Here is a 144179-nt window from a genome sequence, read left to right on the forward strand (position 1 = left end):
CAGGTACTTGCCATAAAACTCCAAAAGCTAATTTTAAATATTTGGAAAAATTACAAAGTCAGATTCATGAAACTTGGCAGTTGTGTGTCCAGTTATAGGTCAGACATATCCGTGAAGTTTATATAAAATGGTTTCACAGGCTCGAGTAATTGCTACACAATAACGAAAGGTGCAGGGTATAATTCAATCGGTTTATACCGACTGAAACGTTTTTACTTGTTTTTAATTCAAAAACGAACAACTTTGATTCTAAAATGCTAAATTTTCATTGAAAAACTACTTTGAATCAAAAAAGTTTCATATAGATTCAAAGATGGTACATTAATATTTTGAAAGCGTTTTAACATTGTTTCTAAAATGCTCATTTTTAATTCAAAAATTAATTGATATAGTTTTAAAAATGTTCGTATTTAATTTAAAAATGTTCGTATTTGATTTAAAAAACTTCATATTCGATTCAAAAATTTCCGTATTTGATTTTAAAATGTATGTATTTGATTTAAGAACGTTCGTATTTGATTTAAAAATGCTTAATAAATTTGTAATAATGCTGTAAAACAAAATCAATTCTGTAAATAAAGTCCCGCTTTTTTTAAAATTTTCCCATATCGAAGTATTAAAATACAAACTATTATTATATACTTAATTATATTTCTTATATTTTTTTAAAGCTTTAACCTAGGCTTAAGCATCTCCAATTAAACTAGTCGTGTGTGCTTGCATTGCAAGCCTTGCAAGTATTATGCCTGTAGTTTTGAAATTGTGTTCCATTTTGTGGCTGAGATGTTTTAAGTTTACTTTATTTCTTCAAAAACACACCCGTAATATACATATAGATATGTTTTTTCCTGATAAATAATAAGATAAAACTTGAAACTTAAAATAAAAAAGTTCTGAAAAATAATTACCCAAAAATACATAATTAAACAAATAATTAGTTCCTTTGAAATCTAATACCTTTTGAGTTATGTCGCATAAAATCGTAAAATACCTTTTCCAATAAACACTTTAAGCCATAAATTATTGTTTACGCATGAATTAACTTGCTACTACAATTCATGCACGTACATATGTATTTTTAGTTTATAATACATGCGAATAAAACGCGTGACTATAGAATGAGTTAACACCAAAACTAACGTATATAGGGTAATACGTATTGCATACGATTTCTATGCGAAAAGTCTCAGGTTCGAACCCTGAAAAATGCGATTTGCCAGATGAACTTTTTTTATTGATAATTTTATCTTTTTTAAAATGAAATTAAAAAACCTTCACCCTTACCAAATCAATATCAGCGAGTTTTCGTTCTAAATATTTTTTTTGAAAATACCCTACTTGTAAAAAGTTTAATGCAATAGAATAACATTTTCTTATAAAATTTTACCCTAAAAATATATTGTCAAGGAGTTTAATGTAAACTTATGTTTTGCTTTCTAATACATATTGCAACAGATCGCGAAAAGAATGCATAACTAAATGCATATGTACTTACTTATTATAAAACAATGTAGATTTTATTAAAACATTACAATTTTCTAAGAAAGTTTTCACCTTTTGTTATAACTCACACTTCCAAAAATGAATTTATATACAATATTAATACTTCCAAAAGTAAGTAAAAAATTACCCCTACAGGATGTAGTACCATTTTGTAAAAAAACGGTTACAAAACATCTTGGGAGGGGGTGAAGGGGGAGGGCGGGTAGAATTCTTGCTTTTTCTGGGACCCTGGAGGCAAAACTCTATCTAATGCCTTTTGTCCCATGACTCTAGCCATTCTAGAAGTACCCGTACTTTTTACCACCTGAGAAGTAGCTATATATGTACATATATATAATGTAAAATATGATGGCTTTGTTGAGTTATACGAAATATAAATAAAATATAGAATTATTAAGGGAAATTTAAGGTGCTGCGTAGCCTAGTGGGTAGCGTGGTAGTCTGATAGCGGGGAGGTTATTGGATCAATGCTTGCCTGGATGTTGTCGCGTTTTTATTTTTTTGGATTATTTTAAAAATTTCTTTTTTATTTTGTTTAAATTTTGTGTTTTATTTTTTTTAATATATTGCATATAAATGTTATTATAAAAGTTTAAAGAAAATTTCCAAAAAAATCTTCTTATAATAGTTTGGAAAAATTTGCAAAAATTTTAAGTACATAAATATGTATATATGTATATTTTTTTTAAAGCTTCCTGAGTAATTTTTTTAAGCTTTCTATATGAATTTAATAATATTCAAAACTGTAGAATATATAGAAATAAATTTTAAACGCATAATTATTATATCATGGGGGTAAACATACAAAAATTAATTTCTCAAATAAAGAAAAGGTTTAGTCAAAAACAAAATAATAATTTTATTCAAATATGTATGTATGTATATATGAATGTTTTAGAATTGAAGATTTTAATATTTTTCATTCCAACATATGAACGTATGTACATATGAATGTATTAGAATGGAAAATTTTGAAATTTTGCTGTTGGGACAATTAGAAATAAAATTATTAATACAAACATACATAATTATGAATGGGTACCTGTTTTTTTAAAACTGAGTGAACATATATGATTGAATTTTCCAAATAAAGAAAAGGTTTATTCAAAAACAAAATAATAATTTTATTCAAATATATGTATGAATGTATATATGAATATGTATGCATAATTAGAAATAAAATTATTAATACAAACATACGTAATTATGAATGTATACCTATTTTTTTTAAACTGCGGGTGAACATATAGAAATAAATTTCTCAAATAAAGAAAAGGTTTAGGTTAAAATAAAATAATAATTGTATTCAAATATATATATGTACATATGAATGTAATTTTTCAAATAAAGAAAAGGTTTAGGCAAAAACAAAATAATAATTTTATTCAAATATATGTATGTACATATGAATGTATTAAAATTTAGCATTTTACAGTTTTTCGTTTGGAACAATAAAAATAAAATTCTAACTACATACGTATATACGTATTCTGTATGTATATTTTTTTAAAGCTTGCTGACGAAACGTAGTGTTCAAAACAATAACAAATGAAATATTAATATTCAGATGTCACAAAACATCTGATGTCTGATAAAAGCTTTAAGATTAATTCGATTATCCGAACCAAAAATATGTGAGATCATTATATTTTCAAATATTATTTATTTCTCGGTTTGTGTTTCTAATAATAAAAATAACGTAAAACGTATCATTTATTTCTTGGTTTGTGTTTCTAATTATAAAAAGTATAAAGGAAAAACGTGCTTTTGTTATACAAAAATTTTTTCAGAAAATCTTAAAATAGAGCTATTCCGGGGCTAAAAAGTTCCAATATCAGATTTTTCTGGGACCCTAGAGGCAAAACTCTATCTAGAGGCCTTTTGTCCCATGTCTCTAGCCCTTCTAGAAGTACCCGTACTTTTTACCACCTGAGAAGTAGCTATATACATATATATATATAATATATCTATATACTTATTATTTACATTATATGTTCTTATTTCGAACATTATCTACTTGATAGAAATGTAAAGGTGGACTATAGTAAAATATGATATATTTTTGATAAACATATTACCAGAATAAACATATAAATACATATTACCAATACGACATATTACCAATATATTACCAATATGTCGTATATGATAAACATATTACCAATACGACTGAAAATGTTTATCAAAATGTTTATGTTGAAGTGTAATTGTATAATATTTATTTATCAGCTTGCTGACTTTTCTTTCGTAATCATTGAATAACTTTTTTTATATTTATTTTTATTAAAATTATTGTTAATGAACGGTAAAGTATTTATTGATTTTCTATTTTGTTTACGAGTGTTTGGATTTCAGTTAAATTAATAATGTGTATTATTTTGTTATAGCTTTCGATTACATCAACGTTTCCGTGCTGTGTTATGTTGAATCCAGCTTCGGTCTTAAATTTATTAAAGTTTACAATTTTTGCTTGGCTCGGGTTTATTATTATCATTAGTGTTATTATTATTTGTATTATTATTAATATCTGTAAATTTAACGTATTTTCTTTTTATTCGAACTGGATGAATATTATGGTTTTTATTGTCAATCATTTTATTATTATTTATTTTAATTTTTACTTTTTTATATTTCGGTAATTCTATAGGAAGGAAATTCAATTACCAAATACTGACGAAATAAGGATTTCGTCAGTATTTGGTAATTGAAATTCCTTCCTATTTTTGTTTAAGTTGCTTATAGTTTTTTCTTTCTTTTGCTGGATTAGAGTTTTTATGTTTTCGAAATTGGATATTGATAAAATCTATAGGTCTTACTTTAGTTGTCGAGTGGATGGTTCCATTGTAAAGTTCTACTGCTTTTAGGACCTTACTCTCGGTGTCTAAGCCAGGTTCGGTTATGTTCAAGATTCGTATGTGTTCTATTACGGTACCATGGGCTCTTTCAATACCCAAGTTGCCGGTATGGCTTCTTGGCGAAGTGAAGTGAACTTCAATACCTTCATAGTTCTACAAAAGTCCCTCAGATCAAAGTGTTGAATTCATTACCAAATACAAATTTATTTGGTTTTCTAAATAAAGAATTTCGCAGCTTTAAAGCTTGAACGATTGTTAAGGTCACAATTGTTGATATTAAACAAATGTCGCAATTGTTAATATATTTATATATGAAGTCTTTTAATTTTGAAATGTAATACTTGTCTTTTATTTTATTGAAGTTTTCTAAAATGCCGCGATGGTTGCTACGATGTATCTTTTTTATTTTATCGATCATTTCTTCTTCATTATTTATTTCCTTAGCAAATCTGGTGCATTTAACGTTTTCCTACAGCTGAACAGTTATTAATTTTTTCTGTAATATGGAATATTTACTACCTTCAAACTGTAGTGCCAGCCGTAATAAATCTTCTTTTTCCAAATTTCTTTAATAACCTTGTCTAATAACGTTCTTTAATAACGGAGTCAAATGCGAGTGAAATTTATAATCGGCTCGTGCGTTTCTATTTTTCTTATTAACTCTTACAACTTTCTAAATAATTTTCGCATTGCGGTTAAATTCCGTTGGAACATTTGTAAGCTTTTCATACAAAATATTACTATTCCAAATACGGTGTTCATTTTTATGGGTTTTTTCAATTTATTAGGTTTTATAAAAGGTTTATTAGGTTTTTTTACATTTTGATTTATTATAGAAGTAATAGATCCCGTATCAATTATTAATTGTTTAATAAACATAGTGTTATCGATAATAAATTGTACTATTTGTAAATTATTTGTTTGCGAGATCCTAACTGAAAATTTTCTTGGTTATCCTGGCTATGGTTTATGTCAACTTCCATTGACTCGGATGGACGATTATCGTTATTATTATAATTTCGACTTCTGGCACTGTATTAATTATCATTGTTTCTAAAGTTTCCACTATTTCTATTAAAACGTGAAAAGTTTCTATTTAAATTACAATTTAGTGAAAAGTTTCTATTATCATTATTATTATTATTATTATTATTATTATTAGGATTTCGCGGATTATCAAAATTATTAAAATTTCGCGAATTATTAAAATTACGTGAATTAAAGTTATTATTGTTAAAATTATGAGATCTGCTTTAACAACGGTTATTTTGTCTTTTTAAGTTATTATTGTTGTTATTCTTTTGGTTATAGAAACCAGCAGGACTAGGACCTAATGTTTGTTGGAGTTCGTGAAAAGCGTCGTCCAGAGTGGTGACATTTTTCGCCCGTAAAAACATGCTATCAGAATGTGGTATTTTGCTGTAAAATTTTTCCAGAATACTAGCCTCGTTGTTACGCGGGCTAAATTCTAACTGTCACTCTTTTGAAATTGTTTTAGAGTTTTTCACTAATTAGAGTTACTAAGATTTCTTTATAACTGTAGCAGTCTCGGAAATAATTTTTCTTTTTTTACTTAGTATTTATTATTAATTTACACTAGTTAGGCAATCCTACGGACTGCGTGACTTTTGTACTTGATATTTTTAAGAATAAAAAAAGTAGAAAGTTATGTAAAAAAATTTGAACCACAACACATTAGGTTCTCTCCTTTTATTATAAATTTTATATTAAATTTTTTTATTTAAGTTTTAATCATCAAAATTTTATTTATAATTTAATTTTACACAACAATTTTATTTAATTTAATTTTACAGCAATTTTATTTAAATTTTATTTTATTACCAAACATTTGTTTTCCCTTTGAAAGTTAATGACTGATTGAATTCTAAGTATAATAAAGAAACATCGCATTGAATAAACAAGTTCTTAAATTTGTCACGGGAAAAATTATAAAATGTAAAAATGCTGATATGAATATTTGATTTAATATTTTGAAAAAATTTAGAGATAAAACATTGTTTTCATGAAATAAGAAATAATTTATTAAAAGTCTCAGTGGCAGTGGCGGGTAGAAATACAACTTTATTTGGTTATATAACCGAATATTCTTGCATAATTCAAATGTATTCTACTTTGCATTAGTATGTATTAATTTTTTTTTTAAAAAGAATTTTGAAAATTCAATTAAAAATGATTACACATTAACATAAAATGTACCAAAAATTTTTTAACATTTTGTTAGATAAAAATTTAATATTAAGGTAAATCAAATGTAAATAAGTAAGTTTAAAAAAGGAAAATATCATATTTGATATTCAATTTATTAGTTTAATTATTGGCATAAAAGTATAGAAAAATAATCATAAAGAAAAAACAAAATAGAGAAATTATCAAAAATATAATCATAAAAAAAAAATATGATCTTATAGGTTTATAGGGTTGGAAGAAGTTACCTTTTGCCTTTAACTGTTTAGTTTTCATTTTTCTTTCAAGAATGTTATGACAATTTTTTTTCGTTGGATATGCGTAGGTATATAAATGACGTAACTATACATGAACATATGTATATATTTTTTTCTACTCTTCTATAAAAGAATATTGTTAAAAATTACGATTTTTGATGAATATGTTCACGCAATTTTGTTTTCAATTGCGTACAATTCAAGGTTCTAGTAACTAAGGCACCAAATTCAATTTATTTATATATTTTTAATTAACAAAAAACGTTATTTCCCAATTATATGTATTTCATAATTTCGTTATAAATACATATTTCACAACAAAAAAGAAACTTTGTAATATGTAGGTTTAGAATTTTTACCAAATTTTCTAATTTTTTAATTTTTAGAAAGAATAATATTGTGTTTTTCTAAATTAATCTTTCGTTTAAATATCAAAGCTTAAAATTCTTTAAAAAAGTTTTTTTAAGATTTTTCAAAAACCTTACACAGAGAAATTGCAATATTTTCCTTTGAAAAAACTAAAATGATATTATAAACCGAGCGTTTGAAAAATTAACATAATTTTTTTTCATTTTCTTAAAATAGTAAATGTTTCAGCAAAGGTGAAATCAGAATACTGAAGATTAAGGAATAATATCAATACTTTTTCAAATTTTACAAACACATTGTTGATTATTTCTATGTATGAATTTCTAAATTTTAAATTTAAATTTAGTAAATTTTATTCTAATATGTTATATTTAAAATAAAATACGTCACATATAAACCAACTTCTTTGAAAGAAAAAAAATTGTTTTGATAATTACATTATTTTTTTATTTCTTTTATGTATATTTTTTTCCCAGTCGGGTGGGGCTGCGAAATACCCGCAGTAGGAATATGCACTAAAATCCAGTACAAATCCAGAAGCATCTGATCCAGAATGGACGGCTATCTGGTTTGTGACTAACAGACCAATATACAAACAAGAACAGCAAAATGCCTTGCAAACATAAAAATATTGGTTTATTTCATTAACCAATATGGGTAATAAAATAAAAGATCGCAAAACAGATAACTACCACTTAAATATAATAATAAGTGAGTTAGAAGCGCTTTGTAAAGAATTAAAAAAAAAACTGATATGGTTAGCACATAACCGACCGCATTGTGTATTGTCTAGTTTAGTGAAAGTGTTACAGAATATTAAAAAAATGTCTGTTAAGTACTTCTTTCGAATTTTAAGGACATTTGTAAGCTTATAGTTAACATATCTAGAAAAATGTAAATTTGGCTCTTCGTACAGTTTCGTTTTGTGCTATCCGAATTCCCTGAAATGTCCACCAGTTAGTTTTGGTAATGCCCAGAACTCAAATATCAAATTTCATGAAATCCCATCAATTCATTCCGTAGATATGGTGAAAAATGTTAAATCAGCCCGCAAATCAGTTTTCGAGCCCTGATGTTTCCAAAAAATTTATATGTTCATTGTTTTAATACGAAGAATTCATATATTAAATTTGAATGAAATCGGTTGATTATTTCTCTTTATATTCACAAAAATGTATATTTGGCCCGTAGTAAACGTCCAGTTGCTGATGCCTGATTTCTTCCAAAAATTAGGAATTTTCGCGGACGATCGAGCAAAGCTCATATATGAAATTTCATGTAAATCGGTGAAATATTTTTTTCAAAATGGTGAAAAATATGAAATCGGCCCGCAAATCAGTTTTCGAGCCCTGATCTTTCCAAAAAATTTATATGTTCATTGTTTTGATACGAGGAATTCATATATTAAATTTCAATGAAATCGGTTGATTATTTCTCTTTTTATACACAAAAATGAATATTTGGTCCGTAGTAAACGCATAGTTGCCGATGCCTGATTTCTTCCAAAATATAGGAATTTTCGCGGAAGATCGAGCAAGGCTTATATATAAAATTTCAAGTAAATCGGTTGAATACTTTCTTCAAAATGTTCAAAAATGTAAAACAGGCCCGCTAAAAAGTGCAGTTCCCGAGGCCTGATATATCCCAAAAGTTGATCAATCCGTGCCATGGTGGAAATAAACTTACATATAAAATTTCATCAAAATCGATTCAGCAGAACTTGAGATACCCGCGTGCACACACAGACCGACACACCGACAGACCGACAGACCGACAGACCGACAGACCGACAGACCGACAGATCGACAGACCGACGGACCGACAGGTTGCTAAAAATAGTTTACTTACACTTCCTTACTATGGAGAAGTGCATTACCACCGAAAACTCGATATGCCAAATTTGTTGCCATCACATAACCTACCTATTGTTTACACAATACGGTCGGTAATAAAATCCAGTATTTCAGAGAGGAAAATAATAAGTTAAAATTGGAATCAAGCAATGTAAATACAATAAATGAAATAAATACGGATAAAGTTATTGCAAACAAAGTGGAATACTGCACAGATGAGGAGGATCTGGCTCGGGAAACCGATTGGATTTCCAAAAGAAAAAGCGAAGATAAGATATGTCACCTGTAATAAGTCCTGAGGACAGGGTGAGCAAAATTGAAAAATCTGTGCAGATAAATGCACTACAAGAAAGGTCAAACACTACAAGAAAGATCAAACACCCTCCTATTATATTAAGCAATGTGGAGGAATATCCAAAAAAAGAAGATGCTCCAAGAAGCCAAAATATACTTCAGGTTCAACATGATGCATAATAATCAATTTAAAATTTATGTTGACCAAGAACAATATTACATAGAATTAACAAAAAAAATAAATGAATTAAAACACTCCTTAAGTCTTCTAAACAAAAATAAATCTAAGCAGTCTTCTAAACAAAATTTCGATGTTCGTTTAAAGATCTCCAGAATCTAATTAAAGAAAGGCTTCTTCTGGGAGGTGACTATAATGCCAGACATATTGATTGAGGTTCCAGATTGACCTCAGCAAGAGGAAGAGAGCTAAGAAAAGCTATTAAAGAGATTGGTTGCCAGTACCAATCCACTTGTAGACCAACATATGGGCCAACTGAAAGAAATAAAACACCAGATCTGCTAGGGTTCTTTATTGTCAAGAAAATTTCGCAAAATTTCATTAGTTTACAAGACGACTATGATTTAGATTTGGATCATACTGCAGTTATATTAAATTTAACTGTCTCAGTTACCGAGAAACAAAATAAGCCCATTTTGATTAATAAATCCACTGACTGGAGTAGTTTTAAAGAAGAGATAAAGAATAAAATAAAATTAAGAATTATATTACGAACCCAAGATGATTTAGATTCTTAGCTAGGGAATTTTAATAAAATCATACAAAGCGCTGTATGGAATAATGCAAAACAATATGAACATAAATTCTTGCGTATGACTTACCCGAGAGAAATATTAAATATGATAAGATAGACGCAGATGGGAAAACTCACGAAATCTGGCAGTGAAAACTGCACTCAATCGAGTCACTCAGAATCTAAAAAGAAAAATAAGAAAAATTAAAAAAGATTCATTTGGTAATTATATTAAAAATTTGTCAGCCAAAGAAGAAAGTAATTATTATTCGTTATGGAGGCTGCAAAAAATATTAAAAAGCCAATCTTACATATCTTCCCTATCAAGGGAACAGGTGGCAAATGGGCCATAGCAAATAAAGATAAGGCTGAAATATTTGCAGATCATCTTGAACAAATTTTTGGGCCAAATGATATACACTCAGCCCAGGATTTATCATACATGCAAAGTATGCATTTGCAATGGGCGATAAAAAATAGGGGCGCCATTGAAAACTTAAAAAACCCCTAAATTTAAAAAAAAAAATTTTCACCCAAAAAAAGGATTTCAAGTTTTTTTTTATACATCAATTTATAGCGAAATTAACTTAATAAAATCTACCTACATGCAAACATAATATTTTGTTCCTACACATATTTTCTATTTGCACCATATAACAAAAAATGTTCATAGAATTAAAATTACTCATACATTTCTTTACTCTACACTACTCTTTGATTCTTATTTTTTATACGAATGCAGAACATATTTTTTTGAATGATATGAATCATCAGATTACAATTATTAATATTATTACTTTTATATACATTATAGAATGAATTTGTATATGCCTATAAACACAGAATATTATTCCACACAGTTGTATACATTCAATCGTTCATATATATAAGTGAAATCGTCTCATATAATATACATACATATATAGAAGCAATGTACGCAAAAAATAAAAATATTCAAAAATACACATGTACACATAATTTATATTGTCTAATAGGAATAAGATCAACACTCATGCGTACACATATAATTATCTCATAAAGCAAAATTTTTATTTTGCTGAGATTGCTCCCTATCAACACTCGCTCGTACACATATAATTATATCACAAAGCAAGGTTTTTATTATGCTCAGTGATCTCCCTGGCTACACTCGTTCGTACACATTATATTTAAATTGTTTCATACATGCAAAATTTTATTTTTGCTTAGTTGTCGCCCACTCATCAAACAAACAAACACATTATTATAATGTATTACTTTTCTGTATACTATTGCATTAGTAAACAACAACAACAAAACAAAAAAACACAAATTAAGAATGAGAATAGAAAGAAATTAGAAAAAGAGAATGAGAGCAATATTCTTAAATGATGGAAAGCATAGCTTGATATTGAGATTGTGTATACCAATATTTTATTTTTGTTTAACAACAAAAAATTTTGAATGAATTTCAAAATTACATGATCGTTATGAATTTCTACTACTATGTTCTGCTTTCGTTTTTGAAAAAACTGTTATCAATCACAGAATTAAATTTTAATTGATAAAATCTACTACTTATATTGAATTGAAAAAATGTTGTTTAATAATCAAGCGAATGTTAAGAATTTTTATGCTGAATTGATGTAGTGTAAGTTATCCAAAAAGTAAGAGTAAAATGAAATGGCGCATAATTTGCTTCACACATTTATCTCCAAAATTAAAACAGTTAAGCAAAACGACATTCTGAAATTTCAAAAAAACAAGCCTATAAATACCAGTAAATGCGTTTATTTTAATAAAGTCTAAAAAATTTAATGAACGGTATAAAAGCTTGTACCAATGTACATGAAAAGCTTAGTTTTCAAGTCATAAATTTTAGAACGAAACTTTGATTTTCCTTAAATTTTTGAATGCAAGTCGAAACTTTTTTTATACGCTGCTTCATTTCTCAGGCGATTTGTGAAATAAAAAGGTAAATTTTATTCGTAAATTTAAAATTACGAATAAAAATAAAAATAAATTTTTACTTTTTTTCATATTCAAATAAGCTTTGAAAAAGTTCATTTGATATAATTTTCATAGAACCTTTTACAATAAGTTTCACTTGTACGTCAAAAAGTAAATTTTTTGGTTGTTAAAATCAAAAAATCAAGTTTAAATGATTGATATAAATCTGATCATAACTTCATAAAAAAACGTACAGTTAAATAAATTACCTTGTTTTTGAATTTATAAAACAAAGAATTGAAAGTTTAGTTCCAGACTTTAATTCTTTAATTCAGCATAATAAGGTTACAAGAAAGTGCTTTATGACGCACAATGTGCAATGACCATTAAATTTTGTTCACAGTAATAAAATAGGTGAAACGGTTGAAGGGGGGGGGGACGCACTTTTTAGGAACAGCTTAGGGCGACGAATACATCAGGACCGCGCCTGTATACACTCAAACATAAATATTGCAATGGAAAATGTGAGAGCAGAAAACGTTATCGCTCCATTTGCACAAAGAGAAATAGTGGAAGTAATAAAAAGTTTAAAGTCAAAGAAAGCGCCGGGTTATCATTTAATTACCTCTGAGATACTGAAGCAATTACCAAAAAAGTGTATAACAATGTTGACTTTTTTAATGAATTCTGTATTATTAAAATTTTAAGTGAGACCAAGTCTTATAGACCGATTTCTCTGTTACAAATTATTTGCCCAAAAATTATTATATATTGCTTCATACTACAAATACCACACAAATTTTAATTTTCACAAAAAAATTACTTGTTTCTATGTATCTATAAATATTACTGTTACAAAATACAATTAAATTCAAAAAAATTAAAAAAAATTTTTAAAATACATTCATACCATTTAGATTTATTTATACATACTTAAATTTATAATTTACAAAACATAATTTCTACAAGGGCGGATTGGGTGGACTTGGCTCATCCACCTGGTTCTTGTATGGTGATGTTTTATTTTTCATTAGACTTCCATCATAGACTTTATAGAAGCCGAATTCAATGATAGTTCGTTATCCATAACTACATATTCGAGTTCACCATAATAAAATAGAATGTGCCTTAAAGCCAGCCTGATATCGACTAATTTCGACTGAGTCGAGAAAATATCAATATGCAAAGTGTGTCTGTTAAAGGAAGCAATAGGGGTTTCTTTAAACTTAGGATTATTTGAGTGTCAGTTGTATTTATTCTCCTTAGATATTATACAATTCCTAAAGAAATCTGCTATTCCTCGGTCCATGCCAGGAAAATGGTATTTTTCTTCTCGGTTTCTTCTTTGTAGTTTTCAAGAAAGATGGAATAAATTATTTGAATTATCCCCATAACAGCTTCTATACACAATTTTATGGCGTTCATGGAGCTTGGGTTTAGGTAATTTTTAAGAATTTAGTTTATAACTTTGGTGATTTGGAAAAGGATTTAAGTTTTCATATTTTTCGGCTTCGTCTCCTTTTAGGAAAAGTTGGTTCCTAAAAGCTAGGAATATATAATATTTGCCTGCGTTTCTGGAATTAATCGAAACAGAGTATCGGCGATAACATTCAGCCGGGACTTATACCTCAGTTCATAGTTAACATATATTCCTCTAGTATCGATTTCCATCGCTTTAATTTACTATTAGAATTTTTTATGCTTAGTGCATAAGTGAGAGTTTGGTGATCTATATAAATAATTACTTTTTGGTTTCGTAACGGAAATTTCTTCATGAAGTTAATGTTTGGGCATTTCCTTTCCGTTTCTTCATGATGGTCAGCATTTCCTTTCCGTTTGTGGCATAGGACTCCTCCGTTTTGTTCAGAGTCCTTGAAACAAATGTAACTGTTCTTTTCAGTTGAACTATATCAACTCAAAATCTCTTCCAAAATTTGGATACACTAAGACAACTTTTTCGGAGGTAAGAGGCACAGAGAATTTTTCAATGAAAACAAAAATTTTTGTGCCTCTTTATCCAGAATTATAATGATGTTTTTTGATTGGGACTTTTACACCAGTTCCCCTTCCCCACTTAAAAAGGGATGTCAGGGGTTTGGCTACTTTAGCGTAATTGTGCATAAACCGCCTATAATACTCTGATATTCCCAAGAACGATCTCAAATCCTTTAGAGTCCTGTTTACTGTAATGTCGCATATAACTTTGACTTTTTTTGGATTTGTTTTTATTTCCTCTGAGGATAATTTGACCCTCATGTTAGCGGATTCCAAAGTTCTGAAGAGGTTCTCTAAATTTTTAAAATGTTCTTTTTCGTGCGCCCCGAAGATGATAATATCATTAATATAAACATAGCCACATTCGTATTTTCCGTTCTTCACGGAGACCATGTCTTCTTCATATTTGGTGGAATCTACTCTTAAGATCTATAACGGAGAAGAATTTGTTTCTACCCAGATTCGTAAGGACCTTATTTATCTCTGGTATAGGATATGTGTATTATTATTTTGTAATCGATATTTCTTTTCCTTATAAGCGTTATATTTCTTTCAATGACAAATCGATACTTCTTTTCCTTAGAAGCGTCTTTTTTGGTAAAATCCACACCAGCGAGTTATGCGATGATCTAAAGAGTCTTATTACACCGTTTTGCAGAAGTTGTAGTATTTGTTTGTCAACCTCTCTCAATACCATAGGGTAAGAATAGCTTTTACAGAAGATTGGTTCTTCTGATGGTTTAGTCCTACTTTGTGCTCTAATTATGGTTTTAAGTTAATTTTTCGTTTAATTCGGCAAATAAATTTGGATAGTTTTTACAAGTTTTTCAAGTTTTTGTAGTTGGCTGAGATGTGCTATTATAAGTGCTAAATTATTAATTGATTGTGAAAGTTGTTGTTTTGGAGGGGTTTTCATTGGTATGTATTACATTATTACAACATCTAATTCCTTTAACGTATCGTGACCGCTGATACCGTGGAATGAAGAGAGAGTAGGTATAAGGTAAAACTTGATTTTTGGGATATTTTGTGAAAAGATACTTATCTCTGTGTGGTGGGTAGTCGTAATGTTTTCTCCCACGCAATTTGCCTGTAATATTGTTTTATTTGGTATCGAATTTTTAATTAATTTAAATTGGATATAATTTTTGTTAGGCCCGAAAATTGTTTGTTCTGGTCTGTCGAGCATTGTTATTAGATCTAAGTTCTATTTCATTTTGCTGGTACGATTCTGTGCGAGGTGGGTTGTTTATCGGTAATGGCTGTCGGTATTGGAAGTTTGGGGAAGAGTTTTTGTATGAATTAAATTGACTTTGTTAGTTGACATTCCTATCGTTATTCGGCCTTGAAAATGCTCGATGTTGACTAGACGAACTTCGCCTATCTGGGTAACTCGTATTAAACGTGCGGAGGAATGTCGAAAGATTTGGTTGCGATAGTCTGGTTCCTGCGCCTTGACTTATGTTACCAAGTCGCACACACAACTGGAGGGCCTAAGGTAGGTCTCTGAGCTCTCTGGTTGCTAGTAGCTTCGGTAAATTTCCCTTGAGACCACGAATGAATGTGTCTTAAACCTAATTTCTATAAAATTTTGCAATTGTTGCACGGAAGTCGTGCGTCAAGTCCATAGAACTCAATTTTTCTATTAGTTTCGAAAGGTGTTGATAAATTCGTTTATACAAATCCTGAACTGTTTCGTTTCTTAGGTTAAGCCTGGTCATCTGATTCTCAAGGGACTGATGTCCTTTTTGTCACCATAATGGTAAATTTAAACTTTTGAGGATCTTCTCCCAATTCAGCGGTGTATTGTAGGACTCTAAGGCTATGTCAGCTTTGCCGATGATCTTGTTGCGTATGGCATTTAATATGTGAACCTTTCATATAATGATAAATGCTCAAAACTCGCTCGACGCTTTTCTTCCACGAGCTGTGTGCAGGTCTGTAACGATATCTGGTATTCTGTCCATAGCTGAAAGATTTATGTCTTGGCTTAAGTCGGCTTCTTCATCCCGGTTTTCTTCACCAAGTTTCATAAACAGTTAGTGAGGTTCCTAAGAACCCTCTGCGCTTCGTATTGCACTATTTTTCTGATTGTTTCCTTGAGCTCTACATCTTCGTTCGCATTTGGGAGTTCTCCATTATGGGACTCGATTCCCCTTCTTCGTCTTAAAGAGTGGTCGTTTCTCATGATAGGTCAATCAATGTCATACGCGTGTTTGGCATTATGACGAATAATTATTGATATTATATTGTGAATTATAACACTATTTGGAAGATAATGGGTATAAGTTTTTGGGATGTCTTAATTAACACTCAAGTATAGGGGTACGAGCGATGCAAAAGACAGGGATGCTTTAATAATATTTTCAACCAATAAACAATTTTACCTTTTAGAATTGTTTTAGATTTTGCGTAAAATACAAGCTTAATTGGAATTTAAAAAATATTTATGTAATTTTATTGTATTATATTTTAATTTGTCAAATATTCACAAAGAAATTTTATAAAATCCCTGTAAAAGATGGTAGGTCGTGTATGGTAAATCAATTGAACACAACAAAACAGTTTCCGAAGTTTTAGTAGTTGTAAATTTAGGTACTTGCTTTTTAATTATTTACCTTGTAGTCACCAAAATCCAATAATATTAAATTTAACCTTAGTAACATTCAAAATTGGCAAAAGCAGATTAAGATTGTAACTAATCAATTGTAACCTTTGTTTGTTCTATCTTATACATACTATTTTTTTGTTTTAAAGGAAAATATTTTTTTTGATTTTAGTTAACTCTTATATTGTATAGATTGGACGTACGGACCAGCATTGAGTTTTTTTGACAAACGCTATTGAAAATTTGTAAACATAAAGATTTCTTAACGGAAGCACCTTAGAATTTACAAAATTTGGCCAACGATGGGACTTCCTATCCCTTCCATAAATAATCAATAAAATAGGTATTTTTATGTTTTAAAGGAAAATATTTTTTTCTGATTTATCAAATTTAATGATTTCGAGATGCGTTTAATACAAAACTTTTTGTAATTACTTAAATCAATGGTAATTTTAATAATTTTCGATAGTATTTTCAATATAATTTTAGAATTTCTTATATTTAGTAAAGATATAAGAATTTTATTCGGATCAACAAAATTTTCTATTAAAAAATTGTTTTTCAAAAATTATTAAAATTGTTTAAAATTTTTTTTATTATTAAGATAAAACTCCTATTGTTTATATTTCCTACCAAAATTATTAATCAATAAATTTTCTATTCTAAAGTCTTTTTAAAAATCATTAATACATATTTAGAAATTTTTAAACATATTTTTACCAAGAATCAATCATTAAATTCTTAAAAAAAAATTTAAACGATCACCATAAAAAATTTTATTAAAATTATACTAAAATTATTATAGAGCGATAGAGTAGCAATTGATTTATTGATTTAACTATTCTAGTTATTAGTTTTAAAATTCCTATAGAATAATGAAAGTAATTAAGTTGTTTAAATAACACCTTTTTCAAAATTCACTTTTTCACTTCTTTCAAAATTCATAACAAATTTAGCTACTTTTAGCTATATATAGTTTTTACTACGTGTCTACGTTTTTTCTTAAGAAGAAATTTAATGTTAAGTTTATATTATATTGCCACTTTACACGAATTTTATTATTATTTTTTTCAAAACAAATGACTTTTTTTTGCCAGTTTTTAATTACTTTTGTCTTAACTTCAATAGTTTTCACGAGAATTTTTTCCATGACAGAATTTGTGTTCACTTCGGTCAGCAGATAAGGCGGCTGCTCACACAACTTTTGAATTGTGGAGCTCCTTTTTACTACAGCTACTAAGGTACCTCGTTCCTGGTCCTTGTTAACTTGCTGAGTTCAATCTCCACACGTGGTACAAATTGAATTTTTTTCTGACTAGTTGTTTATTTATTGTGAATTTATTTTACTTTCGATTTTTTTTTGTTAATTCTTTCTTAGTTACAATTTTTTTTTTATTATTTTTATTTTGGTTTTTTATTACTATTTTCATTATTTTGTAAGCGCTTTAAGTATTTAATTACTTTAATAATTTTCAATTTATTAAGTAATAATTTATCAATTTTTAAAGTAGTTCAATAATTTCTTTAAATTTTAAAATATAATTTTTTTTTCACAAATTTTATTTAGGATGCAGGTAGCACTTTTTTTTCAATCTTAAATTACCAGTAAACTGTACTGTCCTTGCTCGGGCGTCAATTAATTTTATATCAAACAAAAGTCCAGTAATTTAAATTTACTTCAAAAATAAACCAATTTTATTATATTTTCTTATTGCGAATACAATAATAAAATAAATACAATTAATTGGTGAATTTACTTTTTCTGAATCTAATCCGTTTGATAGCTAACTTAAAAGTGAAATTATAATTTTACATTATTTTTCATAAAAAGTTGTGCTCGTACTTGCATAAACGCAATGTGACCACCGATCATGAGAAACTATGTTGAAATAATTTCTTATAATAATTAGCTGATGCGCTTTGCATTTTATTAATATTGCGTGTGTTAAGAAATGGATCCAATTTCGTTAAGTTTTATTTCGTAACTTAACTTATTATATATATATAGCTACTTCTCAGGTGGTAAAAAGTACGGGTACTTCTAGAAGGGCTAGAGACATGGGACAAAAGGCATTAGGTAGAATTTTGCCTCTAGGGTCCCAGAAAAATCTGACATTGGAACTTTTTAGCCCCGAAATAGCTCTATTTTAAGATTTTCTGAAAAAATTTTTGTATAACAAAAGCACGTTTTTCTTTTATACTTTTTATAATTAGAAACACAAACCAAGAAATAAATGATACGTTTTACGTTATTTTTATTATTAGAAACACAAACCGAGAAATAAATAATATTTGAAAATGCAATGATCTCACATATATTTTAATTTCGAAAAATCGAAATAAACTTAAATAAATGTCAGATTTTATAAAAGACATCAGATGTTTTGTGGCAACTGAATATTAATGCTTCATTTGTTATTGTTTTGAATATTATGTTTCGTCAGCAAGCTTTAAAAAAATATACATACACAATTTATGTACGTATGTATCTACCTAAAATTTTATTTTTATTGTTCGAGCGAAAACCTGTAAAAAATGCTAAATTCCAATACATTCATATATACATACATACACACATATATTCATATAAACATTCATACACATATTTTTACATACATAAATTATTATTTTGTTTTTGACTAAACCTTTTCTTTATGTTTAAAATTCAATCCTATATGTTTACCCACAGTTTAAAAAAAACAGGTATCCATTCATAATTACGTATATTTGCATTTATAATTTTATTTATAATTTTTCCAACAGCAAAATTTCAAAATTTTCGATTCTAATACATTCATATGTACATACGTTCATATGTTGGAACGAAAAATTTTAAAATCTTCAATTCTAATCCATTCATATATACATACAACCACACATATATTCATATATACATTCATACACATATTTTTACATACATAAATTATTATTTTGTTTTTGACTAAACCTTTTCTTTATTTGAGAAATTAATTTTTGTAAGTTTACCCCCATGATATAATAATTATGCGTTTAAAATTTATTTCTATTTATTCTACAGTTTTGAATATTATTAAATTCATATAGAAAGCTTAAAAAAATTACTCAGTAAGCTTTAAAAAAAATATACATACTACATACATATTTATGTACTTAAAATTTTTGCGAATTTTTCCAAACTATTATAAGAATATTTTTTTGGAAATTTTCTTAAAACTTTTATATAACATTTATCAGTTATATATTAAAAAAAAATAAAACACAAAATTTAAACAAAATAAAAAAAAAAATTTTTAAAATAATCCAAAAAAAGAAAAATACAACATCCAGGCAAGCATTGATCCAATAACCTTCTGGCTATGAGACTACCACGCTAACCACTAGGCTACGCAGTACCTTGAATTTCCCTTAATAATTCTATATTTTATTCATATATCGTATAACTCATCAAAAACCATCATATTTTACATTATATATATATAGCTACTTCTCAGGTGGTAAAAAGTACGGGTACTTCTAGAAGGGCTAGAGACATGGGACAAAAGGCATTAGGTAGAATTTTGCCTCTAGGGTCCCAGAAAAAGCAAGGATTCCACCCGCCCTCCCCCTTCACCCCCTCCCAAGATGTTTTGTAACCGTTTTTTACAAAATGGTTTTACATCCTGTAGGGGTAATTTTTTACTTACTTTTGGAAGTATTAATATTGTATATAAATTCATTTTTGGAAGTGTGAGTTATAACAAAAAATGAAAACTTTCTTAAGAAAATTGTTTTAATAAAATCTACATTGTTTTATAATAAGTGTGTACATATGAATTTAGTTGTGCATTCTTTTCGGGATCTGTTGCAACATGTATTAGAAAGCAAAACATAAGTTTACATTAAACTCCTTGACAATATATTTTTAGGGTAAAATTTTATAAGAAAATGTTATTCTATTGCATTAAACTTTTTACAAGTAAGGTAAAATTTTTAGAACGGAAACTCGCTGATATTGATTTGGTAAGGGTGAAGGTTTTTTAATTTTATTTTAAAAAAAATAAAATTATGAATAAAAAAAGTTGATCTGGCAAATCGCATTTTGCAGGGTTCGAACCTGAGACTTTTCGCATAGAAATCGTAAGCAATACGTATTACCCTATATACGTTAGTATTGGTGTTACCTCATTCTACAGTCACGCGTTTTATTCGCATGTATACCAAATACATACGTGCATGAATTGTAGTTTATAATTAACAATAATTTATGGCTAAAAGTGTTTATTGTAGAAGGTATTTTACGATTTTATGCGACATAACTCAAAGTGAAGTTTTAAAATAAATTTAGAAGTTTTAAAATAAAAAAGGTATTAGATTTCAAAGGAACTAATTATTTGTTTAATTATGTATTTTTAGGTAATTATTTCTCAGAACTTTTTTATTTTAAGTTTTAAGTTTTATGTTATTATTTATCAGGAAAAAACATATCTATATGTATATTATGGGTGTGTTTTTGAAGAAATAAAGTAAACTTAAAATATCTCAGCCACAGAATGGAACACAATTTCAAAACTACAGGCATCATACTTGCAAGGCTTGCAATGCAAGCACACACGACTAGTATATTATATAAAAGGAAGAAATAAAAAAGTAGTGTCTCATCAAAATCGTTATAACTATTACAACGATAGAGAGAAAAAATAAGAGAAAAAGAAGAATGTAGACTATTGAGTTAAAATTGCAAAAAGTCACTGTTTAATTATTTATTCTTAAACCATTCTCTTTCAAAAGAGAGAATTCTAGTTAAAATTGAAACGACTGAAATTACTTTTTCGCACTTTTCCAAAAAAATTTTGAAAAAAAGTGCTTATTAGTTTCACTCTGTCCGTCCGTCCGTCCGTCCGTCCGTCCGTCCGTCCGTCCGTCCGTCCGTCCGTCCGTCCGTCTGTCCGTGTGTCTGTTTACAAAACTTCTAGAAAGCTGAAATTTTTTACGTATATAGATCTTTACTAGAAACTTATTTCCGTAGAACAAAATTTTTACCTATCTCCCCCCCTCTAGAAGTTATACCCCCCCAAAACCCTAAAAAATGGCCTTTTTTAACTATTTGTTGCAATGAAACCATAAGCATTTTTGAAATTTTGCAAACGCAGAAAGGCAGCAGCTTGCTTCCCCTAGTGCGGTGTACTACAGATAAACTTGAGAAAAACAAAATGGCCGTTCAAATTTACCGTTATCTAAAGTCTTTTTTTTCCAAATTATTGATTTCGTTTTTCTTCTAGACCCCAGCTTGTAGAAGCTTAAAATTTTAGGGGCTTATAGACATTAACAAATAGTTCATTTCGTTAGAAGAAAATTTTTTTCCATCTCCACCCCCTCTCAAGTTATTGCCTCTTGAAATTTGTAAAATTTGAATTTTTGGTGCCTTATATTTCCGAAACCGCAAACGTTTTCAAATTTCTATAAACATAAAAAGCTAGCAGTAAATTCCATGACATTAAAAAATATAATTATTTTTCTTAACTCACACAATTAACCCTTAAAATCGAGCATTATGTTAACCCCTCTTTATATTAATTTTTGCTTTATTTCAAAGACTGCATGAATGCATCATCCTAAATATATGCAATCCTAGAAATAGTTAAATATGAATGAAAATAATTTTAATAGAGTAATAGGTATACGTAGACTGTATTTAAAAGCAGAAGTTTCACTTTGTTGAAGGGAAAAGTGCTACAATACAAACCATTGGTTTGACCCAACTTTATTAATATTTTCAAATTCAAAATATTTAATGGTTAATAACCAACATTTTACCTTTCTTGAGAACTTTGAATATCATGAATTATTTTAATATTAGAAAGGAGCCTATTAAAATAGACCGGAGCTAATGTATCAAAACATTTTTTATAGTGGGTTTTACGACTTAAAGGAATATTTACCAAATTTAAATTGTTAACTCTTACATTGTATAGATTGAACATACGAACCAGCATTGAAGTTTTTTGACAAACGCTATTAAAAATTTATAGGCATGAAGATTTCTTTACTTAAGGAAGCAACTTAGATCCTACAAAATTTGGCCAACGATGGGACCTCCTATTCCATTCATAAATAATTCTATTAAAATATTGAATTTTAATCGCATAGTGAATTTTTAAAAGTAAGCCCCTACTATATGATATTGAATTTTAGAGTGCACTATCCCATAGTAAATTTTTAAAAGTATGCCCCTCGAGTAAAAATTTCTTAGAAAATAAAAATTTCCTAAACAAAATAGTAAATATTTCTGAAGATGGTACATGGAGTTTCCAATTTAAATTACCGTCAATGGTTACTCCTAAGTCTTTGAAAATTTCTACAGACTCGATTTTAAAACAATTTGAAGAGCAGGTAAAATTTTAAATTATCGATGTATTACTAATACAGCATCCACTTGTACAGGTTATTTTTTCGCAGTCAGCTGAATAAAAAATTAAATCCAAAACGGAAATACTTACCTTTTTTAAGTTAAAAATTTTTATGAACCAAGATCTAATCAATTCCATATCCGATTCCAAGCTAACTTTCAGACAGATTAAACTTTTTTCTATATGCAAATGCAAAGAAATCATCAGCAAAGCCTGTGACGACACCTTTAAAAGATTTATTGAAAAGTAATTTATATAGATTAAAGATATAGATAACGAATAAAATCCAACATAAAAATTCTGAAGCCAGCTCTTTCTAATTTTGAAATCAAAATTTTATGATCGATGGTGTCGAATACCTTAGTAATATCTATGCAGCCATGTGGTCACTAAAGTTTAAACTTGAATATAATTTTGGGAAAATCCAAATTGCTTATTGCTAAAAAAATTAATTTTATTCAAATAATGAACCACCCTTTTTACCGACCGTATTGTGTAAACAATAGGTAGGTCATGTGATGGCAACAAATTTTGCATGTCGAGTTTTCGGTGGGAATGCACTTCTCAATAGTAGGGAAGTGTAAGTAAACTATTTTTAGCAACCTGTCGGTCCGTCGGTCTGTCGGTCTGTCGGTCTGTCGGTCTGTCGGTGTGTCGGTCTGTGTGTGCACGCGTGTATCTCAAGTTCTGCTGAATCGATTTTGATGAAATTTTATATGTAAGTTTATTTCCACCATGGCACGGATTGATCAACTTTTGGGATATATCAGGTCTCGGGAACTGCACTTTTTAGCGGGCCTATTTTACATTTTTGAACATTTTGAAGAAATTATTCAACCGATTTACTTGAAATTTCATATATAAGCTTTGCTCGATCGTCCGCGAAAATTCCTATGCTTTGGAAGAAATCAGGCATCGGCAACTAGGCGGATACTACGGGCCAAATATTCATTTTTGTGTATAAAAAGAGAAATAACCAACCAATTTCATTGAAATTTAATATAAGAATTCCTCGTATCAAAACAATGAATATGTAAATTTTTTGGAAAGATCAGGCATCGGCAACTAGACGAGATCAGATCGGAGACTAGACTACGGGCCAAATATACATTTTTGTGTATATAAAGAGAAATAATCAAATGATTTCATTGAAATTTAATATTGGAATTCCTCGTATTAAAATAATGAACATATAAATATTCTGATCTTTCATCAGGGCTCGAAAGCTGATTTGCGGGCCGATTTTACATTTTTCACCATATCTACGGAACGAATTGATGGAATTTCTTGAAATTTCATATTTGAGTTCTGGTTATTACCAAAACTAACTGGTGGGCATATCAGGGAATTCGGGTAGCACAAAACGAAACTGTACTAAGAGCCAAATTTACATTTTTCTATGTATGTTAACTATAAGCTTACCAATGTCCTAAAAATTTTAAACAAGTATTTAACAGACATTTTTTTAATATTCTGTAACTCAACTAGACAATACATAATGCGGTCGGTTATGTGCTGACCACATCAGATTTTTTTTGATTAATTTTTCGAATAAAATGTTAGGAACTTGCTTATTTAAAATGTCATTGACCACCTTCCATTCCATTTTAGAGTTACTAGAACGAATATGTATTACGCAAAATTTATATCTTTGCAGAATACTTTGAGCTCCGTTTTTAAAGTTTCATTACCAGGATAACTTCGGCATTTTAAGCCAAATTCATTTTTAATTTTAATTTAATTTAAAAGATACCTGTCATCAAAGGTTTTAGTTTTCGTTTATTTACTTTAACTTCGTTTGTTTCAGTGGAACTTTCAGAAGTATGAAAATTTAGTAGCTCGATGAATTTATCATAAGCAAGACTGAAGTTTGCTTCCGGTATAACTGTATATTTATATATACAGTTATATTTTCTGAATTAGAAATATATTCTGAATCAGAAATGCACGGAGACGGATTATAAGGATTTAAAATTAAAGAAATAGTATTATTATCCGTAATACCTAAATTAAGATTTAATCTGCTTTTAAGATTTCAAAGCCCCCAATACGATTTTGTTGCCTTAAAAAAATATGGTCAATGCATGTAATAAAAATGACAAGCCGTGCATTGATAATACTCGCATATACATTTCTTTGAAACGTGATTCTTTCAAAATATCAAAGTTTAAGTCTCCAATTACTACCACATTTTTTGATTTTTCCTTTAATAAAATATCATCAAGTTAATTAGGAAACAAACAATAATCAAAATTTGTCTCATTCAACCCTATCTATGTAAAAAATGATAAAATTAACATTTTCAAAAGTACATTTAATTTTGAGAACATCAGCAGTATTTAATGAGATTGAAGTACATAAGTTTGGGAAATCACTTATAAAAACTTCAATACCACCTAAATCATAATTATCGATACAATTACAATATAAAAAATACCCAGTAATATTAGAATTTTATTATTCTGCATTATAAATCTATATCTCACTTAAAACTGTTATTAAAGGCTTACTATTAAAATATTCTAAATGAACTAAAAACGTACCAAAATTCATTCTTGACCTGCATATATATTTTGGTATAATATAAAATGTTTGGATAAGAAATTGAAAGTAATTGTAGAATTACTAGAAGGAGTTGGTTGCATTTGAAAAACTTAAAAATTAATAATATTGAATTAAATATTGTCTGAATCTCTAATATTTTTTGTTACAAAGTGATTAGCTCCTTCCTCTTTTCTAACAAAAATTCTCCCACCTCTTATGCAAACAAACCTTATATTTTTTTTTGCAGTTCTTTCGCTTTTTTAAATATAAATTTATTTTTCGATGTTAGACTTTGATTAATATAAATAATAGTGTTTTCATTTTTAAGCTTATTTTTTACAGATTTAGTTTTAGATAATATTTTTTTGTTAAATTCACTACACTTAAAAATACTTCTTACTATATTCAACGTTCCAGATATTCCCTGCAATATTACTGTTTATTTTGATCACTTGATGGGTGTTGATATCCTCCGGTTCTACGGCAAAAGTTCTGCACTTGTAGTTCTAAGTGTAACACTTTGTAATCAAGCCAGTTTACAATATGGCTATTAATTTCAATGATTTTTCTATTAATTAATTTTGGTTTTATTTTATTCGTTAAAATTGATTACTTTTATCATACTTACCACTAACGGTATAAAATTTTCTATTAAATCTACAAAATTATAATGTTCTTCTGTCTTACCATCTAACTCTGGAAATCAGTTACACATTTCATAGGGTCCAAAGTTAGGTGTAATTCTTCCGCAACTTTTTTAGCCGTTCTAATTTTGATGGTGTCAATATACTGGTATCTGCTTTGTTGCTATTTGTTTCTATATTATTTTTCTGTTTCTAATTACACTTTTTTATAATTAAATTTATTTATAATATTTACTAATTATGAATTATTTGACAAATTATCTGTGAAAAGTATTTTATTATTTTTAAAGGTTATTATTATTATTAGGTTATTTTATTATTGAAGTTATTTTTCTTTACACTTCACTTTTAACATGTGATTCAATAACATTAGTAAATAATACGTTTTTTTTAGCATTTTTCCAAAAAAATTTTGAAAAAAAGTGCTTATTAGTTTCACTCTGTCCGTCCGTCCGTTCGTCTGTCCGTGTATCTGTTTATAAAACTTCTACACCCTTAAAGATAGAAAGCTGAAATTTTATATGCACATAGATCTTTACTAGAAACTTATTTCCGTAGAACAAAATTTTTACCTATCTCCCCCCTTCTAGAAGTTATACCCCCCCCCCCCCAAAAACCCTAAAAATGGCCTTTTTTAACTATTTGTTGCAATGAAACCATAAGTATTTTAGAAATTTTGCAAACGCATAAGAGCAGCGGCTTGCTTCGCCTAGCGCGATATACTATAGTTAAACTTTAGAAAAACAAAATGGCCGTTCAATATTACCGTTATCTAAAGTCTTTTTTTTCCAAATTTTTTATTTCGTTTTTCTTTTAGACCCCAGCCTGTAGAAGCTATTTTAGGGGCTTTTAGACATAAACAAATAGTTCATTTCGTTAGAAGAAATTTTTTTTCCATCTCCACCCCCTCTCAACTTATCGCCTCTTGAAATTTGTCAAATTTGAATTTTTGACATCTTATATTTCCAAAACCGCAAGTTTTTCCAAATTTCTATAAACGCAAAAAGTTAACGGTAAATTCCATGACATTAAAAAATATAATTATTTTTCTTAACTCACACAATTAACCCTTAAAATCGAGCATTATGTTAACCCCTCTTTATATTAATTTTTGCTTTATTTCAAAGACTGCATGTATGCATCATCCTAAATATATGCAATCATAGAAATAGCTTTATATAAACTGTATTCAAAACCAGAATTTTCACTATTTGAAGGGAAAAGTGCTACAATACAAACCATTGACCCAACTTTATTTTGTTCAAATATTCGTTACTTTTCGTTACTTAGTAATGTCGACAAAAATGTTAATGAAAAATATAACGCGGTAGATTTCAACAATTTGAGTTATTATCTCATTTCAGTTATTTAAAAAATAATTATTTTAAAACTAGTTCAAACAAGTTATACCTAGTGTTTGCAAAATTTATTTGTGCTCTTCTTTCATATTTTATTACGAGATGAAAGAATAATCTATTTATAAAATGGTCTTACTTGTATCGCCTATCTTGATACTAAACGCAAACGGACTAAAATTCAAATAAGTACCTGCCATTATACAATCAGAATTTTTGAGTCATTTGCTAACCCAGCATTTACACATACAAGTTACTTGCATGCAAGTTTGTATAATATTAATTGTCAATTACTTTTTCGAAATGTCAAATTACTTGCTATTATGACGTAGGCGTTTAGCAAGTTAATTTTTGAAAATGTCTTTGAGAAGAAAACAACTAGCAAGAGCTTCGGTAGTTATTTTAAGCGAATTAAAACAGTTATTAAATGAAAATGAAAAAAATAAAAAAAAGGTAAAAAGGACGATTTGGGTAAAACCACTACTACTTAATCGAATGGAATATGATCTGGAATCCCATTTATTAAAAGATTTGCTATGGGCAGAAGACAAAGATTTCCGTAATTTCACTCGGTTAAACATTCACGAGTTTGAAGAAATTTTAGGATTGGTAAGTAGACTGATTTTCTGATTGATATATGTACGTTCAAAAATAATACTATTTCAGGTATATGCACGTTTAAAAAAAAAAGATTTAAAAGCACGCGAATCAATTACACCAAGGGTTAAATTAGCTATCGTCCTGAGATATATTGCAACGGGTGATTCATACAAATCAATGGAGTTCTTAAGCAGAGTCTCTGCTAGCACAATATCGGTGTTTATTCCTCAAGTATTAAGAGCAATTTACAAAGCTCTTCAACCCACCTATTTAAAAGTAAGTTTAAAAAGTAATAAACATTTTACAAAAACAAATTAACATTTATTTGAGTGTCTAGCTTTTATTATAATTATATAGTAAGTTATTAAAAATTATCCAACCACTCCTCAGTCTCTTCAGGAAAAATATCTGCATCTGACATTGCGGCGTTTAATAAGTCTTTACATTTAGGTTTACTGGAATGTCTATCACTCATTAAAGGTACACTTATTCGTGGAAGTTCTTTATTGGAATGGATGATAATTTTTGGTTGACGAGTTGTGAAATATGATTCAGATGAAGATGCTGAATTTTCATCCGAACTAGAAGCGTGACATTCTTTTTTTGACAAAGCTTGTAACGATAATTGTGACAAATATTTTTGGATTTCACCCATTCCTTCATAGGCGTATTCGATGGGTAATGCCTTTAATTGCACAGCAACAGTTTTTCCAAAACTGTCGAAGACATCATCTTCTTTATTAAGACTTAAAATTTTATTGATTGCATGATCAATTTTGTCAGTGCTAATTTTATCAGTGCAATCGTTCCTTTTTTTTTTTTTGAAGGTTGAAAGTACGATGCTGAAAAATCAGTGTGATTTACTTCATCTGTTTCCTCTATTTCTTCTGTTTCCTCTCTTTCGAATGATTCATTGTCCTGAAAAGCAAAACTTTATTATTAATACAAATTAAAAGTATAAAAATCTAATATGAATATTTTTTAAGGTTCCGTCAAAAGAACAAGAATGGATGGAAATTTCACACCACTTCCATCAAATATGGAATTTTCCTCATACTCTTGGTGCATTAGATGGCAAACATGTAAAGATTAAAGCGCCAGCAAACTCAGGGTCACAATTCTATAACTTCAAAGGATTTTATAGTATTGTGTTATTTGCACTTGTTGATGCACATTGCAGATTTATATATGTTGATGTTGGAGCTAATGGAAAATCATCAGACAGCACAATATATAGCGATGGATATCTATATCGTGCTTTGAAAAATCAGACATTAAATATTCCACCTGAATCTGAACTAGTTACATCTAAAACCACCAAATTGCCTTATTTTTTTGTAGGCGATGATGCGTTTCCTTTGGATAAAAATCTAATGAAGCCATTTAACAGAAATTCAAAATTAAGTACAGCAGAAGAGATTTTTAATTATCGCTTATGTCGTGCAAGAATGTCTGCAGAGTGTGCTTTTGGTAAACTTACGAACCGATTCAGGATTTTCCATCGCCCTATCGAAGTACTGCCAAACACAGTGGATCAAATTGTTCTCTGTTGCTGTGCTTTGCACAATTTTTTATCCAAAGTGCTAACTACACAACCGACTATTAATGACCAAAATTTGGATCCCTTACCAAACACTTTTTCTTCGCTAGGCCCACAACAATGTGCTACGTACAAGTATGCTTGTAGAGTACGCAACGAATTAAAAAACTTTTTAATTACTGATGGAAATGTTGATTTTCAATGGGGTAAATTAAACCACCGTAGTGATATAAGTAATAATAAGTAGTTTTTATATTATGTATTTACTATTAAATATTTGCAATTATGAATATTAGAATACCGTAATATTATGTATTTTATCAATATTCCAATATATTGATAAAATACATAATATTACGGTAATAAAAATCATATATTTCATGAAAAAATAAATTCAATTAATAACAACCTGATTGGAATTGTTTTCAGTTTTTCTTAAAATAATTGTGCAATCCAGGAAACACATTTCTTCGTACCAGAACAAGGTTGGAATATAAACAGCATCTGCACCCGAGCCAGACTTCTTACTAGTTTCAATTTTTTTTTTTTCACTAACATACGTAGTTCTCAACCCTCTTATTTTTTTTTTTAGCACTTCTACTGATAGCTCCATTTGCAGAGCAATTTCTTCTAATGCCCTTTTTTTTAGGTCGAGCCTTCTATAAATTTTGGAACAGCTATTCCACAGAACCTCATGTTCCCTATATAAATTTATTAATTTTAAAATTTGTTCTCTTGATAATTTTTTTTCCATTTTAATTAATATTAAAATTTATATTATTTAAAAACGTTTATTATTTATTTAAATTTATATTATTTATAAAAATTTTAATATTATTAAAATTTTTATAATTTGTTTATAAATTTAAGAAACTATAAGTTTGCTAAGTTTAATTTTTTCAAAACAAAATTCAAAAATTTTAAATTAAAAAAAAAAACAAAATCAAAATAACAAATTTTTTTTTGTGAATTTCTCAATATGTCAAATTACTTGCTCAAATTACTGGCAGCAAAATTTTCTTGCAAGTTGAACTGCAAGTAAACAAGCAAGTAGAAATATTTCAATGTGTTAGTAAAATTTTTGTATGTATTGCAACTTTCTTGCAAGTAACTTGTACGTGTAAATGCTGGGTAAGATACAATTTATTTCTAAAATAAAAAAAAAAATTCAAATCCGGTCATAAAAATATATTATTGTCTTTTCCAAATCATTTAAAAATTTTTTTTTATTTAGGTAATTGACATATTAAATTTTTTAAATTTTTCTCAAATAAAAATAAAGGTAAAATTTTGAGGTTCTAATTAAATCGTCAAACGTAAAGGCTGGAACTTTAATTAAGTTAAAATTAAAAATAATATTTAAATTAAATTAAAATTGCGTATAAGATCGTGTAAAAAATATAAGATGTCTAACTGTGAAACGTGTAAAAGCAAAATTAACAATGAAGGTATTCGGTTCGCCGGCGTGTGTAATAAAATATATCACGTTTCAGTTAAATGTTCTAGTATACATAAATACCAAAACAGTATTTTGGAAGCAAACAAGAGGCTAAAATTTCTGTTTACGATTGTGTTTTATACATACACATTGAAGATTCGGTTCTTCAAAAAATGGACTGCACGGTACGTAGAATTACGGAACACTTTAAAGAATATAAGAGCGATTTCAAGAACGCTCTGCAACGGAACGAAAATTAAATAATGAGACTGCTAACAATTATTGAACAAAAATTAAGAATTATTTATGGAGTCATCAAACAACCTACAGAATGAACAGAAAAAAAGATACAAAAAATGGCTATAATCGTCAAAGTTTTTAGAAAGGAAAGAAAAAAACTGAACGTAGTGCTTAACAAATACAGAAAAATAAATGATTCAATAGTGAATTCAATGAACAAAATTGATGAAGTGTTATTCGCCGATGTTTTAAAAACAAATAAATAAAAAAATCCAACCAATCATGAAAAAAAAACTTACCAATAATAGTGAAACCTAAACAAAAACAAAAGAGTGACAAAAAAAAAGACTAAAATGCAAAGGTTGATCCAAAAAATTCTAAAATTAATAATGTGGAAACTAGATTTTTCAATTAATTCACCTTTCTAAAACTAGAAAGGTGAATTAATTGAAAAATTAAAAAAACAAAATGAAATGCTGGAAAAGACTGAAATGAAAATAATTAATTTGCGTACGGTCAATAAATTTAATAAAGAAATGCAAAATACAACTATAGAGGTCGATAAGGAATCTTTTCCTAAAATATTGCGCATGGAAAAATTATGCATTGGTTGGAAAGATTTAGAGTCTTTGATACAATTAAAGTGCTGATGCAAGTTTTTGATACAATTAAAGTGCAAGATGTTTTAAATGTAATGGTTTGAACCACAAGTCTAATGAGTGCAAAAATGAAGAGTGTGTTTAAAATTTACGAAAAATCATAAGAAAAATGAGTGTAAAGAACAGGAAATTAAATTATGTGTTTTTGTTATTGTTGCAGTTAAATGAAAGGTTCAAATTTGATTTAAATATAAACCACAATTAGAATGCGAAGTATACGAGAAAAACTGAATGAGTTAAAGAAAAAAATTAGGTATCAGCAATTACAGATAATTGAAGGATATGCTTACTAATCGACTGATAAAAAAATTTAAAGTGCTAATATGAAGTTTAATTTTAGTGATAGTAAAGCAAATAATTCAGAAATGATTCATAATAATATTTACAATAATAAAAGTGACAATAATTTGATTATGAACAATTCTAATAAAGAAAACAATTATGCAGAAATTATTAGCAATAACAATAAAAGCAGTATCAATATGGATAGAAAAGTAATAAAAAACCGATTAACAATAATAATTATAAAAATTTAAACAAGAACTTTTGGGCAGACTGTTAAAAACAATAATGTAAATGAATATCGAAGAAAAAATACAAACTTACTAAAATTTATTCCGAAGTTCTGGACAAAAAAATTCAAAAATTAAACTTGATATTAATAGTAAAGATCATAGTAATTACAACAATAATAATAACAGTTATAATAGTGGTAATCAAAACAATATTGAAAATAATAATAACAATAATAACAATAATAGATAAAGATAATGTAAGTAACAAAGACATAGGTAATATTAATAAAAATGCACATATTAACTTCGCAAATAAATGTGCGAACTGGATTAAAGGTGCCCAAACATTAAACCCCACAACAGAGCCTAAAGATAAAAAGTCCTCAGAGAACGAACATCATTCTGCAGGTGAAACAACAGTTTTATTAACCCATCGAGTCCGCCGATTGTCAAACTAACTAAAAATTCATATGTGCTTTCTAGATTACAAGATCATAGAATATGTGGTAAAGTAAGGTTGTATTTTCTACTTTTATGACCAAAATGACATTTGCCACGATGGAATAACAAAAACAAGTCTGAAAGTGTTAATTGATCAAGAGGGTCTTCCAACGCAACATCATGAATTGCAAGGAATACATTATACATACCATCCCATTATTGGAATTTCTAGTGAAGATGTTGCAAATACAGGTACAAGTCAACTTAATTTTTGGGACCCAAAATTTCCTACGTTAACTGAAATTACATTAAGCTAGACTATGACAAAAAAAATTTATATGTACATCACAAACAAATTTTTTAAACAAAAACATGAACTTTTATTTCATGAAACGTTTTCGTTAATAAAACAATATAAGATTTCAATACATACTTAAAACTAAAAACTAAAACAGGAGTGGATTTAGTACTAGTGGTACCACTGCCTAAATTTTATTAATTGAGAGCTTTAGAATTGACAAAATGTTTTTTTTATTACAGGTACCACTTGTAAACTCTTGCCGAGGGTGTTTTTTCTTTATAAAAAAGTTAAAAAAAAATTACAATAAGCGAGGGGGAAAAATTTACGATAACTGAAATAATGTGACAAAAAAAATCTATACATTACAAGAAATTACATTAAGCGAGGGAAACCTGTATATTGAACACAATTGATAATAAATGTAGGGCACACGCAATGCTCAACTGAAAAAATATAATTGAAATTTGTAACCTAAATATTTTCTATCTGAATATGTGTAGCATAAGGAAGAAAATTTTTGAACTGCAAGCGTCGATTAATGCAGGGTTTTCACTCAAAAATCCTGCAGGTAGAAATCTACAGCTGTCAACTTTCAAAAATCAGAAATTGACAGTTTCGTGTTTTTATTCGAAAAATAGAGTCAGTGCGTATTTTTTTATTTTCCTCTGCAGCGTTTATTGAAAAAACAAAAGTAAAAATGGATTCCAAAACCTTTGGTAATAATTTTATTTTATAGCGTAAAATAAGTATCAGTTTGCACATAATATTTTAAAAACTATATGAATGCATAATGTACATATGAATGCTTTTAACAAGTACGTTAATCAAACTATTCTTCTGCGGATATGCTGCTACGAATGGTTATATCCGAATGTAGTGTTATCATAGACTCCTATAATGTACAAGACATGTTAATATTTTTGCATATGTGTGTATACAAAGTTTTTTGCTCAGGAAAAAGACTATTCATTTCTCTAGTCCATATATAAATTTCGTACGGGAAGGCTGTGCCGCTAAGCGGTAAAATAATTTATTCGCTGTTTAAAATTTAATTTAAATTTATTGAAAAATTATACTTATTATTTGTGTTTTTAAATAAAATAAAGATTTATAAGTTATATTAATTAAATTTTATAATTTGTTTGTAATATTTAGTAAAAAAGAAGGTGGATTTTGAAAAAATTGTACTAGTTTATTTACAAAGAAAAAATGACTTGATAAATTAGTAAGATTCGGTGTAATCATATTTAAATAAAATATAATAGTATATTTGATTACGTTCATATAAATAGAAATGCCTCGAAAGTGTTGCGTCGGAGGATGCAGAAGCAATAGTCTACGAGAAAAGGAGAACGTAAATGCTATACCTACATTTACTTTGCCAGAGAACGAAGTCATCAAAGACAAATAGATACAAGCATTAGGAAAAAGGAGTTCTACTCCACCGAAGTGTTTTTAATTTGTAAGAACTTTAAATTTTATTTCGTTGCCTGTGGCAAATATAATTTAATCAAGTACCAACTAATGGTAAAATTTTAACAATTTAAATAAGTACGTAATTTAATCTCTTATAAAAGAAAATTAAAAAATTTTGTGAATTTAGTTGGATAAGTAGGTACATTTATGTCATAAAATGAATTGTTTTTCTAGTCAAATATTACTAGTTTTAACAAATATTGATGAGTTTTAACAAATATTGATGAAAAATTTTAGTTTTTTATGTAAATATGTCATGTAGTTTTTTCAAAAACAATTTTGTTATGTTGTTATTATTTTGGTTTTAACTGAAAAATATTTTATTACCTGTAATTTATTATAATGTAATTTGTTGCCTGGAATAAGTAACTAGTTTGTAAGAAGAAAAAATTAAATTTTTTTAATATTTAAACGAAATAAAGTAATTTCTGCTTATTTTTTGTATTTAATCGTTTTTTTTTTTTTAAACTTCCAAAATCACCATGAACATTTCCAATTTATTCGAATATATCTAATATAAGAATATATGTATCTCTTAACAAAAAGTATGATGAGCAACTTTGAATGCACCGTATGTATGTATTAGTAAATTGTGAATTACGGAGGCTTGAGAATAAAGATGTCTGTGAGTTCACAGACATCTTTACAATCAAAATGTTGTGCCATCATTCTGAAATAATTAAATTGGATTAAATTGAAGTGAGCTCCTTTAGAACTTCTGTTTTTATATATATTTCTTTTATAAAACTTCTTTTTTCAATTTTTCTTTTTTGGAAATTTCCTTAATAACTCTGTCACCTCGTACAAGTCCAATGATTTTTTAAGTTTTAAAATTTGTATAATATTTGACATTTTTAACTAACGATTTGTTTAACGAGTGAAAACTGATTGATTTAATTCTTCAGAATTTTTCTACAGTTGTCAATTTTCGAATGACATTTATACTTTTATAAGCAGGCTCTTTGAGTCAAAACATAGCCATCTTTATATAACACTTGAGAATACACAATTTACTAATCCATTCATATAATGTATTGAAAATTGATCATCCTACTTTTTGTTAACAAATACATTTTACATTAGGTATTTTCGAAAAAAATAAAAATGTTTATAGTGATTTGAGATATTTGAAAAATAAAAAACGATTAAATTATTTTACTTGGTTTTATTAACAAAATTAAATTTTTCTTCTTACAAACTAACATAGTTACTAATTACAGGTACCGAATTACATTAGAGGTAAAACCAAAATAGTATCCATGCTTTCTAAACAATGTAAAAAAATTGTTTTAAAAAAAATTACATAACATATTTCTTAAAACAAGTAAGATTTGACGAGAAAATCTATAAATTTTATCACATAAATATACCTATGTATTCACCTAAATTACACAAAATTCTTTAATTTCCGTTTATTAGAGATTAAATTACAAACTTATTTAAATAGTTAAAATTTAATATTAGTAGGAAATTGATTAAATTACATTTTTCGTAGGCAGCAAAATGAAATTTAAAGCTCTTACAAATTAAAAATACTTCGTTGGTGTAAAATTCCTTTTTCCTAATGCTTGTGTCCATTTATCCCTGATGACCTCGATCTTGGGGAAAGTAAAGGCAGGTATAGCGTTAAGGCTCTCCTTTTCTCATACTATTGCTTCTGCATCCTTCGACGCAAGACTTCCTATTCACTTGAAGGTAATCAAATATACTATTATATTTTATTTAAATATGATTACAATTAAAACTCTAAAAAGTACACCATATCTTACTAAATTTATTTAGTGATTTTTCTTTTTAAATAAATTTTAGTATTATTTTAAATTCCACCTTTGTTTCACACGAACACAAAAAAAAATTTATTTATATAAATTACAAATCTTCATTTTATTTAATAACACAAAAAATTAATATAATTATTCACTAAATTTAAATTAAAATTAAATTTTAAACAGCAAAAAAATTATTTTACCGCTCAGCAACACAGCTTTCCTGTACGAAATTTATGGACTAAAGAATGCTATAGTCCATTTTTGTAAAACCTTATTCAATATACACAAATACAAAAATAATAACATGGCTTGTTCATTATAGGAGTTTATGCATATACACATGTATCGTTTACGCAATTTGTATTAAGCTATAGCTTATTAGAACATGAAATTAAAGCGAAAATTAATAAGCTGTGCAGAAAATCGGTATACATTTTATACGATATGAATACGATATAAATAATATATACAGAATTACATTGAATTGGGGTTACATATTTCTTTCGCTTTCTTTTTGTCTTTTTCTGCATTTGTTTTCGTTTTGTTGTATTTCTTCTGCAAGCGTTGGAGATCTTACTTGGGCTAGTGTTAATTAGATTTTGTAATTAAATCGTTATAATTATTTTTTAATCAAACGTGGAAGTTAATAAGAAATATTTGAAAAATTTTAATTAAAATATATTAAAATTCTCTTATTATATTAAAATTAAAATAGAATAATACAATATGTATGAATATACATTCTAAATTTTTCGTTGACAAAATACAATGCAATTCTACAAAACAATATAATTCAATTGAAGTAAGGAGTGTCAACTCTGCTTGTGAGCCGGAAACAGTTTTGTGAAGTACTCTCTAAAAACAAATTTAGTACTATTTCTTTCTGACATTTAAGGAAACTTCCTGCTATTGCAACTTGATGTACATGTTCTTTCTTTTGTAGTGTGTTCGTCAAGTAATATGGCACCAAAAAAAAATGTAGATAGCCCGGGTAAGATGTGAAGACAAAAATAAATTAATTTTAATAAAACGCAATTGTAACAACATTTACTACATGGCAATGGAAATTTAACTGATGCTATTTAATGAAATAAAACTTGAAAATTTTTGCAAAAAATACTTAAGATGTTTGGGTCGATTTGTGAATATCGTTTGAGAAACAAAATGTAGTTTTAATTATTGTTATTTATGTTAATTATTTTTAATTTATAATAACTTAAAAATTCAATTAACTTTTATCCTCCAACTTTTCAAATTAGTTTCATTGTGATAAAGTATTCTTATTTTCAACCAGTTGAAAAATAAATGGATTTTCATGGAACTCTCTGCATATTTTGTAGTATTCTTAATCCATGCTTTATAGTAAAAATTCGATTTATTTACATATATGCAGTGATTACCTAATTTGTAATGTAATACTTATATTCGAACATATTTTTAGCTGCCAAGGAGCAAAAAAAGAAATCTGCTTCAACATCAAGCTCAGCAAAACCGAAAACTCCCATATCTAAAGGTAACGTAAAAGCAACTGCAACATCTAAGGTCGAAAAGAAGGATAAAAAAAAAATTGTCAAGTTATCCTCTCCTTTACCAAAAATTGCAACAAAACCTTTGAAAAAAAATGTGGAAAAAAAAACGAAAGTTATTAAGAAAGCAGATTCGAAAAACCTTTCTAAAGCTGCCGTTAGTAAAACAGCTTTAAAGACATCGAATGCGAAAATTGGTGTTAAAAAAAAGCAAGCTCTTAAAACATCTTCCACGAAATTACCCAAGGGTGCAATTAAAGTGAAAGCTATTGCCGTTGTTAAGGCTAAAAAATGTGCAACTAAAGTAGGAATAAAGTATTCCATATAAGCACAAAATTCTAATATTTTTATTTTGAAAGGTAATTAAAGGTGCTTTCGGAACTAGGACAAGAAAAGTACGGACTAGCGTAACTTTCAGGCGTCCCAAAACATTAAAATTACCCAGGAATCCAAAGTATCCAAGAAAATCAGTCCCATCAAGAAACAGGTAACAATGTGGATTTAAACTCAATTAAAACATATTTAGGACCATCAAAACTTAACTCAATGCAATTTTTAGGATGGACGCCTATAATATAATCAAATATCCATTAACAACAGAAGCTGCAATGAAGAAAATCGAGGATAATAATACGCTCGTATTTTTGACGCATCTTAGAGCTAACAAAAATCATATTCGAGCAGCAGTTCGAAAATTATATGACATCAAGGTCGCAAAAGTAAATATCTTGGTAAGACCTGATGGCCAAAAGAAAGCCTATGTAAGATTGGCTAGAGATTACGATGCATTAGACATCGCTAATAAAATTGGCATCATATAATTTGATTAAAAAATAAATATCAAAATGTTTCTTAAATCATTTTGCTTTTGTATAATGACAGTAACATTAAAACGAATTAAAATTATTGAGAATATACATATGTACATTTCAGCCTAAAGGTGTTTGTACACCTATTGCATTTTATTCACTTTCAAATCAGGTGGCCTACTATCTAGAAATACGAAACGGGGAAATTTGCATAAAAGTTGATTTGGGATTCTTAAGTAGTACTCTACGTGAAAAAAGGTTAGCAAAAAACTTAAATTGGCAGCATTTTCCAAAATTTGTTTCTGATAAACATTTTGGCTATGTATTAAAATAGTTATACAATTTAAATTTATATTAAGTAGGCGCTTATTGTTAATTTTTTAAGAAAGTGGATTGCAAAAAAGTTTGGTAGGTGGATTCAGATTTTAAACTCCCTCTTTTAAATATACATTGTAAAAGAACATGTAGACATCTATTGCGTATGGTAAATTCTTAAACGTCAAATTTTACAAAATCTGAGTTGTCTGAGCTTACGAATATGGTAAATTTTTAAACGTCAAATTTTACAAAATCTGAGTTGTCTGAGTTTACGAATACTCTCCTGCGTTTTTACTTTAAGTCAAAATTTAAATTCTTAAACGTTTAAAAAAAATCAAGCGTCAAAATTGTAGATTTTTTTTTTACATGCAGACAGTCTGACGTAGTAATTCAGTAAATAAATTTGATGTATTGAGTGACTATCATTACGTTAAAAATAATATTTAAAAATTTTATTCTTCGTTAATTTTTAATATGTAAGTATAAAATTATTTTAAATCTAAAAAAGATTTTTTTGTTTTGACGTTTACGGATGATCAAAATTCAAAGTGAAGGGGTTACCCAGCATTTACACATACAAGTTACTTGCAAGCAAGTTTGTATAATATTAATTGTCAATTAGTTTTTCGAAATGTCAAATTACTTGCTATTATGACGTAGGCGTTTAGCAAGTTAATTTTTGAAAATGTCTTTGAGAAGAAAACAACTAGCTAAGTTTGCTAAGTTTAATTTTTTCAAAACAAAATTCAAAAATTTTAAATTAAAAAAAAAAAAAATCAAAACAACAAATTTTTTTTTGTGAATTTCTCAATATGTCAAATTACTTGCTCACATTACTGGCAGCAAAATTTTCTTGCAAGTTGAACTGCAAGTAACCCAGCATTTACACATACAAGTTACTTGCAAGCAAGTTTGTATAATATTAATTGTCAATTAGTTTTTCGAAATGTCAAATTACTTGCTATTATGACGTAGGCGTTTAGCAAGTTAATTTTTGAAAATGTCTTTGAGAAGAAAACAACTAGCAATATATATAATTGTTTATAAATTTTTGAAACTATAAGTTTGCTAAGTTTAATTTTTTTAAAACAAAATTCAAAAATTTTAAATTAAAAAAAAAAAAAAAATCAAAACAACAAATTTTTTTTTGTGAATTTCTCAATATGTCAAATTACTTGCTCAAATTACTGGCAGCAAAATTTTCTTGCAAGTTGAACTGCAAGTAAACAAGCAAGTAGAAATATTTCAATGTGTTAGTAAAATTTTTGTATGTATTGCAACTTTCTTGCAAGTAACTTGTACGTGTAAATGCTGGGTTAGAAGAATAAAGAGTTAAGTGACATTTTTCTCAAAAATCGTTTTTTGGCAGCTTTAGTCTTTTCAAAACATTACGCATCTTTTACAAAAACCCGTTTTTCGAAATATCAAGTTTACTGTATTTAGACAATAAAAAAAAGAGTTAAGTACACATTTTAATCTTTTGTTTATTAAATGAAGGCGTTAAGATCACTTAACATACTCGTACAATATAAATGTTTTCAGATAAAATGAGAAAAAAGTTTATTTCATAAGGGGTTAAGTACGCATTTGACACTTTCGTCCACAAACAATTCAATAAAAAAAAAACAAAATATTAGCAAAACCGTTATCATATTTTAGAAGTTTAAAGTGTTACTAGTGTTTGTTAAGTGTTATGAGGGCTAAAATTTTACTATTATTGTTAATATTTTACTATTATTGCTTAACTAAGAAGGCGTAAGTCAAATTTCTTATAATATGGGAACAATAGAATCAAGAGAAAAGCAAATGGTAAAATCGGTTTTGGACCTCAATTTTTGAAGAAGCTCAATTTAAGAAAAAATTAAAAATTTAAAAGTACAGTTCATTTTCATTCCAAATGAACATAAATAGTTCTATCAAATTATAATCGGAAGGAAACCTGAACTATAAATACTAGTGGGATATTAACGAATTAACAGAAAATTATTTCACATTTTTGTTTTTGTTTATTAATTTGAGTACCCACATGCACAGGTAGATATTATATCTGAATTGAAAAAGTGCTTTATTTTGTAATTTAACAAATATTATGTATTGATATTATACATTTTTAATATTTTAATACCTAGTATAAATATATTGTGAAACCTATATTACTTTTTTCTTTTTCAATTAATTTAAAAGAAAATTACATATTTTATTAAGTTTGTAAGGTTTATTATGAACAAATATGACGAACTTTTTTTGTTGTTATTTTCTCAATTAAAATTTGTTCTTTATTTTTTTAATATTTGAAAAAATAATACAAAAAAATAAAATAAAAATGCTGTTAAAAATAAAACAAAAATTCAATTAACGCTTTTTAATTTTTCAACAGTTTGTTTTTTGTAGATTTTATTGGTGTAAAAAGGGGTTAATTGCATATTTTTCTAAATTCCACTTTTGCCGTAATATTTACAAAAATTTGAAATATCCTATTTGAAAGTACTTTAAGAACAATAAAAGATCTAAAAAATAAAAATTCTATGTTTCAAATAGGTAAAAAGTTGCAACGTTATTAAAATCAGAATATAAAAATGAGTTTTTCTCGAAATATTGAAAATGTTACTTAACTCCTTCTTCTTCTAACCCCTTCAAGTCAATTACGGGTAAAAAGTTTACATTTCTGTCCGTAAAAGTTTTATACGTCAGACAGTTTGCAGACTGAAAACAAAATTTTGACGTTAAAGAATTTGCGGTATGAAAATTAAAATAAGAAGGTATTCTGCTTGCTTAACTCAGCTAAATAAACAACAAACATTCTTGAGTGATTGCATTAGTGTGATGCAAACGGAGAGTTAAACTACTTCTTGACTAGATATACTTTGGAGAAAACTTCGAAATGTCAAAAACAAAAAATTTACGAAATGCTGAAAGTTTAAATTTTTTGCGTCGCGATTTTGTTACATAGTACCTTGACATTAAAAAAATCAAGGACTAGACTCTGCTTTTTTTGTGAATTTAATTGCAAAATTGCATATGTATTTTTGGCGATATGACAGTGACTGAAGAATCACTTTGTTTTGCTATTTTTTTAGAAAAATTATGAATTTTGCTTATTTTCATTTCAAGTTTTCTATATGAAAAGTTGACTAAAACCTAAAAATTTTTTATACTAACATGAAATTTAGAGTTTTCAGAATTTTAACTTTAATTTTAATTAAATATATTTTCGAGTCTTTTCCGCATTTTTTTGTATCGCCATGTCAGATAAAATATCAGAGAATTGAGAGTAAAAAATGATAATAGAGTGATTAAAAAAAGAATTTGGTGCTATATTTTTTAGTCTAAACACAACTTAAAATAAAGTTAATAAAAATTTTGTTAGATTTTAATTTATGTTTGTAATTATTTATTATAAGTTTTATATTTATGAAAGTGCTTTCAAAATTTTATAATCGTTATATAAGATGCGTCGTTTCAAGTTGTCCATTATATAAAACAAACATAATAAAAAAATTATAAAGAAACTTGTATAAGTTCTAAAGTTTCTGATGCTTAGGTAAATAAGCGAATTAATCTTTTTAACAATGTGAAAATTTTTTTTTTTTTTTTTTTTTTTTTTGAAGGGTGAAAAATCTCGAAAGACACTGCCAGACGAAAAGCAGTAGTGTGGAACTTTAATCCACTAAAAAACACCCTCCTCAAAATAAACTATAAAACTAGTCGAAAACGACTAACCATTAATTTTGCTCTAACCTTTTTGATTATTTACAAGCTTTTGATCTGGCACAATAGCGTACTAAGTACTCATTGTTCCAAATAAAAAACTTTAAACTAACTCGCGAGGTCTCGTACGTTTAAGTCTCCTAACAAAGTTTTGATTGTCAACCAATCGAGCCGCCTCGATATTGACATGGTTGGATAAACGCATTTTATGATTGGCTGCTTGCTTTTTAATTTAGGATCGTGAGATCCCTGTGTATATCGGCATTACGGACATACCAAGGGGCGTTTACAATGTCCCGTAATACCCCATTTTGAAATCTTTGTATAGATTGGATATGAGTCTGCGCGCGCAGCCCCATAACTGTATACCGTAAGCCCAGACAGGCTTAAATATTTGATTATATATCAAAACTTTGTTGTATATTGTCAATTTGGAACGCCTCCCCGAAAGCCATTCGAACTTTCTGTATTCCTCCTCGAGTTGAGATCTCTTTTTCTTTATGTGCTCCTTCCATCTGAGCCTCGCGTCCAACGTCATTCCCAAATACTTCGCTGTGTTTGCGGACGGAATCAAGACGACATTTATTCGAACCGAAAATGAATTGTCAATTTTCCTATTAGTGAAATTTACTTGTACTGATTTCATCTCGTTAAGTTTTATATTCCACCTTCTAGTCCATTTTGAGATCTCATCACTGGCCCTTTGCAATTTTTGTGTAGATTCATTTTCATTTCGTCCTATTGCGATAACTGCTGTATCGTCAGCAAATGTAGCTGTTGTCACTCCTACCGATTCAGGAATATCACACGTGTATAGCAAGTATAATATCGGGCCCAATATACTCCCTTGTGGTACCCCCGACTTGATATCCCTAAGCGAAGAGTACTCCTCTTCCTGTTTAACTCGAAATACCCTATTAGTCAGGTAAGATTTGAGTAGGTCAACATACTGCCTTGGTAGTAATGGCCTAAGTTTTTTTATTAATCCACAATGCCAAACCTTATCGAAGGCCCGGGCTACGTCCAAAAATATGATAGAACATATTGTTTTTTCTTCCAGTGAATTTTCTATTAGGTCAGTTATTCTATGAATCTGATCTATGGTTGAGTGGTTGCGGCGAAAACCAAATTGATGATTCGGGATTAACCTTTTGCTTTCAATTATAGGCTGGAGTCTTCTCAATAAAAGTTTCTCTAGCAGTTTGAATTGAAATCATAGGCAACAATGAAATTGGTCTATAAGAAGTCGCCTTGTCTCTGCAACTTTCCAAATTTCAGGCACGTAATTGAACCTTATACACGCATTTATTAGGCGCGTAAGCATCTTTATACCCCTTTTGGGTAATTCTTTCAAAATATCGGCCGTTATTAGGTCAAATCCTGGGGCCTTTTTAGGTTTAAGAGTCCTGATTTCTTCTATGACCTCTCTCTCCTTGACAATTGGAATAGTCACGCTATCCCCAACAAAAGCAGATTGCTCATTTTCATACACGTTCCGGCTGTCATGCGGGCAGAATATATCGGCCAAATGATCCGCAAACGCATTTGCCTTCTCCTTGTCAGTTTTTGCCCACGTTCCATCTTTGTTTTTAATAGGAGCGAGATGTTTGATAGGTTGCTTTATTTTCTTTGTTGCCCTCCACAGTGAGTAATTGGTTTTCTCACACGCCGTCAAATTTTGAACATAATCAGCAACCGAATCCTCTTTGTATTTTCTAATACAGCGTCTTAGTTGCTGCGATTCATGATTATATCTGGTTTTATCAGCAGGATCACGCGTTTGCTGCCACCTTTTTCTCGCCCGCCTGCTTCGTTTTACTTTTGCTAGTATATGTGGGGGATAGTTAATGCCACCCCTCCTAATAACGTTAATTTTGAAACTACTCCAAGCCGCATTTTGAATAATTTTAGTAAAGTTTTCGGCCTCCTCATCTATGTGCTGGGTCGTTCTTATTCTTTTCCTTAAATCTATTTGACGTTCAATCTCTAAGCGAAATCTTGACCAATTTTCATAACTATATTTTCCTTAAGTACAAGATTTTCGCAATCCGTTTCGTTATGAAGAAATCTATTAAATCTGGACACTTATTAATATCGGTTGGCCAATACGTTGGCTTCGCATTAGAATGAAAAAGGCACCCCGTGCCGCCAATTGCTGTTCTAAGTTCTCTTCCTCTAGTTGAAGTATGCCTTGAACCCCAATCAGTGTTCTTGGCGTTAAAGTCACCCCCCCCCCCCCCCCCCCCCCCCAATATAAATCTATCGCCCAGGTCTGTCAGAACGCATTGAAACATTTCTGCCGTAATTTTAAATCTAGGGTGACAATATAATGCAGCCACTCCAAATTTCTGCTTAGTCGAAGTGATCTGAACCGCTGTCATTTGCATTTCCTCGGTTTGCATCTGGTGCAGATCGCAATGCACCACATTTTCTTTTATTATTATCGCCGTTCCGCCCTTCGCTATATTTCCAGGATGGTTCGAGTTGTAAATTCTATAACCCGGAAACCGAATCCTGCTTCTTAAGGTCATATGTGTTTCAGTTACGAGGCACACGTCTATATTCTGTGTATGCAGAAAAACTTCAAGCATGTCCTTTTTTTGCAATACCATTGCAATTCCATGTTGCTATTTTAAAATTACCTCGTGCCATCATTCACATCACTGGCCCTTGTTTTATTGCTCGTGCCACCGTCATCAGTTTTCGTTTGGAGAACGTCCCTGTATGTTACATCTTTTGAGACTATTCTCGAGGTGAATTTCCTCGGTGGCCGTTCAGAATTCTTCAGGTTGTTGTTGCTGTTCAAATTTCTACGTTTTTGCAGTTCCTTAGCTACAAGGCATCCCCTATAGTTTGCTGGGTGGGCCTGCAAGCAATTGGAACACTTTGCTGCAGTACCCTTTGGCTTACTGCAATCTGATGTTAAGTGCTTAAGCATTCGGTTCTCTCTGGCAGAATTTTTGTGTATGCCCATACCTTTGACACCTTTTACACTGCGGAATGGTGCTGTCCTTTGGAAGTGCCTCTATCCTAACTTTCATCCTGTTTATGTAATCGATTTCATAAATTTTTTTCATCTCTTCTTCATTTGAGAATGTTAACATAGACAGCGGACCTATAAGGCAACGGGTTTAAATTCATCAGCTGTAAACACTTCACTCTCTCTTAGGGTACAGACCTGTACTTCTGTCAGCCGTGCATAGTACCAAACCACTTAAGAATCGCAAATTTCTCAGCTTCCTATTTTCTACATAGTAAGGCATATAAATTCTTTTTTTTTCCAATAAATTTTTAATATTCCTCTTCCCATTTTCAAATTTGGTTTTTTTTTTGGATTTTTGTATTAAAGTATATTATATCTATTTTATAAGTAACTCGCCAATTTTTATATACAACAAAAATCCCTTAGCTAAAAGAGTTTTTAGTATAGTTTTCAGTATAGACATTTTCTTAAACACAATGCTGCAAAACAATAATATGATAAGTACGAAATATATTTTTAACAGTTGCATGAAAACTTTTGCTATTACGAATTTGCAGTTTTTTGTTCAAGAACAAAAAATGTCGTTAAAAAAAAATTTATTTATTTTGGACCAAAAAGTGGAAAATTTTATTTCAGAAAAAATAAAAATTAAGAAAAACAAAAAAGAAAACTGAAACAAAAAGAAATTGTGTTATTTTTAAGTACAACAATTAATAGATGAATCCCTAAAAAAACTGCAAAAACTAGCAAAAAAAAGTACAATTGATTTAATTTGGTAGGTTGGCAATGTTTATCAACAAACTTGATTAGCAACATTTGTTTATGAATACAAATATAGAGCAGATCTCGCTATATTATTGCGATATGCTACGTTTATGAAAAGGCCTTATATTTTATTTTCATTTTCGTACACATTCATAGGAATCTTTGGGAGTGTTAAAGAGTACGCAACACGACTGACAGAAACACAGGTCAGGGTGCTGGATCCTACGAAAGAGAGATGGAGTTCACAGCTACAAGAATTAACACGTACTCTCATGGGGCCATTTTTAACATCATAAATCTCCCACAAGATCAGCTTGTTTCAAATCTTTAATTATAAAAAGTTCAAATTATTAATTAAACTTCAATCTTTTTCTACTTTACTAGTGCTTACATTCTTTGATTCAAAACTTGGTGTTATTAAAACATTAAAATGATTTAAAAAAATCTTTCAGCATACTTCTTATATAATCACGTATATTTATATATTTTTATTTATTTTTTTATTTATTTATTTATTTATTAATTTATTTTTAGCTCCAACATTTTACATAACTTAAAATTAAAGAAGGCATATACATATATGTACATAATTTTTAGACACAACTAACTTTTGACTTAAAAATTGAATTTAAAAATTATAATTTCAAAAAATTTTTTTGAATAGACTCAATCCTATTAATATGTATATCGTAATAGGGTGATCATACTTGTAAAACATATTCAAGATGAGGACGGACAAGGCATGTGTAGAGCGATTTTAAGACATAAGGATCTTAAACCTAATATTGAACTTGATCTGCATATGATATAGTTGTAGTGGTTTTTGAATGATAACTTGCCATCGAAGCAAACACGCAGGTCCATTATTGAATCAACTCGACTAAGAGCTTGGCCATTCAAAGAATAGTTAAAAAGTGGCCATCTTTACCTAGAGTAGCACACTTATGCATATTTACTTACATTGATTTTTAGGTTATTACTTGAACACTTGAAGATACAACGCATCAGTTGCGAGGTTATTTTTTTGAAAATTTTCATGTCATCAGCATACATTAATACCTCACTCTGCGTGAAACAACATCATTAATTGAAATTATTAACAGCAGTGGACCTAAGTGACCACCCTTGTGTACACCAGAAATAGGCGAAAGAGGCGAAAAAATTGCTGAACAAAAAAGGACTCTGTAAGTCCTATCAGACAGATATGACTTTATCCAAGATAAGAAGCTGTCAGGGAATCCTAAGAGTTTAAATTTTAAAATAATGTTATATGGTAGGATTTCAAAGGCTTTGCTAAAGTCTGTGTAAATTACGTCCGTCTGATACCCATTTTCCATATTATTTGAGAAAACTGTCGTGGTTCCACAAGGTTAGACACCGTGGATTTCTTTTTCAAGAAGCCATGCTGGCGCCCACTAATGAATGGCATACAATGGAAATAAATGTTGTCATATATCATCAACTCAAAAACCTCCACGGAAGGAAAAATACCCGAAAAATAAGACTTATAAAAAACCACGATTAAGATGGGCGCCAGAAAAGAGCACCACCTACTTAAAATGATCTCAGGAAGTCCATCTGGTCCAGGCGAAGACTAGAACCCAAATTAGAAAAATATTTTTCAACCGCAAAAGAGTTCGTGACAAAATTTGTAAAGGTAGTTTTAGTCAGCGTGCCGAAAGTCGTCAACATCTAATTGAAAAGATGAAAAGGAGTAAGATTCGGCGAAAAAGCTACGAAAACATTCGGAAATAGTTTGGGAATTATTACTTGTATTCCCGCCGAATTTATAGAAGGTTGGATAACTATCATTTTACCTCTTATGGTTTATGAACTTTAAAAAACTTTGGGATTACGTATTAAGTTATCCGAAGTTTTATAGATATAGTAGTCGTAACGTTCTTTTGCTGCTAATTTAAATTGATCATATGAAAATCGGAAATTATCATAGTCCCTGTCGCCTTTAGTGGAGAGATATTTGCACCACAGCTTATTCTTTTTGTAATGCGTCGAATAACGTAGATTAACTTCCATAACTCTAAAGCGGCATCTGCTGCGCTCCTTCTCCGCTTACAAAAAGACGGAGGAGACATAGTTTTGTTCCAGGAATCTGGCAGGAAGAAGGATCTGCGGACTCAGGACGGTGAACTACAAACTGCTTTATAGCAACAACGGCGGAAAGGTAAGATGAAGCATATTAATTAAAAGTAATTTTAATGCTGTTCTGTTGCCTCTTTACAGCAAGGAAGATCTGACAGCAGTCGGCCTCGAAGTCGGTGGCAAGCCTCTTGGTGAACCTCAGCATACCTGCCTTATGATTTCTAGGGGCTGCTTGGTGGAGAAAGCACGGTCTCTCAACACGGACCTCATCATTGCGAACGATGCCAACGCATATCATGTGATCTGGGGGAGTTCGGACACCAATACAAGTGACTTTTTGAATTTATTTTAAGTACTAACCTCATACTGTGTAATAGGGGCTCAGACCTCACTTTTATCTCTAAAAATCGGCAAGAAGTTGTAGATATAAAGGCTGCCTCGCAAATTGTTGCTGGTTTGGTCATGAATTTGAAGATATCGCAAAAGCACTCCTTTTTTGATCATCGCGATATAGAATTTGAATTCGCTGCTAGGTAGAATGCCAGAATGTGAAAGTTTGGAGGTTTTGCTAAAGGATATCCTGGCGACCGAGGTCCCTTCGTCCCCTTGGACTACTGTGGACCTCGAAAATATGCTATGCACGCTCACTGAATTCACAAGTAGCGTCGCCAGCGTGGAGTGCTCTCAAAATCCTATGTCCAAAAATGTAGAACTCAATTCAACAAGACGAAGTTTCGCCTTGTGCGGAGGCAGTGGTCCCTGAAAGAGGAATATTGTGGGCCATTCGCAGCTTTGAGCCCTTCACGTCGGGCTCATGCAGAGGGCTTTAAATGTCGTCTCTGACTGGGCTCTTGGCTCTGGGCTGACTGTCAACCCACAAAAGACGAATCTGGTTATCTTTAGCAGGAAATACAAGGTATCAGGCATAACTTCACCGCAACTTAACGGAAGCCGCGTAAACTTTAGCAGGGAGGCCAGGTTTCCGGGTCTAATTCTTAATTTAAAACTGAACTGGAAGTCCGACATTGTGGAAAGAGTAAGGTAAGCGCTTCACTCATGTAAAAAGGCCATCTAGAAAGGGTGGGGCCTCAGACCTAACTAGGTTCATTGGCTATACACTGCGGTGGTGAGACCGATTCTAATGCATATCTTATATGGATAATGTAGATCTTATATGGTGGCTAGCGCTCCACACAGCTACGAACATTAGACTGACAGCAAAATTTAAAGAATGGCAATGGTGTGTATCGGTAGGGTGTTATGCTCCACCCCTATTTAGGCTCTTGAGATTCTCTCCCATTTGTTGCCAACTAAACTACTACTTTTAGCAAGGCATAAAAAATTTTAATTCTCATAGTGTATTTTTTATAAGATGTCAACTCTTATAGAATTTTGTTCTTAAAAGAATTCCTTTATAAGTCTAGTTGTTAGGCACGGCCATTTTAGTATTGTTATTTTTCCTTATCTAAATTTTAACCCTAATGAGAGTTAGAATTCTTCTTTTTGAAAAGAAGTCCGAAAAATATTTATTGTTCAGAAATTATTTAATTAAAGTTAATGAAATGCAAAATTATGCATTTATTTAAATATAATAAAGCTTTAGTTAGAATTTTTGCACATTAGTATATTTATTTTTTGCTTAACAATTCTTAAATTTTAATATTTATGTAAAAACAAAAATAAGATATTATAGGGTTAAAAATTATGTATAAAAATTTTTTATATTTTAATTATTTTTAGTTGGCGTTGCTTTTTTTTGAAGTACAATATCAACTTTTATCAATAAAATTTTAATGCCAGCAACTTTTTGATTTACAATCATAACAAAAAAATTATTTTAATTTCCCATATTTATAATTTTATAATATGAAAGTTTTACATTTATTTATAATTTTATAATATAAAATGTTAGTGATTACATATCATATAGGTAAACTTATGTATATTTTGTTTGGTTGGCGTTAAAAAAACAATTATTCAAAGCGGAATAGACATATTTTTTATAAAGTTCGAAGTAAGACCGATATATTTATGCTACAATGTATTGCTTTCTCTTTCTAGTAATACTATTATAAATGGCTTGTGAGAGTTTTCGTAACTTTCATATGTTTTGGTATGAGAGTTATATGCCTTAAAAACTCTTTTAATGGGAGCTTAACTCTCATTACAAGAATTAATAACTCTAGTAATTGCACTCTTTTGCTCTTATAAAGATCTCATTAGGGTCTTTTAGTGTTCTACAAAACTAAAATTATAAGAGTAATATTCTTAAAGACTACTTAATATAGCTCTACAAGAATCTTATGAGATAAAAAATGGGCGTTATGGGGACACTTAATTCTGTTCCTCCTTTGCTCTCATTCACCAGGGACTTTGGTACTCCGTTTCCGCCGAGACAAACCTGGCTAAACAAAGGGGTTTCGAGGGCCAATCCGTCCATTTCTACACGGACGGATTCAAATTTGACAACAGGTTGGGGGGGAGTCAATTCTGGGCAATTGGATGTTCAGCTCTCCTTCCGTTTACCTGATCACCGCCGTGTCTTTCAGGCAGAGGTGGTCGCGATAGAAGAGGCTCTGCGCTGGCTTTGAGGTCTCTATACCAACAACGGCCCTAGAAAGTAGGTCGTCTCCCAACGAGATGGCGAGGCAGTTCATGATAAACTTGGTTTGTGTTCCCGGACACTGTGGTGTTCTAGGGAACTGTAAGGCAAATCAGCTTGCAAGAACTGAGATAACCGTCTGGATTCTAACGGCTTAACGCAGAAAGCTAGGGTCTGGACCTTTAAACTCAGCTCTTCGCCGAGAAGGTTCGAGCGACTTTTTTGAATGGTTTTTTGAGTGACCTTTTTAAGGAATTTTTTTTCAAGTGATTTTTTTAAAGTGAAAAGATGTAGTTTGGTCATTTTTAGCTGGAGTTTTTTCCAAAGGATTTTTTAGGTTGGCTTTTTTTTGGGTGATTTTTTTGATGTTGTTTGTTTGTTCTAATATAAATTTTGAGTATTAACACAAGTGTTAAAACAAAAAAAAAAATGAACAAATGGGGATAGAAAAATAGAACAAACAAGTTTCATAATACAACTCGTGCCATACTATTTTTGTTTTCTTAGGTCGCTGACTACCAAATTTTTTTTGTGGCTTTAAACGACTTTGAAAAAAGTAATCAAGGCAACTTCCTCACAAAGGTTTGTACTCTTAAAGTGAAATTGACAAAAATTGATTAAAAAAAAATCTTTTTTACAAATTTCTCGTATTTTACAGCAGAGGCCAATTTAAAAAATAAAATAAATACGTTCCTGTATACTTATTAAAAAGAAAGAGATATCTAAAAAAATTTGGTTTCAATGTTCTTTCAAGATGCTACTTCCTCTAGTATTTCTAAATTTTTGATGACCTATCTTCAAAACGAAATGGATAAATTTTTAATATTTGTACATATTTAAGAATGTACATACTGTTATGAATGTACATATGTATGATAGTCACTCACTTTCTGACTTGGCGAATAAGATACGACGGCCATGTGTTCCCAAAAACTGCGTAAGTCAAATCTTCGTTAAACGATATTTTTATTATGTTATATTAATGTAATATAAAAACACAAGTACGTATATGATAAAATTATAATATGTCAAATAACCGACAATATTGTGACCGGCTTTGTTACACACTTTTTTTATTTACTTGATTAGTTAACAAATAAAACTCGTTGTGCGAATTAATAAATTTTAAAACAAAGACATCATAATTCAAATCGCCGTATATTTGGTCGGTCGTAAATTGAGGAGCTAGTGTACGAGATACGCGATTACGCCCTTGATCGTGATCTTTTTTAATAATCTTAATCTTCTGTTTTTATTCTTGGCTCCCCTAAAAAAACATTTACTTGCGCGACCATCTCCCACTTAAAAAATTCACAATTTTTTTATTGTTTTGTTCCATGTTGCACTAATGCTTGGATTCTTTCTTATTCTTGGATAACATAAATTTTAAGATTTTGTTTAAAAAATTTACCCTTACAAAGCTGTTTTTCGTGCTTATTCGCCTCAAAGAGTGTCTCTGCAACAATAGATTCTGCCCAAGAACAAAAAATTTCGGAGTACATACTTTAATAAACAGAACATTTATAAAGCATTTCCAATTTTTTTTTTTTGCTATAATAAATGTTTTTTTATTTAGTACATAAAAGTAAAAAGGAATTGTAATGGTTTAAAAAATTCAGTTCATGACCGAGTTCGAGTTACCTGACACTGACACATTTCGAGTTACGACATGACATAAATTTGAACCAGTTTTATTCGACTTACGACATTGTTCCTGATACATTAAAAATTTAAATTTTTTTGACAGATTTTACTGTTTCTTAATAAAAATCTATACCGAATTTGGAAGACTAAAGCATATATTTTAATAACGAACTCCTCCTATTTAAAAATGCTAGTCAGTAGTTAAATATACGAATTTTATTTATTATGTTACATAATTAAATTTCGTTATTATATTTTGTTTTTGCTTTTTTTAAACTTTGCTACCTTTTTTTAAAAAACAGGTCAATTATATTATAAAATAGTTCGTCTAATTAACTTTTTGTTTCCATACAATTTTTCCTCCTCAAACGACAATTCGAGTTACGACATAAATTTCTGGAACCAAAACTGTATCTTGAGAATTTAGTGTATACTATAAATATTGAAAAAATATGCCCAGTCTGTTTGGTATAAAAATTGAAAATAATCAAAAAAGAAAACAGTAACATCACTTTAAATATTGATTTAAATTTGAAAGAACTTTAAACATTGATAAAACGAAAATTTCATCATTTTCTCCCATTTTTTCTCAAAAAGTATTATAGCAGACGCTTTTCCTACTAAAGCTTTAAGAAGTTTTTCCAAGTTTTAGAAAGTTTTTGAAAAAACTTCCATGCACTAGACCAGCACCTTCGCACGCCCAGCTCTTTTAAGACAGCTCACCATCTCATCTCCCGCATCTCGATGTTATCAGGAGCCCAGCACTCTATCATCTTGCACACAAAGGACGTTTCTGCACCCACCCAGCAAATATAACCTTAATAAGTAGGACAATAAAATCTCAATCGCTGTCCTACTATCCACAAAAATAGCCAATATCACATTCCCTCCTCTGTATAGTTGCACCTAATGTCACCGCGCTAAGTGCCGCCAAAGTCTCCGTTTAGGAAATTAAAGGCCATCAGGAAGTCTAATTTAGAACTGTATACACAATTCCTCGGAGAAGTCTCCCACTCTCGTACTTTCTGTAGTGCTAGAGCTATCCTTATAGACGGGCTATCCCGCATACATACATAGCCTCCCAGTACTCTATTCCTCTTTTTATGTAATCACAATCCCGTAAGCAACCTCGTGTCTACGTCATATAGTCTGCCCGACAGATCGATTGTTTCTTTAGTGACCGGTCTTGTACTTGAACGGACAATGAGGGCCAGGTTTTGCGAAGAATTTGTTACAAAACGACTAATTGGAGCGCCTTACATTTTGGGTCCTTACCACCTAAATCTACCAAACAACAACGTTTCTTTTCATAGAGTGAATATTTGGTCATCAAAGAATTTTATGAAGATACACTGATGCCGTTGAATGCAATAAATGAAATGTGAATTATTTATAAAATATATTGGGGATTCTGCATCATTGATGTATTAATGCAAAAAAAAATCTTTTCCCTCCAACTAGTGAACGACCAAAGGAAATTTTCGATGTAAAATTGTAAAAATTTGACAATAGGATATTTGTATTTTTAAGTTCGGTAATATTTAGAAAATCAATTTTTTTTTTACCAATTAACATTTAATAAAAAACACACGACAAAAAAAAGTTTATTTAAAGCAAAACAACATTTATGTTAAATGTAATTTTTAAAATGTTCCTCATGTAAAAAATATTTTACAATACGTTTTTATGGAGCACTGACCTGACCATTGGTTATGGCGCCGGCTCTTTCACCGAAAGGTCTCGGGTTCAGACCCCAGTCAGGTCACTATAAAAATTATATTCAATATTATATAACTTAATATACAAGTAATAAATATACAAGTAATTTTCAAATATTCATAGTATTCGATACTAAAAACTGAGAAAAAATAAATTGTAAATATAAATAATATTAAATATGAATAAATTTACGGTAGGCTAGTCACCTACCTAGCTAACTCTCTATGACTATATGAAACTAGGGTATGGTATCATGCACTAGCCCTATGCTCCTCCTAGGAGTGAGGAAGGAAAAAAAAAAACGTGTATGTATACACTTCTTCTTGTAGGATTACAATTTTGGTTGAGTTTTAGAAATAAGGATTTTAGTTATAATATATTATAATTTGAGCTCTATTTTGTTGCATCCTTATGACATCCCGTACTCAGCCTAATCTCATGGACTTTATGTGTTTTACAATGTCCTCATTGCCCGCAAGCTCGTATAATTTTACATTGTATCTTCTACGGTATTCAGCATTTTCTAACCAAATCGAACCATACATTTTTTTAAATATTTTACTTTCAAATATCCTTAAAGTATCTTCTTCTTTTTTTGTCATGGTCCATGTTTCACTAACGTAAGTTGCTAGTGGGTGAATAATAGTTCTATGAATTTGTAATTTTGTGGTTCTTGTTAACAACTTGCTTATAATAAGCCCATTAAGAACGTAGTAACATTTGATTGCCGCCTGTATCCTATCTTGCACACAGTTTTGCTTGCTGTTATTACTGATTAATATTACGCCAAGATGTTTGTAGCTACTGGCACCTTCAATTTCATCTTTACCAATTTTCATATTTTGCGGCACTCTTCTATCGTCACTTCTCGACATTTTTAAATACTTTGTTTTTGCAGCATTTATCTTCACACTAATCGTATTTGGTTTTTCTTTTAATAAAGTGAAACTTCCGCCATTTTACTATATCTTTTGGCAGCAATCGCAACGTCGCCTGCATAAACTATAATTTGATATTCTAACAACAAATTGAAGATGATAGACGATAATGCATGTAATTGACAAACTCCATCAGTGCTACTAAATTTTTCAGATATAATTATTAATTTCTTTGGTACATCCATTTCGATAATGCGTTTAGATACCTTCTTTCCTACTAACAATGTCGAATGCCTGCCTGAAATCAACAAGTAACATGTGTAAATCCACATTATACTCGTAGCATTTTTCCATTATCTGTATAATAAGATATACTTGATCTAGAGTCGATCTTTGACTTCTCAATCCACACTGGTACTCAACATTTCTTTCTTCATATATTGGCTTTAATCTCCCATACAGGGCATTTGGCAGCACTTTATATACATATACAGTGTAATATCATTGTTATTTTTTTCATTTGATTCAATTATGTTTAACACTTCTCTGAAATATTTAGACCGTCTATTGAAAACCATGTTTTCTTCCGACAGAATATTATTGTTTTTTAAATACTACTATCAAACTCGGTTGAAAGCCACCATTTTCTTATCTCATTCTTTCGTAAATATTTAGGTAACGCGTTAGCCTTTCTGATCTTGTTCCTGTATTCCTATTATATTATTTCTTATCATCATCTTGTTCTTTTAACAACATATTACTGTACCTATTCTTCTTTTGTCAGTATAAAGTTTCTGTTTGTTTTGCTCTTTTCTCTTATCGCCGATTGACATTTTTTCAACGAACCCTTTCGCATTTCTTTTCGATTTTTTTCTGCCAATAACTTCTCTGGCTGCCGTTGTTATACTTTCTTCTATTTATATCCACTTTTCATTTGTTGATTCGTTTTTATCTTCTTGTAATTCTATTTTCGTTCAAAAAATTCTTCAATGGTTGATAAATGCGGTGTGTACATAATCAATTGCAATAATTGCGATAAATTTTACATAGGGCAAATGAAGAGACCCGTTACAACAAGACTTCAGGAACAGTTAAATGAAATAAAACGTTCAAGGCGAGTAGGATTTAGCAGGAATTTCGATTCTATGGTTGCAAAACACATTTATGAAACGGATAGCACAATTACGGAAGATTACTTAAAGGTATTAAGAGAGTTAAAAGGAAAACACAGGAGAGAAGTTCATGAAAGCATGCAGATATACAAATCAAATAAGGACTGCCTACTGAACACGGACGAATGTAACGCGATTACTTGCCTCTTTAAATTAATTATTCGACCAGTTTTGAGAACTAAACGTTAGGTTGCACGGCCCCCGAAGGGTACACCTAGGCCACTAAGGCCCGTTGTAATGCCCCCGGATCCCCCCTCTTTCCCTCACTAGAACCATCCTGAGTTTCTCAGAAACCGGCCAAGATCCCTAGCATTTACATTCACTAGGTCCGTGGCCCGCTCAAAAAAGTGGGACCCAAGAAACCTCCGCCTGGAGTTCGCCAACGCCGGACACGAGCATAGCAGGTGGGCCACCGTTTCCTCCTCCTTCTCGTCACAGCAGCTCCTACAGACATCGTTTGCGGGGCGGCCCATCCTCCTTGCGATCGCCAATCAGACAATGTCCAGGTAAAACCCCTATCACCGCGCAATTATCCTCCCGTCGGAGAGATATTAGATCCCTCGTGCGACGCAAGTCTAGCTTTGGCCACAACTTCCTTGCCGCGTTTCACGTAGTTCCATTCGCCCATCTGAGATTGGTACGTTCCACCGGTCGTTCCATGCAAGCTCATCCGCCTTGCAATTCCCTGAGATCCCACTGTGTCCGGGAACCCAAACCAAGTTTAGCTCGAACTGCCTCGCCACCTCGTTAAGAGACGACTTACAATTAAGGACCGTTCTGGACTTAGGGGTCTCCGACTCCAGCGTGAAAGACACTGCAGTGGTCCGGCAGGCGGAAGGAGAGCTCAACTCCCAATTGCTCGGAATAAACACCCCCACCCATCTTTCCATCAAGTTCGGATCCATCCGTGTAGAAATGGACCTGAAATTGTTGAAAGCGCCTTCAATATCTAGGAAGGCAGCCAGTGTGTATTCCCCGCAGCTAAGGGACCTTAACTACGGGGAATACACACTGCGGGGAGTGTAGGGCCGTTTCCGTTGACCTACCCTTCCAATACGCATGTTGTGACGAAGACACCCACCTCGGGTTAAGGCTGCTCTTATGTATGCGTCTTTTAATTTTTCTAATATTTTTAGTAGAAACGATGTCAGACTAATTGGTCTAAAATCCTTTGAGCAGCTGTGAGTTTTAGTTCTTCCCAGTTTTAGGAATGAAGACGACCCTGGCAACATTCCACGATTTTGGAATGTGAGCTAGATCTATACAGCATTCGTAGATAATTTTCAGCCAGGGTAGGATGACCTCCGCCGTATTTTGTAGTTCCGCAGGAACTATATCGTCCGGGCCCGCCGACTTGAAAGGCTGAAAGCTACGGATAGCCCAAAGAATTCCTTCCTCGGTCACCACTTCCGTGGAATAAGATTCGCTGTCGTTGACATTTAAAGCAGACTCCCCGAGGCGGAGCTGGTTCAGGTGCCGTCAGCTGCCAGCTGATAACTCGGCACGACTGGGTCACCTGCCAGAACCCCTCTTAGTCTAGACGCTTCCGCAACCCCGCCAACCCTTAGCTGACTCTTGTATGTTCTGAGGTCATCCTTTAGGGGGGACCCCACTACCCAAGAGATCGCTTAGCAAGTCTCTGAACTTTGACCAATCAGTCCTTTTGCGGTTTTCGAAGATCAAGGGAGCGCTTCGGTTAGTTACTTTCCAATTCCTGACCAGAGCAGCAAGAATGTTTGAGGCAAGAGTTATATCTATAACCTCCTGCCGATTTTTAGTAACAAAAGTGGGCTCTGAGCCTCTGTTACATAATATGAGGTTAGTGCTTAAAATAAATTCTAAAAGTGACTCACCTTTCATGTTGGCGTCCGAGCTTTCCCAGATTACATGATGCGCTTTGGCATCGCTACCAAATCTCCGGTTCGGAGAGATTGAGGCTTCTCCACCATGTCCTTCAAATACTCGGGCGGTAGTTCCCCGTGGAAGTTGAAGGGCAGGTATACTGATGTCCACCAAGACATACTGCCACCAGCTTCGAGACTGACTACAATCAAGTCTTCATTGGTGTAAAGAGGTAAAAGAAAAGCACTTAAGTTGCTTTTAATAAGTATGCATAATCTTACCTTCGAACTGCCGTCGCTATAAAACAGCTTGTATCCTGGCGTCCTTTCTCCCTGATATCCAGGGCTCCTGGACCAGGACTATATCTTCTCCACCCCTTTTTAAGCGGAAAAGAAGAGCAGCCGAAGCTGCTTTAGAGTGGTGGAGGTTTATCTGAATTGCATGAAGCATTACTGCTTTCGTTAGCCTCCAGCGTCTTATTTGCATCCTCGTCCAGATCCAAGTCCAGCAAAGCTCCCTCCAGATCAAGATCAAAATGCATTACGTCATTGTCTATCAGCCCTGCTTCATACAGCATCTTTGCTTCTGGTGAAAGCGGGGACTGACCAGACGATTTCTCCAGAGTCCTGTTGGCGACGTAGACGACTGATGGCATACCTTCAGGATGTTCCCATCGGTCACTCTGCTTCTGGACCCCCTCAACCTTCGTGTCTGTTTTATACACTTTAAGGATTATTTATTTTTATGAGGCCCTGCCGATAGTAGCTCTTTCTCTCTTCTTTAATAGTTTTTGGATTCAAATCTTCTAATAAAACCTCATTGAAACGAAAATTTTAATATCAAGAAATTTGCTGTCATATAGCAACTTTAACATAGTTTTATTAATTAAGAGGGCTAAGTTATAGAAAGATTAAAAATTTTTACATCAGATTTGATGATTTAAGCAAAATGCGGAAAATAGAACCAAATGGGGAAAAATATAGATTGCCTTTCCGCCTAAAAATCGGCAGGAGGTTATAGATATAACTCTTGCCTCAAACATTCTTGCTGCTCTTTTCAGGAATTGGAAAGTGTCAAAAGATCATTCCTTTTCTGACCACCGTTATATAGAATACACCCAACTTAGCCATCCGCCAGTTAGCTGTCGGTAAGTTGGTATTGTATAATCTGATCATCTCTAGAATGGTATCAGTGTTCGACGGTTGAGCTGGAATCCAAGCTCGAGCCCGCAGTCTGCTTGGGATTTGGTCTTTCGCAACTACCGAAAGCCTAGCCCCGGGCCAAACTTCCCCTACTTCTGGTCTGTGGTGCCAACCTTGGTCTCTGCAATAGGGATATGGGCCTGGATTATCCTTCATGATTTGAGGAAAGCCCGCCATTAATCGGCTTTTAACTTTGCTCCAATTCTCAGCAGAGATCCTGCCATCTTCTTGCGCCTGGTCAACCATAGCGACAGCAAGATGGTCCTTCAGGATCTCACTAAAAGGTCTCGTAGTGGATGTGTTCAAGGGCCTTCTCGGTGGCCTTGGCTTTTTAGTTTCCCGAGGTGGTTCCTCTGTGGAGCACTGTCGTTTTGTTACCACAACCCTCTCGCTTAATCGCTTGTCCACAATACTCTTGGCCCAGTTGTATGTGAACCTTTCTTCTTCAGACCTGTCTTTTTCCGGAATCCGACCCATCCTTTCCAGGTTCCCAAATGCAGAACGCCGTTCCCTATAGGCCCTTTGCGAGGGCGTTATTCTTGCTGATGGCGTTCTTATCTTGCTCTGGCCAGTTTGTGCTACTGTAGCCATCGACTACTACAGTTTGTGCTACTAGGTCTGACTGGGCTATTTGTCTGGGCCCCCTCCTTAACCATAATCGACGTAGAGGCGCTTCCAGGCAATATGAACATTTTACAGCAGGTCTTTTCGGTTTAGTGCACTTCGCAGTAAGATGTTTGCGTGCAAACTTCACACAGTTCGGTTCTCTTCGGCAAAATTTTTGTGTTTGTACGAACCTTTGACATATTTCGCACTGAGGAATGTCAATCTTTATTTTCATACGATTGATTTGGTCTATTTCACAGATCCTTTTTATGTTTTCCTAATTACAGAAGGCCAGCATAAACAATGGTAAAGGAACCATGACATTCTTACCGCTTTCCTTTACCTTTTTAATTTTGTTCACTAGGACTAGAATTATATAATTCCTAGATAGTAAGTCATCTTTTATATCTTCCGGCTTGCAAGTAGGATGAAGATTTCTCACCATAACTTTGATTGGTCTGGTTTACTTATTTTCATATGTATAATATTCCTGTAATCCATCTCCGTATCTACAATAAGCTTTAATTGCTTACTGCTCATCGTCCTGACTTTGCAGTTCACATTTTTATTTTTTAATAAGGCGCCTTTTTGATTGTAATCAACCACATTACTTATGATTACAGGGTGTGGCTTGAAATTCCTGATAGTATGACAGGAACACTCGAACTCCTCAAACCTCGTATTGGTTGAACTACTTCCGGTGATGACTCTGCCTTTTTCTTTTTGCTGAGTCATCCTTTCTCGCATGAGTTCTTCCTCATCTGTTGCTTACGTAACTCCTTGTAGTTTTTGAAGTGTAGTCGGATTTTCACTCGGTGTACTATCCTTTGACATAGGGCTTCTATTTGGTACAGTGCTACTATACCTTTTCATTTTTAGGTTCTCGTTTTCTGCCCTTAACTGAAAAACCTCACTTTTTAAGGCCAAACAGTAAGACTTTAATTCTGATATTCTTTTAAGTATATCAGCACTTTGAGCTACATTCTTCTTTGTCTTGAGCTTTGTTTATACTCGAATCTTTTGTGTTTAGTGGACTCAGTTTGTCCGATGGTATACCTGTTGAATTTTCCATCTTTTTTGTTCGCTCCACAGCTGAAAGAGGCGAACTTTAAATCTTCGCGTTCCTCCAGTAGTAAAGTATTCCTTTTTTGAAATTTTACCCCTTCCTTGACGCCTTATTTCCTGTAAGGCCTTCACATCAATTTGATATTTGAGAAATTTTTGTGCGATTTCATACATTTTTCTACTTGCAGTGTTTTCTGTTCATTCCACGTTCCAAATCTTGAATCATAATCTATGTCTTTTTTACGTTTCTGTATTCTTTTACCATACGAAAGGTTGCTAATCTTCCGCCCAGCCCCCATCTTTCGACGGTCATGATGATCACTATGGTTATACTGCTAATTCGTCGGCTGAGTGCTATTTTGATCCATACGCCATGACTTTTAAATCGAGAAAATCGCGTCTAAAGTTTCACACTTTTTTTTATTTATTTTATTTAAATTTCTTAAATTTTTGTTACTTGTTTTATTATAGTTGTAAGTGTCTGACAATAAAGTTTTGTGCAATTTGAACAAATGACAAAGGGATCGAGAATTATAGCAAATTAATTAGAGGAGGTCCAGAGCGATTTTGATCCGTATCCACTTTTTCGATCAAAAATGTTCGCTTTGTATGACGTAGATGAAAAATTAATGGATATAGATCAAAATAGCACAAACTTAAAAAAAAAATTTGTTCTCTATGTCCCATTATTTTTCATATACTTGTATTAAAAAAATGATTATATCGCGAAAATAAGAAGTTTAAATTTAAAGCATACGTAAAATATGAACATTTAACCTAATTAGGTTAATTAAAATAATAACCTAATTAGATTGAAAGAATTTGAAAAATGGTTTTTTCCTAGTCCAATAATTCAGTATGAAGTTCGTAATCACTTGAAAGATTTTTCTGCTGTATAGACATTTAAACATTCATTTACGCTATGCGTAAGATTCTGTGTTGATTTCGATAAGCGCCCATCAAATTTTTAAAAATTGTTTTCTTATTTCTGCCAGGGACTGTTGTTAATTTTAGGGAAAAAATTCGAACTATGGATTTGGTTAGCTGCTATGCCACTCAAGAAGATTATTTTGAATGTTTCAAATACTATTAAAACTAATGAAACCCATGTGTTAAATCACAGCTCAGGTATGTCTTGGAAGTTTCTATGAAATAGCTTGGCAGGTTTAGATAACTGCCATACAACCCTAAGTACTAATTTTTGAATATTTGAAGTAATAAAGCTCTTTAAAGTTCATGAAGGGTTGCACTTTAGCAAATATTTTAGAAGTTTTAGTAATATGTCTTGTCATTTCCGGGTAGCTGAGTAGCTGGGTAGCATCAGAAAATCACTGTTCGGTAGCGATTGGAGTGACACCAGGAAATTCGGTAACAAAGTGCAAAATTATATTACATGTCTTAAAAATTTTCTTGAGCTAGTTCGCTAGAATTTGATAATCAGATTGTTAAGATATATTTACAATTTATATCTGTAAAGGTTGACTGAAACATTTTTATTTGTTTTTAAAACATTCGGACATTAAAGTAAAGCAATGCTCAGGCGTTTTCAAAAGTATATTTTAACAAAGGCTATGAATGTTTTGAATTTGTCAGCGAAAGACTTACACGGACGTATAATACTCAATTATATCTGTTCAAAAAATGTATAAAACAATGTTAAATGACTTTTTAAAAACTTTTAAGAAGTGATAAAAAAATACTTCAATCATTATATATATATATAGCTACTTCTCAGGTGGTAAAAAGTACGGGTACTTCTAGAATGGCTAGAGACATGGGACAAAAGGCATTAGGTAGAATTTTGCCTCTAGGGTCCCAGAAAAATCTGACATTGGAACTTTTTAGCCCCGAAATAGCTCTATTTTAAGATTTTCTGAAAAAATTTTTGTATAACAAAAGTACGTTTTTCTTTTATACTTTTTATAATTAGAAACACAAACCAAGAAATAAATGATACGTTTTACGTTATTTTTATTATTAGAAACACAAACCGAGAAATAAATAATATTTGAAAATGCAATGATCTCACATATATTTTAATTTCGAAAAATCGAAATAAACTTAAATAAATGTCAGATTTTATAAAAGACATCAGATGTTTTGTGGCAACTGAATATTAATGCTTCATTTGTTATTGTTTTGAATATTATGTTTCGTCAGCAAGCTTTAAAAAAATATACATACACAATTTATGTACGTATGTATCTACCTAAAATTTTATTTTTATTGTTCGAGCGAAAACCTGTAAAAAATGCTAAATTCCAATACATTCATATATCCATACACACATATATTCATATATACTTATATACATAATTATAATATACATAATTATGTATATTTGCATTTATAATTTTATTTATAATTTTTCCAACAACAAAATTTCAAAATTTTCGATTCTAATACATTCATATGTACATACGTTCATTTGTTGGAACGAAAACTTTTAAAATCTTCAATTCTAATCCATTCATATATCCATACACACATATATTCATATATACATTCATACACATATTTTACATACATAAATTATTATTTTGTTTTTGACTAAACATTTTCTTTATGTTTAAAATTCAATCCTATATGTTTACCCGCAGTTTAAAAAAAACAGGTATCCATTCATAATTATGTATATTTGCATTTATAATTTTATTTATAATTTTTCCAACAACAAAATTTCAAAATTTTCGATTCTAATCCATTCATATGTACATACGTTCATATGTTGGAACGAAAAATTTTAAAATCTTCAATTCTAATCCATTCATATATACATACACACATATATTCATATATACATTCATACACATATTTTTACATACATAAATTATTATTTTGTTTTTGACTAAACCTTTTCTTTATTTGAGAAATTAATTTTTGTAAGTTTACCCCCATGATATAATAATTATGCGTTTAAAATTTATTTCTATTTATTCTACAGTTTTGAATATTATTAAATTCATATAGAAAGCTTAAAAAAAATTACTCAGTAAGCTTTAAAAAAAATATACATACTACATACATATTTATGTACTTAAAATTTTTGCGAATTTTTCCAAACTATTATAAGAATATTTTTTTGGAAATTTTCTTTAAACTTTTATATAACATTTATCAGTTATATATTAAAAAAAAATAAAACACAAAATTTAAACAAAATAAAAAAAAAAATTTTTAAAATAATAAAAAAAAGAAAAATACAACATCCAGGCAAGCATTGATCCAATAACCTTCTGGCTATGAGACTACCACGCTAACCACTAGGCTACGCAGTACCTTGAATTTCCCTTAATAATTCTATATTTTATTCATATATCGTATAACTCATCAAAAACCATCATATTTTACATTATATATATATAGCTACTTCTCAGGAGGTAAAAAGTACGGGTACTTCTAGAAGGGCTAGAGACATGGGACAAAAGGCATTAGGTAGAATTTTGCCTCTAGGGTACCAGAAAAATCTGACATTGGAACTTTTTAGCCCCGAAATAGCTCTATTTTAAGATTTTCTGAAAAAATTTTTGTATAACAAAAGCACGTTTTTCTTTTATACTTTTTATAATTAGAAACACAAACCAAGAAATAAATGATACGTTTTACGTTATTTTTATTATTAGAAACACAAACCGAGAAATAAATAATATTTGAAAATGCAATGATCTCACATATATTTTAATTTCGAAAAATCGAAATAAACTTAAATAAATGTCAGATTTTATAAAAGACATCAGATGTTTTGTGGCAACTGAATATTAATGCTTCATTTGTTATTGTTTTGAATATTATGTTTCGTCAGCAAGCTTTAAAAAAATATACATACATACACAATTTATGTACGTATGTATCTACCTAAAATTTTATTTTTATTGTTCGAGCGAAAACCTGTAAAAAATGCTAAATTCCAATCCATTCATATATCCATACACACATATATTCATATATACTTATATACATAATTATAATATACATAATTATGTATATTTGCATTTATAATTTTATTTATAATTTTTCCAACAACAAAATTTCAAAATTTTCGATTCTAATACATTCATATGTACATACGTTCATATGTTGGAACGAAAAATTTTAAAATCTTCAATTCTAATCCATTCATATATCCATACACACATATATTCATATATACATTCATACACATATTTTACATACATAAATTATTATTTTGTTTTTGACTAAACATTTTCTTTATGTTTAAAATTCAATCCTATATGTTTACCCGCAGTTTAAAAAAAACAGGTATCCATTCATAATTATGTATATTTGCATTTATAATTTTATTTATAATTTTTCCAACAACAAAATTTCAAAATTTTCGATTCTAATACATTCATATGTACATACGTTCATATGTTGGAACGAAAAATTTTAAAAACTTCAATTCTAATCCATTCATATATACATACACACATATATTCATATATACATTCATACACATATTTTTACATACATAAATTATTATTTTGTTTTTGACTAAACCTTTTCTTTATTTGAGAAATTAATTTTTGTAAGTTTACCCCCATGATATAATAATTATGCGTTTAAAATTTATTTCTATTTATTCTACAGTTTTAAATATTATTAAATTCATATAGAAAGCTTAAAAAAAATTACTCAGTAAGCTTTAAAAAAAATATACATACTACATACATATTTATGTACTTAAAATTTTTGCGAATTTTTCCAAACTATTATAAGAATATTTTTTTGGAAATTTTCTTTAAACTTTTATATAACATTTATCAGTTATATATTAAAAAAAAATAAAACACAAAATTTAAACAAAATAAAAAAAAAAATTTTTAAAATAATCCAAAAAAAGAAAAATACAACTTCCAGGCAAGCATTGATCCAATAACCTTCTGGCTATGAGACTACCACGCTAACCACTAGGCTACGCAGTACCTTGAATTTCCCTTAATAATTCTATATTTTATTCATATATCGTATAACTCATCAAAAACCATCATATTTTACATTATATATATATAGCTACTTCTCAGGTGGTAAAAAGTACGGGTACTTCTAGAAGGGCTAGAGACATGGGACAAAAGGCATTAGGTAGAATTTTGCCTCTAGGGTACCAGAAAAATCTGACATTGGAACTTTTTAGCCCCGAAATAGCTCTATTTTAAGATTTTCTGAAAAATTTTTTGTATAACAAAAGCACGTTTTTCTTTTATACTTTTTATAATTAGAAACACAAACCAAGAAATAAATGATACGTTTTACGTTATTTTTATTATTAGAAACACAAACCGAGAAATAAATAATATTTGAAAATGCAATGATCTCACATATATTTTAATTTCGAAAAATCGAAATAAACTTAAATAAATGTCAGATTTTATAAAAGACATCAGATGTTTTGTGGCAACTGAATATTAATGCTTCATTTGTTATTGTTTTGAATATTATGTTTCGTCAGCAAGCTTTAAAAAAATATACATACACAATTTATGTACGTATGTATCTACCTAAAATTTTATTTTTATTGTTCGAGCGAAAACCTGTAAAAAATGCTAAATTCCAATCCATTCATATATCCATACACACATATATTCATATATACATTCATACACATATTTTTACATACATAAATTATTATTTTGTTTTTGACTAAACATTTTCTTTATGTTTAAAATTCAATCCTATATGTTTACCCGCAGTTTAAAAAAAACAGGTATCCATTCATAATTATGTATATTTGCATTTATAATTTTATTTATAATTTTTCCAACAACAAAATTTCAAAATTTTCGATTCTAATACATTCATATGTACATACGTTCATATGTTGGAACGAAAAATTTTAAAATCTTCAATTCTAATCCATTCATATATCCATACACACATATATTCATATATACATTCATACACATATTTTTACATACATAAATTATTATTTTGTTTTTGACTAAACATTTTCTTTATGTTTAAAATTCAATCCTATATGTTTACCCGCAGTTTAAAAAAAACAGGTATCCATTCATAATTATGTATATTTGCATTTATAATTTTATTTATAATTTTTCCAACAACAAAATTTCAAAATTTTCGATTCTAATACATTCATATGTACATACGTTCATATGTTGGAACGAAAAATTTTAAAATCTTCAATTCTAATCCATTCATATATACATACACACATATATTCATATATACATTCATACACATATTTTTACATACATAAATTATTATTTTGTTTTTGACTAAACCTTTTCTTTATTTGAGAAATTAATTTTTGTAAGTTTACCCCCATGATATAATAATTATGCGTTTAAAATTTATTTCTATTTATTCTACAGTTTTGAATATTATTAAATTCATATAGAAAGCTTAAAAAAAATTACTCAGTAAGCTTTAAAAAAAATATACATACTACATACATATTTATGTACTTAAAATTTTTGCGAATTTTTCCAAACTATTATAAGAATATTTTTTTGGAAATTTTCTTTAAACTTTTATATAACATTTATCAGTTATATATTAAAAAAAAATAAAACACAAAATTTAAAGAAAATAAAAAAAAAAATTTTTAAAATAATCCAAAAAAAGAAAAATACAACATCCAGGCAAGCATTGATCCAATAACCTTCTGGCTATGAGACTACCACGCTAACCACTAGGCTACGCAGTACCTTGAATTTCCTTTAATAATTCTATATTTTATTCATATATCGTATAACTCATCAAAAACCATCATATTTTACATTATATATATATAGCTACTTCTCAGGTGGTAAAAAGTACGGGTACTTCTAGAAGGGCTAGAGACATGGGACAAAAGGCATTAGGTAGAATTTTGCCTCTAGGGTACCAGAAAAATCTGACATTGGAACTTTTTAGCCCCGAAATAGCTCTATTTTAAGATTTTCTGAAAAAATTTTTGTATAACAAAAGCACGTTTTTCTTTTATACTTTTTATAATTAGAAACACAAACCAAGAAATAAATGATACGTTTTACGTTATTTTTATTATTAGAAACACAAACCGAGAAATAAATAATATTTGAAAATGCAATGATCTCACATATATTTTAATTTCGAAAAATCGAAATAAACTTAAATAAATGTCAGATTTTATAAAAGACATCAGATGTTTTGTGGCAACTGAATATTAATGCTTCATTTGTTATTGTTTTGAATATTATGTTTCGTCAGCAAGCTTTAAAAAAATATACATACACAATTTATGTACGTATGTATCTACCTAAAATTTTATTTTTATTGTTCGAGCGAAAACCTGTAAAAAATGCTAAATTCCAATCCATTCATATATCCATACACACATATATTCATATATACATTCATACACATATTTTTACATACATAAATTATTATTTTGTTTTTGACTAAACATTTTCTTTATGTTTAAAATTCAATCCTATATGTTTACCCGCAGTTTAAAAAAAACAGGTATCCATTCATAATTATGTATATTTGCATTTATAATTTTATTTATAATTTTTCCAACAACAAAATTTCAAAATTTTCGATTCTAATACATTCATATGTACATACGTTCATATGTTGGAACGAAAAATTTTAAAATCTTCAATTCTAATCCATTCATATATCCATACACACATATATTCATATATACATTCATACACATATTTTTACATACATAAATTATTATTTTGTTTTTGACTAAACATTTTCTTTATGTTTAAAATTCAATCCTATATGTTTACCCGCAGTTTAAAAAAAACAGGTATCCATTCATAATTATGTATATTTGCATTTATAATTTTATTTATAATTTTTCCAACAACAAAATTTCAAAATTTTCGATTCTAATACATTCATATGTACATACGTTCATATCTTGGAACGAAAAATTTTAAAATCTTCAATTCTAATCCATTCATATATACATACACACATATATTCATATATACATTCATACACATATTTTTACATACATAAATTATTATTTTGTTTTTGACTAAACCTTTTCTTTATTTGAGAAATTAATTTTTGTAAGTTTACCCCCATGATATAATAATTATGCGTTTAAAATTTATTTCTATTTATTCTACAGTTTTGAATATTATTAAATTCATATAGAAAGCTTAAAAAAAATTACTCAGTAAGCTTTAAAAAAAATATACATACTACATACATATTTATGTACTTAAAATTTTTGCGAATTTTTCCAAACTATTATAAGAATATTTTTTTGGAAATTTTCTTTAAACTTTTATATAACATTTATCAGTTATATATTAAAAAAAAATAAAACACAAAATTTAAAGAAAATAAAAAAAAAAATTTTTAAAATAATCCAAAAAAAGAAAAATACAACATCCAGGCAAGCATTGATCCAATAACCTTCTGGCTATGAGACTACCACGCTAACCACTAGGCTACGCAGTACCTTGAATTTCCTTTAATAATTCTATATTTTATTCATATATCGTATAACTCATCAAAAACCATCATATTTTACATTATATATATATAGCTACTTCTCAGGTGGTAAAAAGTACGGGTACTTCTAGAAGGGCTAGAGACATGGGACAAAAGGCATTAGGTAGAATTTTGCCTCTAGGGTACCAGAAAAATCTGACATTGGAACTTTTTAGCCCCGAAATAGCTCTATTTTAAGATTTTCTGAAAAAATTTTTGTATAACAAAAGCACGTTTTTCTTTTATACTTTTTATAATTAGAAACACAAACCAAGAAATAAATGATACGTTTTACGTTATTTTTATTATTAGAAACACAAACCGAGAAATAAATAATATTTGAAAATGCAATGATCTCACATATATTTTAATTTCGAAAAATCGAAATAAACTTAAATAAATGTCAGATTTTATAAAAGACATCAGATGTTTTGTGGCAACTGAATATTAATGCTTCATTTGTTATTGTTTTGAATATTATGTTTCGTCAGCAAGCTTTAAAAAAATATACATACACAATTTATGTACGTATGTATCTACCTAAAATTTTATTTTTATTGTTCGAGCGAAAACCTGTAAAAAATGCTAAATTCCAATCCATTCATATATCCATACACACATATATTCATATATACATTCATACACATATTTTTACATACATAAATTATTATTTTGTTTTTGACTAAACATTTTCTTTATGTTTAAAATTCAATCCTATATGTTTACCCGCAGTTTAAAAAAAACAGGTATCCATTCATAATTATGTATATTTGCATTTATAATTTTATTTATAATTTTTCCAACAACAAAATTTCAAAATTTTCGATTCTAATACATTCATATGTACATACGTTCATATGTTGGAACGAAAAATTTTAAAATCTTCAATTCTAATCCATTCATATATCCATACACACATATATTCATATATACATTCATACACATATTTTTACATACATAAATTATTATTTTGTTTTTGACTAAACATTTTCTTTATGTTTAAAATTCAATCCTATATGTTTACCCGCAGTTTAAAAAAAACAGGTATCCATTCATAATTATGTATATTTGCATTTATAATTTTATTTATAATTTTTCCAACAACAAAATTTCAAAATTTTCGATTCTAATACATTCATATGTACATACGTTCATATCTTGGAACGAAAAATTTTAAAATCTTCAATTCTAATCCATTCATATATACATACACACATATATTCATATATACATTCATACACATATTTTTACATACATAAATTATTATTTTGTTTTTGACTAAACCTTTTCTTTATTTGAGAAATTAATTTTTGTAAGTTTACCCCCATGATATAATAATTATGCGTTTAAAATTTATTTCTATTTATTCTACAGTTTTGAATATTATTAAATTCATATAGAAAGCTTAAAAAAAATTACTCAGTAAGCTTTAAAAAAAATATACATACTACATACATATTTATGTACTTAAAATTTTTGCGAATTTTTCCAAACTACTATAAGAATATTTTTTTGGAAATTTTCTTTAAACTTTTATATAACATTTATCAGTTATATATTAAAACAAAATAAAACACAAAATTTAAACAAAATAAAAAAAAAAATTTTTAAAATAATCCAAAAAAAGAAAAATACAACATCCAGGCAAGCATTGATCCAATAACCTTCTGGCTATGAGACTACCACGCTAACCACTAGGCTACGCAGTACCTTGAATTTCCTTTAATAATTCTATATTTTATTCATATATCGTATAACTCATCAAAAACCATCATATTTTACATTATATATATATAGCTACTTCTCAGGTGGTAAAAAGTACGGGTACTTCTAGAAGGGCTAGAGACATGGGACAAAAGGCATTAGGTAGAATTTTGCCTCTAGGGTACCAGAAAAATCTGACATTGGAACTTTTTAGCCCCGAAATAGCTCTATTTTAAGATTTTCTGAAAAAATTTTTGTATAACAAAAGCACGTTTTTCTTTTATACTTTTTATAATTAGAAACACAAACCAAGAAATAAATGATACGTTTTACGTTATTTTTATTATTAGAAACACAAACCGAGAAATAAATAATATTTGAAAATATAATGATCTCACATATTTTTGTTGCGGATAAACGAATTAATCTTAACGTAAATAAATGTCAGCTTTTATCAGACATCAGATGTTTTGTGACATCTGAATATTAATATTTCATTTGTTATTGTTTTGAACATTACGTTTCGTCAGCAAGCTTTAAAAAAATATATGTACATACAGAATATATGTATGTACGTATGTAGTTAGAATTTTATTTTTATTGTTCCAAACGGAAAACTGTAAAATGCTAAATTTTAATACATTTATATATACATACATATATTTGAATAAAATTATTATTTTGTTTCTGCCTAAACCTTTTCTTTATTTAAAAAAATTACATTCATATGTACATATATATATTTGAATACAATTATTATTTTATTTTAACCTAAACCTTTTCTTTATTTGAGAAATTTATTTCTATATGTTCACCCGCAGTTTTAAAAAAACTAGGTATACATTCATAAAAACGTGTGTTTGTGTTAATAATTTTATTTATAATTTTTCCAACAGCAAAATTTCAAAATTTTCGATTCTAATACATTCATATGTACATACGTTCATATGTTGGAACGAAAAATTTTAAAATCTTCAATTCTAATCCATTCATATATACATACACACATGTATTCATATATACATACTTACATATATTTTTACATACATAAATTATTATTTTGTTTTTGACTAAACCTTTTCCTTATTTGAGAAATTAATTTTTGTAACTTTACCCCCATGATATAATAATTATGCGTTTAAAATTTATTTCTATTTATTCTACAGTTTTGAATATTATTAAATTCATATAGAAAGCTTAAAAAAAATTCCTCAGTAAGCTTTAAAAAAAATATACATACTACATAAAATTTTTGCGAATTTTTCCAAACTATTATAAGAATATTTTTTTGGAAATTTTCTTTAAACTTTTATATAACATTTATCAGTTATATATTAAAAAAAAATAAAACACAAAATTTAAACAAAATAAAAAAAAAAATTTTTAAAATAATTCAAAAAAAGAAAAATACAACATCCAGGCAAGCATTGATCCAATAACCTTCTGGCTATGAGACTACCACGCTAACCACTAGGCTACGCAGTACCTTGAATTTCCCTTAATAATTCTATATTTTATTCATATATCGTATAACTCATCAAAAACCATCATATTTTACATTATATATATATAGCTACTTCTCAGGTGGTAAAAAGTACGGGTACTTCTAGAAGGGCTAGAGACATGGAACAAAAGGCATTAGATAGAGTTTTGCCTCCAGGGTCCCAGAAAAATCTGACATTGGAACTTTTTAGCCCCGAAATAGCTCTATTTTAAGATTTTCTGAAAAAATTTTTGTATAACAAAAGCACGTTTTTCTTTTATACTTTTTATAATTAGAAACACAAACCAAGAAATAAATGATACGTTTTACGTTATTTTTATTATTAAAAACACAAACCGAGAAATAAATAATATTTGAAAATATAATGATCTCACATATTTTTGTTGCGGATAAACGAATTAATCTTAACGTAAATAAATGTCAGCTTTTATCAGACATCAGATGTTTTGTGACATCTGAATATTAATATTTCATTTGTTATTGTTTTGAACATTACGTTTCGTCAGCAAGCTTTAAAAAAATATATGTACATACAGAATATATGTATGTACGTATGTAGTTAGAATTTTATTTTTATTGTTCCAAACGGAAAACTGTAAAATGCTAAATTTTAATACATTTATATATACATACATATATTTGAATAAAATTATTATTTTGTTTTTGCCTAAACCTTTTCTTTATTTAAAAAAATTACATTCATATGTACATATATATATTTGAATACAATTATTATTTTATTTTAACCTAAACCTTTTCTTTATTTGAGAAATTTATTTCTATATGTTCACCCGCAGTTTTAAAAAAACTAGGTATACATTCATAAAAACGTGTGTTTGTGTTAATAATTTTATTTATAATTTTTCCAACAGCAAAATTTCAAAATTTTCGATTCTAATACATTCATATGTACATACGTTCATATGTTGGAACGAAAAATTTTAAAATCTTCAATTCTAATCCATTCATATATACATACACACATGTATTCATATATACATACTTACATATATTTTTACATACATAAATTATTATTTTGTTTTTGACTAAACCTTTTCTTTATTTGAGAAATTAATTTTTGTAAGTTTACCCCCATGATATAATAATTATGCGTTTAAAATTTATTTCTATTTATTCTACAGTTTTGAATATTATTAAATTCATATAGAAAGCTTAAAAAAATTACTCAGTAAGCTTTAAAAAAAATATACATACTACATACATATTTATGTACTTAAAATTTTTGCGAATTTTTCCAAACTATTATAAGAATATTTTTTTGGAAATTTTCTTTAAACTTTTATATAACATTTATCAGTTATATATTAAAAAAAAAATAAAACACAAAATTTAAACAAAATAAAAAAAAAATTTTTAAAATAATCCAAAAAAAGAAAAATACAACATCCAGGCAAGCATTGATCCAATAACCTTCTGGCTATGAGACTACCACGCTAACCACTAGGCTACGTAGTACCTTGAATTTCCCTTAATAATTCTATATTTTATTCATATATCGTATAACTCATCAAAAACCATCATATTTTACATTATATATATATAGCTACTTCTCAGGTGGTAAAAAGTACGGGTACTTCTAGAAGGGCTAGAGACATGGGACAAAAGGCATTAGGTAGAGTTTTGCCTCTAGGGTACCAGAAAAATCTGACATTGGAACTTTTTAGCCCCGAAATAGCTATATTTTAAGATTTTCTGAAAAAATTTTTGTATAACAAAAGCACGTTTTTCTTTTATACTTTTTATAATTAGAAATTCAAACCAAGAAATAAATGATACGTTTTACGTTATTTTTATTATTAGAAACACAAACCGAGAAATAAATAATATTTGAAAATATAATGATCTCACATATTTTTGTTGCGGATAAACGAATTAATCTTAACGTAAATAAGTGTCAGCTTTTATCAGACATCAGATGTTTTGTGACATCTGAATATTAATATTTCATTTGTTATTGTTTTGAGCATTACGTTTCGTCAGCAAGCTTTAAAAAAATATATATACATACAGAATATATGTATGTACGTATGTAGTTAGAATTTTATTTTTATTGTTCCAAACGGAAAACTGTAAAATGCTAAATTTTAATACATTTATATATACATACATACATATATTTGAATAAAATTATTATTTTGTTTTTGCCTAAACCTTTTCTTTATTTAAAAAAAATTACATTCATATGTACATATATATATTTGAATACAATTATTATTTTATTTTAACCTAAACCTTTTCTTTATTTGAGAAATTTATTTCTATATGTTCACCCGCAGTTTTAAAAAAACTAGGTATACATTCATAATAACGTGTGTTTGTGTTAATAATTTTATTTCTAATTTTTCCAACAGCAAAATTTCAAAATTTTCGATTCTAATACATTCATATGTACATACGTTCATATGTTGGAACGAAAAATTTTAAAATCTTCAATTCTAATCCATTCATATATACATACATACACACATGTATTCATATATACATACTTACATATATTTTTACATACATAAATTATTATTTTGTTTTTGACTAAACCTTTTCCTTATTTGAGAAATTAATTTTTGTAACTTTACCCCCATGATATAATAATTATGCGTTTAAAATTTATTTCTATTTATTCTACAGTTTTGAATATTATTAAATTCATATAGAAAGCTTAAAAAAAATTCCTCAGTAAGCTTTAAAAAAAATATACATACTACATAAAATTTTTGCGAATTTTTCCAAACTATTGTAAGAATATTTTTTTGGAAATTTTCTTTAAACTTTTATATAACATTTATCAGTTATATATTAAAAAAAAATAAAACACAAAATTTAAACAAAATAAAAAAAAAAATGTTTAAAATAATTCAAAAAAAGAAAAATACAACATCCAGGCAAGCATTGATCCAATAACCTTCTGGCTATGAGACTACCACGCTAACCACTAGGCTACGCAGTACCTTGAATTTCCCTTAATAATTCTATATTTTATTCATATATCGTATAACTCATCAAAAACCATCATATTTTACATTATATATATATAGCTACTTCTCAGGTGGTAAAAAGTACGGGTACTTCTAGAAGGGCTAGAGACATGGGACAAAAGGCATTAGGTAGAATTTTGCCTCTAGGGTACCAGAAAAATCTGACATTGGAACTTTTTAGCCCCGAAATAGCTCTATTTTAAGATTTTCTGAAAAAATTTTTGTATAACAAAAGCACGTTTTTCTTTTATACTTTTTATAATTAGAAACACAAACCAAGAAATAAATGATACGTTTTACGTTATTTTTATTATTAGAAACACAAACCGAGAAATAAATAATATTTGAAAATGCAATGATCTCACATATATTTTAATTTCGAAAAATCGAAATAAACTTAAATAAATGTCAGATTTTATAAAAGACATCAGATGTTTTGTGGCAACTGAATATTAATGCTTCATTTGTTATTGTTTTGAATATTATGTTTCGTCAGCAAGCTTTAAAAAAATATACATACACAATTTATGTACGTATGTATCTACCTAAAATTTTATTTTTATTGTTCGAGCGAAAACCTGTAAAAAATGCTAAATTCCAATCCATTCATATATCCATACACACATATATTCATATATACATTCATACACATATTTTTACATACATAAATTATTATTTTGTTTTTGACTAAACATTTTCTTTATGTTTAAAATTCAATCCTATATGTTTACCCGCAGTTTAAAAAAAACAGGTATCCATTCATAATTATGTATATTTGCATTTATAATTTTATTTATAATTTTTCCAACAACAAAATTTCAAAATTTTCGATTCTAATACATTCATATGTACATACGTTCATATGTTGGAACGAAAAATTTTAAAATCTTCAATTCTAATCCATTCATATATCCATACACACATATATTCATATATACATTCATACACATATTTTTACATACATAAATTATTATTTTGTTTTTGACTAAACATTTTCTTTATGTTTAAAATTCAATCCTATATGTTTACCCGCAGTTTAAAAAAAACAGGTATCCATTCATAATTATGTATATTTGCATTTATAATTTTATTTATAATTTTTCCAACAACAAAATTTCAAAATTTTCGATTCTAATACATTCATATGTACATACGTTCATATCTTGGAACGAAAAATTTTAAAATCTTCAATTCTAATCCATTCATATATACATACACACATATATTCATATATACATTCATACACATATTTTTACATACATAAATTATTATTTTGTTTTTGACTAAACCTTTTCTTTATTTGAGAAATTAATTTTTGTAAGTTTACCCCCATGATATAATAATTATGCGTTTAAAATTTATTTCTATTTATTCTACAGTTTTGAATATTATTAAATTCATATAGAAAGCTTAAAAAAAATTACTCAGTAAGCTTTAAAAAAAATATACATACTACATACATATTTATGTACTTAAAATTTTTGCGAATTTTTCCAAACTATTATAAGAATATTTTTTTGGAAATTTTCTTTAAACTTTTATATAACATTTATCAGTTATATATTAAAAAAAAATAAAACACAAAATTTAAAGAAAATAAAAAAAAAAATTTTTAAAATAATCCAAAAAAAGAAAAATACAACATCCAGGCAAGCATTGATCCAATAACCTTCTGGCTATGAGACTACCACGCTAACCACTAGGCTACGCAGTACCTTGAATTTCCTTTAATAATTCTATATTTTATTCATATATCGTATAACTCATCAAAAACCATCATATTTTACATTATATATATATAGCTACTTCTCAGGTGGTAAAAAGTACGGGTACTTCTAGAAGGGCTAGAGACATGGGACAAAAGGCATTAGGTAGAATTTTGCCTCTAGGGTACCAGAAAAATCTGACATTGGAACTTTTTAGCCCCGAAATAGCTCTATTTTAAGATTTTCTGAAAAAATTTTTGTATAACAAAAGCACGTTTTTCTTTTATACTTTTTATAATTAGAAACACAAACCAAGAAATAAATGATACGTTTTACGTTATTTTTATTATTAGAAACACAAACCGAGAAATAAATAATATTTGAAAATATAATGATCTCACATATTTTTGTTGCGGATAAACGAATTAATCTTAACGTAAATAAATGTCAGCTTTTATCAGACATCAGATGTTTTGTGACATCTGAATATTAATATTTCATTTGTTATTGTTTTGAACATTACGTTTCGTCAGCAAGCTTTAAAAAAATATATGTACATACAGAATATATGTATGTACGTATGTAGTTAGAATTTTATTTTTATTGTTCCAAACGGAAAACTGTAAAATGCTAAATTTTAATACATTTATATATACATACATATATTTGAATAAAATTATTATTTTGTTTTTGCCTAAACCTTTTCTTTATTTAAAAAAATTACATTCATATGTACATATATATATTTGAATACAATTATTATTTTATTTTAACCTAAACCTTTTCTTTATTTGAGAAATTTATTTCTATATGTTCACCCGCAGTTTTAAAAAAACTAGGTATACATTCATAAAAACGTGTGTTTGTGTTAATAATTTTATTTATAATTTTTCCAACAGCAAAATTTCAAAATTTTCGATTCTAATACATTCATATGTACATACGTTCATATGTTGGAACGAAAAATTTTAAAATCTTCAATTCTAATCCATTCATATATACATACACACATGTATTCATATATACATACTTACATATATTTTTACATACATAAATTATTATTTTGTTTTTGACTAAACCTTTTCCTTATTTGAGAAATTAATTTTTGTAACTTTACCCCCATGATATAATAATTATGCGTTTAAAATTTATTTCTATTTATTCTACAGTTTTGAATATTATTAAATTCATATAGAAAGCTTAAAAAAAATTCCTCAGTAAGCTTTAAAAAAAATATACATACTACATAAAATTTTTGCGAATTTTTCCAAACTATTATAAGAATATTTTTTTGGAAATTTTCTTTAAACTTTTATATAACATTTATCAGTTATATATTAAAAAAAAATAAAACACAAAATTTAAACAAAATAAAAAAAAAAATTTTTAAAATAATTCAAAAAAAGAAAAATACAACATCCAGGCAAGCATTGATCCAATAACCTTCTGGCTATGAGACTACCACGCTAACCACTAGGCTACGCAGTACCTTGAATTTCCCTTAATAATTCTATATTTTATTCATATATCGTATAACTCATCAAAAACCATCATATTTTACATTATATATATATAGCTACTTCTCAGGTGGTAAAAAGTACGGGTACTTCTAGAAGGGCTAGAGACATGGAACAAAAGGCATTAGATAGAGTTTTGCCTCCAGGGTCCCAGAAAAATCTGACATTGGAACTTTTTAGCCCCGAAATAGCTCTATTTTAAGATTTTCTGAAAAAATTTTTGTATAACAAAAGCACGTTTTTCTTTTATACTTTTTATAATTAGAAACACAAACCAAGAAATAAATGATACGTTTTACGTTATTTTTATTATTAAAAACACAAACCGAGAAATAAATAATATTTGAAAATATAATGATCTCACATATTTTTGTTGCGGATAAACGAATTAATCTTAACGTAAATAAATGTCAGCTTTTATCAGACATCAGATGTTTTGTGACATCTGAATATTAATATTTCATTTGTTATTGTTTTGAACATTACGTTTCGTCAGCAAGCTTTAAAAAAATATATGTACATACAGAATATATGTATGTACGTATGTAGTTAGAATTTTATTTTTATTGTTCCAAACGGAAAACTGTAAAATGCTAAATTTTAATACATTTATATATACATACATATATTTGAATAAAATTATTATTTTGTTTTTGCCTAAACCTTTTCTTTATTTAAAAAAATTACATTCATATGTACATATATATATTTGAATACAATTATTATTTTATTTTAACCTAAACCTTTTCTTTATTTGAGAAATTTATTTCTATATGTTCACCCGCAGTTTTAAAAAAACTAGGTATACATTCATAAAAACGTGTGTTTGTGTTAATAATTTTATTTATAATTTTTCCAACAGCAAAATTTCAAAATTTTCGATTCTAATACATTCATATGTACATACGTTCATATGTTGGAACGAAAAATTTTAAAATCTTCAATTCTAATCCATTCATATATACATACACACATGTATTCATATATACATACTTACATATATTTTTACATACATAAATTATTATTTTGTTTTTGACTAAACCTTTTCCTTATTTGAGAAATTAATTTTTGTAACTTTACCCCCATGATATAATAATTATGCGTTTAAAATTTATTTCTATTTATTCTACAGTTTTGAATATTATTAAATTCATATAGAAAGCTTAAAAAAAATTCCTCAGTAAGCTTTAAAAAAAATATACATACTACATAAAATTTTTGCGAATTTTTCCAAACTATTATAAGAATATTTTTTTGGAAATTTTCTTTAAACTTTTATATAACATTTATCAGTTATATATTAAAAAAAAATAAAACACAAAATTTAAACAAAATAAAAAAAAAAAATTTTAAAATAATCCAAAAAAAGAAAAATACAACATCCAGGCAAGCATTGATCCAATAACCTTCTGGCTATGAGACTACCACGCTAACCACTAGGCTACGCAGTACCTTGAATTTCCCTTAATAATTCTATATTTTATTCATATATCGTATAACTCATCAAAAACCATCATATTTTACATTATATATATATAGCTACTTCTCAGGTGGTAAAAAGTACGGGTACTTCTAGAAGGGCTAGAGACATGGAACAAAAGGCATTAGATAGAGTTTTGCCTCCAGGGTCCCAGAAAAATCTGACATTGGAACTTTTTAGCCCCGAAATAGCTCTATTTTAAGATTTTCTGAAAAAATTTTTGTATAACAAAAGCACGTTTTTCTTTTATACTTTTTATAATTAGAAACACAAACCAAGAAATAAATGATACGTTTTACGTTATTTTTATTATTAAAAACACAAACCGAGAAATAAATAATATTTGAAAATATAATGATCTCACATATTTTTGTTGCGGATAAACGAATTAATCTTAACGTAAATAAATGTCAGCTTTTATCAGACATCAGATGTTTTGTGACATCTGAATATTAATATTTCATTTGTTATTGTTTTGAACATTACGTTTCGTCAGCAAGCTTTAAAAAAATATATGTACATACAGAATATATGTATGTACGTATGTAGTTAGAATTTTATTTTTATTGTTCCAAACGGAAAACTGTAAAATGCTAAATTTTAATACATTTATATATACATACATATATTTGAATAAAATTATTATTTTGTTTTTGCCTAAACCTTTTCTTTATTTAAAAAAATTACATTCATATGTACATATATATATTTGAATACAATTATTATTTTATTTTAACCTAAACCTTTTCTTTATTTGAGAAATTTATTTCTATATGTTCACCCGCAGTTTTAAAAAAACTAGGTATACATTCATAAAAACGTGTGTTTGTGTTAATAATTTTATTTATAATTTTTCCAACAGCAAAATTTCAAAATTTTCGATTCTAATACATTCATATGTACATACGTTCATATGTTGGAACGAAAAATTTTAAAATCTTCAATTCTAATCCATTCATATATACATACACACATGTGTTCATATATACATACTTACATATATTTTTACATACATAAATTATTATTTTGTTTTTGACTAAACCTTTTCTTTATTTGAGAAATTAATTTTTGTAAGTTTACCCCCATGATATAATAATTATGCGTTTAAAATTTATTTCTATTTATTCTACAGTTTTGAATATTATTAAATTCATATAGAAAGCTTAAAAAAATTACTCAGTAAGCTTTAAAAAAAATATACATACTACATACATATTTATGTACTTAAAATTTTTGCGAATTTTTCCAAACTATTATAAGAATATTTTTTTGGAAATTTTCTTTAAACTTTTATATAACATTTATCAGTTATATATTAAAAAAAAAATAAAACACAAAATTTAAACAAAATAAAAAAAAAATTTTTAAAATAATCCAAAAAAAGAAAAATACAACATCCAGGCAAGCATTGATCCAATAACCTTCTGGCTATGAGACTACCACGCTAACCACTAGGCTACGTAGTACCTTGAATTTCCCTTAATAATTCTATATTTTATTCATATATCGTATAACTCATCAAAAACCATCATATTTTACATTATATATATATAGCTACTTCTCAGGTGGTAAAAAGTACGGGTACTTCTAGAAGGGCTAGAGACATGGGACAAAAGGCATTAGGTAGAGTTTTGCCTCTAGGGTACCAGAAAAATCTGACATTGGAACTTTTTAGCCCCGAAATAGCTATATTTTAAGATTTTCTGAAAAAATTTTTGTATAACAAAAGCACGTTTTTCTTTTATACTTTTTATAATTAGAAATTCAAACCAAGAAATAAATGATACGTTTTACGTTATTTTTATTATTAGAAACACAAACCGAGAAATAAATAATATTTGAAAATATAATGATCTCACATATTTTTGTTGCGGATAAACGAATTAATCTTAACGTAAATAAGTGTCAGCTTTTATCAGACATCAGATGTTTTGTGACATCTGAATATTAATATTTCATTTGTTATTGTTTTGAACATTACGTTTCGTCAGCAAGCTTTAAAAAAATATATATACATACAGAATATATGTATGTACGTATGTAGTTAGAATTTTATTTTTATTGTTCCAAACGGAAAACTGTAAAATGCTAAATTTTAATACATTTATATATACATACATACATATATTTGAATAAAATTATTATTTTGTTTTTGCCTAAACCTTTTCTTTATTTAAAAAAAATTACATTCATATGTACATATATATATTTGAATACAATTATTATTTTATTTTAACCTAAACCTTTTCTTTATTTGAGAAATTTATTTCTATATGTTCACCCGCAGTTTTAAAAAAACTAGGTATACATTCATAATAACGTGTGTTTGTGTTAATAATTTTATTTCTAATTTTTCCAACAGCAAAATTTCAAAATTTTCGATTCTAATACATTCATATGTACATACGTTCATATGTTGGAACGAAAAATTTTAAAATCTTCAATTCTAATCCATTCATATATACATACATACACACATGTATTCATATATACATACATACATATATTTTTACATACCTAAATTATTATTTTGTTTTTGACTAAACCTTTTCTTTATTTGAGAAATTAATTTTTGTAAGTTTACCCCCATGATATAATAATTATGCGTTTAAAATTTATTTCTATTTATTCTACAGTTTTGAATATTATTAAATTCATATAGAAAGCTTAAAAAAATTACTCAGTAAGCTTTAAAAAAAATATACATACTACATACATATTTATGTACTTAAAATTTTTGCGAATTTTTCCAAACTATTATAAGAATATTTTTTTGGAAATTTTCTTTAAACTTTTATATAACATTTATCAGTTATATATTAAAAAAAAAATAAAACACAAAATTTAAACAAAATAAAAAAAAAAAAATTTTAAAATAATCCAAAAAAAGAAAAATACAACATCCAGGCAAGCATTGATCCAATAACCTTCTGGCTATGAGACTACCACGCTAACCACTAGGCTACGCAGTACCTTGAATTTCCCTTAATAATTCTATATTTTATTCATATATCGTATAACTCATCAAAAACCATCATATTTTACATTATATATATATAGCTACTTCTCAGGAGGTAAAAAGTACGGGTACTTCTAGAAGGGCTAGAGACATGGGACAAAAGGCATTAGGTAGAATTTTGCCTCTAGGGTACCAGAAAAATCTGACATTGGAACTTTTTAGCCCCGAAATAGCTCTATTTTAAGATTTTCTGAAAAAATTTTTGTATAACAAAAGCACGTTTTTCTTTTATACTTTTTATAATTAGAAACACAAACCAAGAAATAAATGATACGTTTTACGTTATTTTTATTATTAGAAACACAAACCGAGAAATAAATAATATTTGAAAATGCAATGATCTCACATATATTTTAATTTCGAAAAATCGAAATAAACTTAAATAAATGTCAGATTTTATAAAAGACATCAGATGTTTTGTGGCAACTGAATATTAATGCTTCATTTGTTATTGTTTTGAATATTATGTTTCGTCAGCAAGCTTTAAAAAAATATACATACATACACAATTTATGTACGTATGTATCTACCTAAAATTTTATTTTTATTGTTCGAGCGAAAACCTGTAAAAAATGCTAAATTCCAATCCATTCATATATCCATACACACATATATTCATATATACTTATATACATAATTATAATATACATAATTATGTATATTTGCATTTATAATTTTATTTATAATTTTTCCAACAACAAAATTTCAAAATTTTCGATTCTAATACATTCATATGTACATACGTTCATATGTTGGAACGAAAAATTTTAAAATCTTCAATTCTAATCCATTCATATATCCATACACACATATATTCATATATACATTCATACACATATTTTACATACATAAATTATTATTTTGTTTTTGACTAAACATTTTCTTTATGTTTAAAATTCAATCCTATATGTTTACCCGCAGTTTAAAAAAAACAGGTATCCATTCATAATTATGTATATTTGCATTTATAATTTTATTTATAATTTTTCCAACAACAAAATTTCAAAATTTTCGATTCTAATACATTCATATGTACATACGTTCATATGTTGGAACGAAAAATTTTAAAAACTTCAATTCTAATCCATTCATATATACATACACACATATATTCATATATACATTCATACACATATTTTTACATACATAAATTATTATTTTGTTTTTGACTAAACCTTTTCTTTATTTGAGAAATTAATTTTTGTAAGTTTACCCCCATGATATAATAATTATGCGTTTAAAATTTATTTCTATTTATTCTACAGTTTTAAATATTATTAAATTCATATAGAAAGCTTAAAAAAAATTACTCAGTAAGCTTTAAAAAAAATATACATACTACATACATATTTATGTACTTAAAATTTTTGCGAATTTTTCCAAACTATTATAAGAATATTTTTTTGGAAATTTTCTTTAAACTTTTATATAACATTTATCAGTTATATATTAAAAAAAAATAAAACACAAAATTTAAACAAAATAAAAAAAAAAATTTTTAAAATAATCCAAAAAAAGAAAAATACAACTTCCAGGCAAGCATTGATCCAATAACCTTCTGGCTATGAGACTACCACGCTAACCACTAGGCTACGCAGTACCTTGAATTTCCCTTAATAATTCTATATTTTATTCATATATCGTATAACTCATCAAAAACCATCATATTTTACATTATATATATATAGCTACTTCTCAGGTGGTAAAAAGTACGGGTACTTCTAGAAGGGCTAGAGACATGGGACAAAAGGCATTAGGTAGAATTTTGCCTCTAGGGTACCAGAAAAATCTGACATTGGAACTTTTTAGCCCCGAAATAGCTCTATTTTAAGATTTTCTGAAAAATTTTTTGTATAACAAAAGCACGTTTTTCTTTTATACTTTTTATAATTAGAAACACAAACCAAGAAATAAATGATACGTTTTACGTTATTTTTATTATTAGAAACACAAACCGAGAAATAAATAATATTTGAAAATGCAATGATCTCACATATATTTTAATTTCGAAAAATCGAAATAAACTTAAATAAATGTCAGATTTTATAAAAGACATCAGATGTTTTGTGGCAACTGAATATTAATGCTTCATTTGTTATTGTTTTGAATATTATGTTTCGTCAGCAAGCTTTAAAAAAATATACATACATACACAATTTATGTACGTATGTATCTACCTAAAATTTTATTTTTATTGTTCGAGCGAAAACCTGTAAAAAATGCTAAATTCCAATCCATTCATTATATATATATAGCTACTTCTCAGGTGGTAAAAAGTACGGGTACTTCTAGAAGGGCTAGAGACATGGGACAAAAGGCATTAGGTAGAATTTTGCCTCTAGGGTACCAGAAAAATCTGACATTGGAACTTTTTAGCCCCGAAATAGCTCTATTTTAAGATTTTCTGAAAAAATTTTTGTATAACAAAAGCACGTTTTTCTTTTATACTTTTTATAATTAGAAACACAAACCAAGAAATAAATGATACGTTTTACGTTATTTTTATTATTAGAAACACAAACCGAGAAATAAATAATATTTGAAAATGCAATGATCTCACATATATTTTAATTTCGAAAAATCGAAATAAACTTAAATAAATGTCAGATTTTATAAAAGACATCAGATGTTTTGTGGCAACTGAATATTAATGCTTCATTTGTTATTGTTTTGAATATTATGTTTCGTCAGCAAGCTTTAAAAAAATATACATACACAATTTATGTACGTATGTATCTACCTAAAATTTTATTTTTATTGTTCGAGCGAAAACCTGTAAAAAATGCTAAATTCCAATCCATTCATATATCCATACACACATATATTCATATATACATTCATACACATATTTTTACATACATAAATTATTATTTTGTTTTTGACTAAACATTTTCTTTATGTTTAAAATTCAATCCTATATGTTTACCCGCAGTTTAAAAAAAACAGGTATCCATTCATAATTATGTATATTTGCATTTATAATTTTATTTATAATTTTTCCAACAACAAAATTTCAAAATTTTCGATTCTAATACATTCATATGTACATACGTTCATATGTTGGAACGAAAAATTTTAAAATCTTCAATTCTAATCCATTCATATATACATACACACATATATTCATATATACATTCATACACATATTTTTACATACATAAATTATTATTTTGTTTTTGACTAAACCTTTTCTTTATTTGAGAAATTAATTTTTGTAAGTTTACCCCCATGATATAATAATTATGCGTTTAAAATTTATTTCTATTTATTCTACAGTTTTGAATATTATTAAATTCATATAGAAAGCTTAAAAAAAATTACTCAGTAAGCTTTAAAAAAAATATACATACTACATACATATTTATGTACTTAAAATTTTTGCGAATTTTTCCAAACTATTATAAGAATATTTTTTTGGAAATTTTCTTTAAACTTTTATATAACATTTATCAGTTATATATTAAAAAAAAATAAAACACAAAATTTAAAGAAAATAAAAAAAAAAATTTTTAAAATAATCCAAAAAAAGAAAAATACAACATCCAGGCAAGCATTGATCCAATAACCTTCTGGCTATGAGACTACCACGCTAACCACTAGGCTACGCAGTACCTTGAATTTCCTTTAATAATTCTATATTTTATTCATATATCGTATAACTCATCAAAAACCATCATATTTTACATTATATATATATAGCTACTTCTCAGGTGGTAAAAAGTACGGGTACTTCTAGAAGGGCTAGAGACATGGGACAAAAGGCATTAGGTAGAATTTTGCCTCTAGGGTACCAGAAAAATCTGACATTGGAACTTTTTAGCCCCGAAATAGCTCTATTTTAAGATTTTCTGAAAAAATTTTTGTATAACAAAAGCACGTTTTTCTTTTATACTTTTTATAATTAGAAACACAAACCAAGAAATAAATGATACGTTTTACGTTATTTTTATTATTAGAAACACAAACCGAGAAATAAATAATATTTGAAAATGCAATGATCTCACATATATTTTAATTTCGAAAAATCGAAATAAACTTAAATAAATGTCAGATTTTATAAAAGACATCAGATGTTTTGTGGCAACTGAATATTAATGCTTCATTTGTTATTGTTTTGAATATTATGTTTCGTCAGCAAGCTTTAAAAAAATATACATACACAATTTATGTACGTATGTATCTACCTAAAATTTTATTTTTATTGTTCGAGCGAAAACCTGTAAAAAATGCTAAATTCCAATCCATTCATATATCCATACACACATATATTCATATATACATTCATACACATATTTTTACATACATAAATTATTATTTTGTTTTTGACTAAACATTTTCTTTATGTTTAAAATTCAATCCTATATGTTTACCCGCAGTTTAAAAAAAACAGGTATCCATTCATAATTATGTATATTTGCATTTATAATTTTATTTATAATTTTTCCAACAACAAAATTTCAAATTTTCGATTCTAATACATTCATATGTACATACGTTCATATGTTGGAACGAAAAATTTTAAAATCTTCAATTCTAATCCATTCATATATCCATACACACATATATTCATATATACATTCATACACATATTTTTACATACATAAATTATTATTTTGTTTTTGACTAAACATTTTCTTTATGTTTAAAATTCAATCCTATATGTTTACCCGCAGTTTAAAAAAAACAGGTATCCATTCATAATTATGTATATTTGCATTTATAATTTTATTTATAATTTTTCCAACAACAAAATTTCAAAATTTTCGATTCTAATACATTCATATGTACATACGTTCATATCTTGGAACGAAAAATTTTAAAATCTTCAATTCTAATCCATTCATATATACATACACACATATATTCATATATACATTCATACACATATTTTTACATACATAAATTATTATTTTGTTTTTGACTAAACCTTTTCTTTATTTGAGAAATTAATTTTTGTAAGTTTACCCCCATGATATAATAATTATGCGTTTAAAATTTATTTCTATTTATTCTACAGTTTTGAATATTATTAAATTCATATAGAAAGCTTAAAAAAAATTACTCAGTAAGCTTTAAAAAAAATATACATACTACATACATATTTATGTACTTAAAATTTTTGCGAATTTTTCCAAACTATTATAAGAATATTTTTTTGGAAATTTTCTTTAAACTTTTATATAACATTTATCAGTTATATATTAAAAAAAAATAAAACACAAAATTTAAACAAAATAAAAAAAAAAATTTTTAAAATAATCCAAAAAAAGAAAAATACAACATCCAGGCAAGCATTGATCCAATAACCTTCTGGCTATGAGACTACCACGCTAACCACTAGGCTACGCAGTACCTTGAATTTCCTTTAATAATTCTATATTTTATTCATATATCGTATAACTCATCAAAAACCATCATATTTTACATTATATATATATAGCTACTTCTCAGGTGGTAAAAAGTACGGGTACTTCTAGAAGGGCTAGAGACATGGGACAAAAGGCATTAGGTAGAATTTTGCCTCTAGGGTACCAGAAAAATCTGACATTGGAACTTTTTAGCCCCGAAATAGCTCTATTTTAAGATTTTCTGAAAAAATTTTTGTATAACAAAAGCACGTTTTTCTTTTATACTTTTTATAATTAGAAACACAAACCAAGAAATAAATGATACGTTTTACGTTATTTTTATTATTAGAAACACAAACCGAGAAATAAATAATATTTGAAAATATAATGATCTCACATATTTTTGTTGCGGATAAACGAATTAATCTTAACGTAAATAAATGTCAGCTTTTATCAGACATCAGATGTTTTGTGACATCTGAATATTAATATTTCATTTGTTATTGTTTTGAACATTACGTTTCGTCAGCAAGCTTTAAAAAAATATATGTACATACAGAATATATGTATGTACGTATGTAGTTAGAATTTTATTTTTATTGTTCCAAACGGAAAACTGTAAAATGCTAAATTTTAATACATTTATATATACATACATATATTTGAATAAAATTATTATTTTGTTTTTGCCTAAACCTTTTCTTTATTTAAAAAAATTACATTCATATGTACATATATATATTTGAATACAATTATTATTTTATTTTAACCTAAACCTTTTCTTTATTTGAGAAATTTATTTCTATATGTTCACCCGCAGTTTTAAAAAAACTAGGTATACATTCATAAAAACGTGTGTTTGTGTTAATAATTTTATTTATAATTTTTCCAACAGCAAAATTTCAAAATTTTCGATTCTAATACATTCATATGTACATACGTTCATATGTTGGAACGAAAAATTTTAAAATCTTCAATTCTAATCCATTCATATATACATACACACATGTATTCATATATACATACTTACATATATTTTTACATACATAAATTATTATTTTGTTTTTGACTAAACCTTTTCCTTATTTGAGAAATTAATTTTTGTAACTTTACCCCCATGATATAATAATTATGCGTTTAAAATTTATTTCTATTTATTCTACAGTTTTGAATATTATTAAATTCATATAGAAAGCTTAAAAAAAATTCCTCAGTAAGCTTTAAAAAAAATATACATACTACATAAAATTTTTGCGAATTTTTCCAAACTATTATAAGAATATTTTTTTGGAAATTTTCTTTAAACTTTTATATAACATTTATCAGTTATATATTAAAAAAAAATAAAACACAAAATTTAAACAAAATAAAAAAAAAAATTTTTAAAATAATTCAAAAAAAGAAAAATACAACATCCAGGCAAGCATTGATCCAATAACCTTCTGGCTATGAGACTACCACGCTAACCACTAGGCTACGCAGTACCTTGAATTTCCCTTAATAATTCTATATTTTATTCATATATCGTATAACTCATCAAAAACCATCATATTTTACATTATATATATATAGCTACTTCTCAGGTGGTAAAAAGTACGGGTACTTCTAGAAGGGCTAGAGACATGGAACAAAAGGCATTAGATAGAGTTTTGCCTCCAGGGTCCCAGAAAAATCTGACATTGGAACTTTTTAGCCCCGAAATAGCTCTATTTTAAGATTTTCTGAAAAAATTTTTGTATAACAAAAGCACGTTTTTCTTTTATACTTTTTATAATTAGAAACACAAACCAAGAAATAAATGATACGTTTTACGTTATTTTTATTATTAAAAACACAAACCGAGAAATAAATAATATTTGAAAATATAATGATCTCACATATTTTTGTTGCGGATAAACGAATTAATCTTAACGTAAATAAATGTCAGCTTTTATCAGACATCAGATGTTTTGTGACATCTGAATATTAATATTTCATTTGTTATTGTTTTGAACATTACGTTTCGTCAGCAAGCTTTAAAAAAATATATGTACATACAGAATATATGTATGTACGTATGTAGTTAGAATTTTATTTTTATTGTTCCAAACGGAAAACTGTAAAATGCTAAATTTTAATACATTTATATATACATACATATATTTGAATAAAATTATTATTTTGTTTTTGCCTAAACCTTTTCTTTATTTAAAAAAATTACATTCATATGTACATATATATATTTGAATACAATTATTATTTTATTTTAACCTAAACCTTTTCTTTATTTGAGAAATTTATTTCTATATGTTCACCCGCAGTTTTAAAAAAACTAGGTATACATTCATAAAAACGTGTGTTTGTGTTAATAATTTTATTTATAATTTTTCCAACAGCAAAATTTCAAAATTTTCGATTCTAATACATTCATATGTACATACGTTCATATGTTGGAACGAAAAATTTTAAAATCTTCAATTCTAATCCATTCATATATACATACACACATGTATTCATATATACATACTTACATATATTTTTACATACATAAATTATTATTTTGTTTTTGACTAAACCTTTTCCTTATTTGAGAAATTAATTTTTGTAACTTTACCCCCATGATATAATAATTATGCGTTTAAAATTTATTTCTATTTATTCTACAGTTTTGAATATTATTAAATTCATATAGAAAGCTTAAAAAAAATTCCTCAGTAAGCTTTAAAAAAAATATACATACTACATAAAATTTTTGCGAATTTTTCCAAACTATTATAAGAATATTTTTTTGGAAATTTTCTTTAAACTTTTATATAACATTTATCAGTTATATATTAAAAAAAAATAAAACACAAAATTTAAACAAAATAAAAAAAAAAAATTTTAAAATAATCCAAAAAAAGAAAAATACAACATCCAGGCAAGCATTGATCCAATAACCTTCTGGCTATGAGACTACCACGCTAACCACTAGGCTACGCAGTACCTTGAATTTCCCTTAATAATTCTATATTTTATTCATATATCGTATAACTCATCAAAAACCATCATATTTTACATTATATATATATAGCTACTTCTCAGGTGGTAAAAAGTACGGGTACTTCTAGAAGGGCTAGAGACATGGAACAAAAGGCATTAGATAGAGTTTTGCCTCCAGGGTCCCAGAAAAATCTGACATTGGAACTTTTTAGCCCCGAAATAGCTCTATTTTAAGATTTTCTGAAAAAATTTTTGTATAACAAAAGCACGTTTTTCTTTTATACTTTTTATAATTAGAAACACAAACCAAGAAATAAATGATACGTTTTACGTTATTTTTATTATTAAAAACACAAACCGAGAAATAAATAATATTTGAAAATATAATGATCTCACATATTTTTGTTGCGGATAAACGAATTAATCTTAACGTAAATAAATGTCAGCTTTTATCAGACATCAGATGTTTTGTGACATCTGAATATTAATATTTCATTTGTTATTGTTTTGAACATTACGTTTCGTCAGCAAGCTTTAAAAAAATATATGTACATACAGAATATATGTATGTACGTATGTAGTTAGAATTTTATTTTTATTGTTCCAAACGGAAAACTGTAAAATGCTAAATTTTAATACATTTATATATACATACATATATTTGAATAAAATTATTATTTTGTTTTTGCCTAAACCTTTTCTTTATTTAAAAAAATTACATTCATATGTACATATATATATTTGAATACAATTATTATTTTATTTTAACCTAAACCTTTTCTTTATTTGAGAAATTTATTTCTATATGTTCACCCGCAGTTTTAAAAAAACTAGGTATACATTCATAAAAACGTGTGTTTGTGTTAATAATTTTATTTATAATTTTTCCAACAGCAAAATTTCAAAATTTTCGATTCTAATACATTCATATGTACATACGTTCATATGTTGGAACGAAAAATTTTAAAATCTTCAATTCTAATCCATTCATATATACATACACACATGTATTCATATATACATACTTACATATATTTTTACATACATAAATTATTATTTTGTTTTTGACTAAACCTTTTCTTTATTTGAGAAATTAATTTTTGTAAGTTTACCCCCATGATATAATAATTATGCGTTTAAAATTTATTTCTATTTATTCTACAGTTTTGAATATTATTAAATTCATATAGAAAGCTTAAAAAAATTACTCAGTAAGCTTTAAAAAAAATATACATACTACATACATATTTATGTACTTAAAATTTTTGCGAATTTTTCCAAACTATTATAAGAATATTTTTTTGGAAATTTTCTTTAAACTTTTATATAACATTTATCAGTTATATATTAAAAAAAAAATAAAACACAAAATTTAAACAAAATAAAAAAAAAATTTTTAAAATAATCCAAAAAAAGAAAAATACAACATCCAGGCAAGCATTGATCCAATAACCTTCTGGCTATGAGACTACCACGCTAACCACTAGGCTACGTAGTACCTTGAATTTCCCTTAATAATTCTATATTTTATTCATATATCGTATAACTCATCAAAAACCATCATATTTTACATTATATATATATAGCTACTTCTCAGGTGGTAAAAAGTACGGGTACTTCTAGAAGGGCTAGAGACATGGGACAAAAGGCATTAGGTAGAGTTTTGCCTCTAGGGTACCAGAAAAATCTGACATTGGAACTTTTTAGCCCCGAAATAGCTCTATTTTAAGATTTTCTGAAAAAATTTTTGTATAACAAAAGCACGTTTTTCTTTTATACTTTTTATAATTAGAAATTCAAACCAAGAAATAAATGATACGTTTTACGTTATTTTTATTATTAGAAACACAAACCGAGAAATAAATAATATTTGAAAATATAATGATCTCACATATTTTTGTTGCGGATAAACGAATTAATCTTAACGTAAATAAGTGTCAGCTTTTATCAGACATCAGATGTTTTGTGACATCTGAATATTAATATTTCATTTGTTATTGTTTTGAACATTACGTTTCGTCAGCAAGCTTTAAAAAAATATATATACATACAGAATATATGTATGTACGTATGTAGTTAGAATTTTATTTTTATTGTTCCAAACGGAAAACTGTAAAATGCTAAATTTTAATACATTTATATATACATACATACATATATTTGAATAAAATTATTATTTTGTTTTTGCCTAAACCTTTTCTTTATTTAAAAAAAATTACATTCATATGTACATATATATATTTGAATACAATTATTATTTTATTTTAACCTAAACCTTTTCTTTATTTGAGAAATTTATTTCTATATGTTCACCCGCAGTTTTAAAAAAACTAGGTATACATTCATAATAACGTGTGTTTGTGTTAATAATTTTATTTCTAATTTTTCCAACAGCAAAATTTCAAAATTTTCGATTCTAATACATTCATATGTACATACGTTCATATGTTGGAACGAAAAATTTTAAAATCTTCAATTCTAATCCATTCATATATACATACATACACACATGTATTCATATATACATACATACATATATTTTTACATACATAAATTATTATTTTGTTTTTGACTAAACCTTTTCTTTATTTGAGAAATTAATTTTTGTAAGTTTACCCCCATGATATAATAATTATGCGTTTAAAATTTATTTCTATTTATTCTACAGTTTTGAATATTATTAAATTCATATAGAAAGCTTAAAAAAATTACTCAGTAAGCTTTAAAAAAAATATACATACTACATACATATTTATGTACTTAAAATTTTTGCGAATTTTTCCAAACTATTATAAGAATATTTTTTTGGAAATTTTCTTTAAACTTTTATATAACATTTATCAGTTATATATTAAAAAAAAAATAAAACACAAAATTTAAACAAAATAAAAAAAAAAAAATTTTAAAATAATCCAAAAAAAGAAAAATACAACATCCAGGCAAGCATTGATCCAATAACCTTCTGGCTATGAGACTACCACGCTAACCACTAGGCTACGCAGTACCTTGAATTTCCCTTAATAATTCTATATTTTATTCATATATCGTATAACTCATCAAAAACCATCATATTTTACATTATATATATATAGCTACTTCTCAGGTGGTAAAAAGTACGGGTACTTCTAGAAGGGCTAGAGACATGGGACAAAAGGCATTAGGTAGAATTTTGCCTCTAGGGTACCAGAAAAATCTGACATTGGAACTTTTTAGCCCCGAAATAGCTCTATTTTAAGATTTTCTGAAAAAATTTTTGTATAACAAAAGCACGTTTTTCTTTTATACTTTTTATAATTAGAAACACAAACCAAGAAATAAATGATACGTTTTACGTTATTTTTATTATTAGAAACACAAACCGAGAAATAAATAATATTTGAAAATATAATGATCTCACATATTTTTGTTGCGGATAAACGAATTAATCTTAACGTAAATAAATGTCAGCTTTTATCAGATATCAGATGTTTTGTGACATCTGAATATTAATATTTCATTTGTTATTGTTTTGAACATTACGTTTCGTCAGCAAGCTTTAAAAAAATATATATACATACAGAATATATGTATGTACGTATGTAGTTAGAATTTTATTTTTATTGTTCCAAACGGAAAACTGTAAAATGCTAAATTTTAATACATTTATATATACATACATACATATATTTGAATAAAATTATTATTTTGTTTTTGCCTAAACCTTTTCTTTATTTAAAAAAAATTACATTCATATGTACATATATATATTTGAATACAATTATTATTTTATTTTAACCTAAACCTTTTCTTTATTTGAGAAATTTATTTCTATATGTTCACCCGCAGTTTTAAAAAAACTAGGTATACATTCATAATAACGTGTGTTTGTGTTAATAATTTTATTTCTAATTTTTCCAACAGCAAAATTTCAAAATTTTCGATTCTAATACATTCATATGTACATACGTTCATATGTTGGAACGAAAAATTTTAAAATCTTCAATTCTAATCCATTCATATATACATACATACACACATGTATTCATATATACATACATACATATATTTTTACATACATAAATTATTATTTTGTTTTTGTTTCTTTTTTAATTTTCGATTCTAATACATTCATATGTACATACGTTCATATGTTGGAACGAAAAATTTCAAAATCTTCAATTCTAATCCATTCATATATACATACACACATATATTCATACATACATACATACATATATATGAATAAAATTATTATTTTGTTTTTGACTAAACCTTTTCTTTATGTTTAAAATTCAATCCTATATGTTTACCCACAGTTTAAAAAAAGCAGGTATCCATTCATAATTATGTATATTTGCATTTATAATTTTATTTATAATTTTTCCAACAGCAAAATTTCAAAATTTTCGATTCTAATACATTCATATGTACATACGTTCATATGTTGGAACGAAAAATTTTAAAATCTTCAATTCTAATTCATTCATATATACATACACACATGTATTCATATATACATACTTACATATATTTTTACATACATAAATTATTATTTTGTTTTTGACTAAACCTTTTCTTTATTTGAGAAATTAATTTTTGTAAGTTTACCCCCATGATATAATAATTATGCGTTTAAAATTTATTTCTATTTATTCTACAGTTTTGAATATTATTAAATTCATATAGAAAGCTTAAAAAAATTACTCAGTAAGCTTTAAAAAAAATATACATACTACATACATATTTATGTACTTAAAATTTTTGCGAATTTTTCCAAACTATTATAAGAATATTTTTTTGGAAATTTTCTTTAAACTTTTATATAACATTTATCAGTTATATATTAAAAAAAAAATAAAACACAAAATTTAAACAAAATAAAAAAAAAAATTTTTAAAATAATCCAAAAAAAGAAAAATACAACATCCAGGCAAGCATTGATCCAATAACCTTCTGGCTATGAGACTACCACGCTAACCACTAGGCTACGCAGTACCTTGAATTTCCCTTAATAATTCTATATTTTATTCATATATCGTATAACTCATCAAAAACCATCATATTTTACATTATATATATATAGCTACTTCTCAGGTGGTAAAAAGTACGGGTACTTCTAGAAGGGCTAGAGACATGGGACAAAAGGCATTAGGTAGAGTTTTGCCTCTAGGGTACCAGAAAAATCTGACATTGGAACTTTTTTGCCCCGAAATAGCTCTATTTTAAGATTTTCTGAAAAAATTTTTGTATAACAAAAGCACGTTTTTCTTTTATACTTTTTATAATTAGAAACACAAACATACGTTTTACGTTATTTTTATTATTAGAAACACAAACCGAGAAATAAATAATATTTGAAAATATAATGATCTCACATATTTTTGTTGCGGATAAACGAATTAATCTTAACGTAAATAAATGTCAGCTTTTATCAGACATCAGATGTTTTGTGACATCTGAATATTAATATTTCATTTGTTATTGTTTTGAACATTACGTTTCGTCAGCAAGCTTTAAAAAAATATATGTACATACAGAATATATGTATGTACGTATGTAGTTAGAATTTTATTTTTATTGTTCCAAACGGAAAACTGTAAAATGCTAAATTTTAATACATTTATATATACATACATATATTTGAATAAAATTATTATTTTGTTTTTGCCTAAACCTTTTCTTTATTTAAAAAAATTACATTCATATGTACATATATATATTTGAATACAATTATTATTTTATTTTAACCTAAACCTTTTCTTTATTTGAGAAATTTATTTCTATATGTTCACCCGCAGTTTTAAAAAAACTAGGTATACATTCATAATAACGTGTGTTTGTGTTAATAATTTTATTTCTAATTTTTCCAACAGCAAAATTTCAAAATTTTCGATTCTAATACATTCATATGTACATACGTTCATATGTTGGAACGAAAAATTTTAAAATCTTCAATTCTAATCCATTCATATATACATACATACACACATGTATTCATATATACATACATACATATATTTTTACATACATAAATTATTATTTTGTTTTTGTTTCTTTTTTAATTTTCGATTCTAATACATTCATATGTACATACGTTCATATGTTGGAACGAAAAATTTCAAAATATACATACTTACATATATTTTTACATACATAAATTATTATTTTGTTTTTGACTAAACCTTTTCTTTATTTGAGAAATTAATTTTTGTAAGTTTACCCCCATGATATAATAATTATGCGTTTAAAATTTATTTCTATTTATTCTACAGTTTTGAATATTATTAAATTCATATAGAAAGCTTAAAAAAATTACTCAGTAAGCTTTAAAAAAAATATACATACTACATACATATTTATGTACTTAAAATTTTTGCGAATTTTTCCAAACTATTATAAGAATATTTTTTTGGAAATTTTCTTTAAACTTTTATATAACATTTATCAGTTATATATTAAAAAAAAAATAAAACACAAAATTTAAACAAAATAAAAAAAAAAAATTTTTAAAATAATCCAAAAAAAGAAAAATACAACATCCAGGCAAGCATTGATCCAATAACCTTCTGGCTATGAGACTACCACGCTAACCACTAGGCTACGCAGTACCTTGAATTTCCCTTAATAATTCTATATTTTATTCATATATCGTATAACTCATCAAAAACCATCATATTTTACATTATATATATATAGCTACTTCTCAGGTGGTAAAAAGTACGGGTACTTCTAGAAGGGCTAGAGACATGGGACAAAAGGCATTAGGTAGAGTTTTGCCTCTAGGGTACCAGAAAAATCTGACATTGGAACTTTTTAGCCCCGAAATAGCTCTATTTTAAGATTTTCTGAAAAAATTTTTGTATAACAAAAGCACGTTTTTCTTTTATACTTTTTATAATTAGAAACACAAACCAAGAAATAAATGATACGTTTTACGTTATTTTTATTATTAAAAACACAAACCGAGAAATAAATAATATTTGAAAATATAATGATCTCACATATTTTTGTTGCGGATAAACGAATTAATCTTAACGTAAATAAATGTCAGCTTTTATCAGACATCAGATGTTTTGTGACATCTGAATATTAATATTTCATTTGTTATTGTTTTGAACATTACGTTTCGTCAGCAAGCTTTAAAAAAATATATGTACATACAGAATATATGTATGTACGTATGTAGTTAGAATTTTATTTTTATTGTTCCAAACGGAAAACTGTAAAATGCTAAATTTTAATACATTTATATATACATACATACATATATTTGAATAAAATTATTATTTTGTTTTTGCCTAAACCTTTTCTTTATTTAAAAAAAATTACATTCATATGTACATATATATATTTGAATACAATTATTATTTTATTTTAACCTAAACCTTTTCTTTATTTGAGAAATTTATTTCTATATGTTCACCCGCAGTTTTAAAAAAACTAGGTATACATTCATAATAACGTGTGTTTGTGTTAATAATTTTATTTCTAATTTTTCCAACAGCAAAATTTCAAAATTTTCGATTCTAATACATTCATATGTACATACGTTCATATGTTGGAACGAAAAATTTTAAAATCTTCAATTCTAATCCATTCATATATACATACACACATGTATTCATATATACATACTTACATATATTTTTACATACATAAATTATTATTTTGTTTTTGACTAAACCTTTTCCTTATTTGAGAAATTAATTTTTGTAACTTTACCCCCATGATATAATAATTATGCGTTTAAAATTTATTTCTATTTATTCTACAGTTTTGAATATTATTAAATTCATATAGAAAGCTTAAAAAAATTACTCAGTAAGCTTTAAAAAAAATATACATACTACATACATATTTATGTACTTAAAATTTTTGCGAATTTTTCCAAACTATTATAAGAATATTTTTTTGGAAATTTTCTTTAAACTTTTATATAACATTTATCAGTTATATATTAAAAAAAAAATAAAACACAAAATTTAAACAAAATAAAAAAAAAATTTTTAAAATAATCCAAAAAAAGAAAAATACAACATCCAGGCAAGCATTGATCCAATAACCTTCTGGCTATGAGACTACCACGCTAACCACTAGGCTACGTAGTACCTTGAATTTCCCTTAATAATTCTATATTTTATTCATATATCGTATAACTCATCAAAAACCATCATATTATATATATATAGCTACTTCTCAGGTGGTAAAAAGTACGGGTACTTCTAGAAGGGCTAGAGACATGGGACAAAAGGCATTAGGTAGAGTTTTGCCTCTAGGGTACCAGAAAAATCTGACATTGGAACTTTTTAGCCCCGAAATAGCTCTATTTTAAGATTTTCTGAAAAAATTTTTGTATAACAAAAGCACGTTTTTCTTTTATACTTTTTATAATTAGAAATTCAAACCAAGAAATAAATGATACGTTTTACGTTATTTTTATTATTAGAAACACAAACCGAGAAATAAATAATATTTGAAAATATAATGATCTCACATATTTTTGTTGCGGATAAACGAATTAATCTTAACGTAAATAAATGTCAGCTTTTATCAGACATCAGATGTTTTGTGACATCTGAATATTAATATTTCATTTGTTATTGTTTTGAACATTACGTTTCGTCAGCAAGCTTTAAAAAGATAAAGAATTTTATTTTTATTGTTCCAAACGGAAAACTGTAAAATGCTAAATTTTAATACATTTATATATACATACATACATATATTTGAATAAAATTATTATTTTGTTTTTGCCTAAACCTTTTCTTTATTTAAAAAAAATTACATTCATATGTACATATATATATTTGAATACAATTATTATTTTATTTTAACCTAAACCTTTTCTTTATTTGAGAAATTTATTTCTATATGTTCACCCGCAGTTTTAAAAAAACTAGGTATACATTCATAATAACGTGTGTTTGTGTTAATAATTTTATTTCTAATTTTTCCAACAGCAAAATTTCAAAATTTTCGATTCTAATACATTCATATGTACATACGTTCATATGTTGGAACGAAAAATTTTAAAATCTTCAATTCTAATACATTCATATATACATACATACACACATGTATTCATATATACATACATACATATATTTTTACATACATAAATTATTATTTTGTTTTTGTTTCTTTTTTAATTTTCGATTCTAATACATTCATATGTACATACGTTCATATGTTGGAACGAAAAATTTTAAAATCTTCAATTCTAATTCATTCATATATACATACACACATATATTCATACATACATACATACATATATATGAATAAAATTATTATTTTGTTTTTGACTAAACCTTTTCTTTATGTTTAAAATTCAATCCTATATGTTTACCCACAGTTTAAAAAAAGCAGGTATCCATTCATAATTATGTATATTTGCATTTATAATTTTATTTATAATTTTTCCAACAGCAAAATTTCAAAATTTTCGATTCTAATACATTCATATGTACATACGTTCATATGTTGGAACGAAAAATTTTAAAATCTTCAATTCTAATTCATTCATATATACATACACACATGTATTCATATATACATACTTACATATATTTTTACATACATAAATTATTATTTTGTTTTTGACTAAACCTTTTCTTTATTTGAGAAATTAATTTTTGTAAGTTTACCCCCATGATATAATAATTATGCGTTTAAAATTTATTTCTATTTATTCTACAGTTTTGAATATTATTAAATTCATATAGAAAGCTTAAAAAAATTACTCAGTAAGCTTTAAAAAAAATATACATACTACATACATATTTATGTACTTAAAATTTTTGAGAATTTTTCCAAACTATTATAAGAATATTTTTTTGGAAATTTTCTTTAAACTTTTATATAACATTTATCAGTTATATATTAAAAAAAAAATAAAACACAAAATTTAAACAAAATAAAAAAAAAAATTTTTAAAATAATCCAAAAAAAGAAAAATACAACATCCAGGCAAGCATTGATCCAATAACCTTCTGGCTATGAGACTACCACGCTAACCACTAGGCTACGCAGTACCTTGAATTTCCCTTAATAATTCTATATTTTATTCATATATCGTATAACTCATCAAAAACCATCATATTTTACATTATATATATATAGCTACTTCTCAGGTGGTAAAAAGTACGGGTACTTCTAGAAGGGCTAGAGACATGGGACAAAAGGCATTAGGTAGAGTTTTGCCTCTAGGGTACCAGAAAAATCTGACATTGGAACTTTTTTGCCCCGAAATAGCTCTATTTTAAGATTTTCTGAAAAAATTTTTGTATAACAAAAGCACGTTTTTCTTTTATACTTTTTATAATTAGAAACACAAACATACGTTTTACGTTATTTTTATTATTAGAAACACAAACCGAGAAATAAATAATATTTGAAAATATAATGATCTCACATATTTTTGTTGCGGATAAACGAATTAATCTTAACGTAAATAAATGTCAGCTTTTATCAGACATCAGATGTTTTGTGACATCTGAATATTAATATTTCATTTGTTATTGTTTTGAACATTACGTTTCGTCAGCAAGCTTTAAAAAAATATATATACATACAGAATATATGTATGTACGTATGTAGTTAGAATTTTATTTTTGTTGTTCCAAACGGAAAACTGTAAAATGCTAAATTTTAATACATTTATATATACATACATACATATATTTGAATAAAATTATTATTTTGTTTTTGCCTAAACCTTTTCTTTATTTAAAAAAAATTACATTCATATGTACATATATATATTTGAATACAATTATTATTTTATTTTAACTTAAACCTTTTCTTTATTTGAGAAATTTATTTCTATATGTTCACCCGCAGTTTTAAAAAAACTAGGTATACATTCATAATAACGTGTGTTTGTGTTAATAATTTTATTTCTAATTTTTCCAACAGCAAAATTTCAAAATTTTCGATTCTAATACATTCATATGTACATACGTTCATATGTTGGAACGAAAAATTTTAAAATCTTCAATTCTAATCCATTCATATATACATACATACACACATGTATTCATATATACATACATACATATATTTTTACATACATAAATTATTATTTTGTTTTTGTTTCTTTTTTAATTTTCGATTCTAATACATTCATATGTACATACGTTCATATGTTGGAACGAAAAATTTCAAAATCTTCAATTCTAATCCATTCATATATACATACACACATATATTCATACATACATACATACATATATATGAATAAAATTATTATTTTGTTTTTGACTAAACCTTTTCTTTATGTTTAAAATTCAATCCTATATGTTTACCCACAGTTTAAAAAAAGCAGGTATCCATTCATAATTATGTATATTTGCATTTATAATTTTATTTATAATTTTTCCAACAGCAAAATTTCAAAATTTTCGATTCTAATACATTCATATGTACATACGTTCATATGTTGGAACGAAAAATTTTAAAATCTTCAATTCTAATCCATTCATATATACATACACACATGTATTCATATATACATACTTACATATATTTTTACATACATAAATTATTATTTTGTTTTTGACTAAACCTTTTCTTTATTTGAGAAATTAATTTTTGTAAGTTTACCCCCATGATATAATAATTATGCGTTTAAAATTTATTTCTATTTATTCTACAGTTTTGAATATTATTAAATTCATATAGAAAGCTTAAAAAAATTACTCAGTAAGCTTTAAAAAAAATATACATACTACATACATATTTATGTACTTAAAATTTTTGCGAATTTTTCCAAACTATTATAAGAATATTTTTTTGGAAATTTTCTTTAAACTTTTATATAACATTTATCAGTTATATATTAAAAAAAAAATAAAACACAAAATTTAAACAAAATAAAAAAAAAAATTTTTAAAATAATCCAAAAAAAGAAAAATACAACATCCAGGCAAGCATTGATCCAATAACCTTCTGGCTATGAGACTACCACGCTAACCACTAGGCTACGCAGTACCTTGAATTTCCCTTAATAATTCTATATTTTATTCATATATCGTATAACTCATCAAAAACCATCATATTTTACATTATATATATATAGCTACTTCTCAGGTGGTAAAAAGTACGGGTACTTCTAGAAGGGCTAGAGACATGGGACAAAAGGCATTAGGTAGAATTTTGCCTCTAGGGTACCAGAAAAATCTGACATTGGAACTTTTTAGCCCCGAAATAGCTCTATTTTAAGATTTTCTGAAAAAATTTTTGTATAACAAAAGCACGTTTTTCTTTTATACTTTTTATAATTAGAAACACAAACCAAGAAATAAATGATACGTTTTACGTTATTTTTATTATTAGAAACACAAACCGAGAAATAAATAATATTTGAAAATGCAATGATCTCACATATATTTTAATTTCGAAAAATCGAAATAAACTTAAATAAATGTCAGATTTTATAAAAGACATCAGATGTTTTGTGGCAACTGAATATTAATGCTTCATTTGTTATTGTTTTGAATATTATGTTTCGTCAGCAAGCTTTAAAAAAATATACATACACAATTTATGTACGTATGTATCTACCTAAAATTTTATTTTTATTGTTCGAGCGAAAACCTGTAAAAAATGCTAAATTCCAATCCATTCATATATCCATACACACATATATTCATATATACATTCATACACATATTTTTACATACATAAATTATTATTTTGTTTTTGACTAAACATTTTCTTTATGTTTAAAATTCAATCCTATATGTTTACCCGCAGTTTAAAAAAAACAGGTATCCATTCATAATTATGTATATTTGCATTTATAATTTTATTTATAATTTTTCCAACAACAAAATTTCAAAATTTTCGATTCTAATACATTCATATGTACATACGTTCATATGTTGGAACGAAAAATTTTAAAATCTTCAATTCTAATCCATTCATATATCCATACACACATATATTCATATATACATTCATACACATATTTTTACATACATAAATTATTATTTTGTTTTTGACTAAACATTTTCTTTATGTTTAAAATTCAATCCTATATGTTTACCCGCAGTTTAAAAAAAACAGGTATCCATTCATAATTATGTATATTTGCATTTATAATTTTATTTATAATTTTTCCAACAACAAAATTTCAAAATTTTCGATTCTAATACATTCATATGTACATACGTTCATATGTTGGAACGAAAAATTTTAAAATCTTCAATTCTAATCCATTCATATATACATACACACATATATTCATATATACATTCATACACATATTTTTACATACATAAATTATTATTTTGTTTTTGACTAAACCTTTTCTTTATTTGAGAAATTAATTTTTGTAAGTTTACCCCCATGATATAATAATTATGCGTTTAAAATTTATTTCTATTTATTCTACAGTTTTGAATATTATTAAATTCATATAGAAAGCTTAAAAAAAATTACTCAGGAAGCTTTAAAAAAAATATACATACATACATATTTATGTACTTAAAATTTTTGCGAATTTTTCCAAACTATTATAAGAATATTTTTTTGGAAATTTTCTTTAAACTTTTATATAACATTTATCAGTTATATATTAAAAAAAAAATAAAACACAAAATTTAAACAAAATAAAAAAAAAAAAATTTTAAAATAATCCAAAAAAAGAAAAATACAACATCCAGGCAAGCATTGATCCAATAACCTTCTGGCTATGAGACTACCACGCTAACCACTAGGCTACGCAGTACCTTGAATTTCCCTTAATAATTCTATATTTTATTCATATATCGTATAACTCATCAAAAACCATCATATTTTACATTATATATATATAGCTACTTCTCAGGTGGTAAAAAGTACGGGTACTTCTAGAAGGGCTAGAGACATGGGACAAAAGGCATTAGGTAGAGTTTTGCCTCTAGGGTACCAGAAAAATCTGACATTGGAACTTTTTAGCCCCGAAATAGCTCTATTTTAAGATTTTCTGAAAAAATTTTTGTATAACAAAAGCACGTTTTTCTTTTATACTTTTTATAATTAGAAACACAAACCAAGAAATAAATGATACGTTTTACGTTATTTTTATTATTAGAAACACAAACCGAGAAATAAATAATATTTGAAAATATAATGATCTCACATATTTTTGTTGCGGATAAACGAATTAATCTTAACGTAAATAAATGTCAGCTTTTATCAGATATCAGATGTTTTGTGACATCTGAATATTAATATTTCATTTGTTATTGTTTTGAACATTACGTTTCGTCAGCAAGCTTTAAAAAAATATATATACATACAGAATATATGTATGTACGTATGTAGTTAGAATTTTATTTTTATTGTTCCAAACGGAAAACTGTAAAATGCTAAATTTTAATACATTTATATATACATACATACATATATTTGAATAAAATTATTATTTTGTTTTTGCCTAAACCTTTTCTTTATTTAAAAAAATTACATTCATATGTACATATATATATTTGAATACAATTATTATTTTATTTTAACCTAAACCTTTTCTTTATTTGAGAAATTTATTTCTATATGTTCACCCGCAGTTTTAAAAAAACTAGGTATACATTCATAAAAACGTGTGTTTGTGTTAATAATTTTATTTATAATTTTTCCAACAGCAAAATTTCAAAATTTTCGATTCTAATACATTCATATGTACATACGTTCATATGTTGGAACGAAAAATTTTAAAATCTTCAATTCTAATCCATTCATATATACATACACACATGTATTCATATATACATACTTACATATATTTTTACATACATAAATTATTATTTTGTTTTTGACTAAACCTTTTCCTTATTTGAGAAATTAATTTTTGTAACTTTACCCCCATGATATAATAATTATGCGTTTAAAATTTATTTCTATTTATTCTACAGTTTTGAATATTATTAAATTCATATAGAAAGCTTAAAAAAAATTCCTCAGTAAGCTTTAAAAAAAATATACATACTACATACATATTTATGTACTTAAAATTTTTGCGAATTTTTCCAAACTATTATAAGAATATTTTTTTGGAAATTTTCTTTAAACTTTTATATAACATTTATCAGTTATATATTAAAAAAAAATAAAACACAAAATTTAAACAAAATAAAAAAAAAAATTTTTAAAATAATCCAAAAAAAGAAAAATACAACATCCAGGCAAGCATTGATCCAATAACCTTCTGGCTATGAGACTACCACGCTAACCACTAGGCTACGCAGTACCTTGAATTTCCCTTAATAATTCTATATTTTATTCATATATCGTATAACTCATCAAAAACCATCATATTTTACATTATATATATATAGCTACTTCTCAGGTGGTAAAAAGTACGGGTACTTCTAGAAGGGCTAGAGACATGGGACAAAAGGCATTAGGTAGAGTTTTGCCTCTAGGGTACCAGAAAAATCTGACATTGGAACTTTTTAGCCCCGAAATAGCTCTATTTTAAGATTTTCTGAAAAAATTTTTGTATAACAAAAGCACGTTTTTCTTTTATACTTTTTATAATTAGAAACACAAACCAAGAAATAAATGATACGTTTTACGTTATTTTTATTATTAAAAACACAAACCGAGAAATAAATAATATTTGAAAATATAATGATCTCACATATTTTTGTTGCGGATAAACGAATTAATCTTAACGTAAATAAATGTCAGCTTTTATCAGACATCAGATGTTTTGTGACATCTGAATATTAATATTTCATTTGTTATTGTTTTGAACATTACGTTTCGTCAGCAAGCTTTAAAAAAATATATGTACATACAGAATATATGTATGTACGTATATAGTTAGAATTTTATTTTTATTGTTCCAAACGGAAAACTGTAAAATGCTAAATTTTAATACATTTATATATACATACATATATTTGAATAAAATTATTATTTTGTTTTTGCCTAAACCTTTTCTTTATTTAAAAAAATTACATTCATATGTACATATATATATTTGAATACAATTATTATTTTATTTTAACCTAAACCTTTTCTTTATTTGAGAAATTTATTTCTATATGTTCACCCGCAGTTTTAAAAAAACTAGGTATACATTCATAAAAACGTGTGTTTGTGTTAATAATTTTATTTATAATTTTTCCAACAGCAAAATTTCAAAATTTTCGATTCTAATACATTCATATGTACATACGTTCATATGTTGGAACGAAAAATTTTAAAATCTTCAATTCTAATCCATTCATATATACATACACACATGTATTCATATATACATACTTACATATATTTTTACATACATAAATTATTATTTTGTTTTTGACTAAACCTTTTCCTTATTTGAGAAATTAATTTTTGTAACTTTACCCCCATGATATAATAATTATGCGTTTAAAATTTATTTCTATTTATTCTACAGTTTTGAATATTATTAAATTCATATAGAAAGCTTAAAAAAAATTCCTCAGTAAGCTTTAAAAAAAATATACATACTACATAAAATTTTTGCGAATTTTTCCAAACTATTATAAGAATATTTTTTTGGAAATTTTCTTTAAACTTTTATATAACATTTATCAGTTATATATTAAAAAAAAATAAAACACAAAATTTAAACAAAATAAAAAAAAAAATTTTTAAAATAATTCAAAAAAAGAAAAATACAACATCCAGGCAAGCATTGATCCAATAACCTTCTGGCTATGAGACTACCACGCTAACCACTAGGCTACGCAGTACCTTGAATTTCCCTTAATAATTCTATATTTTATTCATATATCGTATAACTCATCAAAAACCATCATATTTTACATTATATATATATAGCTACTTCTCAGGTGGTAAAAAGTACGGGTACTTCTAGAAGGGCTAGAGACATGGAACAAAAGGCATTAGATAGAGTTTTGCCTCCAGGGTCCCAGAAAAATCTGACATTGGAACTTTTTAGCCCCGAAATAGCTCTATTTTAAGATTTTCTGAAAAAATTTTTGTATAACAAAAGCACGTTTTTCTTTTATACTTTTTATAATTAGAAACACAAACCAAGAAATAAATGATACGTTTTACGTTATTTTTATTATTAAAAACACAAACCGAGAAATAAATAATATTTGAAAATATAATGATCTCACATATTTTTGTTGCGGATAAACGAATTAATCTTAACGTAAATAAATGTCAGCTTTTATCAGACATCAGATGTTTTGTGACATCTGAATATTAATATTTCATTTGTTATTGTTTTGAACATTACGTTTCGTCAGCAAGCTTTAAAAAAATATATGTACATACAGAATATATGTATGTACGTATGTAGTTAGAATTTTATTTTTATTGTTCCAAACGGAAAACTGTAAAATGCTAAATTTTAATACATTTATATATACATACATATATTTGAATAAAATTATTATTTTGTTTTTGCCTAAACCTTTTCTTTATTTAAAAAAATTACATTCATATGTACATATATATATTTGAATACAATTATTATTTTATTTTAACCTAAACCTTTTCTTTATTTGAGAAATTTATTTCTATATGTTCACCCGCAGTTTTAAAAAAACTAGGTATACATTCATAAAAACGTGTGTTTGTGTTAATAATTTTATTTATAATTTTTCCAACAGCAAAATTTCAAAATTTTCGATTCTAATACATTCATATGTACATACGTTCATATGTTGGAACGAAAAATTTTAAAATCTTCAATTCTAATCCATTCATATATACATACACACATGTATTCATATATACATACTTACATATATTTTTACATACATAAATTATTATTTTGTTTTTGACTAAACCTTTTCCTTATTTGAGAAATTAATTTTTGTAACTTTACCCCCATGATATAATAATTATGCGTTTAAAATTTATTTCTATTTATTCTACAGTTTTGAATATTATTAAATTCATATAGAAAGCTTAAAAAAAATTCCTCAGTAAGCTTTAAAAAAAATATACATACTACATAAAATTTTTGCGAATTTTTCCAAACTATTATAAGAATATTTTTTTGGAAATTTTCTTTAAACTTTTATATAACATTTATCAGTTATATATTAAAAAAAAATAAAACACAAAATTTAAACAAAATAAAAAAAAAAAATTTTAAAATAATCCAAAAAAAGAAAAATACAACATCCAGGCAAGCATTGATCCAATAACCTTCTGGCTATGAGACTACCACGCTAACCACTAGGCTACGCAGTACCTTGAATTTCCCTTAATAATTCTATATTTTATTCATATATCGTATAACTCATCAAAAACCATCATATTTTACATTATATATATATAGCTACTTCTCAGGTGGTAAAAAGTACGGGTACTTCTAGAAGGGCTAGAGACATGGAACAAAAGGCATTAGATAGAGTTTTGCCTCCAGGGTCCCAGAAAAATCTGACATTGGAACTTTTTAGCCCCGAAATAGCTCTATTTTAAGATTTTCTGAAAAAATTTTTGTATAACAAAAGCACGTTTTTCTTTTATACTTTTTATAATTAGAAACACAAACCAAGAAATAAATGATACGTTTTACGTTATTTTTATTATTAAAAACACAAACCGAGAAATAAATAATATTTGAAAATATAATGATCTCACATATTTTTGTTGCGGATAAACGAATTAATCTTAACGTAAATAAATGTCAGCTTTTATCAGACATCAGATGTTTTGTGACATCTGAATATTAATATTTCATTTGTTATTGTTTTGAACATTACGTTTCGTCAGCAAGCTTTAAAAAAATATATGTACATACAGAATATATGTATGTACGTATGTAGTTAGAATTTTATTTTTATTGTTCCAAACGGAAAACTGTAAAATGCTAAATTTTAATACATTTATATATACATACATATATTTGAATAAAATTATTATTTTGTTTTTGCCTAAACCTTTTCTTTATTTAAAAAAATTACATTCATATGTACATATATATATTTGAATACAATTATTATTTTATTTTAACCTAAACCTTTTCTTTATTTGAGAAATTTATTTCTATATGTTCACCCGCAGTTTTAAAAAAACTAGGTATACATTCATAAAAACGTGTGTTTGTGTTAATAATTTTATTTATAATTTTTCCAACAGCAAAATTTCAAAATTTTCGATTCTAATACATTCATATGTACATACGTTCATATGTTGGAACGAAAAATTTTAAAATCTTCAATTCTAATCCATTCATATATACATACACACATGTATTCATATATACATACTTACATATATTTTTACATACATAAATTATTATTTTGTTTTTGACTAAACCTTTTCTTTATTTGAGAAATTAATTTTTGTAAGTTTACCCCCATGATATAATAATTATGCGTTTAAAATTTATTTCTATTTATTCTACAGTTTTGAATATTATTAAATTCATATAGAAAGCTTAAAAAAATTACTCAGTAAGCTTTAAAAAAAATATACATACTACATACATATTTATGTACTTAAAATTTTTGCGAATTTTTCCAAACTATTATAAGAATATTTTTTTGGAAATTTTCTTTAAACTTTTATATAACATTTATCAGTTATATATTAAAAAAAAAATAAAACACAAAATTTAAACAAAATAAAAAAAAAATTTTTAAAATAATCCAAAAAAAGAAAAATACAACATCCAGGCAAGCATTGATCCAATAACCTTCTGGCTATGAGACTACCACGCTAACCACTAGGCTACGTAGTACCTTGAATTTCCCTTAATAATTCTATATTTTATTCATATATCGTATAACTCATCAAAAACCATCATATTTTACATTATATATATATAGCTACTTCTCAGGTGGTAAAAAGTACGGGTACTTCTAGAAGGGCTAGAGACATGGGACAAAAGGCATTAGGTAGAGTTTTGCCTCTAGGGTACCAGAAAAATCTGACATTGGAACTTTTTAGCCCCGAAATAGCTCTATTTTAAGATTTTCTGAAAAAATTTTTGTATAACAAAAGCACGTTTTTCTTTTATACTTTTTATAATTAGAAATTCAAACCAAGAAATAAATGATACGTTTTACGTTATTTTTATTATTAGAAACACAAACCGAGAAATAAATAATATTTGAAAATATAATGATCTCACATATTTTTGTTGCGGATAAACGAATTAATCTTAACGTAAATAAGTGTCAGCTTTTATCAGACATCAGATGTTTTGTGACATCTGAATATTAATATTTCATTTGTTATTGTTTTGAACATTACGTTTCGTCAGCAAGCTTTAAAAAAATATATATACATACAGAATATATGTATGTACGTATGTAGTTAGAATTTTATTTTTATTGTTCCAAACGGAAAACTGTAAAATGCTAAATTTTAATACATTTATATATACATACATACATATATTTGAATAAAATTATTATTTTGTTTTTGCCTAAACCTTTTCTTTATTTAAAAAAAATTACATTCATATGTACATATATATATTTGAATACAATTATTATTTTATTTTAACCTAAACCTTTTCTTTATTTGAGAAATTTATTTCTATATGTTCACCCGCAGTTTTAAAAAAACTAGGTATACATTCATAATAACGTGTGTTTGTGTTAATAATTTTATTTCTAATTTTTCCAACAGCAAAATTTCAAAATTTTCGATTCTAATACATTCATATGTACATACGTTCATATGTTGGAACGAAAAATTTTAAAATCTTCAATTCTAATCCATTCATATATACATACATACACACATGTATTCATATATACATACATACATATATTTTTACATACATAAATTATTATTTTGTTTTTGTTTCTTTTTTAATTTTCGATTCTAATACATTCATATGTACATACGTTCATATGTTGGAACGAAAAATTTCAAAATCTTCAATTCTAATCCATTCATATATACATACACACATATATTCATACATACATACATACATATATATGAATAAAATTATTATTTTGTTTTTGACTAAACCTTTTCTTTATGTTTAAAATTCAATCCTATATGTTTACCCACAGTTTAAAAAAAGCAGGTATCCATTCATAATTATGTATATTTGCATTTATAATTTTATTTATAATTTTTCCAACAGCAAAATTTCAAAATTTTCGATTCTAATACATTCATATGTACATACGTTCATATGTTGGAACGAAAAATTTTAAAATCTTCAATTCTAATTCATTCATATATACATACACACATGTATTCATATATACATACTTACATATATTTTTACATACATAAATTATTATTTTGTTTTTGACTAAACCTTTTCTTTATTTGAGAAATTAATTTTTGTAAGTTTACCCCCATGATATAATAATTATGCGTTTAAAATTTATTTCTATTTATTCTACAGTTTTGAATATTATTAAATTCATATAGAAAGCTTAAAAAAATTACTCAGTAAGCTTTAAAAAAAATATACATACTACATACATATTTATGTACTTAAAATTTTTGCGAATTTTTCCAAACTATTATAAGAATATTTTTTTGGAAATTTTCTTTAAACTTTTATATAACATTTATCAGTTATATATTAAAAAAAAAATAAAACACAAAATTTAAACAAAATAAAAAAAAAAATTTTTAAAATAATCCAAAAAAAAGAAAAATACAACATCCAGGCAAGCATTGATCCAATAACCTTCTGGCTATGAGACTACCACGCTAACCACTAGGCTACGCAGTACCTTGAATTTCCCTTAATAATTCTATATTTTATTCATATATCGTATAACTCATCAAAAACCATCATATTTTACATTATATATATATAGCTACTTCTCAGGTGGTAAAAAGTACGGGTACTTCTAGAAGGGCTAGAGACATGGGACAAAAGGCATTAGGTAGAGTTTTGCCTCTAGGGTACCAGAAAAATCTGACATTGGAACTTTTTTGCCCCGAAATAGCTCTATTTTAAGATTTTCTGAAAAAATTTTTGTATAACAAAAGCACGTTTTTCTTTTATACTTTTTATAATTAGAAACACAAACATACGTTTTACGTTATTTTTATTATTAGAAACACAAACCGAGAAATAAATAATATTTGAAAATATAATGATCTCACATATTTTTGTTGCGGATAAACGAATTAATCTTAACGTAAATAAATGTCAGCTTTTATCAGACATCAGATGTTTTGTGACATCTGAATATTAATATTTCATTTGTTATTGTTTTGAACATTACGTTTCGTCAGCAAGCTTTAAAAAAATATATGTACATACAGAATATATGTATGTACGTATGTAGTTAGAATTTTATTTTTATTGTTCCAAACGGAAAACTGTAAAATGCTAAATTTTAATACATTTATATATACATACATATATTTGAATAAAATTATTATTTTGTTTTTGCCTAAACCTTTTCTTTATTTAAAAAAATTACATTCATATGTACATATATATATTTGAATACAATTATTATTTTATTTTAACCTAAACCTTTTCTTTATTTGAGAAATTTATTTCTATATGTTCACCCGCAGTTTTAAAAAAACTAGGTATACATTCATAATAACGTGTGTTTGTGTTAATAATTTTATTTCTAATTTTTCCAACAGCAAAATTTCAAAATTTTCGATTCTAATACATTCATATGTACATACGTTCATATGTTGGAACGAAAAATTTTAAAATCTTCAATTCTAATCCATTCATATATACATACATACACACATGTATTCATATATACATACATACATATATTTTTACATACATAAATTATTATTTTGTTTTTGTTTCTTTTTTAATTTTCGATTCTAATACATTCATATGTACATACGTTCATATGTTGGAACGAAAAATTTCAAAATCTTCAATTCTAATCCATTCATATATACATACACACATATATTCATACATACATACATACATATATATGAATAAAATTATTATTTTGTTTTTGCCTAAACCTTTTCTTTATTTAAAAAAATTACATTCATATGTACATATATATATTTGAATACAATTATTATTTTATTTTAACCTAAACCTTTTCTTTATTTGAGAAATTTATTTCTATATGTTAACCCGCAGTTTTAAAAAAACTAGGTATTCATTCATAATAACGTGTGTTTGTGTTAATAATTTTATTTCTAATTTTTCCAACAGCAAAATTTCAAAATTTTCGATTCTAATACATTCATATGTACATACGTTCATATGTTGGAACGAAAAATTTTAAAATCTTCAATTCTAATCCATTCATATATACATACATACACACATGTATTCATATATACATACATACATATATTTTTACATACATAAATTATTATTTTGTTTTTGTTTCTTTTTTAATTTTCGATTCTAATACATTCATATGTACATACGTTCATATGTTGGAACGAAAAATTTCAAAATCTTCAATTCTAATCCATTCATATATACATACACACATATATTCATACATACATACATATATATGAATAAAATTATTATTTTGTTTTTGACTAAACCTTTTCTTTATGTTTAAAATTCAATCCTATATGTTTACCCACAGTTTAAAAAAAGCAGGTATCCATTCATAATTATGTATATTTGCATTTATAATTTTATTTATAATTTTTCCAACAGCAAAATTTCAAAATTTTCGATTCTAATACATTCATATGTACATACGTTCATATGTTGGAACGAAAAATTTTAAAATCTTCAATTCTAATCCATTCATATATACATACACACATGTATTCATATATACATACTTACATATATTTTTACATACATAAATTATTATTTTGTTTTTGACTAAACCTTTTCTTTATTTGAGAAATTAATTTTTGTAAGTTTACCCCCATGATATAATAATTATGCGTTTAAAATTTATTTCTATTTATTCTACAGTTTTGAATATTATTAAATTCATATAGAAAGCTTAAAAAAATTACTCAGTAAGCTTTAAAAAAAATATACATACTACATACATATTTATGTACTTAAAATTTTTGCGAATTTTTCCAAACTATTATAAGAATATTTTTTTGGAAATTTTCTTTAAACTTTTATATAACATTTATCAGTTATATATTAAAAAAAAAATAAAACACAAAATTTAAACAAAATAAAAAAAAAAATTTTTAAAATAATCCAAAAAAAGAAAAATACAACATCCAGGCAAGCATTGATCCAATAACCTTCTGGCTATGAGACTACCACGCTAACCACTAGGCTACGCAGTACCTTGAATTTCCCTTAATAATTCTATATTTTATTCATATATCGTATAACTCATCAAAAACCATCATATTTTACATTATATATATATAGCTACTTCTCAGGTGGTAAAAAGTACGGGTACTTCTAGAAGGGCTAGAGACATGGGACAAAAGGCATTAGGTAGAATTTTGCCTCTAGGGTCCCAGAAAAAGCAAGGATTCCACCCGTCCGGCCTCCCCCTTCACCCCCTCCCAAGATGTTTTGTAACCGTTTTTTACAAAATGGTTTTACATCCTGTAGGGGTAATTTTTTACTTACTTTTGGAAGTATTAATATTGTATATAAATTCATTTTTGGAAGTGTGAGTTAGAACAAAAAATGAAAACTTTCTTAAGAAAATTGTTTTAATAAAATCTACATTGTTTTATAATAAGTGTGTACATATGAATTTAGTTGTGCATTCTTTTCGGGATCTGTTGCAACATGTATTAGAAAGCAAAACATAAGTTTACATTAAACTCCTTGACAATATATTTTTAGGGTAAAATTTTATAAGATAATGTTATTCTATTGCATTAAACTTTTTAGGAAAAAGGTAGGGTAAAATTTTTAGAACGGAAACTCGCTGATATTGATTTGGTAAGGGTGAAGGTTTTTTAATTTTATTTTAAAAAAAAATAAAATTATCAATAAAAAAAGTTGATCTGGCAAATCGCATTTTGCAGGGTTCGAACCTGAGACTTTTCGCATAGAAATCGTATGCAATACGTATTACCCTATATACGTTAGTATTGGTGTTAACTCATTCTACAGTCACGCGTTTTATTCGCATGTATTATAAACTCCAAATACATACGTGCATGAATTGTAGTTTATAATTAACAATAATTTATGGCTAAAAGTGTTTATTGTAGAAGGTATTTTACGATTTTATGCGACATAACTCAAAGTGAAGTTTTAAAATAAATTACTCAAAAGGTATTAGATTTCAAAGGAACTAATTATTTGTTTAATTATGTATTTTTAGGTAATTATTTCTCAGAACTTTTTTATTTTAAGTTTTAAGTTTTATCTTATTATTTATCAGGAAAAAACATATCTATATCTATATTATGGGTGTGTTTTTGAAGAAATAAAGTAAACTTAAAATATCTCAGCCACAGAATGGAACACAATTTCAAAACTACAGGCATCATACTTGCAAGGCTTGCAATGCAAGCACACACGACTAGTTATATATATATAGCTACTTCTCAGGTGGTAAAAAGTACGGGTACTTCTAGAAGGGCTAGAGACATGGGACAAAAGGCATTAGGTAGAATTTTGCCTCTAGGGTACCAGAAAAATCTGACATTGGAACTTTTTAGCCCCGAAATAGCTCTATTTTAAGATTTTCTGAAAAAATTTTTGTATAACAAAAGCACGTTTTTCTTTTATACTTTTTATAATTAGAAACACAAACCAAGAAATAAATGATACGTTTTACGTTATTTTTATTATTAGAAACACAAACCGAGAAATAAATAATATTTGAAAATATAATGATCTCACATATTTTTGTTGCGGATAAACGAATTAATCTTAACGTAAATAAATGTCAGCTTTTATCAGATATCAGATGTTTTGTGACATCTGAATATTAATATTTCATTTGTTATTGTTTTGAACATTACGTTTCGTCAGCAAGCTTTAAAAAAATATATATACATACAGAATATATGTATGTACGTATGTAGTTAGAATTTTATTTTTATTGTTCCAAACGGAAAACTGTAAAATGCTAAATTTTAATACATTTATATATACATACATACATATATTTGAATAAAATTATTATTTTGTTTTTGCCTAAACCTTTTCTTTATTTAAAAAAAATTACATTCATATGTACATATATATATTTGAATACAATTATTATTTTATTTTAACCTAAACCTTTTCTTTATTTGAGAAATTTATTTCTATATGTTCACCCGCAGTTTTAAAAAAACTAGGTATACATTCATAATAACGTGTGTTTGTGTTAATAATTTTATTTCTAATTTTTCCAACAGCAAAATTTCAAAATTTTCGATTCTAATACATTCATATGTACATACGTTCATATGTTGGAACGAAAAATTTTAAAATCTTCAATTCTAATCCATTCATATATACATACATACACACATGTATTCATATATACATACATACATATATTTTTACATACATAAATTATTATTTTGTTTTTGTTTCTTTTTTAATTTTCGATTCTAATACATTCATATGTACATACGTTCATATGTTGGAACGAAAAATTTCAAAATCTTCAATTCTAATCCATTCATATATACATACACACATATATTCATACATACATACATACATATATATGAATAAAATTATTATTTTGTTTTTGACTAAACCTTTTCTTTATGTTTAAAATTCAATCCTATATGTTTACCCACAGTTTAAAAAAAGCAGGTATCCATTCATAATTATGTATATTTGCATTTATAATTTTATTTATAATTTTTCCAACAGCAAAATTTCAAAATTTTCGATTCTAATACATTCATATGTACATACGTTCATATGTTGGAACGAAAAATTTTAAAATCTTCAATTCTAATTCATTCATATATACATACACACATGTATTCATATATACATACTTACATATATTTTTACATACATAAATTATTATTTTGTTTTTGACTAAACCTTTTCTTTATTTGAGAAATTAATTTTTGTAAGTTTACCCCCATGATATAATAATTATGCGTTTAAAATTTATTTCTATTTATTCTACAGTTTTGAATATTATTAAATTCATATAGAAAGCTTAAAAAAATTACTCAGTAAGCTTTAAAAAAAATATACATACTACATACATATTTATGTACTTAAAATTTTTGCGAATTTTTCCAAACTATTATAAGAATATTTTTTTGGAAATTTTCTTTAAACTTTTATATAACATTTATCAGTTATATATTAAAAAAAAAATAAAACACAAAATTTAAACAAAATAAAAAAAAAAATTTTTAAAATAATCCAAAAAAAGAAAAATACAACATCCAGGCAAGCATTGATCCAATAACCTTCTGGCTATGAGACTACCACGCTAACCACTAGGCTACGCAGTACCTTGAATTTCCCTTAATAATTCTATATTTTATTCATATATCGTATAACTCATCAAAAACCATCATATTTTACATTATATATATATAGCTACTTCTCAGGTGGTAAAAAGTACGGGTACTTCTAGAAGGGCTAGAGACATGGGACAAAAGGCATTAGGTAGAGTTTTGCCTCTAGGGTACCAGAAAAATCTGACATTGGAACTTTTTTGCCCCGAAATAGCTCTATTTTAAGATTTTCTGAAAAAATTTTTGTATAACAAAAGCACGTTTTTCTTTTATACTTTTTATAATTAGAAACACAAACATACGTTTTACGTTATTTTTATTATTAGAAACACAAACCGAGAAATAAATAATATTTGAAAATATAATGATCTCACATATTTTTGTTGCGGATAAACGAATTAATCTTAACGTAAATAAATGTCAGCTTTTATCAGACATCAGATGTTTTGTGACATCTGAATATTAATATTTCATTTGTTATTGTTTTGAACATTACGTTTCGTCAGCAAGCTTTAAAAAAATATATGTACATACAGAATATATGTATGTACGTATGTAGTTAGAATTTTATTTTTATTGTTCCAAACGGAAAACTGTAAAATGCTAAATTTTAATACATTTATATATACATACATATATTTGAATAAAATTATTATTTTGTTTTTGCCTAAACCTTTTCTTTATTTAAAAAAATTACATTCATATGTACATATATATATTTGAATACAATTATTATTTTATTTTAACCTAAACCTTTTCTTTATTTGAGAAATTTATTTCTATATGTTCACCCGCAGTTTTAAAAAAACTAGGTATACATTCATAATAACGTGTGTTTGTGTTAATAATTTTATTTCTAATTTTTCCAACAGCAAAATTTCAAAATTTTCGATTCTAATACATTCATATGTACATACGTTCATATGTTGGAACGAAAAATTTTAAAATCTTCAATTCTAATCCATTCATATATACATACATACACACATGTATTCATATATACATACATACATATATTTTTACATACATAAATTATTATTTTGTTTTTGTTTCTTTTTTAATTTTCGATTCTAATACATTCATATGTACATACGTTCATATGTTGGAACGAAAAATTTCAAAATATACATACTTACATATATTTTTACATACATAAATTATTATTTTGTTTTTGACTAAACCTTTTCTTTATTTGAGAAATTAATTTTTGTAAGTTTACCCCCATGATATAATAATTATGCGTTTAAAATTTATTTCTATTTATTCTACAGTTTTGAATATTATTAAATTCATATAGAAAGCTTAAAAAAATTACTCAGTAAGCTTTAAAAAAAATATACATACTACATACATATTTATGTACTTAAAATTTTTGCGAATTTTTCCAAACTATTATAAGAATATTTTTTTGGAAATTTTCTTTAAACTTTTATATAACATTTATCAGTTATATATTAAAAAAAAAATAAAACACAAAATTTAAACAAAATAAAAAAAAAAAATTTTTAAAATAATCCAAAAAAAGAAAAATACAACATCCAGGCAAGCATTGATCCAATAACCTTCTGGCTATGAGACTACCACGCTAACCACTAGGCTACGCAGTACCTTGAATTTCCCTTAATAATTCTATATTTTATTCATATATCGTATAACTCATCAAAAACCATCATATTTTACATTATATATATATAGCTACTTCTCAGGTGGTAAAAAGTACGGGTACTTCTAGAAGGGCTAGAGACATGGGACAAAAGGCATTAGGTAGAGTTTTGCCTCTAGGGTACCAGAAAAATCTGACATTGGAACTTTTTAGCCCCGAAATAGCTCTATTTTAAGATTTTCTGAAAAAATTTTTGTATAACAAAAGCACGTTTTTCTTTTATACTTTTTATAATTAGAAACACAAACCAAGAAATAAATGATACGTTTTACGTTATTTTTATTATTAGAAACACAAACCGAGAAATAAATAATATTTGAAAATATAATGATCTCACATATTTTTGTTGCGGATAAACGAATTAATCTTAACGTAAATAAATGTCAGCTTTTATCAGACATCAGATGTTTTGTGACATCTGAATATTAATATTTCATTTGTTATTGTTTTGAACATTACGTTTCGTCAGCAAGCTTTAAAAAAATATATATACATACAGAATATATGTATGTACGTATGTAGTTAGAATTTTATTTTTATTGTTCCAAACGGAAAACTGTAAAATGCTAAATTTTAATACATTTATATATACATACATACATATATTTGAATAAAATTATTATTTTGTTTTTGCCTAAACCTTTTCTTTATTTAAAAAAAATTACATTCATATGTACATATATATATTTGAATACAATTATTATTTTATTTTAACCTAAACCTTTTCTTTATTTGAGAAATTTATTTCTATATGTTCACCCGCAGTTTTAAAAAAACTAGGTATACATTCATAATAACGTGTGTTTGTGTTAATAATTTTATTTCTAATTTTTCCAACAGCAAAATTTCAAAATTTTCGATTCTAATACATTCATATGTACATACGTTCATATGTTGGAACGAAAAATTTTAAAATCTTCAATTCTAATCCATTCATATATACATACACACATGTATTCATATATACATACTTACATATATTTTTACATACATAAATTATTATTTTGTTTTTGACTAAACCTTTTCCTTATTTGAGAAATTAATTTTTGTAACTTTACCCCCATGATATAATAATTATGCGTTTAAAATTTATTTCTATTTATTCTACAGTTTTGAATATTATTAAATTCATATAGAAAGCTTAAAAAAATTACTCAGTAAGCTTTAAAAAAAATATACATACTACATACATATTTATGTACTTAAAATTTTTGCGAATTTTTCCAAACTATTATAAGAATATTTTTTTGGAAATTTTCTTTAAACTTTTATATAACATTTATCAGTTATATATTAAAAAAAAAATAAAACACAAAATTTAAACAAAATAAAAAAAAAATTTTTAAAATAATCCAAAAAAAGAAAAATACAACATCCAGGCAAGCATTGATCCAATAACCTTCTGGCTATGAGACTACCACGCTAACCACTAGGCTACGTAGTACCTTGAATTTCCCTTAATAATTCTATATTTTATTCATATATCGTATAACTCATCAAAAACCATCATATTATATATATATAGCTACTTCTCAGGTGGTAAAAAGTACGGGTACTTCTAGAAGGGCTAGAGACATGGGACAAAAGGCATTAGGTAGAGTTTTGCCTCTAGGGTACCAGAAAAATCTGACATTGGAACTTTTTAGCCCCGAAATAGCTCTATTTTAAGATTTTCTGAAAAAATTTTTGTATAACAAAAGCACGTTTTTCTTTTATACTTTTTATAATTAGAAATTCAAACCAAGAAATAAATGATACGTTTTACGTTATTTTTATTATTAGAAACACAAACCGAGAAATAAATAATATTTGAAAATATAATGATCTCACATATTTTTGTTGCGGATAAACGAATTAATCTTAACGTAAATAAATGTCAGCTTTTATCAGACATCAGATGTTTTGTGACATCTGAATATTAATATTTCATTTGTTATTGTTTTGAACATTACGTTTCGTCAGCAAGCTTTAAAAAGATAAAGAATTTTATTTTTATTGTTCCAAACGGAAAACTGTAAAATGCTAAATTTTAATACATTTATATATACATACATACATATATTTGAATAAAATTATTATTTTGTTTTTGCCTAAACCTTTTCTTTATTTAAAAAAAATTACATTCATATGTACATATATATATTTGAATACAATTATTATTTTATTTTAACCTAAACCTTTTCTTTATTTGAGAAATTTATTTCTATATGTTCACCCGCAGTTTTAAAAAAACTAGGTATACATTCATAATAACGTGTGTTTGTGTTAATAATTTTATTTCTAATTTTTCCAACAGCAAAATTTCAAAATTTTCGATTCTAATACATTCATATGTACATACGTTCATATGTTGGAACGAAAAATTTTAAAATCTTCAATTCTAATACATTCATATATACATACATACACACATGTATTCATATATACATACATACATATATTTTTACATACATAAATTATTATTTTGTTTTTGTTTCTTTTTTAATTTTCGATTCTAATACATTCATATGTACATACGTTCATATGTTGGAACGAAAAATTTTAAAATCTTCAATTCTAATTCATTCATATATACATACACACATATATTCATACATACATACATACATATATATGAATAAAATTATTATTTTGTTTTTGACTAAACCTTTTCTTTATGTTTAAAATTCAATCCTATATGTTTACCCACAGTTTAAAAAAAGCAGGTATCCATTCATAATTATGTATATTTGCATTTATAATTTTATTTATAATTTTTCCAACAGCAAAATTTCAAAATTTTCGATTCTAATACATTCATATGTACATACGTTCATATGTTGGAACGAAAAATTTTAAAATCTTCAATTCTAATTCATTCATATATACATACACACATGTATTCATATATACATACTTACATATATTTTTACATACATAAATTATTATTTTGTTTTTGACTAAACCTTTTCTTTATTTGAGAAATTAATTTTTGTAAGTTTACCCCCATGATATAATAATTATGCGTTTAAAATTTATTTCTATTTATTCTACAGTTTTGAATATTATTAAATTCATATAGAAAGCTTAAAAAAATTACTCAGTAAGCTTTAAAAAAAATATACATACTACATACATATTTATGTACTTAAAATTTTTGAGAATTTTTCCAAACTATTATAAGAATATTTTTTTGGAAATTTTCTTTAAACTTTTATATAACATTTATCAGTTATATATTAAAAAAAAAATAAAACACAAAATTTAAACAAAATAAAAAAAAAAATTTTTAAAATAATCCAAAAAAAGAAAAATACAACATCCAGGCAAGCATTGATCCAATAACCTTCTGGCTATGAGACTACCACGCTAACCACTAGGCTACGCAGTACCTTGAATTTCCCTTAATAATTCTATATTTTATTCATATATCGTATAACTCATCAAAAACCATCATATTTTACATTATATATATATAGCTACTTCTCAGGTGGTAAAAAGTACGGGTACTTCTAGAAGGGCTAGAGACATGGGACAAAAGGCATTAGGTAGAGTTTTGCCTCTAGGGTACCAGAAAAATCTGACATTGGAACTTTTTTGCCCCGAAATAGCTCTATTTTAAGATTTTCTGAAAAAATTTTTGTATAACAAAAGCACGTTTTTCTTTTATACTTTTTATAATTAGAAACACAAACATACGTTTTACGTTATTTTTATTATTAGAAACACAAACCGAGAAATAAATAATATTTGAAAATATAATGATCTCACATATTTTTGTTGCGGATAAACGAATTAATCTTAACGTAAATAAATGTCAGCTTTTATCAGACATCAGATGTTTTGTGACATCTGAATATTAATATTTCATTTGTTATTGTTTTGAACATTACGTTTCGTCAGCAAGCTTTAAAAAAATATATATACATACAGAATATATGTATGTACGTATGTAGTTAGAATTTTATTTTTGTTGTTCCAAACGGAAAACTGTAAAATGCTAAATTTTAATACATTTATATATACATACATACATATATTTGAATAAAATTATTATTTTGTTTTTGCCTAAACCTTTTCTTTATTTAAAAAAAATTACATTCATATGTACATATATATATTTGAATACAATTATTATTTTATTTTAACTTAAACCTTTTCTTTATTTGAGAAATTTATTTCTATATGTTCACCCGCAGTTTTAAAAAAACTAGGTATACATTCATAATAACGTGTGTTTGTGTTAATAATTTTATTTCTAATTTTTCCAACAGCAAAATTTCAAAATTTTCGATTCTAATACATTCATATGTACATACGTTCATATGTTGGAACGAAAAATTTTAAAATCTTCAATTCTAATCCATTCATATATACATACATACACACATGTATTCATATATACATACATACATATATTTTTACATACATAAATTATTATTTTGTTTTTGTTTCTTTTTTAATTTTCGATTCTAATACATTCATATGTACATACGTTCATATGTTGGAACGAAAAATTTCAAAATCTTCAATTCTAATCCATTCATATATACATACACACATATATTCATACATACATACATACATATATATGAATAAAATTATTATTTTGTTTTTGACTAAACCTTTTCTTTATGTTTAAAATTCAATCCTATATGTTTACCCACAGTTTAAAAAAAGCAGGTATCCATTCATAATTATGTATATTTGCATTTATAATTTTATTTATAATTTTTCCAACAGCAAAATTTCAAAATTTTCGATTCTAATACATTCATATGTACATACGTTCATATGTTGGAACGAAAAATTTTAAAATCTTCAATTCTAATCCATTCATATATACATACACACATGTATTCATATATACATACTTACATATATTTTTACATACATAAATTATTATTTTGTTTTTGACTAAACCTTTTCTTTATTTGAGAAATTAATTTTTGTAAGTTTACCCCCATGATATAATAATTATGCGTTTAAAATTTATTTCTATTTATTCTACAGTTTTGAATATTATTAAATTCATATAGAAAGCTTAAAAAAATTACTCAGTAAGCTTTAAAAAAAATATACATACTACATACATATTTATGTACTTAAAATTTTTGCGAATTTTTCCAAACTATTATAAGAATATTTTTTTGGAAATTTTCTTTAAACTTTTATATAACATTTATCAGTTATATATTAAAAAAAAAATAAAACACAAAATTTAAACAAAATAAAAAAAAAAATTTTTAAAATAATCCAAAAAAAGAAAAATACAACATCCAGGCAAGCATTGATCCAATAACCTTCTGGCTATGAGACTACCACGCTAACCACTAGGCTACGCAGTACCTTGAATTTCCCTTAATAATTCTATATTTTATTCATATATCGTATAACTCATCAAAAACCATCATATTTTACATTATATATATATAGCTACTTCTCAGGTGGTAAAAAGTACGGGTACTTCTAGAAGGGCTAGAGACATGGGACAAAAGGCATTAGGTAGAATTTTGCCTCTAGGGTACCAGAAAAATCTGACATTGGAACTTTTTAGCCCCGAAATAGCTCTATTTTAAGATTTTCTGAAAAAATTTTTGTATAACAAAAGCACGTTTTTCTTTTATACTTTTTATAATTAGAAACACAAACCAAGAAATAAATGATACGTTTTACGTTATTTTTATTATTAGAAACACAAACCGAGAAATAAATAATATTTGAAAATGCAATGATCTCACATATATTTTAATTTCGAAAAATCGAAATAAACTTAAATAAATGTCAGATTTTATAAAAGACATCAGATGTTTTGTGGCAACTGAATATTAATGCTTCATTTGTTATTGTTTTGAATATTATGTTTCGTCAGCAAGCTTTAAAAAAATATACATACACAATTTATGTACGTATGTATCTACCTAAAATTTTATTTTTATTGTTCGAGCGAAAACCTGTAAAAAATGCTAAATTCCAATCCATTCATATATCCATACACACATATATTCATATATACATTCATACACATATTTTTACATACATAAATTATTATTTTGTTTTTGACTAAACATTTTCTTTATGTTTAAAATTCAATCCTATATGTTTACCCGCAGTTTAAAAAAAACAGGTATCCATTCATAATTATGTATATTTGCATTTATAATTTTATTTATAATTTTTCCAACAACAAAATTTCAAAATTTTCGATTCTAATACATTCATATGTACATACGTTCATATGTTGGAACGAAAAATTTTAAAATCTTCAATTCTAATCCATTCATATATACATACACACATATATTCATATATACATTCATACACATATTTTTACATACATAAATTATTATTTTGTTTTTGACTAAACCTTTTCTTTATTTGAGAAATTAATTTTTGTAAGTTTACCCCCATGATATAATAATTATGCGTTTAAAATTTATTTCTATTTATTCTACAGTTTTGAATATTATTAAATTCATATAGAAAGCTTAAAAAAAATTACTCAGTAAGCTTTAAAAAAAATATACATACTACATACATATTTATGTACTTAAAATTTTTGCGAATTTTTCCAAACTATTATAAGAATATTTTTTTGGAAATTTTCTTTAAACTTTTATATAACATTTATCAGTTATATATTAAAAAAAAATAAAACACAAAATTTAAACAAAATAAAAAAAAAAATTTTTAAAATAATCCAAAAAAAGAAAAATACAACATCCAGGCAAGCATTGATCCAATAACCTTCTGGCTATGAGACTACCACGCTAACCACTAGGCTACGCAGTACCTTGAATTTCCCTTAATAATTCTATATTTTATTCATATATCGTATAACTCATCAAAAACCATCATATTTTACATTATATATATATAGCTACTTCTCAGGTGGTAAAAAGTACGGGTACTTCTAGAAGGGCTAGAGACATGGGACAAAAGGCATTAGGTAGAATTTTGCCTCTAGGGTACCAGAAAAATCTGACATTGGAACTTTTTAGCCCCGAAATAGCTCTATTTTAAGATTTTCTGAAAAAATTTTTGTATAACAAAAGCACGTTTTTCTTTTATACTTTTTATAATTAGAAACACAAACCAAGAAATAAATGATACGTTTTACGTTATTTTTATTATTAGAAACACAAACCGAGAAATAAATAATATTTGAAAATGCAATGATCTCACATATATTTTAATTTCGAAAAATCGAAATAAACTTAAATAAATGTCAGATTTTATAAAAGACATCAGATGTTTTGTGGCAACTGAATATTAATGCTTCATTTGTTATTGTTTTGAATATTATGTTTCGTCAGCAAGCTTTAAAAAAATATACATACACAATTTATGTACGTATGTATCTACCTAAAATTTTATTTTTATTGTTCGAGCGAAAACCTGTAAAAAATGCTAAATTCCAATCCATTCATATATCCATACACACATATATTCATATATACATTCATACACATATTTTTACATACATAAATTATTATTTTGTTTTTGACTAAACATTTTCTTTATGTTTAAAATTCAATCCTATATGTTTACCCGCAGTTTAAAAAAAACAGGTATCCATTCATAATTATGTATATTTGCATTTATAATTTTATTTATAATTTTTCCAACAACAAAATTTCAAAATTTTCGATTCTAATACATTCATATGTACATACGTTCATATGTTGGAACGAAAAATTTTAAAATCTTCAATTCTAATCCATTCATATATCCATACACACATATATTCATATATACATTCATACACATATTTTTACATACATAAATTATTATTTTGTTTTTGACTAAACATTTTCTTTATGTTTAAAATTCAATCCTATATGTTTACCCGCAGTTTAAAAAAAACAGGTATCCATTCATAATTATGTATATTTGCATTTATAATTTTATTTATAATTTTTCCAACAACAAAATTTCAAAATTTTCGATTCTAATACATTCATATGTACATACGTTCATATGTTGGAACGAAAAATTTTAAAATCTTCAATTCTAATCCATTCATATATACATACACACATATATTCATATATACATTCATACACATATTTTTACATACATAAATTATTATTTTGTTTTTGACTAAACCTTTTCTTTATTTGAGAAATTAATTTTTGTAAGTTTACCCCCATGATATAATAATTATGCGTTTAAAATTTATTTCTATTTATTCTACAGTTTTGAATATTATTAAATTCATATAGAAAGCTTAAAAAAAATTACTCAGGAAGCTTTAAAAAAAATATACATACATACATATTTATGTACTTAAAATTTTTGCGAATTTTTCCAAACTATTATAAGAATATTTTTTTGGAAATTTTCTTTAAACTTTTATATAACATTTATCAGTTATATATTAAAAAAAAAATAAAACACAAAATTTAAACAAAATGAAAAAAAAAAAATTTTAAAATAATCCAAAAAAAGAAAAATACAACATCCAGGCAAGCATTGATCCAATAACCTTCTGGCTATGAGACTACCACGCTAACCACTAGGCTACGCAGTACCTTGAATTTCCCTTAATAATTCTATATTTTATTCATATATCGTATAACTCATCAAAAACCATCATATTTTACATTATATATATATAGCTACTTCTCAGGTGGTAAAAAGTACGGGTACTTCTAGAAGGGCTAGAGACATGGGACAAAAGGCATTAGGTAGAGTTTTGCCTCTAGGGTACCAGAAAAATCTGACATTGGAACTTTTTAGCCCCGAAATAGCTCTATTTTAAGATTTTCTGAAAAAATTTTTGTATAACAAAAGCACGTTTTTCTTTTATACTTTTTATAATTAGAAACACAAACCAAGAAATAAATGATACGTTTTACGTTATTTTTATTATTAGAAACACAAACCGAGAAATAAATAATATTTGAAAATATAATGATCTCACATATTTTTGTTGCGGATAAACGAATTAATCTTAACGTAAATAAATGTCAGCTTTTATCAGACATCAGATGTTTTGTGACATCTGAATATTAATATTTCATTTGTTATTGTTTTGAACATTACGTTTCGTCAGCAAGCTTTAAAAAAATATATGTACATACAGAATATATGTATGTACGTATGTAGTTAGAATTTTATTTTTATTGTTCCAAACGGAAAACTGTAAAATGCTAAATTTTAATACATTTATATATACATACATATATTTGAATAAAATTATTATTTTGTTTTTGCCTAAACCTTTTCTTTATTTAAAAAAATTACATTCATATGTACATATATATATTTGAATACAATTATTATTTTATTTTAACCTAAACCTTTTCTTTATTTGAGAAATTTATTTCTATATGTTCACCCGCAGTTTTAAAAAAACTAGGTATACATTCATAAAAACGTGTGTTTGTGTTAATAATTTTATTTATAATTTTTCCAACAGCAAAATTTCAAAATTTTCGATTCTAATACATTCATATGTACATACGTTCATATGTTGGAACGAAAAATTTTAAAATCTTCAATTCTAATCCATTCATATATACATACACACATGTATTCATATATACATACTTACATATATTTTTACATACATAAATTATTATTTTGTTTTTGACTAAACCTTTTCCTTATTTGAGAAATTAATTTTTGTAACTTTACCCCCATGATATAATAATTATGCGTTTAAAATTTATTTCTATTTATTCTACAGTTTTGAATATTATTAAATTCATATAGAAAGCTTAAAAAAAATTCCTCAGTAAGCTTTAAAAAAAATATACATACTACATAAAATTTTTGCGAATTTTTCCAAACTATTATAAGAATATTTTTTTGGAAATTTTCTTTAAACTTTTATATAACATTTATCAGTTATATATTAAAAAAAAATAAAACACAAAATTTAAACAAAATAAAAAAAAAAATTTTTAAAATAATTCAAAAAAAGAAAAATACAACATCCAGGCAAGCATTGATCCAATAACCTTCTGGCTATGAGACTACCACGCTAACCACTAGGCTACGCAGTACCTTGAATTTCCCTTAATAATTCTATATTTTATTCATATATCGTATAACTCATCAAAAACCATCATATTTTACATTATATATATATAGCTACTTCTCAGGTGGTAAAAAGTACGGGTACTTCTAGAAGGGCTAGAGACATGGAACAAAAGGCATTAGATAGAGTTTTGCCTCCAGGGTCCCAGAAAAATCTGACATTGGAACTTTTTAGCCCCGAAATAGCTCTATTTTAAGATTTTCTGAAAAAATTTTTGTATAACAAAAGCACGTTTTTCTTTTATACTTTTTATAATTAGAAACACAAACCAAGAAATAAATGATACGTTTTACGTTATTTTTATTATTAAAAACACAAACCGAGAAATAAATAATATTTGAAAATATAATGATCTCACATATTTTTGTTGCGGATAAACGAATTAATCTTAACGTAAATAAATGTCAGCTTTTATCAGACATCAGATGTTTTGTGACATCTGAATATTAATATTTCATTTGTTATTGTTTTGAACATTACGTTTCGTCAGCAAGCTTTAAAAAAATATATGTACATACAGAATATATGTATGTACGTATGTAGTTAGAATTTTATTTTTATTGTTCCAAACGGAAAACTGTAAAATGCTAAATTTTAATACATTTATATATACATACATATATTTGAATAAAATTATTATTTTGTTTTTGCCTAAACCTTTTCTTTATTTAAAAAAATTACATTCATATGTACATATATATATTTGAATACAATTATTATTTTATTTTAACCTAAACCTTTTCTTTATTTGAGAAATTTATTTCTATATGTTCACCCGCAGTTTTAAAAAAACTAGGTATACATTCATAAAAACGTGTGTTTGTGTTAATAATTTTATTTATAATTTTTCCAACAGCAAAATTTCAAAATTTTCGATTCTAATACATTCATATGTACATACGTTCATATGTTGGAACGAAAAATTTTAAAATCTTCAATTCTAATCCATTCATATATACATACACACATGTATTCATATATACATACTTACATATATTTTTACATACATAAATTATTATTTTGTTTTTGACTAAACCTTTTCCTTATTTGAGAAATTAATTTTTGTAACTTTACCCCCATGATATAATAATTATGCGTTTAAAATTTATTTCTATTTATTCTACAGTTTTGAATATTATTAAATTCATATAGAAAGCTTAAAAAAAATTCCTCAGTAAGCTTTAAAAAAAATATACATACTACATAAAATTTTTGCGAATTTTTCCAAACTATTATAAGAATATTTTTTTGGAAATTTTCTTTAAACTTTTATATAACATTTATCAGTTATATATTAAAAAAAAATAAAACACAAAATTTAAACAAAATAAAAAAAAAAAATTTTAAAATAATCCAAAAAAAGAAAAATACAACATCCAGGCAAGCATTGATCCAATAACCTTCTGGCTATGAGACTACCACGCTAACCACTAGGCTACGCAGTACCTTGAATTTCCCTTAATAATTCTATATTTTATTCATATATCGTATAACTCATCAAAAACCATCATATTTTACATTATATATATATAGCTACTTCTCAGGTGGTAAAAAGTACGGGTACTTCTAGAAGGGCTAGAGACATGGAACAAAAGGCATTAGATAGAGTTTTGCCTCCAGGGTCCCAGAAAAATCTGACATTGGAACTTTTTAGCCCCGAAATAGCTCTATTTTAAGATTTTCTGAAAAAATTTTTGTATAACAAAAGCACGTTTTTCTTTTATACTTTTTATAATTAGAAACACAAACCAAGAAATAAATGATACGTTTTACGTTATTTTTATTATTAAAAACACAAACCGAGAAATAAATAATATTTGAAAATATAATGATCTCACATATTTTTGTTGCGGATAAACGAATTAATCTTAACGTAAATAAATGTCAGCTTTTATCAGACATCAGATGTTTTGTGACATCTGAATATTAATATTTCATTTGTTATTGTTTTGAACATTACGTTTCGTCAGCAAGCTTTAAAAAAATATATGTACATACAGAATATATGTATGTACGTATGTAGTTAGAATTTTATTTTTATTGTTCCAAACGGAAAACTGTAAAATGCTAAATTTTAATACATTTATATATACATACATATATTTGAATAAAATTATTATTTTGTTTTTGCCTAAACCTTTTCTTTATTTAAAAAAATTACATTCATATGTACATATATATATTTGAATACAATTATTATTTTATTTTAACCTAAACCTTTTCTTTATTTGAGAAATTTATTTCTATATGTTCACCCGCAGTTTTAAAAAAACTAGGTATACATTCATAAAAACGTGTGTTTGTGTTAATAATTTTATTTATAATTTTTCCAACAGCAAAATTTCAAAATTTTCGATTCTAATACATTCATATGTACATACGTTCATATGTTGGAACGAAAAATTTTAAAATCTTCAATTCTAATCCATTCATATATACATACACACATGTATTCATATATACATACTTACATATATTTTTACATACATAAATTATTATTTTGTTTTTGACTAAACCTTTTCTTTATTTGAGAAATTAATTTTTGTAAGTTTACCCCCATGATATAATAATTATGCGTTTAAAATTTATTTCTATTTATTCTACAGTTTTGAATATTATTAAATTCATATAGAAAGCTTAAAAAAATTACTCAGTAAGCTTTAAAAAAAATATACATACTACATACATATTTATGTACTTAAAATTTTTGCGAATTTTTCCAAACTATTATAAGAATATTTTTTTGGAAATTTTCTTTAAACTTTTATATAACATTTATCAGTTATATATTAAAAAAAAAAATAAAACACAAAATTTAAACAAAATAAAAAAAAAATTTTTAAAATAATCCAAAAAAAGAAAAATACAACATCCAGGCAAGCATTGATCCAATAACCTTCTGGCTATGAGACTACCACGCTAACCACTAGGCTACGTAGTACCTTGAATTTCCCTTAATAATTCTATATTTTATTCATATATCGTATAACTCATCAAAAACCATCATATTTTACATTATATATATATAGCTACTTCTCAGGTGGTAAAAAGTACGGGTACTTCTAGAAGGGCTAGAGACATGGGACAAAAGGCATTAGGTAGAGTTTTGCCTCTAGGGTACCAGAAAAATCTGACATTGGAACTTTTTAGCCCCGAAATAGCTCTATTTTAAGATTTTCTGAAAAAATTTTTGTATAACAAAAGCACGTTTTTCTTTTATACTTTTTATAATTAGAAATTCAAACCAAGAAATAAATGATACGTTTTACGTTATTTTTATTATTAGAAACACAAACCGAGAAATAAATAATATTTGAAAATATAATGATCTCACATATTTTTGTTGCGGATAAACGAATTAATCTTAACGTAAATAAGTGTCAGCTTTTATCAGACATCAGATGTTTTGTGACATCTGAATATTAATATTTCATTTGTTATTGTTTTGAACATTACGTTTCGTCAGCAAGCTTTAAAAAAATATATATACATACAGAATATATGTATGTACGTATGTAGTTAGAATTTTATTTTTATTGTTCCAAACGGAAAACTGTAAAATGCTAAATTTTAATACATTTATATATACATACATACATATATTTGAATAAAATTATTATTTTGTTTTTGCCTAAACCTTTTCTTTATTTAAAAAAAATTACATTCATATGTACATATATATATTTGAATACAATTATTATTTTATTTTAACCTAAACCTTTTCTTTATTTGAGAAATTTATTTCTATATGTTCACCCGCAGTTTTAAAAAAACTAGGTATACATTCATAATAACGTGTGTTTGTGTTAATAATTTTATTTCTAATTTTTCCAACAGCAAAATTTCAAAATTTTCGATTCTAATACATTCATATGTACATACGTTCATATGTTGGAACGAAAAATTTTAAAATCTTCAATTCTAATCCATTCATATATACATACATACACACATGTATTCATATATACATACATACATATATTTTTCCATACCTAAATTATTATTTTGTTTTTGACTAAACCTTTTCTTTATTTGAGAAATTAATTTTTGTAAGTTTACCCCCATGATATAATAATTATGCGTTTAAAATTTATTTCTATTTATTCTACAGTTTTGAATATTATTAAATTCATATAGAAAGCTTAAAAAAATTACTCAGTAAGCTTTAAAAAAAATATACATACTACATACATATTTATGTACTTAAAATTTTTGCGAATTTTTCCAAACTATTATAAGAATATTTTTTTGGAAATTTTCTTTAAACTTTTATATAACATTTATCAGTTATATATTAAAAAAAAAATAAAACACAAAATTTAAACAAAATAAAAAAAAAAAAATTTTAAAATAATCCAAAAAAAGAAAAATACAACATCCAGGCAAGCATTGATCCAATAACCTTCTGGCTATGAGACTACCACGCTAACCACTAGGCTACGCAGTACCTTGAATTTCCCTTAATAATTCTATATTTTATTCATATATCGTATAACTCATCAAAAACCATCATATTTTACATTATATATATATAGCTACTTCTCAGGTGGTAAAAAGTACGGGTACTTCTAGAAGGGCTAGAGACATGGGACAAAAGGCATTAGGTAGAATTTTGCCTCTAGGGTACCAGAAAAATCTGACATTGGAACTTTTTAGCCCCGAAATAGCTCTATTTTAAGATTTTCTGAAAAAATTTTTGTATAACAAAAGCACGTTTTTCTTTTATACTTTTTATAATTAGAAACACAAACCAAGAAATAAATGATACGTTTTACGTTATTTTTATTATTAGAAACACAAACCGAGAAATAAATAATATTTGAAAATATAATGATCTCACATATTTTTGTTGCGGATAAACGAATTAATCTTAACGTAAATAAATGTCAGCTTTTATCAGATATCAGATGTTTTGTGACATCTGAATATTAATATTTCATTTGTTATTGTTTTGAACATTACGTTTCGTCAGCAAGCTTTAAAAAAATATATATACATACAGAATATATGTATGTACGTATGTAGTTAGAATTTTATTTTTATTGTTCCAAACGGAAAACTGTAAAATGCTAAATTTTAATACATTTATATATACATACATACATATATTTGAATAAAATTATTATTTTGTTTTTGCCTAAACCTTTTCTTTATTTAAAAAAAATTACATTCATATGTACATATATATATTTGAATACAATTATTATTTTATTTTAACCTAAACCTTTTCTTTATTTGAGAAATTTATTTCTATATGTTCACCCGCAGTTTTAAAAAAACTAGGTATACATTCATAATAACGTGTGTTTGTGTTAATAATTTTATTTCTAATTTTTCCAACAGCAAAATTTCAAAATTTTCGATTCTAATACATTCATATGTACATACGTTCATATGTTGGAACGAAAAATTTTAAAATCTTCAATTCTAATCCATTCATATATACATACATACACACATGCATTCATATATACATACATACATATATTTTTACATACATAAATTATTATTTTGTTTTTGTTTCTTTTTTAATTTTCGATTCTAATACATTCATATGTACATACGTTCATATGTTGGAACGAAAAATTTCAAAATCTTCAATTCTAATCCATTCATATATACATACACACATATATTCATACATACATACATACATATATATGAATAAAATTATTATTTTGTTTTTGACTAAACCTTTTCTTTATGTTTAAAATTCAATCCTATATGTTTACCCACAGTTTAAAAAAAGCAGGTATCCATTCATAATTATGTATATTTGCATTTATAATTTTATTTATAATTTTTCCAACAGCAAAATTTCAAAATTTTCGATTCTAATACATTCATATGTACATACGTTCATATGTTGGAACGAAAAATTTTAAAATCTTCAATTCTAATTCATTCATATATACATACACACATGTATTCATATATACATACTTACATATATTTTTACATACATAAATTATTATTTTGTTTTTGACTAAACCTTTTCTTTATTTGAGAAATTAATTTTTGTAAGTTTACCCCCATGATATAATAATTATGCGTTTAAAATTTATTTCTATTTATTCTACAGTTTTGAATATTATTAAATTCATATAGAAAGCTTAAAAAAATTACTCAGTAAGCTTTAAAAAAAATATACATACTACATACATATTTATGTACTTAAAATTTTTGCGAATTTTTCCAAACTATTATAAGAATATTTTTTTGGAAATTTTCTTTAAACTTTTATATAACATTTATCAGTTATATATTAAAAAAAAAATAAAACACAAAATTTAAACAAAATAAAAAAAAAAATTTTTAAAATAATCCAAAAAAAGAAAAATACAACATCCAGGCAAGCATTGATCCAATAACCTTCTGGCTATGAGACTACCACGCTAACCACTAGGCTACGCAGTACCTTGAATTTCCCTTAATAATTCTATATTTTATTCATATATCGTATAACTCATCAAAAACCATCATATTTTACATTATATATATATAGCTACTTCTCAGGTGGTAAAAAGTACGGGTACTTCTAGAAGGGCTAGAGACATGGGACAAAAGGCATTAGGTAGAGTTTTGCCTCTAGGGTACCAGAAAAATCTGACATTGGAACTTTTTTGCCCCGAAATAGCTCTATTTTAAGATTTTCTGAAAAAATTTTTGTATAACAAAAGCACGTTTTTCTTTTATACTTTTTATAATTAGAAACACAAACATACGTTTTACGTTATTTTTATTATTAGAAACACAAACCGAGAAATAAATAATATTTGAAAATATAATGATCTCACATATTTTTGTTGCGGATAAACGAATTAATCTTAACGTAAATAAATGTCAGCTTTTATCAGACATCAGATGTTTTGTGACATCTGAATATTAATATTTCATTTGTTATTGTTTTGAACATTACGTTTCGTCAGCAAGCTTTAAAAAAATATATGTACATACAGAATATATGTATGTACGTATGTAGTTAGAATTTTATTTTTATTGTTCCAAACGGAAAACTGTAAAATGCTAAATTTTAATACATTTATATATACATACATATATTTGAATAAAATTATTATTTTGTTTTTGCCTAAACCTTTTCTTTATTTAAAAAAATTACATTCATATGTACATATATATATTTGAATACAATTATTATTTTATTTTAACCTAAACCTTTTCTTTATTTGAGAAATTTATTTCTATATGTTCACCCGCAGTTTTAAAAAAACTAGGTATACATTCATAATAACGTGTGTTTGTGTTAATAATTTTATTTCTAATTTTTCCAACAGCAAAATTTCAAAATTTTCGATTCTAATACATTCATATGTACATACGTTCATATGTTGGAACGAAAAATTTTAAAATCTTCAATTCTAATCCATTCATATATACATACATACACACATGTATTCATATATACATACATACATATATTTTTACATACATAAATTATTATTTTGTTTTTGTTTCTTTTTTAATTTTCGATTCTAATACATTCATATGTACATACGTTCATATGTTGGAACGAAAAATTTCAAAATCTTCAATTCTAATCCATTCATATATACATACACACATATATTCATACATACATACATACATATATATGAATAAAATTATTATTTTGTTTTTGCCTAAACCTTTTCTTTATTTAAAAAAATTACATTCATATGTACATATATATATTTGAATACAATTATTATTTTATTTTAACCTAAACCTTTTCTTTATTTGAGAAATTTATTTCTATATGTTCACCCGCAGTTTTAAAAAAACTAGGTATTCATTCATAATAACGTGTGTTTGTGTTAATAATTTTATTTCTAATTTTTCCAACAGCAAAATTTCAAAATTTTCGATTCTAATACATTCATATGTACATACGTTCATATGTTGGAACGAAAAATTTTAAAATCTTCAATTCTAATCCATTCATATATACATACATACACACATGTATTCATATATACATACATACATATATTTTTACATACATAAATTATTATTTTGTTTTTGTTTCTTTTTTAATTTTCGATTCTAATACATTCATATGTACATACGTTCATATGTTGGAACGAAAAATTTCAAAATCTTCAATTCTAATCCATTCATATATACATACACACATATATTCATACATACATACATATATATGAATAAAATTATTATTTTGTTTTTGACTAAACCTTTTCTTTATGTTTAAAATTCAATCCTATATGTTTACCCACAGTTTAAAAAAAGCAGGTATCCATTCATAATTATGTATATTTGCATTTATAATTTTATTTATAATTTTTCCAACAGCAAAATTTCAAAATTTTCGATTCTAATACATTCATATGTACATACGTTCATATGTTGGAACGAAAAATTTTAAAATCTTCAATTCTAATCCATTCATATATACATACACACATGTATTCATATATACATACTTACATATATTTTTACATACATAAATTATTATTTTGTTTTTGACTAAACCTTTTCTTTATTTGAGAAATTAATTTTTGTAAGTTTACCCCCATGATATAATAATTATGCGTTTAAAATTTATTTCTATTTATTCTACAGTTTTGAATATTATTAAATTCATATAGAAAGCTTAAAAAAATTACTCAGTAAGCTTTAAAAAAAATATACATACTACATACATATTTATGTACTTAAAATTTTTGCGAATTTTTCCAAACTATTATAAGAATATTTTTTTGGAAATTTTCTTTAAACTTTTATATAACATTTATCAGTTATATATTAAAAAAAAAATAAAACACAAAATTTAAACAAAATAAAAAAAAAAATTTTTAAAATAATCCAAAAAAAGAAAAATACAACATCCAGGCAAGCATTGATCCAATAACCTTCTGGCTATGAGACTACCACGCTAACCACTAGGCTACGCAGTACCTTGAATTTCCCTTAATAATTCTATATTTTATTCATATATCGTATAACTCATCAAAAACCATCATATTTTACATTATATATATATAGCTACTTCTCAGGTGGTAAAAAGTACGGGTACTTCTAGAAGGGCTAGAGACATGGGACAAAAGGCATTAGGTAGAATTTTGCCTCTAGGGTCCCAGAAAAAGCAAGGATTCCACCCGTCCGGCCTCCCCCTTCACCCCCTCCCAAGATGTTTTGTAACCGTTTTTTACAAAATGGTTTTACATCCTGTAGGGGTAATTTTTTACTTACTTTTGGAAGTATTAATATTGTATATAAATTCATTTTTGGAAGTGTGAGTTAGAACAAAAAATGAAAACTTTCTTAAGAAAATTGTTTTAATAAAATCTACATTGTTTTATAATAAGTGTGTACATATGAATTTAGTTGTGCATTCTTTTCGGGATCTGTTGCAACATGTATTAGAAAGCAAAACATAAGTTTACATTAAACTCCTTGACAATATATTTTTAGGGTAAAATTTTATAAGATAATGTTATTCTATTGCATTAAACTTTTTAGGTAAAAAGTAGGGTAAAATTTTTAGAACGGAAACTCGCTGATATTGATTTGGTAAGGGTGAAGGTTTTTTAATTTTATTTTAAAAAAAAATAAAATTATCAATAAAAAAAGTTGATCTGGCAAATCGCATTTTGCAGGGTTCGAACCTGAGACTTTTCGCATAGAAATCGTATGCAATACGTATTACCCTATATACGTTAGTATTGGTGTTAACTCATTCTACAGTCACGCGTTTTATTCGCATGTATTATAAACTCCAAATACATACGTGCATGAATTGTAGTTTATAATTAACAATAATTTATGGCTAAAAGTGTTTATTGTAGAAGGTATTTTACGATTTTATGCGACATAACTCAAAGTGAAGTTTTAAAATAAATTACTCAAAAGGTATTAGATTTCAAAGGAACTAATTATTTGTTTAATTATGTATTTTTAGGTAATTATTTCTCAGAACTTTTTTATTTTAAGTTTTAAGTTTTATCTTATTATTTATCAGGAAAAAACATATCTATATCTATATTATGGGTGTGTTTTTGAAGAAATAAAGTAAACTTAAAATATCTCAGCCACAGAATGGAACACAATTTCAAAACTACAGGCATCATACTTGCAAGGCTTGCAATGCAAGCACACACGACTAGTTATATATATATAGCTACTTCTCAGGTGGTAAAAAGTACGGGTACTTCTAGAAGGGCTAGAGACATGGGACAAAAGGCATTAGGTAGAATTTTGCCTCTAGGGTCCCAGAAAAAGCAAGGATTCCACCCGTCCGGCCTCCCCCTTCACCCCCTCCCAAGATGTTTTGTAACCGTTTTTTACAAAATGGTTTTACATCCTGTAGGGGTAATTTTTTACTTACTTTTGGAAGTATTAATATTGTATATAAATTCATTTTTGGAAGTGTGAGTTAGAACAAAAAATGAAAACTTTCTTAAGAAAATTGTTTTAATAAAATCTACATTGTTTTATAATAAGTGTGTACATATGAATTTAGTTGTGCATTCTTTTCGGGATCTGTTGCAACATGTATTAGAAAGCAAAACATAAGTTTACATTAAACTCCTTGACAATATATTTTTAGGGTAAAATTTTATAAGATAATGTTATTCTATTGCATTAAACTTTTTAGGTAAAAAGTAGGGTAAAATTTTTAGAACGGAAACTCGCTGATATTGATTTGGTAAGGGTGAAGGTTTTTTAATTTTATTTTAAAAAAAAATAAAATTATCAATAAAAAAAGTTGATCTGGCAAATCGCATTTTGCAGGGTTCGAACCTGAGACTTTTCGCATAGAAATCGTATGCAATACGTATTACCCTATATACGTTAGTATTGGTGTTAACTCATTCTACAGTCACGCGTTTTATTCGCATGTATTATAAACTCCAAATACATACGTGCATGAATTGTAGTTTATAATTAACAATAATTTATGGCTAAAAGTGTTTATTGTAGAAGGTATTTTACGATTTTATGCGACATAACTCAAAGTGAAGTTTTAAAATAAATTACTCAAAAGGTATTAGATTTCAAAGGAACTAATTATTTGTTTAATTATGTATTTTTAGGTAATTATTTCTCAGAACTTTTTTATTTTAAGTTTTAAGTTTTATCTTATTATTTATCAGGAAAAAACATATCTATATCTATATTATAGGTGTGTTTTTGAAGAAATAAAGTAAACTTAAAATATCTCAGCCACAGAATGGAACACAATTTCAAAACTACAGGCATCATACTTGCAAGACTAGTTATATTAAGTGAGATCCATAAACTCAAGTAATTAATGACGAATCGTAAGAGAAACTGATGTTTTTAAAATTATTCCAAAGAAAAAAAAAATTTTAGTCCTCAATTTTTGCATTTAGAAGTAAAAAATTTAATTAATAGATGATCAAATTATAGTTCAGATGAATAGATCATACCGGACATTCTCCTTATTATTCCATTTTTTTGAACGACTTTCAAATATTTGAAATAACTGGTATTTTATAATACCAGTACTATGCTATGGTAGCCTTTCTGCGTTTGCAAAATTTCAAAAATGCTTATGGTTTCACGCCATTTTTAGGGTTTTGGAGGGGTATAACTTCCAGAGGGGGGGAGATAGGTAAAAATTTTGTTATACGGAAATAAGTTTCTAGCAAAGATCTAAGTACGTGTAAAATTTCAGCTTTCTATCTTAAAGGGTGTAGAAGTTTTGTAAACAGAAACACGGACAGACGGACGGACTGACGGACGGACGGAATGACAGAGTGAAACTAATAAGCACTTTTTTTCAAAAATTTTTTGGAAAAGTGCTAAAAAATAATTTATCGGATAAAAAAATTTTGAAACTGTGTAAATATTAAAATTGGGTTGTTACCGACCGTATTGTGTAAACAATAGGTAGGTTATGTGATGGCAACAAATTTTGCATATCGAGTTTTCGGTGGGAACGTACTTCTCCATAGTAGGGAAGTGTAAATAAACTATTTTTAGCAACCTGTCGGTCTGTCGGTCTGTCCGTCTGTCGGTCTGTCGGTCTGTGTGTGCACGCGTGTATCTCAAGTTCGGCTGAACCGATTTTGATGAAATTTTATATGTAAGTTTGTTTCCACCATGGCACGGATCGATCAACTTTTGGTATATATCAGGCCTCGAGAACTGCACTTTTTAGCGGGCCTGTTTTACATTTTTGAACATTTTGAAGAAAATATTCAACCGATTTACTTGAAATTTTATATATAAGCTCAGCTCGACCGTCCGCAAAAATTCGTATGTTTTGGAAGAAATCAGGCATCAGCAACTAGACGTTTACTACGGGCCAAATATACATTTTTATGTATATAAAGAGAAATAATCAACCGATTTCATTGAAATTTAATATATGAACTCCTCGTATTAAAACAATGAACATATAAATTTTTTGGAAAGATCAGGGCTCGAGAACTGATTTGCGGGCCGATTTTACATTTTTTACCATATCCACAGAACAAATTGATGGAATTTCTTGAAATGTGATATTTGAGTTCTGGTTGTTACCGAAACTAACTGGCGAGCATTTCAGGGAATTCGGGTAGCACAAAGCGAAACTCTACTAAGAGCCAAATTTACATTTTTCTAAGTATGTTAACTATAAGCTTACTAATGTCCTAAAAATTGGAAAGAAGTATTTAACAGACATTTTTATAATATTCTGTAACACTTCCATTTAACTAGACAATACATAATGCGGTCGGTTATGTGCTGACCACATCAGATTTTTTAGTTATGTTTTACAGTTTATGTGGTATAATGATCCAAGTCATACAAAAACATTTTTTTGTATGACACGGGTCATTATGGCACTCAAAAATTTTTTGAAAAATTTATATGAAAATTTGAACCATACGCCAATAATTTTGAATATGGATCAAAATGCATCCCAAATCGAATTTTAAGTGGAGGTGGATCTATGAAACTAAATGAGATAGCGAAAATCTGATTACATATACTGAAAGATCATCGTCGAGAATTATTCTCGGTCGTCATTGGCTTACATCTGCTTTAAACGTGTTCTACCATTTTAGAGGCTAAGGTTGACATTTAGTTTGAACAAGTCAACGCATTTCAAACAGCAAAACTGTGAACTTTTCTTGCATTCGAAATAGCCGTC

The 144179-nt window shown here is 26.7% G+C and overlaps 1 protein-coding gene across 1 annotated transcript; it reads left to right on the forward strand.

Moving 5' to 3' along the window:
* The first annotated feature begins 37340 nt into the window (after positions 1 to 37340).
* Positions 37341 to 38965, forward strand: LOC129613903 (60S ribosomal protein L23a). The gene is made up of 4 exons (XM_055528225.1): positions 37341 to 37498; positions 37949 to 38337; positions 38393 to 38520; positions 38593 to 38965. Exons 1-4 carry the CDS (start codon positions 37468 to 37470, stop codon positions 38852 to 38854), a joined length of 810 nt encoding a protein of 269 aa, XP_055384200.1. The 5' UTR covers positions 37341 to 37467; the 3' UTR covers positions 38855 to 38965.
* The last annotated feature ends 105214 nt before the right edge of the window (positions 38966 to 144179 follow it).

This window comes from Condylostylus longicornis, unplaced genomic scaffold (genome assembly GCF_029603195.1).
Source record: "Condylostylus longicornis isolate FDR11 unplaced genomic scaffold, ASM2960319v2 ptg000096l, whole genome shotgun sequence".
Classification (NCBI taxonomy): domain Eukaryota; kingdom Metazoa; phylum Arthropoda; class Insecta; order Diptera; family Dolichopodidae; genus Condylostylus; species Condylostylus longicornis.

Coding starts and splice junctions, on each gene's coding strand:
- LOC129613903 (XM_055528225.1), top strand. CDS start 37,468: ATGGCACCAAAAAAAAATGTAGATAGCCCGG. Junction 38,338..38,392: donor CTAAAAAATGTGCAACTAAA/GTAGGAATAAAG, acceptor TTATTTTGAAAG/GTAATTAAAGGTGCTTTCGG. Junction 38,521..38,592: donor TCAGTCCCATCAAGAAACAG/GTAACAATGTGG, acceptor TGCAATTTTTAG/GATGGACGCCTATAATATAA.